Genomic DNA, 116,531 nt, shown 5'->3' on the forward strand with positions numbered 1-116,531 from the left:
GACTTACATGTTTATTTATAGTATAAAGAGAAAACTATATTTAGAATCCTATCTTCACTAGAATCCTAATGCTTGTTGTCTTCTCTTATGATTTGTTCTTGCTTCACGCGTGATGTTGATGAGGTTGAGGATTTCATGGCACCGAGAAGATCGGCTGAGGGAAGCGTGGGTGGCGAGGACTCGTGAGGCAAGGATTGCGGCGCTAAGGAGGGAAGCTGCTAGGGTTTCTGGAAACCCTAACTCCAACTGGGTTACGTGTATGGGTTTGGGCCATAGTAGACTGTTGGAACATTTGGACCTGTATAAAATAATAATAAGATTAATAACACTATACATATAATCATAACTTGTAATATTATCTAATAATATTAATAGGCATCAGACGAAATTGAGTGTCTTCAGCCTCTTAATTGATAATTTTTTATTTAATTATTTTAAAAGTTATAAAATTCTAAGCTAAAGCAATGATTAAATTATACTTTTGCCCCTTAAAATTCCATAACTCACTTCTTGTCTCTTAAGAAAAAATTCTAAACGCTTAAAATGATCAAATTAGAGTACAAGGAGTAAATCTAAAATTTGTCTATAATACAGAGGATGATAGAAGAATTTGACAATTTTATCTGTCTATCCTGTTTTATTTTTTTTGGATATTATATTCGAAATTATTTTTGCTTCTTCCGAAAAAGACAAACTTCAAACTTTTCGAGATGAAATCCCCAAAATTATTTATTTTGCAAAGTACATGTTAGGGTAAACTACATAAAGAATCACTTAACTTTTAAGATGTTTACCTTTTGATCACAAACTTTTAAGACTAACAATACAATCATTAATTTTTTAATTCACTTGCAATACGGTCACTATAGTCAGATGCATTAAGAACAATTGATAGCACGTTGAAATCTTTTTATTCTCAAAAACCTTCTAAATTTCTCACTTTTTCTTCTTATAATTAATAAATGTCACTACTTTTTTTTATCGTCGTTTAGAAATTTCTTCAATAGAAAAGTCATTAGACTAAATGATTGAAGACGAGGTAACTCCAATTAAAGAGGTAAACAAGATAGATCGAGGGTTGTGGGACAGTTGTCCCCTAAATTTTTTAAATTATCTTATATTTAATTTTTTTTTGTATTTTTATTGATAATCTATTATTGTCTCCTGAAACATTATAATTTCTCTCCTCTAAACTTTATAAATTCGTCTTCAAGGATAAAATCTTGAGTTCGTCCCTAGAGGTAAAGTTTTTTCTCTTGGTTTTACTTCTTTTGATTACTAAACATTTTCATATAGTTCTAATTTCTGAAACATGAAGCACACAGTTTAACAGTAATCATATTATAAATGCATTTAAAAATTAGTGATTATATTATAAATTTTAAAAATTGATGTTTGAAATGCAATAACCCTAAAATATTGGAGAATATTATGTAATTTATTCTAAAGATTAATAATACATAAATTATCACTCTTGTTCAATTTTAGTACCTAATTTTATTTTTTCAAAATATATCTATTGTTTAGCTTAAGTTTCAATTGTTATCTCATCTATAAAATTTAACGGTGATGTTGATATGTTATCTTAGAGTAATATCATATCATTATTGAAAAATAAAAAAATTTATGTCAATAGTTCTATTACTTTTTTAATGTGAAATATTAAATTAAAATTTAAACTAAATATTAATTATAATTTTTTAAAAATAAAAAAATAATTGAAGTATAAACGTGTACTTCATCCACGATTATTATAAAATAGAATCAACAAAAATGATGGTGCTGGTGGTATTGACGATGATGATGATGATTTTTTCGAGTCAATTAGTCAGTCGGTTTGCTAATGGCCTGAGCCATTTAAACGCTTCTCTTTGACGGAGCAGCTTCCTTTCAATCTTTATCACATCACCTTTTCTTTTGAACCACGACTTCGGTTTTTCTTTTCCTTCATTCTCCAAGACACGGAGAGATAGAAATAGAAAATCTCTTTAAAAGAAACTTCGAATTTTCTTAATTCTTTTGCTTGTGTGTTTGAATAGACTCTAGAATGTCGCCAGAGACAACGTCATACCAAGAACAAGATGATTCGGATGCTGAATTCGTTGAGGCCGATCCCACAGGTCGTTACGGTCGGGTTAGTTTTCTATGGCTTTGAACTATATTTGGTGTTGATTGGCATTCGGGTTAGTTTTAATTAATGTTTCCTTTAATGGGTTGCTGTTGTTCTTTGTCTTCTGAATTGATTGTTTGCAGTACAAGAAGGTTTTAGGAAGAGGAGCTTTCAAGAAAGTGTATCCTTTGATTTCCCTTTTTTTATTCATGGTTTATTGGTTTAGGGTTGATGAATGCATTTTGAGGCTTAAGTTTCGAGTTTATGCTACTGTTGAATCCTTGATTTCCAGAATTCGATGAACTCAAAGATATATGGATGTTGTATAGGAATGCATTTTGAGGCTTAATTTGTGAGTTTAAGCTTTTGTTGAATCCTTGATTAAGTTGTGGGAACTTAGGTACAAGGCATTTGATGAGCTTGAAGGTATAGAAGTAGCATGGAATCAGGTTAAGGTCACGGATCTATTGCGGCATTCGGAAGATATTGAACGCCTTTATTCGGAAGTTCATTTGCTTAAAACTTTGAAGCATAAGAACATAATGAAATTTTACAATTCCTGGGTTGATACCAAAAATGAACATATCAACTTCATCACTGAGATTTTCACTTCAGGAACATTGCGGCAGTAAGTCTTTCTCGATTTTCAGACTGTTTTTATGTGTTTAAGGTTTCCCATATTGTTCGGTTTTATGGAAAAGTTTGTGTTTGATTGTGTAGGTATCGAAAGAAGCATAAGCATGTCGATTTGAGGGCATTGAAGAAATGGTCTAGGCAGATCTTGGAGGGTCTTCTCTATCTTCACAGTCACGATCCCCCGGTGATTCATAGGGATCTGAAATGTGATAACATCTTTGTCAATGGTAACCAAGGTGAGGTGAAGATCGGAGATCTAGGGTTGGCTGCTATTCTTCACCAGGCCCGTTCTGCACATAGCGTTATCGGTGGGGATCATCATGTCCTTAATTACTGTCAATACTACAAGATTCAGAACTATTGCTGATTTAAAATGCAAATGATAAAGCAAGTGTTAATGTCATGTAGGTACACCCGAGTTTATGGCACCGGAACTCTACGAGGAGGAATACAATGAGCTTGTAGATATTTATGCTTTCGGCATGTGTTTGCTCGAGTTAGTAACTTTCGAGTACCCATATGTGGAATGTGCTAATGCAGCTCAAATATTCAAGAAAGTAACATCGGTAAGGCATGTTACTCACCATCAGTGTATAGAAATCAAATATACACTTTATCCATCTTGCTTCATGATTTGTTCCTTCCTTGGGCAGGGAATAAAGCCAGCATCGTTGGCGAAAGTGGCGGATCCTGGAGTGAAGTTGTTTATCGAAAAATGTCTTGCTAAAGCCTCGGATCGTTTGTCTGCGAAGGATCTTTTAAGGGATCCATTTCTCCAACCTGCCGAGGAAAATGACAATGTAGGTCGTTCTTTACAAGCTAATGTCCAATCTTCAGGTAGAATTCTAGAGCATTTTCTGGAGATTGAAGGCTTTGAGTATTTTCAACCTCAATTGTACATAATAAATGCAGATAGTACTTCTGATCAGACTAATTTAAGGGGAAATACAAAGGATCTTCAATCTGAGACAGGCGTGGATGTCAAAGTGCAAGGTCAGAGGAATGACGTTAACATGATATTTCTGAAATTACGGATATCAGATTCTACAGGTAGGAAAATATTTCATTCATTAGCATTCGCATTCGCATTCGTTTTTCTTCTTGAAAACTGAGGTGCTTCCACATGGTACTAGGTCACATCCGCAACATCCACTTCCCCTTTGATATTGAAGCAGATACAACGACAGCCGTTGCTGGAGAAATGGTTGAAGAGTTGGACTTAACAGATCAAGATATTCCAACAATTTCCGAAATGATTGAATCGGAAATTCGGTCTCATATTCCTGATTGGGTTCCAAAAGAAACTCCTAGTGATACTTTGGGAGAAATTGCAAATTCTAGTAACCATCTCTCTGAAAATAAGGGTGATGGGTCTCCGTTGGCTTATGAGCTGGTGTCATCTCCGGGCCATCTCTCATCAGAGAGGTTACCTTCTGGTCGAAGATTCTGGTCTGAGCCACTCAAGGCAGCTGGTGGAAACTATTTGACCAGTTTCAGTGGTTCAAATGTTGCTTTTCGAGTGGATTTTGTAAGGTCTTCAAATACTATGGTTGAACTTGATGAACAATCTCATGATAGCTATGAAATTGGAGGTAAAATAAACAGTACTTCATCTGGACGACTTCACACTGAGTCCACACATCACAATGGCGGAGACGATGATGGTCATGGGAGAGACGATGGTGCTAATAGAAAACATTTTTCGAAAGAGAACAGTAAGCCATTAAAGGATGCTGAATCAGGAGTGAAGGCAATAACAGAGAGACTCGAGTCTCTGTTGTTAAATCAGCAAATGGAGGTTGATGAACTAAAGAAGAAGCACAGATTAGCCATATCGGACCTTCTGAAACAACTGCCTCAGGAAACCCGTGGAAAGGTTTTGGCAACATGTAAGATGAAGATTCCAGATTATGCTATTCAAAACGACACAAACCGCTAATTGTGCATCCGACATTCCAGACTCGTGTCTCTTTGATAAAGGTGGGTTTTCTTCATCCTTGAATATCGAGCTTCTCTAGAAATATAACCTTATACACCTTAGAAGGAATGATGGTACTACCAGACACTCCATTACAGCTTAAGAGAGTGCATTTTGTTGGTTAAGTTGGACATTCCAGGTCGGTAGCTGACAAATCTGCAGGAATGCCTCTATCCACAGGTGAGACAAGATCAACAATGCTCTGTAACTGTAACGACAGCACATCACATGATGAGTTAAAAGGAAAGGACGATCAAGCCGAAACCTCGGTCTCAAAAAATTCGGTGTGCTATCGAGATGAGTCATTGTTCCTGCAAGTCATGTATTTATGTAACATAGTTTCAAATATCTGAGGATTTCTGCACATCATGGATGCAGAAGCTTCTTCTTGTTTATACTGGAATGTGGTTTAATTTGATAGTTCTTTCAAAAACTTCCACGGGAGCATATATTTGTACGTATGGTTCTGTCATTTAATTTTATTTTTCACAAAACAAGTTGTACTGTAAATATATTTGGCAGAAAGCTCATAGACTACCTCTTTGAACGTATATCATGGGGTATTCTTCACTGAAAAGTATTTCCTTTAGAGAATGATGGGATCATTAACAGTGTTAAAAATAACACAAAGCGCACTTAGGCGATAGGGGTTATATAGCCAAGGCGCAAGGCGCAGTTTTTAAAAATAAAAGATATACATGTTTTTCCGGAAAAAATAACGGTTCATGCAATGCAAACACAACCGGATAAAATGGATGGGTGTAGGGATGGGCACTCAACCCGAACCCGACAGGTTCCGACCTGATCCGATCGGATTTTTTTTAAAAAAATTGGGTTCAGGTCGGTTTTTTAAGTGTGATATTCGGGTCGGATTTAGGGTGAAAAATATCAGATTCCGAAAAATATATATAATTTTACCTTATATATTTAGGAATAATTATAATAATATCCCTCTATATATAATTTTTTTCAATTAAGTCACTGTTTTTATTGAATAAAAATATTTTTTTTATTATTTCGGGTCGGGTCGGGTTTCTAAGTCATATATTCGGGTCGGATCGGGTTAGGCGAAACCTTGTTTTGGTCGGGTCAAATCGGATCTCGGGTGGAGGCTCCCTTGTTCTCGAGTGGACCAAAAACCCGATCCATGCCCATCCCTAGTTAGGTGTTACCTTACTAGGTTTCTTTTTTCCTAAACTCGTCTACAAAATACTTATCTCTTTAAGAAGATAAAAACTGATCATAAAATACAAATTAAAATAGACTTCTAATCTCTTCTGGTTTCTACCTAAACATCTTTAGCTTTTGTAAATTATTCTCCCTTGATTCTTTCTTCTCATTGTAATACCATGGGAGTCAAACCAGACCCCCTAATACATGAAGATGGATGAATCCTATCATAAGTTAACTTTCAACATCATAGAATAAAGTTGAATAAAAAAGTCACCTTATAACTACACCAAGAATTGGATAAAAATATACAAAATGCAGTGAAGGGGGAAACACGCATTATTAAGATGCCAAGCGAAACCTGTGACATCGGAATTGTGTTTTTTCCTAATTATTTCGCTTACCCACCTACAAACAGCAAAGCAGACGAGCATATAGAATCAATTGTAGATAAAAAAAAAATTGAGCAGAAAAGAGAGCATATAATATCTTTTAATAATTCTTTAGTTATTATAAAACTTAAGGACTAAGTTTATAATTAAACCAATAATATTAAACAGTAGAAACACAATAATAAAAAGAGCTGTTTGGGTTTGGTGAGATCTAATTTTACTTTTCTCTTTCTCTTCCACACTTAACTCTTCTCCATCTTCCTTTCTTTTCCTTTACGCCGACATCTTATCTTTTCCTTTACCAAAATCCCTATCAGAAGAATCCGCCGCCGACTGGCAAGATCAACCCTTACACCCTCTTCATTACCGCCCCTTCTCCTACTAAACTCTTACCCCTATCTTTGTTTCTTTGTTTTTACTGTGATGGGTTTCTGTTTTTTTGGTTTGGTGTGATGGGTTTTTGGTAACACTGGTTTTAGCAACAAAAAAAAAAAAAGACAAATAAAAATTTGAAAAGGGTGCGACTTTCTGCGCCTCCACGCCTCAGCGCCTTGCTGCGCTTCATTGAAATCGCCTCACCTTAGCGCCTAGGAGAACCTCAGTTGCGCCTTTTTAAACACTGATCATTAATCAAGAATAACACAATTTACATACAATTTAGGTAAAAACACCGATTCATTTCGAAGTCCAGAATCTGCATTGATGTTCAATGAATAGACTTGTCACTTTATGAAGAAACTAATAAAGCTATCCTAAACATTCCTTTCCAACTGGTACATAAGCAAAATTGTTGTAGACTGGTGCGGCGGCTTTCACCAATACAGCTGCCAATGCCTTGAAAAAGGTCGTTATAATGATACTTTAGTTAATACCTCACAAATTGCCGCTTGTCGTCTTCGCTTCCTTGCCTTCCATATGGATTGGTTTCGCTAAAATTGTTTCGCGTTCCTTCGACTTTGCGTGTATTCTTTCTAAATTTGGATGCATTGCTGTCTATGTTCAGATTAACCTTCGGAGGGCAAGAAAAGCAGAAGGAAGCTGCAACAGCCTGCTCGAAAACAACAATTTTTTGTTCTTGTTAGTCGGCTTAACACGGTTATTTCTTTGTGTCGGGACGTTCCATCACCCATTAATGATCCACTTAAGATTCTAACACATTGCAGAAACACTTATGCAGAATGAAGACCTACACTTTGGTATGCCAGAAGAAAGATCAAATTCGTACCTGCAGATCAAGGCGGTGCACATTGAAGATATCTTTCATTGAGTGTGAATTGTACGCTAAAATGTAAGATCGATATGCATCTTTAGCCGACTTGTTTAGATAATAGTTGTTTGCCACCAACTTCTCCTGCATTATTACAGGCAGAGTATAAACTCCTCTAAAAATTGTCATTTCAAGAAACGGTAGTGAGTAAAAAGCGATAAGTTACCAGATGAGATTGCACATTGGCCAGCTTCTTCTCATCAAACTCATATTCCTTAACAGGAACTTTTGCCGCCTGTCAACAAAAATAGAGAACCAAAATAAAACAAATTAGAATCAGTTCTTTGATCGACTGACCGCCAATTTCAGGCTGCCATGTTTACATACTCCAATGCTTCGCAAAAGCATTTAAATCTTAATGGCACTGAATATTTGATAGCTCAAAGTTTCTTAATGCCAAGTGGCTTTAGTCCCCGCCCCCTGCCCCACTTTGTGTCTCTCCAAATAAAATAAGAACTCATTTCGCATAAATAATGCACCTTTAGATATCGAAGAAATTGCAGTTCCTCTGGGATCAAGAACAGAAGAGCATTTCCTTTTGCACCTTCCCCACGAGCAGTTCGACCAACTCTATGAATATTCCTAAAAGCAACATTCCAAAATACTCAACATGGCTGGTATATAGCAAGATACGAATAGCAATATATATATATAAAGAGCACACACCTTTGGTTCATCCGGAGGATCATACTGCAGAATCCAATCCTACACGGTGGAAAACAAATTTCCAGTTATAATGATTCTTCTTCAAGTTTAAACTGAGTTACTTAAGATACACCTATACGAACTGTGTATAGATTTTTTAAAGGAAAAACAACCTAAATAATAGACATTCAAGTAAAAAATTGAAAATCATACATAATTAAAACCACAGGCAACCAACAGCTAAACAGGTAACATACCACGGCAGGAATATCAAGTCCACGAGCGGCAACATCAGTGCAAAGCAGAATTCCCTTTTCTGCTTTGCAGAAGTCAAAGAAGGTAGTGGTCCGCTTTTGCTGCTTCTGCTTTCCATGGATATCAAGGCAATCCACATGAATATATCTAAGAAGTTCTGCATGAAACTTGACTGAATTACATGATGAGAAAAAGACCATCACTTTCTTGGACAGGTTTCTCTTCAAAAACGAGTACAAAAGGACAAATCTCTTTGAACTATGCACAACACAATAGCCTTGCTGCAGCCCTTCATTAGTGACCTACAATAATGATAGCGTCTAGTTAAGTCAAAAGGATAAGTAGATTGTGCACTTTACGATCTAAAAGATTATGTTCGTACCTTCTTTCTCCCATCATCTACATCAATATAAATAGGAGTTGTCTGAAATGACAAACGGGCAAGGTCCTCAACCTGCAGATTTAATTAAAGCCGCAACAAATGTCACATGGTTAAATAAGAATTTGACTAAACTTGGTATACAGGTTTTCTGAAAAATACTGAATGCTAGCCTATGTGGGACTACAAATAAAACTTGAGGGGAAAATGGCACAAAAACATGAGTGAAGGACTAACCTTCTTAGTCTGGGTAGCTGAAAATAGAGCTGTTTGCCTGTTTTGCTGCACATCAAATAGGAAGCTAGTAAGCTATAAACACCTTCCAAGTTACAAATTCAAGACAAGAGTATAAAATAGCCGGTTTTATTAAATCCAACAATGTGCTAACATTTCATAACATTTTTTCCTCTACGCTGCAAACAAACCAAAAATACAAATGCAACTGTGCTTGCTAGTACTTACAAAAAGCGAAGTCGGTTAATCGCAGATATAGCCTAACATTCAACTTCTAGCTTACTTCTACACCCCTTTCATTTAAATTATCTCTTTTGGCTACTCTAAACTTTTTTTCAAGAAAAGCCCTAGTGACAAATTATGAGACAAGTAACTTAATAATCAACCATTAAATAAACAAGCAGATATGCCCTTTTTAGAAGCTTGATAATCAACCATTAACAATTGAAACGTGTTCAACAAGTCAGTTAACCAATGGAACCTAGCTCTTAAGAAAACTAAGCTTTTTACTACTAGTCATTACAAGTTCACTAAATATATTCCAACAGTCAATCGAACAGGACTATACCTTAACAAAATCAATAAAGCATGTTACTACCACTGTTTTGGTCTCCATCCATTTGATTTTCAGAAATTCTAGATATGAACTAAATGACAAAATCCAAAATCATATTCCTGACATAACAATGTAAATAGCTAAATGATTCACCTTAGGAAGATGCTTAATAATTTGCTTCATTTCTTCCTCAAAATTTGCTTCCAATATCCTGTCAGCTTCATCAATTATGAGACACTGCAAATTTCACAGAACTTTTAGAAAATTGAATTCACACAATGTTTTAACCGTGTCTGAAAAATTATAATGACTATTCAATTTTTTCATGGATCAGAAAGCTCTCAAGTTATCTGAATGAAACACACATTCATAACTGCATAAAAATTTTACTAGTTAGTATAATCAAATCGTGATATGAAAACTTCTTCTAACAGCAACCCCAGTTCTATCACCTATAAGTTGCATCTAATCAAAGTGGTAATATTTAAGAGAACATAATATAAGTGATAGAAGTGACTTCCTCAAAATACCAAGTAGTCAGCGAGTCTGGTTTACAATAATGCAGTCTTAAAATAGGTTAGAACCATCAATTACATAAGAACTTAAAATCAAGGGAATTGAGTTTATGCAAATACATTATACATCTAAACCAAATGACCATACAAACCACATTATTAACCAAAGAATAAAAATATTATAGAAGAGGTTCAGAAATGTTAATGTTACCTTCAAATTTTTATAAATGAATCCCTTTGTATTCTGAAGATGGTCAAGTAGCCGACCAGGAGTAGCCACTAACAAATTTACCCCCTTTACAATCCGCTCTGCTTCTCCTCTTCTGGATGAACCACCAATAACCAATCCAAGGGTCTGAGAGTGGTATTTGAGAAGATCCTTAGCTACAGCATGAGTCTGAAATGTTTGAAGGTTTAATTGCTCAGTAATAAATGAAATTGTGAAATATTAAAGGTATGAAATACAGCCAAACAGAATAAAAAAAATTCAGATTTCAATATGTTACTGACGAAATGTGCATTGAAATTAGAGGAAACAAAATTTTAACCATAGGAAGTTGATGATAGTAACAACAACAAACAAGTTTTTCAGATAAAAGAAAGGACCAAGGAATTCAAATCTTTACCTGAATGGCAAGCTCCCTAGTGGGACAAATGACGACAACACCAGTTCCATTGCGAGGAGTAAATCGTACATTATATAACAACTCAACAGCGGGTACCAAGAAGGCAAGGGTTTTCCCAGAACCCGTCCTTGCAGCCCCAAGAACATCTTTTCCAATCATAAGTGGTGGAACTGAGCGGGCTTGAATCTGCATTTTCAGTTTGACAAGTCAGCTAAATGTATAGCCCAAAAACTATCAAAATTTACAATGACAGTAAATTTCTCCCGTGTACAAAACAAGCTGTAGGCTTTTACGTCAAGGGTATTACAGATATCAAGAAGTTTCAGCATTGCACCTAATGACAGAACAATGGATGCCTTTTCCTTTTTCAACTCATAGCCATTATGCCCATAGTTAACACAACACAGAACAATAGTTAACACAACACAGAACAATGCTTCTAGAAAACTTTTAACTGAATTTCAAGGCTTTTTATGCAACTCTGTGTTATTGAACTCTGAATTAAACGAAGTCAGCTAAAAAACAGAGATATAAAAACGATCGAATTTGATACAAAAATTAAACGAATAATTCAACATAACAAAAGGGATACCTGAGTCATATACTGAAAACCCATTTCTTTAATAGCTTTAAAGGTAGGCTCAGACAATCCCAAAGACTCAAATGACTCAGTGCTCATTATCCCACTTCCTTCGATCTTCACTTTCTCCTTGATCTCTTCCTCCTCTACTTCTTCTGTTTCATCTTCATTGTTTCCCCTTTCTTCTTGTTTGTCATAATCTTTTTCACTCCTCAACTTCTTACTTTTCTTCTTTTTATTACCCTTTTTCTCCTTGATTTCAACTTCTCTTGCTTCAGCTTCAGCTTCAGCTTCGTCTCTGCCATTGTTGGTGCCAGGGTTTTTTTGCTCTGTTTTCTTAGCTCTGTTTCGCTTTCGCTTCCTTTTATTCATACTCTCTTCTAAAGAGGGGGACTTTGAGTTTTTCTCTTCCGACACCGCCATTGCTTCCAGCTTCAAGAATCTAGGGTTTCCCCTGCTTTCTATGAAATCTATATAGTCCCCCCCCGGCAAAAAAATCTTAATTAACTAAAGGATAAACTAATAATTAGTCAGCCAGCTATCATCACGTTTTTGTTTTGGCATCTAACTATTAGAAATTTCATTTTAGTCACAAATAATTTTATTTTATTTTAATCATCGATCGTTAAAAAGACAACATGAAGGATGACGTGATTTAATTTAATATCATATTTAGTCATTAGAATTTATATATTTTATCAATTTAATTTTAATTTAAAATGATTTAATAAATTTAATTTTCTATATGTATAAATTCTATCAATTTAATCCATAAACTTATGAAAATTAACAAAAAACTTCAACGTGCTATTCTACCTCCTTAACCAACAGAAATCCGGGAGCCAAAATCAATAATTGCATATTTGCTTCCAACATGAAGTAATGACATATAAAATTTCCCTACAATAAGGTTCATATAATGCACGATATAAAGTAAGATAAATCGAGTGGTGTTGGATCAGTCAAATCTCGTGGAAATTTTAAATTTTATATAGTTTAAGTTTTTTTGTGTATTTTTATTAATAATCTGAGTTAATACTCTTAAAATTTTATATTTCTAAATTTTTAATATAACTCCCACAAAAATTAGTATTCCTAACCAGATTTTCTTGTGTTAGTTTACGAGACAATGTATTGCTGCAACTTTCAAGTAACACACGATGAATGCATATGAAATGTATTCTCGATGATTGAAGACTAAATTGATAGAATTTGTAAATATAAAGGATTAAAATTTTTATCAACAAGATTTGTAACTAAATTTTACATACAAAGGTTTGGGCACAGATGGAAGCGAACAAACTCTCTAACTAAACAATTATCCACAAAGGCCATTACACTAACCAATGGTTTTTCTTTTGTTTTCTATTCTATGTACATAATATTTACCATCGTCTCAATCGTGTGTTGCTCATATGCAGCATATACCTCCTCAATGTACTTTCCGAACCCAAGGGCCTGACAAATCAAGTACGAACATGAATTTTTGCTAACAGGTAAATTACATATGAATTTTTATTATATTAATAAGTTATAATTATGGTGTACCAAAATTTCATCCACCACAAATTTATTTATTTTCCGTATCATATCTAAAAGTTCGAACTCCGATTTTAAACCTCACGTTGATAACAAATTATATACTAAAAAAACCAACACAATATTCTCCCTCAGTTACCAAAAATCCAAACGTTTCTTCATAGTTTCCTCAATTACATCCATCGCTTCTTCTCCTCCTCCGTTGCCGACGAGAGCCGCCATCATCTTAGCCATAATCTATGTTCAGTCATTAAGACATTAACATCGATTATCCGATAACCTTCTTTTTTGTGTATACTTTTGTAATTAGTGCTATGATTTAGGGTTAAAGATGGTGGCATTGGATGGTGAGCAACTCAAACAATTAAAGGACATTTTCTCAAGGTTCGACATGGACTCTGACGGCAGCCTTACGATGTTAGAGCTCGCCGCGCTGCTCCGGTCGCTAGGACTCCAGCCAACGGGGGATCAACTCCAAGTCCTTTTAGCTCATATGGACTCTAATGGCAATGGTGCGGTCGAGTTCGATGAATTAACAAATGCCATTTTGCCTCATATGAATGAGCAGATAATGGTAAATCAAGAGCAGCTCAAGGAGCTTTTCACCTTGTTCGATCGTGACGGCAACGGCTACATCACCCCGGCCGAGCTTGCAGGTTGCATGTCCAAAATGGGGCAACCGTTGTCGTATAAAGAGCTAGCGGAGATGATCAGAGAGGCTGATGCCGATGGAGATGGTGTCATTAACTTCAATGAATTTTCTACTATAATGGCTAAGTCGGCCTTTGATTTTCTCGGCATCCGTTTATCTTCGTAAGCAAAGGTTATGGTTTTATGTTAGGTCATGGTTTAATTGCTAATTTATTTGTTTCAAGAATTTAAATCTGGGTCATATATTATAATACTGATTTCATTTAAATATTTTCATATTATTATGTATTTTTTATTTCAACAAAACACGTGTTATTATTTTGTTGATGTTATCGACAATATCAAATACATTATGTAATAGAAATGTACAAAAGGGCTCAAATGGAATGATACACATAGTTTTGTGGTTGAAATAAAATATTTTAAAGTTTAAATATCAATTTAAAATGAGGGTTATAATTCAATGACTTTATACAATTAACCTTAATATTTTGTTTTTAACTTAAATGTAACCACATTTGTAAAGACAAAAAATAAATGAATATGAATTAGGTAATTATTTATAATTGAACATATAATGATAAATTTAACTTTTTAGTGTTTTTATATTTGATTAATTTATTATTATTATTATTATTATAAATTAAATTTAATCATTAGTCTTTTAAAAATAGCCAAAGTGTTATTTTTTTACAAATTTTAAATAAAATAGTAAATTTAACTACGTTGATGCGATACATGTTCAATATACATTAATTTATGATAATATTTATCTTATATGTGAGGTAAATAAATAGTTTAAAAAGTATAAAATAATTAAAATATAAAATACATAAAAAATTCAAAATTATTAATAAAAAATAATTAGACTGTCATGTGAGCTGCTATATCAGTGTTATTAGAAATTTAATAATTCTAATTGCATAGCTTGAATTTTATTATGATTTTTTACATATTAAATTAATTATTTTATTATATTTTTATACATATTACATATATGATTAAATACGTCTTTGATTCCTGGATGCTATGCCAATGCCATGTTGGAGAGGCACTAGCTGCTCCAATGGCATCTTTGCATAGACTTGTAGGATATGATGGGTCCTACCAGAAAAATTAGAGTAATTTATCCCATTGGTCATTAAATTATAAGATCGGTTTTATTTTAAATATGAAATAAACTTTTGTGTCGATTAAATCACTAAATTTTCAATTTAATTTCAGTCAAACCACTCATTGTTAACTATTGATATGATAGCTAACATGAATGATAAACATTTTTTTTTACGATAATACATCTTATCTTCATTATTTACACATTCTATTAATTTGATGGTGTAGACATACTTTCAATTATCATGTATAAACTTTGACTTAGAGATGATAATGGGTCGATGGGATTTTTAATTGATTTGAACCGTATTCAAGTAATATATTCCTCACCCGACACCTGATACGATCTATGTTTAGGAAAGTTTCATCCGACTCAAAATTTGATATGAATATAGGATAAAAATATATACTCAACCTGACTCAAATATAAAATATTCTCATTTTTATTCGGTAAAATAATGACATAATTTAAAAAATATAAAGAAAGAGGGTTATTATAGTAAATATATAGAAGAAATTTATAGTATTATCTCATGTGGAGTTGAATATTTTCACCCTAAATCAAAATTTAACCCGATTTGACTTCATCTCTAACAAAATCCTACTAGACCTGAACTTGATTTTTTTTGTTAAAAAAACTTATAAGATCAAGTCACCCTTGAAGTTCACGTCAAATTATCATCTCTACTTACACCATCAGGTCCCACGGAAAAATTCGAGCTTATTTCCCCTTCCTTTACTCGTGAAGTCAAGGGAACTACTCGAAAAAACGAATCCATTCTCCTTAAGTTTCCTTCTTAGCGGTTTATAGGAACTGACAGTGAGCGAGAAATATGTTGTATGCTTCTCTTTCTCTGCAAAGGAACTAACAATTTTAAATAACAAACATTCAAATCCTTGCATCGAAGAGGACTTGGAAACATATTTCAGATCATTACCTTGGATATTAGGAGGAGACGGGATCCACAAAATGATTATAGTCTTGACGTGTATGCGAGCAAGTTGCTATCACATGAGAGCATAGATACTTCAGAGCTTGAAAAATGTTTATGAGATTTTTATTATATTTTATTATATGATATTTCATTCATAGAACATTAATGTTTTGGGCATGAATTACTCAAATCTGATTTGATAAGAATTTTTTTATATTCAATTATATAGATGTTTTATAAGAAAAATTGGTTGTGACCAAAATTTATGTTTTGAAAGTTCAGTTGCTAAAGTATAAAAGTGGGAAACGTTCAAGGACTTAAGTGGTAATTTTTCCAAAATAATTTTTATTACATAAATGGACAAAACTCAATGGGAATACAAGTGAGATGTTGGTGTGTTTCATAACCAAAACTTGATCAAATTCACAAAATATGCTAGTGTCGAACTGATTTTGAGTGAGTTCCATGAAAAATCAACATTAAGAGAAGAAAGAGGAGTTAAAAACGAACATACTGAATTATTTGGTGGAAATGAGTTTGAAGTATGCTATGGAATTATTTTGGGATATGTTTATGTTAGTACAATACTAACATATGTATTGTTATAAATTTGTGATTTATACAGATCATGGTTGATTTGCAGTTTCAAGTTTTACTTCCCCTGACGTTGGGAGTAGACTATCAAACACCAACGAGTTATGACAGCATGGCTTCTTTTCAACCTTCTGAACTTCTACAATGGCCATTATTTCCTTGGCGTTTCCAAACAACTTGTTGATACGAACAATGATTCTTTTTCTTTTGTTAAACATTCAAGCTTAACTTTCAATTCAATATTTCTTTTTTTTTCAAATCTTCAATTTTGGATTTTGAAAGCTCAAAATCATTTTTCAAAACACACACAAACTTTAACTTATATACAAATATTTTTTATTATTCAATTTTAGGAGATTGATATTTTTTTTATTAATCTAGTTGAATATAAGATGGTCCGTCGATCGGCTCGGGGCGTGGACCGACGCGGATCGTGGTGGCGGCCCAAGCCCGGGCCTTTGATACGCCCGCAGAGACGTCGTTGCCTCGATCGTGGAACCCAGCACGCGCCGTCTCGGCGTGCTCCTCCTCATATGACAAATTAGGTCTCAACTCTACCTCTTCAATCTGAATGATGTGACCTGGATCTGGACGATTTAAAAATTGATTTTGTATTATAGTTATATAATTAGATTATTATTTTAATAAGAATTATATATATTTGTTTTAAATTCAATAAATAATTAAAAAAATTAAAAAAAAGCTTAAACGTATTGATTTCCTTGTCTATATAAAGTCAATTATCTAGGGTTCTTAATCAACCACTGAATCTGCTATCAAAACACCATTGTCTTCTTAATTCTCTTGTTTCATTACAACCATATCACCACTCACATGCCCATTGCGTAAGAGTAGTAGTATCCACGTCCACCGGTCCACAACACACACGACCAATGATTGGCTGAGGAGTGGAGGAAACAATGAATGAGAAATTTTGCACTAACGATATTTTTACAGCCAAAGAGAAAAAATAATTTGGCCCAGGCGAAGTTTTTCAGAATGATGTAAGCAAAATTATTTGCCCATGCAAAATTGTTTCGACTGAAGCAATGATCATGCCTATTGGAGTATTAAGAGACACCACTTTTGGGAAATCAAGGGACCTAATTGTTCAAAGCAAAATTAAATGGGCATATCTCACTCAAGAGACTATTGAAGGAACACCAATTTCTGACGAAACAACAATTATGGAATAGAGGAACGTTGAACAGTTTAGAAGGGTTCAAAATGCTTAAACAAAGTATTTTTGGGTGTCAGTAACGGTATTGTATGTGTCAGTATCGATATTGTTCTTATACAAGGCAAAAATACATGAGCTAGATCGGTTAGGAATCGATTCTCCTCAATAAATTCTTGTTCCTGGAATCCGATCAAATTGCTCGAGTTTCACGTTATCCTAATTGATAACGATAAATGCCTATGAAAAATATACGTGGATACTCTAGTTTGTTCCAAATGAATTACATGACGGTTTTATATGTTTTGAAATGAGTTTAGTACAAGTATTGAGTTACTGGTTTATGAACCATAGCATGTAGTTGAACTTAGCTGGAGGAGAGCTTTGGACCAAATTAATGACAAGTGGACTAAAGGTAGCTCGAAGTAGATGGGAGAGTAGCTGAGGAGCTAAGAATACCGAAGCTAACTAGCTTGAGTTCATCAAGATATACCTCACCTAGTTAGCTATCAGGCGTTGAACGACCTTTGACTTTGACCGGGTATACCTATTCTGAAGTTTTTTGGGGTCCTGAATCCGTTTTTTGGGTCCGTTTCATCAAATTCGAACCCGGTAAGAGTGATTCTTGCCCTTGCTGCTATGAACCAATAGCCTTTGTTTTAAATGGATGTTTATAATGCATGCCTTTTTGTAGGGTGACTTGTTTGAAGAAGTATATTCGGTTCGGGTCTAAACTGGGCGACTCTTGGGTTTGTGATCTGCTAGACCAGGTGTTTATTGGGCCATTGGTTGATTTGAACTTCAACAGGGCCTGAATAAAATTGACAGAATACATCAAGAATAAATACCAAATGTGTTATTCTAAAAATTTGCTTAACTGCCATATCAATAATTTCATTAAGAATTAACGGTCGGTAATTTGATTGAAATTAAATTGAAATTTTATTGATCTAATTGATAAAAGTTTTTGTTTACTAAGCAATATAGAATCAACCCAATAATTTAGTGAGTATAAAGTTAGTTTACCCGAAGAATTATTACAGTTGGCCACACTGGTCCCTTCAATCTTCAACCTCTTATTCCTCATCACCCAATCCTCACTCTTCATTGATCGGGCCTTTTTTTAATTGCATGTCCGCCTCAATTTTCACAGTGAAACAACCACCAAAACCCAACTCTCCAATGGCGGTGCAGATGGCTATCCGAGTTTCAGCCACTGCAAGGCTTTCTCTTCCTCCACCTTCTTCTCCTTCAGTAACATCTTCTTCTTCAACCTCAAACAAAGCTTCTTTAAGAACCCAATCTAAACCCATATCAACTTCCCTCTCTTTATTGGCTCTACTTTTTCTTCCCCATGAGGCCAAAGCTATCAGTCTTAGCAAAGAACAGATTGTTTCATCTCTCACTGAGGTGAGTAAATCAAGTGGATTACATGATTTCCTCACAACTATGTTGATACCTTTTTTTTTCTTTGAATTACAGGTGGAGAAAACCATTGATCAAGTTCAAGAAGCGGGTTCAAGTGCCTTGGATGTTGCACAGCAGGTGTTTGATGTTGTGGGGAAAGCTCTGAAGCCAGCCATAGATGCAGGGGTTCCTATTGCCAAGAAAGCTGGAGAAGAGGCTTTGAAGGTCGCTTCTCCAGTAATATCCGAGGCATCAAAGAAAGCCCAAGAAGCAATTCAAGGAACTGGTCTTGATTCTGAGCCTGTTCTCACTGCTGCTAAGGTTCATTTCTAACTGTTCTTTCAATTTCTCAAAGCTGCAATGCATGTGTTTTGAGTATTGTTGATGGGACCAAATGGGTTGAAATATTGTTGGCGGTATACCTTTTCTAGTTCTGGTTTAAATAGAGAGTTGTAGCCAGTGAGGAAATGACCGTTGGTCATTGATATTCTTCGACGAGGAAGTAGAGAAGTAAGTGAAGGTAAGGTGGTTGGTTTCCTTTAGGATGCATCTTGTCTCTGGATCATACGAGAGATTTTGTAGTGGCCCTTATTGTGTGTCAGCTGTAGCTACTTATAGCGTGTATAGGTCGCGTCAATTAGTAGGGACTTTTTGTAGGATGTTATATATTTGAGGTTCTTCTTCTGGAGGTGTTCTCTCTCTGTCTTCCTGAGTTCCCGTGATATCGGAGAGTTAGAGATGCTTTAGGGACCTCCGATGGTTGTCAGGTGCAACAGCGTTATTACAAGTATATTTAAAGAGTTGCATGTAAAGCTTGATGTATATAACAGTCACTGTCAACTAATTGAATGTCTGAAAGGCTTTAGCTATTTTTACTTGAAGTATCTGTGTTCGATGCAAATTGACGTCTGTAAACCTCATGCAATGATGTTTTTTGTTGCAGACGGCTGCGAAACAGACTACAGAGGTTATCGATGTAGCCAAGCCCCTAGCTTCTTCAACATTCGAAACCATAACATCCGCAGAGCCATTAACAATTGTAGGATCCGCCAGTGCATTATTCGTTGCATACCTCCTCCTTCCTCCCATCTGGTCATTCATCTCCTATAGCCTTCGTGGTTACAAAGGTGGTCATTGCACTTAACTGACTCCTCCTATGAAGTATAGCTTATAGAGCTTCATAGTATGAACCGTGTTCGACGTTCATCCCCATTGCATGCCTGAAAATGTGTACAACAATATGATCGTCTAAGAATCTTTCAAACAGATGGAAAACTTTGAAAAATGAACACATCCGTATCTGATGTTCAGTGTTCACCCTAGTAGCATAGATTTGAAAAATGACACACAAAAAGGTTATGGGGTTGTCTATAGCCTTCGTGGTTACAAAGATGGCCATTGTTGTTTTCTGATATGAAGTAGCTTCTTGCTTCATAACATGAAACATAGCTAGGACTTCTAATTTTTCTTGAAATACCGATATCCGAAATTCACGTCTAATGCATAACCGTAAATGTTTACAAGAATATGATCCTCCAAGGTTCCTTCAAATACATGGGAAAAGAAACTTAGTAAATTGAGTATTCTGGTGCATAAATTTCTTCAAATTTTAACTACTTTGTTGCTTCTTTAGGTGATCTTACACCAGCTCAAGCCCTTGATTTAATCTCCACGCAAAATTATGTTATGGTTGATATTCGATCAGAGAAGGATAAGGATAGAGATGGTGTCCCTCGCCTTCCCTCGAGTGCTAAGAAGAGGATGATTGCTATTCCGTAAGTAAATATTAGGCTTTCAATGATTGTATTTGGTTTATATCCGAGTCTGATGCATATTCGAACATAATTAAGGGGTACAAGCATTTGTTTATGGCAGACACTGCCTAATACTCTGTTAATCGGGATCGGGTATGAGAGTTTGATATGTATATATATCCGATATGGATATGCTAATTTCTTTTAAAGCTTTTCATCTTGATAGCCATGTCTTGATTTTCCTCTTTGTTTACGAGAAAAATCATCATCGAAATGCTGTTCAGATTCTTGGAATCATCTGTCAATGATTTCTGTGTTTCAGTTTGGAAGAGTTGCCAAGCAAGTTAAGAAGCTTAGTGAGAAACACAAAGAAAGTCGAAGCTGAAATTGTAGCATTGAAGATTTCATATCTCAAGAAAATCAGCAAAGGTTCAAACATTGTGATCATGGATTCGTAAGTTATTTTTCCATCCCTATCTCATCCTCCATTCTAATTAAATCTGTCAATTCTGACCTCAACTTAAAACTGTGATGGATTTGAACCAAAACTTGAGTCGAACTCGATGCTGAAACCACTGACATTTTTTCTTTTTTTGAACCTGGAATGCTCAGCTACTGTGATTCAGCAAAAACAGTGGCGAGAACATTAACGAGTCTCGGTTTCAACAACTGTTTTGTGGTGGCCGACGGGTTCTCGGGAAGCAAAGGGTGGTTACAGAGTCGACTGGGAACTGATACGTACAACTTTTCGGCAGTGGAGCTTTTGTCTCCATCGACGGTTTTTCCAACGGCCGCTAAGCGTTTCGGTACGACCAGCACCAAGTTCCTCCCTGGTGCAGAGTAGCTTTTTTTTTTTCCCCTTTTGTTTTCTTTTTCTGGTCCGAATCGTGGAAGTCACATGAATCATGTAATTCTTTCATTAATGTTACTAGATCCTCTTTCTTCTCATCTTTACTAAACATGGCTAGAATCCAACTTTTGCATGAGCTCCAGCAACCCGGGTCCGAGGTCGTCGAACCAGATTTTGATACTTCCCAGAATGGCACATGATCGTATTCCATTTTTATAAATCACGCAATGTCATTGAGGCGACACTTTCTACTCTTTAATCGAGTTATGGTTTTACATCTATAAACGCATGAGTTACATATATTAACCATCAGTTTGTTACATCAATATGTGTTGATTCTTGGTATATCAAAGCATACAAATTATATATAAATAATTTTACATTTACTTAATTAAGATAAATATATAAAGTTCACAAGTGAAATTAGTTTATAAACAAAATTAAGATTAGTTCATCTTAAGTCTAATATATATAAATATATTTACTTATTTAGATTACCAACCAACGTAAATCGTATTCAATATTATAAATAGTTTTTAATATAACTTATAATGAATTAAATAGTTAGATAACCAATAAATTGATATTTGTTTTTAACATTGTTTTGCATGAAATTAAAACTAATTATAAATTAAATAAAAATAGAATTTATTGGTAAAAATATACACATACTTTTATTTTCCTAATTTAAACTGTTGGTAAAGACTGTTGTGACGGAGTTGGTTATGCAACACCATCGGGTGCCGGGTTTTTCCGTCGCCTGACGCAGCAACTGAAGTTGAAGACGATGAAGATAATTACGAGGATGCCTAGGTTAACGAATGCCAAAAACCTCCATTGTTTCCGAAGGTCGTCTAAAAATCCGCCCTTGCATGACTTGCAATCGAAGCAAAGCTTGTTCTTGTCGTTGCTCCAAGTGAGGCAGTCGCTATCGGGGACGTCGGGTCCCGACTTCGGCATCTCCCAAAACGTCGAGTTTTTGTATTCGAATTTGCAGTAAATGGGCGGCTTGCAACATCCGGACTGGAAAAAAAAAACTGAGGTGATGTATAATTTTACGAATAAAATGATTACTTTTAAATTATTGTAACAACAACGATGTCAATTGAGATACGATCGAATGTCTGTTGCTAAATTACATCAAATTATTTAATCATGAAATAATAAATGAACAATTAAATAATCTTACTTGTATCATTGAAAACTTGTGCTTCACGAAACCTAAGAGATGTTTGTCGCTATGGAGGGTTTTGCAAATATGGGAATCGCTCAAGCAACTCCGAGCCTCTTCCCAATGCCCGTTATCCACAAAGTTATTTTTCAACCAATTCGAATAATCTTTGACTCGAAGCGATCCGACTCCGATCCCGATGACCTTCTTAGACAACGCCTTGTTCGAGATGATCAAGGCGAAGAAGGTCACACAAAACAAAGCCAATATGATAAAGATCAATAGAATCGAGTAAATCGTCAAGAAAATGCTGGTGTTTTCAAAGCAAGAGCTGAGGAAGGCGAACACCGATACAATGATGAAAATGAGGCCGATTATCAACAAAGGGTTTCGAACGGAGCTCTGGCAGGCAGTGCCACCGCTGTGGCTGAAGTAGATGGAGACCGCAATGGCGGATAGGCCTAGAACGAGGGGAATAACGTTTATACAATTGAAAATGGCGTTACGAACGCGAACCATTATTCCCCTTGTTGAAGATTATTTCTCGTTTTTGCCATTCTTGGAACTATTCTTTGCTTCATTTGTGAAGATTTTAAGGAGTAAAATAATTGCAGGTAAGTAGTTTCCGTTCTTCTTGTTGTTACTAAATAAGACATTCTTTTTAACTAACATAAACAAAATACGAATATATCTCGTGTTAATACATTTTTTTTAATAACCACCGGTGTTTGATTTATTAATCGATTAATCAAGATCGAATATTGCAGAGGTGAGAGTGACCCTCCTAACTCAGTTTGCTCCATCTGTAAACACTGGGATTCAAACCTCTAACCTTACTTAAGAGATCTAATACTTTATTCTACTAGAAAAATATAAAATTACATGGACAAACATATTAGAAACCTGAATTTGAAAAATAAAAATAAATATGTATGTAATTCAAGTTGGTTAATGATTTTATCTCTACAAAATCTTATTCGAAGAAAAATTTACTATTAATATTCTTCCGTACAATAGATATGAATAATAATCTAACTACACACGCTAGTGTAGACGCTCTTCATACAATATTATTCAAAAAATTTCCCCTTACATAATCTCTATTGGTTGTCTAACACTTGCTATAATTTATAAACACAGCCTTCAAAACTCTAAGTAGCATAACTAAAATGTTTCTCAATTAAACTAATATTAAAGAAACAATAAAATTTTCTCTTAAATAATTGTCGTCATTGTTTTTCGCCCGGGTGGGAGAAAACTACCAATACGACTTAGGGGGTTTTCTTTGAAAATGTTTTGAAATATTAGGAGTCGCCACCAATCATTTTAAGGTGCGATCGGGACATTATAAAAATCATATAATTTTAATAAAACATTCCATTTTATCAAAACACCAAGTTTAGGGTCTATGAAAACCAAAAAAGGGATTCGAGAGTCAGTTATGCATGGGAAGGATTAACACCCCCACAACGCCAAAAAATCGGTACCTAGTTGATTACCCTATATTTAATTATGAGTTCGAACTTTATTTAATCGAAAATTCACTATGGATGTACAGTTGAAAAGGATGTTCGTTTATTTAAGCCAATAGTGTTTGCCCCTTATCATGAATGCGAGAGATCAACTATTATGCCTAATAACTAGATGTTGCCTTGATTTTAAGAAATCATGATGTCGTCTTGAAAAGGATGTTGACCTATTTCGGGAATCAACAGTAGTCACCCCCTGAGCATACTTGCGGGAGATATACTATTGACTCCCTAATAAGTGAACATTGCCTTAGGTTTTAAAAATGTGCGCAACCAATCAATCGAATAAAACCTAATTTCACTAGGTGAATTCATTAAGGTTTCTCCTGACCTAAAGTGTTAAATTATGAAATTAAGGAACCTAGAGGACTAAACTTGAAAATGAGTCTCTAATATTAACCCTAGCTGATTTTATCAACCAATTATTGGATCGGATAATTGATTTGAGCAATCAGACATTTGTTTCCGAAAACTCAAACCAAATTATTCTCTAATTAAAGGACTAAACTTGAAAATGAGTCTCTAAAATTAAACCTGAGGTGTAGGCTCTAATTGTTAACCAAATTAATTATGTTAATTTAAAATTCTAATTAAAAATTTAAGAACTAAAATGCAAGGAAATTAAAATCCAAAGACTTAAATGTAAGAATCTAAGGTTTAGGAACCTAAGTGTAAATAAACTAAAGTTAAAGGACTAAATCTATAACACCTAAAGTTTAAGGACTAACCAATAAATCAAGGCTCTAATAATTGTTCTAATTAACTATTAAAAATTAAGGGATTAAACTAAGTAGGCTTTAAAAATAATTAATTGTTAACAATTTGGAGATTCGAACAATCGACTCGAGTAATCGGACATTTTATGCGAAAACTTAAATCGAATTACTCCCTAATTAAAACTAAGGTGAAACCCTAATTAATAAATCAAATTTTGTATTAGAAGATCCTAATCTAAGGATAATTTCTAAAAAAACTAATTAAATTTTAAAAAACTAGAAATAATAATTAATCATACCAATTTAAATGAAAGTAAAAAAAAAACAATGGGACAAATTAAATATAAACAAGAAATAAAATGAACAAACTAATTAAATTAAATGGCTAAAAACACTTTAGTCTTGCAAATTCAAATAAAAAACAAATTAAAATTAAGAAATAAACAAACAAAAATATTTAAATTAAAATCTAAGAAATTAAATATAAGAAATTAAATATGCAGGGGATTAAATCAAATTAGCATTAAATTATAGAGGATTAAAATGAAATTAAACATGTGATTAAAATAAAGGGATCAAATTAAAATAAAATAAAAATTGAACGTGTTAATTGACAAATAAACTCTGGACTTAAGTGCAAAAACATGCTAAAATAAGAGGTACTAAAGCATGATTGTCCCTTTTTTATAATCCTAAAATGCCCTATCAAATGAAAATCCGAAAATTACAAGATCAGACCAACACGATTAAAATAAAATCAAAACAATCATTGCAGGTGATCAGAATGCAAAAACGTGACAACTTTAAGGGATCTAAGTGCAAATAACCCCTAAACTTATATTATAAAACACATCTTTTTTTTATGATTCATTTCTAACCTTAGCCCTAAAAAAATCTTCAAACTCTCTCAACTCTCCTTCACTCTCTATCGACTGACACCCCTAAACATGGCATTCATCACCGTCGGCCACCCTCAACGATGGTCGAATAACCACCAATCGAACCCAAAACATTATAAACACCCTGATCTATTCATCTAAACCAAAACTAAAGCCTTTAACCACCAAGAACAACCCCTAAACGCTCACAAAAAACCTCGACCCCTCGACTTCCCTACTTCGACCACCACAAAGGCGAACTGACCCTCAGTTTCGACTACCCCTCTCCGATAAACTCTTCGACTTCCCTCCCTTTTTTCTTTTATTTTTATATTCGAAAGTTTGTTAAAAAAAGAAAAGAAAATGTTTTTTACCTTGAAATTTTCTTCTTTTTTATTGTATTCATCCGAAAAATGAAGGAAGATCCCCTTTTTATATACTAATTTTTGTGTTTTATACCCAAGATTATAGAGATTTTTACAATAAAAAAACCTAATCCTACTTGTTTTCTGACATTCACTGTGCATGATGGATTGTGTTTTTAATGCCCCAGTTTTTTTGGGTTTTGTTGAGATCTCTGATGAGATTTGGTTCGGCTAGGCTTGACGACGATGATGATCGGTGCAGTTGGATGTAAGACGAACTCGGTCGGCGATTGAAATCTCTTGGCGGCGGCTGCAGTTGTCTCAAGGAGATAATACATTAGGGTTTGAAAAGCCCTAATGAGCTCTATTCTGGACCGTTTGATGAAGTTGGATCTAACGACTGTGGCTCTTGGCGATTGAGAAGAAAAACACGAAACCCTAGTTTCAATGGGCCTCCTCTTGTGGGCTTTAGGCGCTGGATATTTTGTATTTTGAGTTTAGTTTTGCATGTAAATAAATATTTAATAATAATAATATTTTATTTATAATAATAATAATATATTGGTTGAAAAATGGTAACTGCAATAATATAATTAAAAACTCTAGTTGAAGCTAGACACTAGTAATCTTTAAATAAGAATCACACATTTTTAGTCAATTTTGGGACGAATGTGTTCTTTAATTAGGTCTCTTTAATTGTTGTAATTTTTTTTATAAATTGATCGATTAAATATTCAATTTTTAGATACAAAATTTCGGTAAAATTAATTAGATAATGTTTTGAGAAAAATGATTTTCTTATATAAAATGTTAGAGTAGTTATTTTCTTAGCTAAAGTGAATGATATAATGCAATTCTATAAACATGTATGGAGTTTGAAGAAGACACCATGTCTTATGAGTTTCTTCTAGAAGTCGTTTATCTTTTGAACGTTTACCATAGAATACTGTAACATTCACCCCATATAAAAAATAATCATCTTAACACTTTATACGAGAACAATCATTTTTCCTATGATTAAATTTATTGAAAACTTTTCATAAATTGCTTACTTAACGAACAAGTAATATAACATCTCAAAAATTTCGATGTCAAACTTCAATTGGTAGAGACATTAAATAATATTATATTGATAAGAAAGTCTATTATTACACGCCTAAATTAAGGGTAAAATATATAAAAATCTCAAATTAAACGACGTTATTTTGTTAAGTTCACATATTATTAAAAGTTATAAAATAATTTTTTAATTATAAGATAATGTTTTATTAAGACTATAACCATTAAAAGTTACAAAATGATCATCTTATTATTTATATGTTTTAATCTCGTCTTTTATCATTAAAAAATTGATAGATGTCTAAGTTGAATGTTAACATGTTGATTGAGATATGATAAAATCATATTTTAATGATTATTTATTGGCATTATCACTACTTTCAAGCACTGGCTCGACGAAATAATATTTTAATTACTGGCTCGAAGACATAACATAGGCGGAGAGTTGATCCACAAAATACAACTTAAACGATTTTGGAATCAAATTTTATCATATTATAATTAATAGATTAACTTCCAACTTAAACAATTGCTATCTTTTAACAAAAAAAAAATTAAAACATATGAATAATTAAATTAATATTTTATAACTTTTAATTGTAAGATATCTAACGAAGGAAATGTTCTTTTAACCCTGCATTCACTCCTTCGTCCAGCAAGAAAACGAGTTCGCTCTCGTTCCGAGGCACTTCAGCTTCAGGTGCTTATTTATATTGCACTTTCTTATCACTTATAGCACTACCAGTTATCATGCTTAAGTTTGAATGTAATATTTTAAGTAGGATTATAAACGAGTCGAGTCGAGTCGAGTCAAGTTTGATTATTGTTAAGTTCGATTTGATTTAAAAAATTTAAAATGAAGCTCGACTCATCTCAAAAGTTAATGAGTCTAAAATTTTCAAGTTCGACTTGAACTCAAAATCATGAAATGAAGCTTGAAAAAGCTTGAAATAAGAAAAAAAAATCTTAGATTTAACTATGTTGAAGTTCAGACTCAAACTCAAACATGAATCTTAAGTTAATTAAAATTTGATATTGCATTTAAAAAGAAATCAACATATAAATGTTAATATTATTAATATTTTTTTTTAAAATAAAATTTTAATATATTACTTTTTCTGAGTTACTCGCGAGCTTTTCGAGTGGAGTATCAAGTAACTCGTTTCGGCTGGTTAAGAACTTGAGTCAAGTTCGAGCTCGATTCGAGTCTATTCAAGTCGAGTATTAATCGAACTTTGATTGAATCGAGTTCGAATAACTGACGATTTGTCTGGTCTCATATATAATCCTAATTTTAAGGTAATGTAACTCTGACTTCGCTCCCTTAAAGTACATGTATCCGACACTGGTGTGAAAACGTAGATGTGAGGATAATACCTGCGTTGGATGCATACCTTTATCCAGAACTCTCACTCGAATCGAGTAGCATAGTTTTATGGTACATTTTTCTATCAACTCATCTACCATGCTCATTTTGGATTTTGGTTTCATTTGTAGGAATGTGACAATATTGTTGAGAGAAGTGATAATTGGTCGTTGGGATGCACCTTATTAATCGTCATTTGTTGTAGGTATGGGGTATCTCCATTTGAATACGCACTCGGAGAAGCCGGAGGAAGGCTGCAATTGGCCATTATAAATGCTCAGGCTAAGTGGCCGGGTGGACCAAAACCACCGCTCTTCATCAGTTTGTGACATGGATGTTTCAGCCTCAAGCTGCAGTTCGCCCTCGGATAGACGATATCCTAGTTCAACGTTTTCAAGAGTGAAGGGAAAGGCATTCAACCGTTGATGTATACATGAATAAAACTCTTACATCAATAAACTCTTGGCATTAATTAGTTATAAGTTTCTCAAAAAGAACGGATTCTTATTGTAATTTAATATACTATTGTCATATTTTATTTATTATATGTAATATTACTTTTAAATATTAAAGCTTACGAATGGAAAAGAATGTACGAGATGTGTGATGTCCATCTTTTAAATATATATATTTTTAATATCGTATAATTACTCGGATAATAATTTAAACTTCTTTACTCTTAGAATATTTTATATTTATACATTCTATAATTTCTTAAGGTGTTAACTATTTTATATTTATATAGAGATATGATCGTGTTAAACAATGTAAAACTAAACAAACTTAGGATTGTTGGATGAGTGAAACAAATGTCTAAGATTAATAATAAAAAATAAGAAGATATTCACTGCAAAAAAAAACAACAACAACAAAGATTCACCATCAAGAGTTAGTTCAACTAGTAAGCAACTTGATATCACTTAAGTAAGGTCTCAAGTTTGAGTCTTTGTGTATGCATAAAATCTCTGCTGAGAGACTCACCCACCAGAGCCAGGTGTGCCACCCAATCGGTCCGAATTAGTTAAGGTGAAGCCTTGGAACTGGGAGGGCAACAAAAAAAAAGTCAATCTCAGTCATCTATTTTCACTCATCAAATGGTCTTAAATTTGTGTAAAACTAAATCGTTTTACATTGTGTAAGTAGATCTTAACTCATATATATATTTAAATTATATTTACATTAAATAATAAAAACAAATATATATACAATATACATACACCACACATATTAAGAAAAATTAATAAATTGTATAAATTTAAACGGATAACAATAATTTTGATTATAAAAAATAAATAATGTTAAAGATCAATTACTTATTTCACAATTAAAATATAAACTACAAACACACTATGAAAATATATAAATAAATTGATAAAAAAAATTGACCATAGTATATAGATCACATTTAGCTTGAAATGTTCGTTCGATCATCGAGATGCACAACATTCAATCATTGCATATTCATAATCAAACTTTAACGTTAAATATATTTTGTCTTTTGAATGATATATTTTAATTTAAATCTTAGAGCCCTAGAAAAGAAATAATATTATCAAACTATCTTTCGTTACATTACAGTTGATTTATTGGACATTTTCTAAACTGAAAATAAATTATTCTTTTTGAATAAATTTATTTGAATATATTTTATTTTATTTAAGAAAATTTTATTTCAAAATAAAAAAAACAAATGATTTAATTTTAGGGTCCACAATTTATTTTGAACTAAATCAATTGAATAAAAGTTTAACATTTAACATACAATGATATATTTGTATGGTATTGAAATCTCCTTTTTACTTTGTAAATTTAATATATATATATATTTTTAACCTATATATTTGAAATGATTACACATATTTTAACTCTTGATTTAATTTTTAGTATTAAGTTATTATTTTATTAAAAAATATAAAATCCAAAAATTCTTACATTAAATTTCATTTTAAATTTATTTTATTTTGAATAATATATGTAAAGAATGAATTTACAAGTTAACTTATATGTTTTTTTTAGGATTTGTACCACACTTGTTTGAAAAATATTATTATTATATATTAAAAAATGTCTTTAGAAATTAATTGCTAAAAGATTGATTCAAACACTCAATTATCTATTAATTTGATATCCATATTTATTTTTTGTTTAGATTTTTTATTTTAAAAAATGCATTCATAATTATTTTATTTTTAAATAATATAATAAGTTTGCATAAAAAATAATATAATAAATTGATGCACATTTTAAATTATAAAATTAATTAAAAATCAATATATAATAGAATAAAATGATGATGATGATAATAAACATACAAGTTTTGATGTGAGAAAATAAGTAGTTAGTAGTTCTAATTATATAACAATTTTAACTACAACACAGTGTTGACATCTATCTATACCTCATATTGACACTTGTTACCTTTTTTATTTGATTATTTTTTCCTGATATACTCTTTTAATTTAGGATTGGCTTTCCATTAATCGATTTTGAACATGAAAGGCACTTTTTAATTTGTAGTGGGAAAAAAAGTCTAGTACACCATAAAATAAGGTTGCAGAGTCTTAGAGAAGCTGCATTATCGTAATTGCATTGCTAATGCATCAAGCATTTAATATCTACACTAATGATCATTTGTTTGATAGAGTTTAGTGTAGAGATGACTATGGAACGGGACAAGTAGATATTACTAAATCTATCATCGTTTCATAATTAACACGTTTTGTTTCATCATCCGTTCCTACGCGCTAACTCATTTCGAATGTTGCTAGTAAAGAGAGATGTACAAGAGAAGAACTCGAGCGAGTCACGATGCGAGCTGAGACTATGGATGACAATGGTGTAACATAGAGGTGGAGTTCAATACACTTTCTCAGCCTAAGATGAACAAAGAAAAAGATGGAACATACCTCTGTCAAGGTTCGCATATCCAAGGAAAAAACGAAAGAAGAATGGGAACGACACTGCATTAATCTTCATCTATCGAGGAAAAATACACATTGATTGAAAGAAAATTATTTTTTTACAAGGTGTTGAAAGTTATGATTTACGAAGTACCTTGTGAAACAAGCATATATGGTGCTCCGAAACCTTGCTTGTTCAATCCTCGTGTTCATCCTCTCCTTCAGAATCTGTGTACAGAGACATCCAGACTCAGCATTAGAAGATAAATGTAATAAATGTCCTTTGCCCTAATGCCTTTTGTTAGGAATGTTGGAGCAAAGTAGGGAAAATATGGAGAAAAATAGAGGAAAAGAAGTAGAAGTAGAGAGAATTCCGACTTTGATTGATGCGTTTGTATATCTATTTAATGAGTACAAGAGTTCTTTATATAGGAGTGAGGGTAGGGATGGGCATGAGACCCGTATCCGACGGGTTCCGACCCGACCTAACCCAATCCGATCGAGTCGGATTTTTTTTAAAAAAAAATCGGGTTTGAATCGGGTCGAGTTTTAAATAAAATATTCAGGTTTGGGTCAGAGTCAGGTTTAGGGTTAAAAATACCCGACCCGACCCAACTCGGGTACTTAATGCAATATTTTATTTATTTATTTATAATTTTTTACTTTCCCTTTGTAATCATATCTCCTCAATCCAAGATTGTATGTGGAGAACAGTCTGAAACTCTTACCCTAATTCATTTTCTCACAATTCTTACCCATCTCCTGCTCAAAATTAAATCTTACAATTTTCGATTCATTCTCAATCAGGGTTTCAAGTTGCGGTCGCGTTTTCAGTCATTTCGAGTTTACCGTGATTGTGGTAGTCGCAGGTGCTATTGCAGGTGTAGCGGGTAACTCGGACGGCGACGGAACCGCTATATCGCGAACGAAATCGTGGTCGCGAAATGTTTTTTGAAACCATGTTCTCAACCATAAAAAAAACCTCAATCTTTTTCACACTTTCATCGATTCTTCTTCTGGAGTCGATACCCAGTAATCTACAACAAGCCAACCAAAGCTTAAAAGTAGAACTTCAATTTTTAGTAAGGTAAGTACTTCTTTTCATGATTTTTGGCTTTGTTGATTTTGTATATGTGAAAATATGTTATTTATCGAACGTATAAACTTCTTCTATAGAGTTCGGAGAACAATTTTTCATCTTATTTTCGTGCTTTTCTTTTGATTTAATATTATAATACTTGTTTAGTTTACTAATTAAAGTTTAAAAGCATGAAGCCATCGATTAGTATATTGTAACTTTTGTTTTTAAACTAACTAATTAGTTCTACCAAACTAAACAAAGAGTAAAGTTTAATCGGGTCAAGTCAGGTTTTTAAGTTATATATCGGGTAGGGTGAAATCTTGTTTCATGCGGGTCGGGTCAGATTTCGTGTGGATGAGTCATTTTTCTCGGATAGGATCGAGTGGACCAAAAATTCAACCCAACCTGACCCATGCCCATCCCTAGGTGAGGGATACCTTATAATAATTGTGATACAATGAATAGTCACAACCTTTTGGCATTTCAACTACTCCTATCAAATCTAAACACTTTATCTTCTCTTAATTAAACTTGACATAATCATGAACATAATTTATTGAGTAAGCTAAAATGTCTCATTTACTAACACTCCTCCTTGACACTTTTGGCCATCATACAAAGTTTGAGTCTTAGTAACTCAAATCTTCCTTTTGATAAAGCCTTAGTAAGAATGTCAGCTAGTTGATACTCTGATACTCTGAAGGACAATGGACCAACTTCACTTCTTTATGTTGTTGAGATTCTTGAAGTGCATAGAACTTAATCTTCATAATCTTTGTTTTGTTGGAACAAACTGGATTCTCCGAAATGTCTATTGTTGATTTGTTGTCAACCAGAACTTCAGTAGGTTCCTCTTTCTTATGTCTTAAGTCTGTCAATATTTCCTTGAGCCACACAGCTTGCTTCACTGTTGCACATGCTACAATGTACTCAGCTTCAGCCGTGGATTGAGCCACAATTTCTTGCTTCTTTGAAATCTATGAAAACACTCCAGACCCAAGTGAAAGAGCATAGCCAAGAGTACTTTTTATGTCATCCACTGATCCACCCCAATCACTATCTGAATATGCAATCAATTTCGAGTCTGCACATGGATAAAACATAACTCCAAAATCTGAGGTTCCTCTTAGATACCTGAGCACTCTTCTTGTAGTACCCATATGAATATCACTTGATTCAGTCATGAACCTTGAAAGCAAACTTGCTGCAAACACCAAATCAGGTCTGGTTGTTGTGAGGTAAAGTAGACTTCCAACTAAGCTTCTGTATTCCTTAGTGTCAACTTTCCACTGACCATCAAACTTGGACAACTTCTCATTCACTACAAGAGGTGTACTAACCAGCTTGCAGTTTTGCATCTTGAACTTCTTAAGAACATCATTGTCATACTTCCTTTGAGAGATAAAAATTTCATATTCTTATTGACGAACTTCCATCCCTAAAAAATAATTCATTAAACCCAAGTTAGTCATTTCGAACTTTTTCTTCATCTCTTCCTTGAACGAGAGGATCATTTTTGAATTGTTTTATGCGAGAGGATCATTTTTGAATTGTTTTATGTGACAACAAGATCATCAACATAAAGTGAAACGATGAGCAAATCATTTTTGCCTTGATTTTTCACATAAAGAATGTGCTGATTTTTGCTTCTCTCAAACCCCTTTTCAATGAGATGAGAGTTAATTTCCTATAACACGCTCGTGGTGCTTGTTTTAGGCCGTAAAGAGCCTTTTTTAGCTTGCACACTTTTTTTTCTTTTCATTCGACAACAAATCTGAGAGGTTGCTCAATGAAAATTTCCTCCTCGAGTTCACCGTTAAGGAAGATATACTTAACATCAAGTTGATAAATCTTCCATTGTTCTTGTGCTGCTAAAGCAATCAAAGTTTTCACTGTGTCAAGTCTTGCAACAGGAGCAAATGTATCTCCATAGTCAATTCCTGCCTGCTGGGAGCATCCTTTGACGACTAGTCTAGCCTTGTATTTTCTTATAGAGCCATCAAGATTTAATTTGATCTTGTAGACCCATTTCACGTTTATCATTTTACGATCGTTTAGTCTATCAACCAACTCCTAAGTTTGATTTTTCGTTATCATGCTCATTTCATTTTTCATCGCTTGCTGCCACCTTTTGTCTTCAGAAACCTGCTCATATGTTTGGGGCTCTTCAACTCCAAGATAGCATTTTTCACATTCCTACAGATTTAACTGAAAGATAAGGCATTCTTTATACAAGTCCGAGCGTATTTTTTACCTCGAGGACCTATAGCATTCTTACTATCATTGGACTCACCACTATCATCGTTAGGTTGTATAGGAGAGGAAGGTGGCGTGTGATTGTCATTGTTAGCTTCTTCATAATTCTCATTGCTAGGTTCATCACTCACTGTATCGTTAGGATTAAAAACCAACATACTTTTTTCAACATTCTCTTCATCCCAATTCCAGCTTGCATCTTCATTAAACTTCACATCTCTACTGATCATGATCTTCTCGGTGTCAAGATAAAAAATTCGGTAACCTTTGGCTTGAGAATCATAGCTAAGGAAGATTCATCTTTCAGTTTTTGCATCTAGTTTGCTTCTCTTTTGAGTTGGAATATGAGCATAGCAAATTGAGCATTAATGTCAACTTTCCACTGACCATCAAACTTGGACAACTTCTCATTCACTACAAGAGGTGTACTAACCAGCTTGCAGTTTTGCATCTTGAACTTCTTAAGAACATCATTGTCATACTTCCTTTGAGAGATAAAAATTTCATATTCTTATTGACGAACTTCCATCCCTAAAAAATAATTCATTAAACCCAAGTTAGTCATTTCAAACTTTTTCTTCATCTCTTCCTTGAACGAGAGGATCATTTTTGAATTGTTTTATGCGAGAGGATCATTTTTGAATTGTTTTATGTGACAACAAGATCATCAACATAAAGTGAAACGATGAGCAAATCATTTTTGCCTTGATTTTTCACATAAAGAATGTGCTGATTTTTGCTTCTCTCAAACCCCTTTTCAATGAGATGAAAGTTAATTTCCTATAACACGCTCGTGGTGCTTGTTTTAGACCGTAAAGAGCCTTTTTTAGCTTGCACACTTTTTTTTCTTTTCATTCGACAACAAATCTGAGAGGTTGCTCAATGAAATTTCCTCCTCGAGTTCACCGTTAAGGAAGATATACTTAACATCAAGTTGATAAATCTTCCATTGTTCTTGTGCTGCTAAAGCAATCAAAGTTTTCACTGTGTCAAGTCTTGCAACAGGAGCAAATGTATCTCCATAGTCAATTCCTGCCTGCTGGGAGCATCCTTTGACGACTAGTCTAGCCTTGTATTTTCTTATAGAGCCATCAAGATTTAATTTGATCTTGTAGACCCATTTCACGTTTATCATTTTACGATCGTTTAGTCTATCAACCAACTCCTAAGTTTGATTTTTCGTTATCATGCTCATTTCATTTTTCATCGCTTGCTGCCACCTTTTGTCTTCAGAAACCTGCTCATATGTTTGGGGCTCTTCAACCTCAAGATAGCATTTTTCACATTCCTACAGATTTAACTGAAAGATAGGGCATTCTTTATACAAGTCCGAGAGTATTTTTTACCTCGAGGACCTATAGCATTCTTACTATCATTGGACTCACCACTATCATCGTTAGGTTGTATAGGAGAGGAAGGTGGCGTGTGATTGTCATTGTTAGCTTCTTCATAATTCTCATTGCTAGGTTCATCACTCATTGTATCGTTAGGATTAAAAACCAACATACTTTTTTCAACCTTCTCTTCATCCCAATTCCAGCTTGCATCTTCATTAAACTTCACATCTCTACTGATCATGATCTTCTCGGTGTCAAGATAAAAAATTCGGTAACCTTTGGCTTGAGAATCATAGCTAAGGAAGATTCATCTTTCAGTTTTTGCATCTAGTTTGCTTCTCTTTTGAGTTGGAATATGAGCATAGCAAATTGAGCCAAATACTCTCAAGCGTTTCGTTGATGGCTTTTTTCCAAACCATGTTTCAATAGGAGTTTTATCTTGAACTACCTTTGTGAGCAATCTATTTAGCAGATATATTGTTGTTCTCACAGCTTCTGCCCAAAATTTCTTTGGTAAATTCTTCTCCATTAGCATGCATCGAGCCATCTCCATAACGGTTCTGTTTTTCCGTTCATAAACTCCATTTTGTTGAGATGTATAACCCATTGTAAGTTGATGCTCAATTCCTTCATCTTTACAGAAAACATCAAATTCTTTGGGAGTATACTCTTTGCCTCGATCTGGTCTGAGTTTCTGCAATTTACACCCACTTTGGGCTTCTGCGAGTGCTTTGAATTTTTTTGAAGACATTGAAAACTTCTTACTTTTCTTTCATTAAATACACCGATGTCAAACGAGTGAAATCATCGATGAAGAGGATGAAATACTTGTTTCCACCAAGAGACAGAGTTCTGTGAGGTCCATAAACATCTATATGAACTAGTTGCAATTTTTCTGACGCTCTCCAGACTTTCTCCTTCGGGAAAGGTAACTTATGTTGCTTGCCAAGTTTACAAGGCTCACATAGATCATTGCTTAAGGAAATTGAAGGAAAGTCTCTCACCATATTTTTCTTGTGAAGTTCACAAAAACATCACGCATATTGAAATGTCCATACCTCCTATGCCATAGCCATGTATCATTCGAGTGAGTTGCATGTGCTCTTTTTGCTGCAGAATCCCATTAAAACAAAGCTTTTATTTTTCCATAGGGACATTTACAATCTCCTTTTTCTCCGGGTCCATAATAGTACAATGGTTATTTTCAAAGATAAGTGAATAACCATTTCTGAGCATTTGAGCAACACTAAGTAAATTCTCATTCAAATCTGGAACAATGAGAACATTGTTAATGTATTTTGTACCTTTCTTTGTTTGTACAACAATAGTGTCTTTTCCAGTGGACTTTACCAAAACTGCATTCCCTATGCAAACTGGAACTTTAATTGAAGAATCAAGATTGCTCAATATGCTTGAATCATTTATCATGTGAGAAGTGCACCCACTGTCAATCAACCACTTATCTTTGTTTTCCACTAGAGATGAAAGCTTGTGCATAAAACAAAGAGTATTCTACTTCATTGGAAATACGAGTATGTGATTGTTGTGCCATCAATCTTTCTCCAAATGGCCAAATTTCTTGCGGTAATTGCATTTTGACTTCCCCTTGTGATAGCAAATTTTTCAAGGTGATTCGCTTTATTACATATGCCACAAGCAGGATACTTGTCTTTTGATTGTGACTGCTTCTTCCCTATTCTTGAACCACCTTGATTCTTTCAATTGTTCCCCTTATTGTTTGAGGATTTTTGTTGTTGCTTTGATGGAAAAGCAATTTCAGAGGATGTGTTTTCTTCATTCTTGTTGAATTTGTGCTCATGGCAAGTAAAGAACCCATTAACTCTGTCACGCTGAGGTTTTTTACATCTTTTGATCCAACGATGATGGTGGACATCGTGTTGAACTTTCTCTCCAGATATCCTAAGATCTTTTGCATTATTTTTGCATCTGAGATATCCTCCCCATATATCTTCATTTGGTTTACAACTTCCATGAATCTAGAAGTGTAACCTTTGATATCCTCATTTTCCTTCATCTTCATGTTATCATATTGACTCCTCAAAATGTTGAGTCAAATATTTCAGAATTTTTTATCACCATGGAACTCCTCTTAGAGAAGTCTCCACACTTCTTTTGCTGAAGAGGCTCTAATGATTTTGGGGGAAATTGTATCTGAGACAATTGATGATATGAGATATGGCTCTTGCATCCTTCATCTCGTCATCGCTGAACTTTTTTTAATTCTGTGTTAGTGTATTGTATATCTTTCTTTTTCTCTTCGTAACCAGTCTCCACGATCTCCCATAATGCACTTGCTTGAAGAAAAAACTTTATTTTAATGCACCAATAATCATAGTTATCCCTTGTGAAGATAAGAGGTGATGGCATAGAAGTTTATATGAAAGACGTTGACGTTGAAGCTATACTTCAACTGTTCAGATTTTTCTTCTTCCTTACCTCTATTCCTTTTGAGTTTATTTGTGATTTCTAGGCCCTTAATACCATATGGCTCTTGATACTAATTGTTGGAGCAAAGTAGGGAAAATATGGAGAAAAGTAGAGGAAAACAAGAAGTAGAGAGAATTCTAACTTTGATTGATGTGTTTGTATATCTATTTGATGAGTACGAGAGTTCTTTACATAGGGGTGAGGGATGCCTTATAATAATTGTGATACAATGAATAGTCACAACCTTTTGGCATTTCAACTACTCTTATCAACTCTAGACACTTCATCTTCTCTTAATTTAACTTGACATGTTCATGAATATAATTTATTGAGTAAGCCAAAAGGTCTCATTTACTAGCAAGGAATTTGTAAGTGGAAAACAAACAATGCGAGATCAACATACAAATAAGATACTCGCAAGAGCGTTATCTTCTAGCAGCATCTAATGAAACAAACTTGACTTAGATCATGAAAAAATGCCTATGGATAGGTATTCAAGTACAGGTATACAATAGGGTATGCACTATGCAGTTCCATGTTCGGCGAGAAAGAGTTATCCGAATTAAGTGTTTGGCCTTGCTCTCTACATGAATATTACTTCTGTAAGCTCTAATAAATCACTTGTTGGTCTAACTATCGGATATTGTGCATTCTCATTAACCTTGGAATTAGCCTATTCATGCTCAAACTTTTCTTTCATTTTATTCCTAAGCCTAGCTTCAGTCTAAAAGCATTTCTAGACGGTTCATACCTGATCGAACATCATCGACTTGCCCACCGGATTGGACTTGTCGCCTAATCACTCTTATCATCAAGATCCACCAATAAATATGAACAACAAGCAAGCATAAAAGAAGAGTATTAAACAAATAGTAGTATATAGATCCATCCACCATGTGCTTCTCCTTGTCCAATGTCAGAAGAATTTCATAGCTGTCAAAAGTAAATTAAAAAAGATATAAAAAGAAAGAAATCAAGGGGTTAGCCTCCAATGACAGTGAAAGGCCTTCGTTAATGGCATGCCTAGCAAAGTTGCACCGAAACATAGGTTAACAATGACAATACTTAAAGAGGAAGCGTATAGATCAGAATCAGATAAAAGGGTCATGTCAAAGCTTACAAAAGTTGGGTTCACAGCCGCAAAATCATCAGCCTAGGGGAAACTAAAAACTTGAAAATTAATTAAGTAATAATATCACGCAGAAGCGGAAGAGATATATCCGAAAAGGGGGGTTACAGGGAAATTCCCAATAGCTGTTATTTCCGTGCTGGCCATACATAAAGCAAAAATGCACATATAATTCTATAGATTGTATTGCATCTGTTCACTAGCATTAAGAATATAAAATGAAGAGCATCTGCAACATTGGATATATGATGCGGCTATGTTCTAATACAATGATATATTAAGATCTACAAATCGATGGTTTCTACCACCGGTTCCATTAATCAGTTTCTATAGAATCTTTATCTACTCTAAGGAATCAAGTTATATTTTCTAGACCGATACTTCTCCTGAAGGATGTTGTAAACAAAGGCACAAAATACAAAGATATATCCAAAAATATTGAAATTGCTTCAGTTAAGCTGAGACAAAGGGTTACCTTGTACTCCATATTATCCAGAATGGAAATAACAACACTCGGAGAATGGTCCAAGAGAGGGTAAAAAGTACAAACCCTACACTAGCAAGCCATTCCACGCCACTATATTTTGACATCTTTGCAGTTTCTAGGAACACATCACTTCCTTCATGAAGGGCTAAAGTAACTGAACCTACACGAGCAAACCTGCAAGAGGAAGAATGAAATTGTTAAGAGGCAAAAGGAAACAGAACATCGATTAATCCTCAGAAAGATCGAAAAGAAGGGTAATGGATAAAACAAATGCCATAGTGTTTTAAGCATTAAAGGATATATACATACATAGAATTAAACATATGCAATCAGAAGTGAACTCCACTAAAGAACAATACAGAACCGAAACTGTGCTGCATTCGTACTGCATGAAATACCTGCATATGTAAGACAGAACAATGAGAATGATAGTTGCTATATGGTGAACCATGGACACCAAAAAGTCTGAACGTCTAGTCTCCCAAAAGATCAAAGCAAACAGCGAGTATGTATAGAATCCGCCAGCATACGTGTAATATGCTTTTAACTTCAATCTGAGCATCAAGAACAATAAAATTTCATCTACTAAGGAAACCTAACATGTGGAAAATCATTTATATTATTTCATGAGTGAAGAGCTTACTTAATTTTTTGATCAGGCCAAACCTGTTATCCTGGCCCTTCCCAAAAGTATTTTGTATTGGTAAACCAAGGCTCACCATAGGAAACATATAGAGATATAAGTTCGGATGAAAAGAAATAGATACACTTCCATGCTGACTCTTTGAATTTATTGAGTTTCTTCCTGTTGTCATGCTTTTGAACATCTTGTAAGGTGTGGGATTTGCCAAGGACCAGCCTCCTTGCCAAATTCTGCAACAAATATTAGTAGCTATTTTATACCAACCAAACTTCAAATCCAATTTCTCAAAAGCCAGAAAGTTTCAACTCAAAGTTGAGTTATTGAGTCATTAAGCAATTGATAGAGAAACCCAATAGGTCAACTACGAAAGAAAATATGAAACTTGAAGTACCTCAAAGACAAATTTGTCTAGGAAAAGCCTGACAGCAGGGAAGAAAAGTGCAAAGAAAGGGAGGAAGACTAAATCAGTGAGTTGTGGGTAAGACTCGGAGTCCCAGTTGATTGAATTATTGAATCCCAAAGACCCTTTGTTAGTTTTCTGAAGAATATTGAGAGAGAGAAAGAAGCTGGACAAGAAAATATTTGGTGAATGGTGAAATGGGGTGTGGTTGAGATTGAAGGAGACAGCCATTTTAGCCTTTAATCTTTTGAAACTCTTCTTTGAAAGGAAATTTCAAGGTTGACTGACCCACAGGGAAAGGAAAATTCGACTCTGGTGGGCTGAAACATAATGGAGAAGACTTGGCTTGCATATTTTAATATTTTAAAATTAATTAAAAAAAGCTAAAAATATAGTAAAATTTTATAAAAGAAGGTTATTTTTAACAAAAGTATTAAAATATATAAAACTATAATTATCAATGTAAATTAAATACATACTTTAGATTTTTTTTATAAAATTAACATAAGAAATTAATCACTTTAGATCATATAAAAATAAAAAATATTAATAATTTAATTAAAATATTAAAAAAATAAATATAAATAAATTTGATTATATTAACCATCGAGTTTCAAATAAAAATCGATATTGTTAAAAAATATCCATAAACATTAAATTATATTTTAATTCAAGATTTCAAAATAGAAAAAAAAAAAGATCGTCGGTAGATTTTAACGACTTTAAGAAAAGTATACATCCCCACCCACACCCCTTCCTTGCTGTTTCGTCTCTTACCGAATAATGAATGATAAAATAAAGAGGAAAGCAAAAGAGGACTCAATTGATAATCCAGTTCCTCAACTATCGCTTGATCATCATCTTCTCTTTGGTTGGAATAGATTCAGTTAGTACCCAAGTTCCGAACCAAAAGAGGAAAGCAAGAACCTTACTTCAACAGGGTAATGTTCATCTTTGGCTTTTTAAGCTTCTTTTTTTTAACTCATTTCAACATAATTTATGATTTGAGTTGACTCTATTTTTTCAGCTTTCAAGACCAGGAGGAGTCCACAAAGGAAGCTCAGTTTCCCATCGTTGAGGACTCGTCATCCCCAGGTACATAATTCCATGATCCTTGTCTGTTTTCTCAGGGATCTGTTGCTTGCAATTTCAGTTCTTATTACAATAATTCATCATAAGTTGCGTTGATGGTAGTAAATGGGTTGTGTCGGCTGTTCTCTTCTTTTGGTTCAGGTAGAGAATCGTAATAGGTAATATAAATTAATGTTTGATCAGTGACCTTCGTGATATAGGAGAATCTTGTGAGAGAGAGAGAGAGAGAGTTCAACCGAAGAAGAAGCCCTCTTTCTACTTGTTATAGGGTTTATATATTCACTTCAATTTTTTATTTTTTTATTTTGAGTTTGAATTGATAATTTTAAGCTAATGAGTTTTCGAGTGAGTCGAACTCAGTTTTACATTTTTCGAGTTGAGCTCAGCAATATTCGAGCTCAACCCGACTCGTTTACAACCCTACCCAACACAGAGAGAGTTAAAGAGGAAAGAGCTTATTACTGTTTAAGACTGTTCCATCTTGGATTTAACTTTGGTTAACATGTGAACTTGTTGCTTCTGTTGCAGTATCCATGGCAGACAACATAGTAGCTTCTTGTTTTGCCGGAGCCGTGACGCAAGCTGGTGCAGACATAACTAATTATGCTACAACCAAAGTCAGTTTATCACAAAGTATGGAGAAAAACTTTGAGAAGTTGAAGAACCAAGTGGCGAAGCTCCAGGCTTTGAGGTACGATTACGAAAGGGAAGTCAAGAAACATCAAATGAAGAAGACAACTACAAGCAGTTACAATGTGTGGCTTCGCAGTGTCAACAAGACACTTGAAAATGCACAGGGATTGGAAGATCGATACGAGGAAGACTGCAAGCTTTCATCCCGATACATTCATGTCAAGCGACGGTCGAATTATAGTGGGAAACTGGAGAAAATGTGTGAAGAAATTCAGAAACTTGTGGAAGATGGGAAGTTTCTTGGAGGTATTTTGGTCGATAAACCTATTGAGCCTGTGTTAAAGGTGAATGCACCTGAGATCAAAGCGTTTCCTAGTCTGCAGGGGCCATTGGAGCAAGTATTGGAGATGTTGAGAAACGACAAATTGAAAGGTATTGGTATTTGGGGCACGCTGGGAGTAGGGAAAACAACAATAATGAAGAACTTGAATAACCATGAACAAGTAGCTAAAATGTTTGATATCGTCATTTGGGCGAATGTCTGTAGTGAAAGGAGTGAGGAGAAACTGCAGGAGGATATTTCATGGCGGCTCAAGTTAAAAACAGAAGACATTTTGTATCCCGAGGATGTTTCGAGAACAATATCTGAAGAGTTGAAGGGCAAAAAGTATTTGCTGCTTCTGGATGAGGTGATGGACTCAATTGAGTTGGAAGATATTGGAATCCCAGACAACAAAAATGGCAGCAAGGTCGTGTTCACAACAGAGTTCCGTCATGTATGTTCTTCGATGGCGGATAGAATGGTTGAGGTCCGGCCGCTGTCACCAAACGAGGCATGGATGATGTTTAAGCAGATGCTGACTGAAGTTATAGATCTTCCTGATATAGAACCGGTTGCTCGGCAGGTAGCTAAAGAGTGTGCTCGACTCCCACTTCTGATCAAGACAATTGCAGGTGCCTTCAAGTCAAAAGATAGTGTCCCGGAATGGAGGAAAGGGTTGAAAGACCTACAAAAATGGCCCGAGATTGAGATCCCCGGCTTAACCGAACTGCATTCGTTCTTGAAGTTCTGTTATGATCAACTAAAGGATGATCAGAAAAGAAAATGCTTCTTGTATGGTGCATTGTATCCAGCAGAGAGTAAGATCTATACCGACTATTTACTCGAGTGCTGGGCTGCTGAAGGGCTTGTTGGAGGCACCAAACAGCGGAGATTCCAGGATGCACGCGATGAAGGGTACGACACATTGAAGCATCTGACTAATGTGTCATTGCTAGAGAAAGGTGAAAGGATGATTTACGTGTCGATGAACAACAGCATCCGACAGGTTGCACTGTACATCTCGTCACAGGATCCGGATTGTAAATTTTTCACTGGAATGAGTGAAAATTCACCAGATTGCTTAGAAGAAAATGATTGGCAACAATCGAAGAGGATCGCCATGATCGATAAGAAGATGCAAGACTTGCCGAATAGCCCGAACTGTAGCATGCTTCTGTCACTATTACTGCAGAGAAATTATACTCTGACTGAAATCCCCCAGTCTTTCTTTGAGAATATGAAGACATTGTTGGTGTTGGATCTATATGAAACTGGGATTGAATCACTGCCATCATCTTTAGCAAACTTGAAATGTCTCAAAGGGCTTTACTTAAACAATTGCATCCATTTAACAGTGTTGCCACCTGAAGTCGGAGAACTTCATCGCCTCGAGGTGCTCGATATTAGAGGCTGCAGGATATGCTTCATTCCATTTCATATCCAAAAACTTCTGAACTTAAGGTGCTTGAGAGTGTCGTACTATAAATCTAGCAATCTCAATGGCTTTCAGAATATGGACATCGACGTGATCCCATTGCTTGCCAAGCTTGAAGAATTGACGATCGATGTGCATTCTTACGATCAATGGTGCAAGGAGGTTGTGGATATAATGAGGCAGGTGGCTACCTTGAAGAATCTCACTACTCTCAGAATCTGTTTCCCTAAATCAGAGGTTCTCAAGACATTTATGCAGCACAGTCTGTCGTGGAAGGACCGGGAACAATTAACTTCCTTCCGGTTCTTTGTCGGATTCCAAAACTGGAAAAGTCCTCGAATTCTCAAGTATTTTAAGTACAAGATCGACCGATATTTGGGATATTGCCAAGGCAGCCGCAATGATAACTCCATAATTTGTGATCTGCTTCCTGAAACTGATGCATTGGAACTGATTGAACACAAAGATATCACAAGTCTGGTGGATTTTGTGAATATTGCTAGCCTTAACCGGATTCGTGGTTGTCTGATCGAAAGGTGTAACAAAATGACAACCATTGCAGACGGCAACAAGGTCGAAGGCGGAGTCATCCTTCCGAAACTAGAGCAATTGCATTTGTCGAATTTGCAGAGTCTGCAAACCGTTTTCTGGGGCACCCTTTGGACCGAAAGCCTCTCCAAATTGCACACGCTGGTGGTCTCGAGTTGCCCCATGTTGAGAAAACTTTTCTCCAGTGGGGTGATCCAACAACTTTCAAAGCTCCAGAAGCTAGCAATGCAGAACTGCATTGAGATAGAAGAGCTAATCGCCGGACAAGATTCGACTGCGTTTCCAAATCTAGAGACAGTAATACTTATCGAGATGCCGAAACTAAGGTGTCTATCGGCCGATAAATCATCGGCTTGGCCTTCATTGAAAGAGCTTCAAGTTTACAAGTGCCCTCAACTGAAATCACTACCTTTTGACAAAGGCAATGCAGCAAATCTGAAATCCATTGAAGGAGAAAAGATATGGTGGGAAGCATTGCAGTGGCCACAAAATGATGTCAAAGAACAGCTTCAATCAATCTGCAATCTAAGGTAAATGTCAGGGGTTCATCATTGAAAGAACCACTTTCGATTATCGGACGGTGATCAACCGATGATATTGGTGATGCAAATAAGAAGAAAAAGTTTCTGGGAGTACATGTTCAAGAGTAGGAGAAGTCGTCCTCTTCTCACGTCTGTAATTGGGATTTATATATCAATCCTTACTGTATGATTGTGTCAGTTTTAGAATTACGATTTGCAATATATAAGCTGATAAGGTGAATGAATGTAGCCGCCAATTAATATATTTATTTCCTGACAAATCTTTCATGTTCATCAAAAGTATTATCAAGGATCTAGTTGATAGGTTGTCGAAGTCCTACAAAATAAAAATTAATTTTATTAAATTAATTTATAATAATAGTGAGATCAAGGTCGAATCTCAATAGAGTTGAAATTAAATCTCAATGTTTAAGTAATAAAAATGAAATAGGTGGTTTAGTTTATCAAAATAAATTATATGAATGAAACTAAAAAATAAAAATAATGAAAATTAATTCTTATCGAACTTTCAATTTAAATGTGTTCTTCATCCAATTATATATTTTTTACCATAAACTAAAAGATCGATTTTCAATATCCAAGTAATGTCACTTATTCGAAAAGGCCATAACAAGTATGGCTCTTACGGTAAGGTGCACTTTTTTCCCTCTATTTAAGATTAGATAGATTTTTTATTAAGTAATTAGTCACTTATTCGAAATGTCGCACTAAGCATTCGAATCAAATCTTACCATTAATGAACACAATAATGTTCTATATTAAATCCAATAATAGTATTAAGAATTGTGACTAAAACAGAATCAATCAATTAATTTCCATAATTAAACTCAAAATATAATCAGAATATAGTGTAATTAATCATAAATAAAAAATGTATATAATTAAAATTTATAACTAACTAGTCGAGAATTATTGACTTCCAACGAACTCATTGGGTTCAAATTTGATATATCGAGAACCTCCACATTTTTCATTGATATTATATTTTCTATAAAAAAAAAAGTAATTATTTTCGAATAGGTCGTTGACCACAAGCATATCAAGTAAAATTCGGGCAACGAACTATAACAATTTTACATAATTCAACCGAGTGAAAACAGATTGCAGAGTAAAGTTGAGAGAAACAAGACCCCTGTGCAGCATTGCAGCCACCATGGAAGTGGAATTGAGATAGCTATAAAAAAAGCAGCCACCGTGAAAATCCCACTCAATTGTTCCAACTTTCGAGCGATCCTACGAGACTTGGAGTTCATAAAACATTTGGCAACACTGATGCAAGTAAAAGCCAACATAATTGCAAGGGAAAGCAAGTTGTAAGTCATAGGGAGCCGTCGAGGAGGCTCGATTCCGGCGAAGAGTATGGTTATTTCAATGGAAGATCCCAAACAAAATGCTACAATTTGTTTTTCCCAGGCCAAGGAATGCTGTGAATCGTCTACTCCCAATGTAGCCAGTTCGTTAGCCGATTCAGGGTCGACAACGGCATCGGCTGAGGGCGAAGCCGATTTTGTTAGGAAGGAGCACAGTTTGGTGACATATTGGCAATGGACGTTTGCCATATTAAGTGAGATGGAGATGAGAGATGGCTAGGCTTTTGCAGTAGCCATGTTTGAGTTTGGTTTACTTTAGATGGATGGTATGAAGTTGTTTTATAGTGGAGATTTAGATGGGAAAATTGGATGTTTGGTCCAATTAAATTTCCATCTCTCTTTCCGGGGAGAAAAAAATGTAAACGGGGCGGTCCATTTATTGATTGCTTTTTGATTTTGCATAGTGTAGATACAATATCATATCGTTAGGAATTAAATGCATCATACCCTCGTTTTAAATTGGTCCCTAAAATTTTAATTATTTTAATTTCATCCTTAAATTATAATTATTATTTTAAATTAGTCCTTAAAATTTTGAACATTTTAATTTCATTCTCAAACTATAACCTTCATTCTAAATTGGTCCCAAAACTTCTTGAACATTCTGATTTCATCCCAAATTATACATATATATCAGTCCCTGCCCAAATTATACGTATATATCAGTCCCTTCCCAAATTATACGTATATATTAGTCACATCTCTTGTTAATAAAATCAGCCAAGTTATATTATTATATATTTGAAAATAAAATAAAATTTAGATTAAATTATGGTTGAAGCTAATTACATATTTGGATGAAGTTAGGAATGATATTGAAAGATTTAAACGTTTGGGACTAATTTAGAAAGAGGGTCATACTCTAGGGATGACGTTAGAATGTTAAAATATAAGGATTAATTTAGGATAAGAGCCATAGTTTGAGGATGAAATTAGAATATCCACAAGTTTAAGAATCAATTTAAAACAAGGGTCATAATTTAAGAGCATATGATGCAATTAACTCTATCATTAGGGATCGTATCTAAATTTTTTTATTTTAATTAATTGTTCTGTACATACTAGTGTAGATAGAGATGATAATTTAATCCGCCTTTTATTCAATCCTATATGATCAAAATTTTTAAAAATTATGAATATAAAATAAAACATGTTTATGATTTGAAAAAAAAATGTAAATTGAGCGTGACATACCCCGCGTGCATGTTCTCAACTTCCTGTAAATTTCTTTCGTCCTCCAACAGTTAATGAGGGCGGTTGGACGGCTTAGATGTTGAAAATTTTGCAAAAGCCCCACAAACACTAGAAAATTAATATTTTAAACAAATAATTTTAAAATATTATAAAATGCTAGAAATTCTAGCTTTAATATTTTTCAAACACGCTTTGTTCTCCGGGGGGAAATTAATATAACGCACCAAGTAACGTTACATTTCGATAATTTTATAATCTAAAATAATATTAGAAGACAATCTTAGATGCTATGAAACAATCACTCGCTGAGAGTAATTTCATAACTAATAAAACAAAATTCCTAACCGGAAATTTGCATAACCTTCCTTCTATGGGAACAAGAAGAAGACATCAAGTATGGGCCAAAGGTTTTCCTTATCAATAATCCAACATGATAACATTCAATACCATGTTTTCAACAATATACGAAATCAATTTGCTGCAACTAAAAACATCAATAGAGACTTCAGAGGGGAAACAGACTAAAACATTAGACCAAAACAACCCAGAGATCATGTACTTAGGATGGTATAAATGCAAAAGCAAATGAATATCGGTGCAGAGGAACGATTACAAGCATGGTCGATAATGCATAAGTAATGCACAATTATTCCAACCAAAAAACCTTCAAGGTACAATTCAGTCATTGAACAATCTTATACCAAAAGAAGGATTTAAAAGAACGCATAAAATACTTATAGAACCTGTAAAGAATGACATGATCCTCAGAAAGACATTCTGAGACTCTCTACAGCAACAATATTTACATTCTTTTAACAACCTAGCACTCAACAAAAGGCTTCAAAATCACGTGTGATCATAAATTACCATCACGGTGCAGCACCAGCTCTTTGGGACCTTCTCCTTTCATACTCGGCATCGTCGGTGGGCAACTCGTGACGGCAAACCGGGCAGGTATTCCTTATCCCAAGCCAGGGTGTTATACAATCTCCATGGTATCGATGTGCACATGGCAGCTGCTTCATCGTTTCGCCTAGGTTAATTTCATCCTTACAAACTGCACATAGTGCATTATTGTTCACCAAATCCTCTTGAGTTGCAACCACAGAAGGAAGATTCTTAACCAAAGATTTGGAAGCCGGTGGCCTCCCGATAAATACATTCTCATTATCAGTAAACTGTTCAAACAACATTTCGTATTCTCCATTATAGATATAGTCCTCACGGTCAGCAAAAAATGACTCATCATTTGCATCCACATCAGGGTTTGTCTCCAAATTATTTGTGTTGAACAAAACCTCCCACCCCAAAGTCTCCAGCCCAACTGCCCTCTCAAAATTAACTGCATCTTCAGGTGCTATAATCTGGGAAATCGAAAGTGAAACCGAATTCTCCTCCTCCTCCTCACCATCAACAAACCCGCTTAAAACCTCCCTCTCATCTAACCTACCATCCACTTCCTCCCACTCGAAATCTTCAGGGGTTTCCCTATGATCCTCCAACTGAAGCGAATCCCAACGAAGTGGAATACTGACACTTACATCATCAGCATCAGCATCGTAACAATCATTAACATGATCATCAATTCCATAATCATCCCCAGAATTCAATTCAATAGTCAAGGTCCGATTATCAATCTCATTCTCCGAATCAGAGTTGAACCCAATACTCCGAATACCATTCCCAAACCTTTCAACGCCGTTAAAATTAGATGTAGCCTCACTGGCACTCAACAGAGAAACCCTCCTTTCCACGAAAAAATCATCACCGTCATCATTTCCACCACCGATTTCAATTTCGTTACTATCCATGGAATCAAACCCTAACACTAACCCTAAATCTAGATCATGATTTCCCTCAATAACACCGAAACCCGATTCGGTTAAAGCATCAGAAAACAAATCAACGGCATTGATTTCGTCATCATAGCTAATGTTATTACGAATAATGTTAGCAGGATTGGAATTGGAAAGAACCTGAGATTGGTCGACGCGTTGGTGGAAGAGATCGATGACGAAGTTGACTTGGTTCTCGCGGCGGTCGAAGAGATCGGGGCCGTCGATGATGAGGGAAACGTCGTCGTCTTGGAGAGGGATATCAGGGTCGGAGGAGGAGAAGAAGTGGAAATCGTGAGACCAATACGGAAGGGGAGATGGGGTTTGGCGATCGACGTTGTCTTCTGGGTCGTGAAGGTGAATCAAAGAAACCGCAGAAGCCATTGTTCTGAAGAAAATCAAGCAAACGAAAGATGGAAGAGAAGAAGGAAGGAAAGACGGAGATTAAGCTGAGGACAATATATAAGGTCTGTTCAAATTCAAGTTTTTAATATATAAAAAAAATATTATTCGATCATAAAATATGAAATTTATTTAATGATGATAAAATTAAAAATATATTCAAAGTAAAATAATTCTCATTCAAATTTTTAAATATTTTTAATATTATAATTTTATTATAATATTTAAATTAGTTTTAATTTTTTTCAATTTAATTATAATTTTTAAATTAGTTTACGATTCTTATTCCATTTTTAAAAGTAAAATGACTAATTTGAAATTTCTTCTAAAGTAGAGGGGCTACCCAAGGCATTAAACCTTTTAGTTATAATGGAAAAAGTACCTACTACCTAGAGATGGTATTTAACCTGAACCGATTCTGATTTAGGGGTTGTTTGTTTACTTCAGAATGATTAAACGTTTAATGATTCAAATGATGAATGATTCAGAGGCTCTTAATGGTTTGGCTCTGAATGTGACATGTTGTTTGATAACTGGCTCTGAATGATTCAGAATGTACTTTTATGTTGAATCATTCAGCACTGTTTTGCTGAATCAGTCAGCACTGAATCATTCAGATGTGCGAAACAAACGCGCAGAATGCTGAACGGTTCAACATTCAACTCTAAATGGTTCCATTAAGAGACAAACAAAAACCCCTTAGAGTTGAATTTTTCTATTACAAAAAATCAAATTTGAGTCGGGTCAATTTCTTTTAATAGTATAATCAGGTCTACTTTGGTTTAAGGTGATTTTTTAAAGAATGATAAAAAATATTTAATTTGAACCGAGATTAACAGTATAATTAATCTTTATATTTTTGGAGATAATTATTATAATACTCTTTTATTTATATATTTTTCTAATTATGTCTCTATTTTACCTAATAAAAATTTAAATATATATATATATATATATATATATATATATATATATATATATATATGTGTTGGATTGAATTAAATACGTGTTTTACATTAAAAATCAGATTGGGTGAAGATTCTAAATCTAGATCGAATTAAATGATGGGTAAAAAGATGCTATACTTGAATTAAGATCGGGTGGGCCAAATATTAACCCGACCATACCCAACATGGCCATCTCTACTTGTATTACTCGATACGAAGGCTGGAGTAAGAATTTGAGATGGGTGAGTTGAGTTTGGATTAGATATCTCACTCAACTGATTCTACTTCATCTTTGCCAATCATTAACACTAGCCACAGCATTCATTTTAGATTTATTATAAGGCCTCATAGTACGCAGCCTCGCAAAAAAGATGGAATGAGGCCCCCACATCATTTAGCTCTCAAAAACCTCGGTTGTTTAAATCCACCATAATCGAGTCAAGGTTATGGGACGTTGGCTCCTGTAATGGGAAATGGATCCATGGTGCCAAATCTCTGGCCTGCCCTTTCCAAGCTTGGAGTTGGGCCCTGGGGCTTGGCTGAAAGCTTTAGGTCCTTAAACTATGATTCTTATTCTAAATTAATCCTTAAAATTTTGAACATTCTAATTTTATCCCCAAATTCATCTAAATATGTTATTACTTTCAACCATAGTTTAACTTAATTTTTGTTTTTTCAAACATATAATAAATATAACTTGGCCTAATGATTTTATTTACAATGGATTCGATTAACGTATGTACGTATGTACGTAGGTACGTAGGTACGTAGGTACGTAGGTACGTACATACGTACATACGTACATGATATAAGTCGTAGTAAAGTTGATGTTCAATGCTTTCAACCATTCATAAGGCCATACTAGAAACAAGTACGAACAATGGTGTCTGTGTAGGTTGTGAAATCATGAATCCTAGAATATATATGTGCTTGAATACGAACTAGATCGTAAAGCAATCTAAAAGAAAAATGCACGACGAAAGCGATAAGGGATTAACCTTCCGATCCGGTCTCGATAATTCCAAATTTATGCTTGCATCCCTCGTGTCCAACACATTTTGATCTGATATTAACCAATAACCGCAGGGCAGCTCTTCTATACATGCTTCTTGTTATTTGCATATATTAAAATTTTGTGTCCACCGGCTACTTCACCAGACCCTCTCAGGCTTTCTTCAAGTTTTCATGTCGCCACTTGATCTACGGAACTGAATCCTAGGAAGAAAAGCCTTCATTGTAGTCATACTTGTATAGAGAAACTACCTTTCGGTTTTGTCCTCACGTGCTACGCAGTTGACCATACGATGGTTGCAAGCATTCTTCTGGGTTGGCATAGAAGTAATCCTCTTCTTTTGGCCTGTCAGGAATCACCAATCTTCGTGTTGGTTGCCCCTTGTGATTTGCATGAGATTCTTTCACAGCATTTGAGAACTCATTCCAAGTTAGGGATCCACTATTGTACTGGTCTATCAGTTCAACCAAAAGCCTTCTGTCCAACAGAATTGTCTGCTTGTACCCCAGAAATCTGAATGAGCATTCAAAACAACAATTGTTACATTTATGTCAAAAACCGTTAATGATACAAAACGACAAAATATGCTAGAAAATCGTTTGGGAAGAAGCACTATGAAAAGCTTTTTCGAAAAAGGGTACTTGTAACATTCCTTGGCTCATGTTGCAACCATTGAAATTCTACGGGCGGAAAAAGAAAGAAAAAGTTCAGCATTGTTTTGTGGTCAGAACTAGAAAAACTATTGTCCTCTTAATGGTGGAGATAAAAATGGAGATGATAGAACGTGGGTGAAGTTCGATTTCCTAAACTATTCATCTCATCTGAAGAAAAAAGAACCACTGAATTATTTTAATCATAGCAAGAAAATCTTCTGAACATATTAAGTGCAAAATTATCAGTAGAAAAGTACCTGCGATGGCCTTCAACAACTTTAGCCATGTTTCCATCATATGTAGGGATGAAAATATCACTCTCCAATGAAACAAGATAATCTAATGCTGCCATCTGGGATGAATGATTTTGAAAAAACCCTAGGTCTGATGGCTCCAATAGAGTCTCCTTTCTAACCTGTTTTAACAAACAAAAGGCCAATTATTGATACAGCAGAAAAGGAATTCCAGACATTAATACAGTACATTCTCAGATTTTCGACCTACCAATCTGGGATAAGCAGCAGCAAGATTTGCCATTCTCCGATTTCCGCCATATATTTCACCAGCTGCAATATAGATTTGATAACTATTATCAATTTCCAGCGCCCTCAATATGAGGGTAGTTTCCTCTGGCGTCAAAGGGCACAAACCATCTTTTCTTTTCAAATCGGAATTTATTTTTTCTTTCCACCAGGGATAAGCGTATCTGCCAAAATAAGTTAAGGAGACTGAGATTTAACTTTAAAATTTAGGCTTGCTGGTCATTTAATTGTTAAAGATGCATGTAATACTCACCTCATTCTTGTTAACTCCTCCACCTCCTCGTTGTTGCAACCTTGGGTACAGCCAGAAAATGCCAACATGTCCATTTCATATCTAAGATGAAGTACTATAAAAGGACCATTTTTCCTCAGAAGCTTAATAACTTGTTTGCCTAAGTCCTCTATCTGAGAAGTGAATCTCAAAGCACTAAAATTTACACGACATCGCAGCTTCTGAACATCTAAAGGCTGCCCATTGTTGGCAAGTCGAGTATCAGTTCTATTCAAATGTACTACTTTATGCTTCTGTATGAAAGGAAGAATCTGCAGGTAATAGAAAAATAAAAACATGCTACTTTAAGAGGACTCCCTAAGAGGAAGGAAAAAACTGGGAATGTGTAGATCATATTTTAAAAAAATAAACAAATTAAATTACACCAAAACCTAAAAAAATCCATAAATTTTTTTGTAATGATGGAGAATGGACCTGGTTACGGTAGTAGGATATATCAGACCAGCTAATTGGTGGCATGGAATACACCATCCCATTTCAACTCTCCTCTTAAGCCTAGGAGGCAGCTCCTTCAATATACGAACCTCATCTCTCAATGATGTAATAAAATGTTCCACATCAAATATATCTTGAAATTCACTGCGTTTCAATAAAAATGTATATTTAGAGATATGTAAGAAAATGATCCCTGTTCACCAGGACTATATTTTAGGTCAACCTTTCCATATTTACAAATGTGAGCAAAGCTTAGTTAGCACACCTGGGATCAGCCCAGAAGGATGATTTATCCAGCTCCGGAACTATAAGTGTGACATTCAAATATCTTGCAATGGTAACCATATCACAAATCTGTCAAGCAAACCCCAAAATAAAAGAACACAGAATCAGTTTCCACATGGATTATACAACAAACAACTCATGAAGTTACATAATCTAGAAAGAATTTCAAAGAATATATATATAGAGAGAGAGAGAGAGAGAGAGAGATTGGATAGAGCACTCACTGCTGCTCGCATTTGATTGAGACCTCCATTACATGAAATCATCAAGTAACCATTGTTTTTGTATACCCCTAATGTCAAGAAAATGAAAATCATGTCAAATTCGAATCCAATTTCAATAACAAAACAAATATATACACAGGAAAGTACCAACGATTCCTAACACTTTAATTAAAAAAAATCCTCAAGAAAAAGAATAACTATTTTGATAAAACTGAGGCATGCGATGTATAATCACTTGGGAGCATTAAATTTATATAAATTCAATCTGGCATCGTTACATCAAAAGAAAGATTAAGAGCAGAGAAAACTCACTTTTGGGAGGAAGTACACGAGCAGGAACGGAGGGGACTTTGTTTTCAATGGCGGAGAAGGATGAATCCTGGTGAGTGAAACAGGAAGGCCAGCCTTTAAGGACGCGTGGTCCCCACGTCTCCCTACGGCCGTTAATTGTACGATGCAAGTCCAAAGCAACACCGATGTGGTGGCGCGTATCATCCACAACTTCATTCTCGAGCTCTTCAGCTTTTCGACTCTCTCCCTCCGCCTTTCATTATCCCCATTCTCATCCCTCCCTTCCACCCTTTCCCTTCAACACTGCACATTTCCAGCAATCTCCGATCTCCTCCACATCCCCCACTCCCTGAATAAGACACCGGTTTATTCCATTTCAAATTCGATCAATGCAGGTATCCCAATTAACCACCTCGATAAAAAACCAAAATTCTCTTTCGTTTCTTCTTATCTTCCAAAAATAAAACCTAGCAGGATCTTGGAGATCCGATTAACTTCCGAAGATACAACTAAAAGAATCCGCCAAAAATCAATCAAAGAGATCCGAATTCCTCTCCTATCACAACTGAATTAACAAATTCCGATCTAAAAAGTAGAGAAATAGATTTGAAAACAATATGCTCTCTCCCTCTCTTTAACCGATCTAATCAGCTTCCCAGAGAGGAATTATCCAGGAGGGGCCGTTCAAACCCGTGCCTGCCTTCAAAGGTAAGCTCGGTCAATTATGCTCGCTCGCTCTCATTAATCAAATTTGTTATTATAAAAAATATATAATAAATTTTTTACGTTATAAAAAATAGAATTAAATTTAAATAATAAATATTAAGGTACACAAATGATCTCGATTTAGGGTAGTATTTTGTTAGATATCCGATTATAGAATATTATTTATTGAATCTTTAACTATTAAAAGTTAAATTGATTCTCGATTATAGGGTGTTATTTTGTTGAGTCTCCGTAATATTAAAAATTACAAATAATCACTCGATTATTCATATACTCCAAAACTCATATTTCCATTAAAACTTGACAGTCATATGAGTTAAATATTAACATATTGACTAAGATATGATACAAATATTTTAATGATGTTTATTAGATTATTATTGTTTTTAAACACTGACTCAACGATATAATATTTCAAACACTGACTTGACGATATAATATAAACAGTTTGTTGATCTACAAAATACAAATCAAATGGTATGAGATCATATTTATTATATCTTAGTCAACAATTTAACGTCCAACTCAAACAATCGCTAATTTTTAACAAAAAAGACAAATTTAAAATATATGAATAATTCAATGATCATTTATAATTTTAATAATTAATACATTTAATAAATAACGTTATATAATCGAATTATCATTTGTATATTTTATCCGATAATAAATTATACACTAACTAAACCCGATTCAATCATCTTTAATGTATGACCTGGCTCAGCTTTTGGCGTTGATCTGCTATTGGTGAAAACACACGTGGCGGCGTTTCAGGGATGCGATTTCATCCGTCGCTGTTCGATCTGGGGATGGGCGATACGCCGACATTATATCGCGAGAAATTCAAAACGTCACCTTTTATCTGAAAGATTCAATTTACATTTCACCAGTAACCAAAATTTCATTAAATAATTATACCAGTTTTTTTTACAATTATAATAAAAAATTATATATTTACAATATCTGATTTATTAAAAAATATTTTTATAATTAGTTTTATATAAAATTTAACTTTAATTTTTAAAGACAACTTTTTAAAAGTGTGAAAAGATCACTCCACCAACAATTTGCTTTTATTTAGAAATGATAAGGAAATTACGAGGATGAAAGTGTTATAAAGTTGGGTAAAGTATAAAAATGATTCTCTTCTTATTGGACGATATTTTGTTAAGTTTTTCGGTTATTAAAAGTTATAAAATAATTTTCCGATCATATGATATTATTTTGTTGAGTTCATCAATTATTAAAAGTTATAAATGCTCATCTATATATTTTATGTTAAAAAATTTGTCATTTTCTATTAAAAAAATTAATTGTTGTCTAAGTTGGACATTAACATGTTGATTGTGATAGAATAGTCGTTTGCGATTCAAAGATCAAATTTTATCACATCTCAGTAAATATTTAAAGTTCAACTCAGACTGTAGTCATATTTTTTAACGAAAAATATAAGTTTAAAACATATGAATTATCAGGTTATCATTTTGTAATTTTTAATAATCAATTAACTCCACAAAGCAATACCTTATAATCTAGAGAAGTTTTACAATTTTTAATAGCCTAGAACTTAATAAAATATCACCTTATAGTCTAGGGATATTTTTATACTTTACTCTATAAAAATTATCAAATTTAATAAATAATCATTTATTAAAATGTTAATTATTTTAAAATAAATTTTGAGGAAATGTATAAAATTTAATTTTAATTGTTAAATTACAATAAAAAAGTACAAAGTAAAAAATGATGGCGGTATTTTGGCGAGAACATTGTTAACAATTGATTCTTCATTTAGCGTCAGAGTGTCGGTTGCGCCGTTATGACGACGTTCGTTTGTCAGAACGGTTCATCCATCTGAGCTGACAGGTGTAGAAATCCCAATGCTCACCTATCCCATCAGATAGCTCGGTTACAGATCTATGGGCTCCATCTACAACGTGAATTAAGAAGACAATCCCCCAAAGAAAAGGAGATGCGCTTCACACGCGCTTGAGGACAGTAGGGAAGTCACCGAAGCGTAACTTAAAAAATAATTGGACTGTGAATACACGCTTTCGGAAGGCAATGATTTCTTTGTTGTGCTGCTGGTTGTTTGGGGTTGCATCAGGGCGAGATCCTCGCACGGCTGCTCAAATGATCCTAATCAATGGATCAACTTATGGTTCAGAATCATCTACAACACCCGTCGTCGCTTTACATTTTAATTTTGGCATAATACTTTCGTAAATAAGAAAATAATAATAAAAATACGAATATACGAGTGTGTTAAAATCTAGGGTAAACTAAACATTTAGTATATATACTATTACTTTTGTTTTATTTTGACGCCATAACTTTATTTTTTTTAAATTATACCTAACATTTAATTTAAGTTTTAATTTGATGCATCGTCATTAAAAATTAACAAAACCGTTGACGTTACATTTTTTTTAATGATGACGTTACATTATCTTATGGTAATATTTCCACGTCATCTTTAAGTTTTTAACGATACCAAAATAAAATCTAAACTAAACATTAGATATAATTTTAAAACAAAATAAAATTAGATACCAAAACAGAACAAAATAATAGTTTATGTACTAAACGTATAGTTTACCCTAAAATCTATATAATACGAATTATTAATCTGTCAAAACTTATATAATTTTATAATCGGTTATAATAATAATATATATATATATGAACATAACATTGATGCATGAATTGCCATGTCTTGACCTCTTTCCTAAACGAGAATAAGCAAATAAAAAGAAAAGAAAAGAAGAAACACCAATGGTTTCTTATGATATATGAATCACCTGTCAGTCCCCTTTATTCTACTGAAAATGTTATAATCAGCAACATCCAGGCATCTTTCTTTCAGATCTAATACCAATGATTCACCATGTCGAGAACGGTTTCCGGATCTTCTATGATTTGACCTCATCATCCTGCAAAACTCATGTCAAGGGTAAGTAGGAGCTTCGCACATATCGACGCATCGATGTCGGAATTGGTTTAAACGGAACTGAAACACAAGGAAGCCGATATGTACAAGCATAAACCATTAAAAGCATTTATTTGAAAGATTGCAAAGCTTATAGCGAAAGTTTGTTGGAGTTTTGAGCATATCGACACATCAAAACCGGAATTAGTTCGAACAAAACTTTAAAGCAAGGAAGCCAAATACGTGCTGCTTTATGCATGCATCCAAGAGGACACTGATAAACCATAACTAGCATACATAATCCCTTACAAAAGGTGAAATCATAAATTCGGGTCATATTCATCTAAGAAGCCTGCATTACATATATATGTATATATATTGTTTACTTATTTATCACTTTCAAATGGTAAAATGATTCTGTTTAAATTGATAACGGGAAGCCATCAAACCAATAAGCTATAACAATGCAGAAATCACATTGCATTGTGTTGGATATGAAGTCACTTATGTAACCCCCTCAGACCGATGCGGATAACCCGATCCGATCTGGAGTGTCACATTAGGGCCACCGGAGCGACCCACTGTAAAAATAGCAGGAAATTTAAAACTTTTCTTAAAACATGTAAAATCATAAATGATTTATTATTATTCAGAAATAAAATATGTTTTTCAAACTCAAATATAAAACAAAATACAATCCACATGCCCCCTAATCACATGTACCATACTCTGCAAGCAACGCCGGAAGAACTCCCTTACTGATGTTGATAGATGTACTCGTACAATTCTTTTAACCTGCAATGGTGAGTAATAGAGTGAGCTTCGGAAAGCTCAGTAATACAGAACTACCAGATGATGCTACATGTCATGTAGATAAATGGGAAGCCATAATTTCCTTATTGAATCAAACTTATACCAATTGCGGAATAATCTGGGGTTCCATTAGTAGTTCATCGGGTAGAAGCCATGAATCTCAGTTCATAAAAACCTTTCATACTATCACGTTTTCATGAGGTCGAATATGATGTCTAGTGTGTTCCATCAGTACGATAAAATCATAATAGGTACACTAATCAAATGATAGTTCAGTAAAATCCCATAAACCATACTGTAGTGGAGCTTTTTAAACTCGTATTTTAAAACCATCTGACAAAGAGTTAACCTAAGGGAACATCTTAGGGCCTGAGAGCCTACCCAAGATAGATTTCGGGGTCGTAGGGCCTACCTAAGAACATATCTTAGGGCCGCAGGGCCTACCCGAGAATGATCTCAGGGCCGCAGAGCCTACCTAAGAGTCACATTAGGTCCATAAAAATTTTCCAGCTTGATCAGAGCTGTACTTTACAAATATGTATCTCCAAGATACAGTTTATACAATGATACAAATCCATAAGCCATCACCGTTAAGTCGGTGCATCCATAAAACAGTAACCATAGATTTCAGTGTACCACATGTTAAAATAATAAAACAAATTTTCAAAATATAAGGAACACACTAAAGAATCCAATTATTTTTCAGATGCATTTTGTAGCTATCAATATGGATAACATGAACTTGTGCAATTTGATCGGATCCCAATAATAAGATCTTATTGAAGATAATCGATTTCTAACTGATCTAATCAGACATTTCAGATTGATACTCTTAGAATTCCACTAAGTTTCTATATGCATCAAGAAAACGTTCAGGAACCTTTATACATAATAATTCTAAATTCAAATTTACTGCGAGTGATTCCATTACCCAAACAATCAGGGGTATCAAGAATATACTTTGAATTCATAAGATTTCAGCCCAATTGAACCAAATGAGGGTATTCAGAATCTTTTCCATATGCGTTACTTGTGTTTTCAAACATGACCGAAGTGATTTTAGATGAAAATATAGAATCGAAGATTCAAGTCATTTACAATCTATGACTATCGATCGTATTATCAAACAACTCGAGTTACACAACTCCCAAACTGATGCATGTCAACAAGTCAATTCATTATCCTTCCATTGTATTCACTCTTTAATACCATAATGTAGATCCATAGATCATCCCCATAATCATCATTGAATAGATCTTCCAACGGTCTTTATTTCATTTCCACGTTTCAACGATATCATGAAATACATACGTACTTGATTCATGGTACAACCCATAAGGACAATTCATCATGTAAGTTCAACAGTGTTTCCAAACTCATCCAATCACCTATTTAATCTTCAGTCATTGAGGTTACTTAGTTCGTTTAGTAAGCAAGTCTATCCCGGTTACTTTAGAGTTTTCTAGAATAATTCAGACGTTTCTGAATTTCAAATACATGTTGTACTTCTTTTCAGTTCAATTTAGTCATATAATAAAGTCATTCTGGTATTCATGGTTGATTTGTCCCACGAATATCCACTTCTTTGTACCGAATGAGTTCTAGAGTTGATCTGAGCAAAGTACTTCCATAATTCTCATCTATCTAGACTTGAGAAGACGAACACACATTCAAGTGATATCTATGCCATTCAGGTATATATATAGCATTAGGGTTGATCAACTCACTTAAGTTGTGTTCCATAACTTTTAGGGGTAGTACAACACCTATGTTTATTTGGATTTCTTATTTAATCCAAAACATTTACATAGTCTTATCAATAAGGGCATTTTAGTCATTTTGGTGATCAATGTTTTTTTTCTATTCATTTCAAAGCTTGATTATATTCATTCATTCCTGAGCTTGGTGACATTCTTGAGTCATTTTCATTCCAAGGGTATTTTGGTCATTTTTATATATCCAATGTATTTCAATCATTTCATTCGGTTCGATCTTATTATTTAATTTAATCTTATCACTTCAGTCATTTCAAACAATTCTGACCAAAAAGCACCCTCTATAAACCATTCTTCAAGTATTTACTCAATTCGATAATTTCTAGGTTAAATGTCTTTTCAAATGTTACTAAAAAATTTTCAAAAATTTTCCATACAAAGGTAGGATCTCAACAATCAAATATGTAATTTATCGGTTTAAAAACAAATTCTCAGGTTACTATCTCATTTAGAGTCAACTTGGACTATTTTCACTACTCAAGGGCATTTTTATAATTTCGCACTCAGATACTTTTGGTATTAACTCTTAACGAAAATAAATATAGTTTAGAGATCCTATGCTTAATTGATTACCTGAACATTCTCGGATCTTGAAATGATTACTTAACAAACTTCTAATATCTTGCATAAACCCTCTTGGGGTTAAAAACCGATTATCCAAATTTTCCAACATAACTAGCATTTCTTATGCACATTTGTAGTTTTATCAGATCAATATGTCTTTTCAGAATTATTAATCAACTTCCAGGGATAATTCTTGTCATCCTACAACATAAGGGTATTTTTGTAATTTTACCCTACCAGAGTATTCTCATAATTTCCCATCCAAGTACCTTTAACATTTAACCTTTGATGATATAAAATATAAGTTATAAATCCATGACTGATTTCTTTATCACTAATCTCAAACTTGTAATTTAATTCTAACAATTCCTCAATCTCTTATATCAGTCATTCGATCCGTATTCAGTTACAGAATTTCCACCACATTCATATCGAGTGTATAAATCATTCAACTCCACTAAAGTGACCAACATGATCTTATTCATGCATTTACCAATATCAACATATTTAATAAAGCATAAAGAGGTAGTAAATTATTACCTAGATTTTCCGTGTCATATCGATCGACCAGTTAAATTCCATTTGAATGCCCTCGATCTTTAATTTAACTTCCAATATTTTCCTCACGATCCAGGCCATCAAAAATTATTAACTCGTATCCAAATAATTTCCATCGCCATAAAAATAACTTATTAGAATCTAAATAATAATTTGTAAACCCAATTTGCATAAGTAAAAACTTGAAGAGTCAGTAATATTTAATTACTAACATCATGGACTAAATTGATCTTATTTAAACCATTATTCCATAATCATAATAATATTGAAGCTAAAAGACAAGGTAAAGTTTTTACCTAACTTGGATAATCATCTTGTAATTCACCCCTTTTTGCATTTTATCAACTAAAACCACGTGATTTGATCCTTCTTCACTTCAAATTTTCTTTTTTTTTTTTCATTTTCTGTAGCCGTCTCCACCGAATCTTTGTAGATGACCAAAGAAATTTCACCGGTCGGTAGTCGAACCCGACGACTAACACATCGGGTCTTCGTCTACGACCATCGTTCGAAAACAAAATTAATATCATCAAACGAATTCCAGCAAATGCAAGCGAGAAACGATATAAGGTCCAGTTGGGTACTGTTCAAGCTCCACCTTTGGGTTGAGAATTTCAGTTGTTGTTTGCTTTAGTAGAATTGAAAGATGATGAGGCCATTGGCAAGCCTGGTTACGAAAAGAGGAAGATAAACTCTGTTTTCCATATCTCTTCCCCTGCCTTTGCTTTCAATGATCGGTGCAGATTACACAAAGGGACCCTCTGGATTGGATCATTTGTTAATTATTGCTAGAGATTTGGATGTATTCATATGGTCTTCTTGTATCCTGATTTACAAATGAATATTATAAAAAAATCTCATCAATTTATGGTTCCAAACATTTTGAATAAAATAATATGGTTAACATCAATCAACTATGGATAGAACTCACGTGAATTCTAGAATGTTTTACACCCCATATTAAATAAAAAACTTATCCCACCAATTGAGGTGTGACAATTCTCCCCTCCTTAAAAGAATTTCGTCCTCGAAATTCATTCATGTCACATAATTGCATAAATGAAACTTCCATTAATTCTTCCATATCTTCAAGTAGCTTTTACAAAAGTGCAGATCATCTACTAATCCTTAACCCGTTGAGTATACTTTCTTATCAGAACTTTTCCTCATTTCAAAAAAAGAATCCGAACGAAAATTTCCTTCAGTAATCAATTCTGTATTTGTCATGAGAATAGGCTCATAGAGCAGTAGCATACCCCAATTTCATTTCTAGATTTGGATCGGAATTTCTCAGATAAGTAACTCTCACAAGTCTCGTGAGGTACTTTACAGAACTGAGATAGACGTTACTGATATTCCTTTATGTAAAGGTAGAGCCTTAATGGATAAAAACTTAGGTTTGCTCGTTACAGAGAGGGATTCAACCTTGGAATTCTGGCTCAGAGAAGTACGACTATAGTTTAGGGCATGTACTGATCAGACACCTTTTGACATTCGACCGGCCGGTCTATCTTGAAAAATTTTGACTCAAACCATAGCTCTGATACCACTAAATGTAACCCCCTCAAACCGATGCGGATAACTCGATCCGATCTGGAGTGTCACATTAGGGCCACCAGAGCGACTCACTGTAAAAATAGCAAAAAATTTAAAACTTTTCTTAAAACACGTAAAATCATAAATGATTTATTATTATTCAGAAATAAAATAGGTTTTTCAAACTCAAATATAAAACAAAATACAATCCACATGCCCCCTAATCACATGTACCATACTCTGCAAGCAACGTCGGAAGAACTCCCTTACTGATGTTGATAGTTGTACTTGTACAATTCTTTTAACCTGCAATGGTGAGTAATAGAGTGAGCTTCGGAAAACTCAGTAATACAGAACTACCAAATGATGATGCATGTCATGTAGATAAATGGGAAGCCATAATTTCCTTATTGAATCAAACGTATACCAATTGCGGAATAATCTGGGGTTCCATTAGTAGTTCATCGGGTAGAAGCCATGAATCTCAGTTCATAAAAACCTTTCATACTATCACGTTTTCATGAGGTCGAATAGGATGTCTAATGTGTTCCATTAGTACGATAAAATCATAATAGGTACACTAATCAAATGATAGTTCAATAAAATCCCATAAACCATACTGTAGTGGAGCTTTTTAAACTCGTATTTTAAAACCATCTTACAAAGAGTTAACCTAAGGGAACATATTAGGGCCTGAGAGCCTACCCAAGATAGATTTTGGGGTCGTGGGGCTTATTTAAGAACACATCTTAGGGCCGTAAGGCCTACCCGAGAATGATCTCAGGGCCGTAGAGCTTACCTAAGAGTCACATTAGGTTCATAAAAATTTTCCAGCTTGATCAGAGCTGTACTTTACAAATCTGTATCTCCAAGATACAGTTTATACAATGATACAAATCTATAAGCCATCACCGTTAAGTCGGTTCATCCATAAAATAGTAACCATAGATTTCAGTGTACCACATGTTAAAACAATAAAACAATTTTTCAAAATATAAGGAACATACTAGAGAATCCAAATATTTTTCAGATGCATTTTGTAGTTATCAATATGGATAACATGAACTTGTGCAATTTGATCGGATCCCAATAATAAGATCTTATTGAAGAGAATTGATTTCTAACCGATCTAATCAGACATTTTAGATTGATACTTTTAGAATTCCACTAAGTTTCTATATGCATCAGGAAAACGTTCAGGAACCTTTATACATAATAATTCTAAATTCAAATTTACTGCGAGTGATTCCATTACCCAAACAATCAGGGGTATCAGGAATATATACTTTGAATTCATAAGATTTCAGCCCAATTGAACCAAATGAGGTATTCAGAATCTTTTCCATCTGCGTTACTTGCGATTTCAAACATGATCGAAGTGATTTTAGATGAAAATATAGAATCGAAGATTTAAGTCATTTACAATCTATGACTATCGATCGTATTATCAAACAACTCGAGTTACACAACTCCCAAACTGATGCATATCAACAAGTCAATTCATTATCCTTCCATTGTATTCACTATTTAATACCATAATGTAGATCCATAGATCATCCCCATAATCATCACTGAATAGATCTTTCAACAGTCTTTATTTCATTTCCACGTTTCAACGATATCATATTAAATACAGCCGTACTTGATTCATGGTACAACCCATAAGGACAATTCATAATGTAAGTTCAACAGTGTTTCCAAACTCATCCAATCACCTATTTAATCTTCAGTCATTGAGGTTACTTAGTTCGTTTAGTAAGCAAGTCTATCCTGTTTACTTTAGAGTTTTCTAGAATAATTCAGACGTTTCTGAATTTCAAATACATGTTGTACTTCTTTTCAGTTCAATTTAGCCATATAATAAAGTCATTCTGGTATTCGTGGTTGATTTGTCCCACGAATATCCACTTCTTTGTACCGAATGAGTTCTAGAGTTGATATGAGCAAAATACTTCCAGAATTATCATCTATCCAAACTTGAGAAGATGAACACACATTCAAGTGATATCTATGCCATTTAGGTATATACATAGCATTAGGGTTGATCAACTCACTTAAGTTGTGTTCCATAAATTTTAGGGGTAGTACAACACATATGTTTATTTGGATTTCTTATTTAATCCAAAACATTTACATAGTCTTGTCAATAATGGCATTTTAGTCATTTTGATGATCAATGTTTTTTTTTCTATTCATTTCAAAGCTTGATTATATTCATTCATTCCTAAGCTTGGTGACATTCTTGAGTCATTTTCATTCTAGGGGTATTTTGGTCATTTTATATATATCCAATGTATTTCAATCATTTCATTCGGTTCGATCTTATTATTTAATTTAATATTATCACTTACTTCAGTCATTTCAAACAATTATGACCAAAAAGCACCCTCTATAAACCATTCTTCAGGTATTTACTCAATTCGATCATTCTTCAGGTATTTACTCAATTCGACAATTTCCAGGTTAAATGTCTTTTCAAATGTTACTAACAAATTTTCAGAAATTTTCCATACAAAGGTAGGATCTCAACAATCAAATCAGTAATTTATCGGTTTAAAAACAAATTCTCAGGTTACTCTCTCATTCAGCGTCAACTTGGACTATTTTCACTACTCAAGGGCATTTTCATAATTTCGCACTCAGAACTTTTGGTATTAACTCTTAACGAAAATAAATATAGTTTAGAGATCCTATGCTTAATTGATTACCCGAACATTCTCGGATCTTGAAATGATTCATTAACAAACTTCTAATATCTTGCATAAACCCTCTTGGGGTTAAAAACCGATTGTTCAAATTTTCCAACATAACTAGCATTTCCTATGCACATTTGTAGTTTTATCAGATCAATATGTCTTTTCAGAATTATTAATCAACTTCCAGGGATACTTTTTGTCATCCTACAACATAAGGGTATTTTTGTAATTTTACCCTACCAGAGTATTCTCATAATTTCTCATCCAAGTACCTTTAACATTTAACCTTTGATGATATAAAATATAAGTTATAATTCTATGACTGATTTCTTTATCACTAATCACAAACTTGTAATTTAATTCTAACAATTCCTCAATCTCTTATATCAATCATTCGATCCGTATTCAGTTACAGAATTTCCACCACATTCATATCGAGTATATAAATCATTCAACTCCACTAAAGTGACCAACATTATCTTATTCATGCATTTACCAATATCAACATATTTCATAAAGCATAAAGAGGTAGTAAAGTATTACCTAGATTTTCCGTGCCATATCGATCGACCACTTAAATTCCATTTGAACGCCATCAATCTTTAATTTAACTTCCAATATTTTCCTTACGATCCAGGCCATCAAAAATTATTAACTCGTATCCAAATAATTTTCCTCGCCATAAAAATAACTTATTAGAATCTAAATAATAATTTGGAAACCCAATTTGCATAAGTAAAAACTTGAAGAGTCAGTAATATTTAATTACTAACATCATGGACTAAATTGATCTTATTTAAACCATTATTCCATAATCATAATAATATTGAAGCTAAAAGACAAGGTAAAGTTTTTACCTAACTTGGATAACTCATCTTGTAATTCACCCCTTTTTTCATTTTTATCAACTAAAACCCACGTTATTTGCTCCTTCACTTCAATTTTTTTTTTTTTTTCATTTTCTGTAGCCATCTCCACCGAATCTTTGTAGATGACCAAAGAAATTTTACCGGCCGGTAGTCGAACCCGGTGACTAACACATCGCGTCGTCGTCTACGACCATCATTCGAAAACAAAATACACCATCGAAATCACCTTGTATTAATATCATCAAACGAATTCTCAGCAGTGTAATGCAAGCGAGAAACAATATGAGGTCCAGTTGGGTATTGTTCGAGCTCCACCTTTGGGTTTGAGAATTGTTGAAGATCGCCCAAGAGACTTTCTAGTTGTTTGAGCTTCATTTGGTTTTGCTTTAGTAGAATCGAAAGATGATGAGGCCATTGGCAAGCCTGGTTGCGAAAAGAGGAAGATAAACTCTGTTTTCCATATCTCTTCCCCTGCCTTTGCTTTCAATGATCGGTGCAGATTACACAAAGGGACCCTCTGGATTGGATCATTTGTTAATTATTGCTAGAGCTTTGGATGTATTCATATGATCTTCTTGTATCCTGATTTACAAAATGAATATTATAAAAAAATCTCATCAATTTGTGGTTCCAAACACTTTGAATAAAATAATATGGTTAACATTAATCAATTATGGATAGAATTCACGTGAATTCTAGAATGCTTTACACCCCACGTTGAATAAAAAACTCCACTCTATCACAAGCAATCAGGAAGAGATACGAAACAACAAGATCAAGTTCATAAACGGAACTGTGCTTACCGAACTGTCAGCCATTTTACCAAAAGCATCATCAAAGCCCTCATCTTCATCCTCTGAAGCGCCAAACAGATGATTAGCACGTTTAATCAAAAGCAATTCACATACAAAAAAATGATCAGGAAGTGTTGTTTTTCATTTGCAGCGATTTTTAGGTATATCAACGATCTTTTCAGTAAAAACAGTTATGCAAGACTCTAATACGGGAAAAACATAAGGGCAATTGACAAACCAACTTAATGTTTCAAGAAAGAGAAAGGAACAAAGAAAGAACAATCCGTACCAGGGCCTTCATCACTGTCACCACCCAGAAGAAACACATCCAGGTCTTGCTCAGAAACTGAGGTCGAACTTTTACCGTGCTGCTTTGTTCCCTTTGCCTGTGGTTCAGATGTCATTTCAATGTTTAAAGATTCCTTCACTTTTTTATCGACAACTTTTTCTTAAGCTTTTCGCTCAACCTCTTCCATATACTGCTTCTCGTACCTATACGGAATCATATGTTCTTTGAGTTTACTGTAACAAAACAATGTTGAGTAGAACATAAGCAAATGCACATTACATTAGGGAAATCTCTAAAATGTACTACCTTCAGATCCAGATGACATGTAGAATTACAAAAATAATTACCTCTGGCAAACGTGTGTTTTAATGAACTTGAAGAGTCAATCGAAAAGAAATCAATAATACTATTAAAAAACTACGTTTTGAAGGCCAAACTTTTCTTTGCAGGAATCATAAAGTTGAAACTTCTTATTTTAGGTTAGAAAGTTTTATGAATTCTTAAAACACATCAAATAAAGGAGAAGTGCATGGAAGCAATCATATTCTGAACTACCTACATTTTGGTAGAAGCTCATTTTAAACAAATTTGAGACAGAAGTGTGTAAATTCGGTAAAAGAAAAAATCGAGACTTAACATGCAAAGACAGATACTTACAGTGCAATATGACTGTTTACCAGTATAAAGTATATCCTCCAGAATTTCCTCTCTCTCATAACACGCGGGCACAACTCGAATCTTAACTTTGATATTTCCTGGAACAATGAGTTGATGTGAATATGCTCATGCGTTTATGATTATGCTTACCAAACTAATGATACAAAGTTTAACTTCATAGTTTATACAAAATAATTACACACTAGACTGGTCATTTTTCCCATGAAGACTTCGGATAGAAATTCTGTTTAAAATCAACGTAAAAAGATAGCATCCCAGTATACTACATGCAATTCAAATATAACTGAATGTTTTAATCCAAACAAAAGACCAAATATCCAAAAAAAGATGGAAACAGAAGATCATATAATCTTTCAGTAATCAAGTTCAACGTAAACCACTTTAAATATGGATCACTGAAAAAAATAACAGTGAATTTTTTTCATTTTTAACTAGATGCAAGAGGACTGAGTTTTCTAATCTTATTATTGGATGGTACTTTTCAATATCTCGCAGGCTCTTTTCTCAACGATTCTAGAATTTTGTAACTACCATTCTTCTATTATTATATTTCATAAAATTGGAAGATATGTATGGGGCAATTTAGAAACTTTTTGGGTTCATTGGATCACACAAAACTAAATAGATAAACACAACTGAGTGGAAGAAAAGTAATGCAAGTGCAATTGTATGCAGTTTTTGTAGTTCTTGAAGATAGTATTTTCGAAGTTATTTGCATATGGATTCACTTAATATTTTAATCATTCGAAGTATAATTTACAATCTTAGAGCCTTTAAAATGAATTTACGTACATACTAAATGAATAGGACAGCCTGTTTACTCATAAAGATCAGAAATGTGTTAGGAATTAAGCATGTCGTAAACATATATGTACCTTATGTAACATCCCAAAATACGGGTTAGTAATTAACTTATAAAACTTCAGAGTTTGGTGACCGAAGTAGGATATTTGAATAGTTTAATGATTTGTTCAGAAATATTTCCTGAAAGTTATTAGTAATTATCAAAAGAATCAAAGGGTAAAATGGTCATTTAGCATGAAAGATATTTTTCTCCAATAATATGAATAAATCACGTGGAGGTGGGGGAAAAAGTTATCTGAAAACTCTTTCTTCTTCCTTTCTTCTTCTCCCAACCGTGGAAGCTAGGCAAAGGTAAGTGTTTTCTGAGTTGTTGATTATTTGTTAAATTAAAGGTTAGGTTTTGATCGTTAGATGATAATTAAGCTTAAGGAAAACTTAAGTTGTCTTATAATCAAAAGATGAAGAAGTTATAAGAGATTTAAGAAAACGAGTTTTTATATGAAATCATGGAAAAGAGTTGATAAGTTGAATTTGAAGTTAAATTTGACTTGTTATCATGATAATTAAGGAATATGAAGTGTTAGAATTGTATTTAGAACATATTGAAATTTGAGTATGATTCTTGAATTACATATGAGGGATAGAATTTTTAAGTTATAGATGATTTTCATGGATATAAGTTGGTTTAAGTAATGGTAGTTGAGTTTAATGATATGATAGGGGTTTAAAATAGAAGAATTAAGTGAAGAATTGATGATTTTCGGGCTTAAAGTACAATTTCTAGGCAGATGGAACCGATACCTATGAAGGGGGAATCGATTCCCCTTCTTGAACGAAAAATTTCTAGTATGTTCAGGGGGTATCGATTCCCCCTAAAGGAAAAATGAAATTTGGTTCAATAATCTGGCTTAAGTTGTTAACATCAAGGTTAAGGTTTAGGCTACTGATAGTTGTTTTGAAATGTTATATTTATGTAGATATTAAGCCTAAACAAGTTCTGGAATAATCAAAGGATTAAAATTGATTCAAATCAAACAAGGCTAAGGTGAGTGCAATTTTAAATGTACTTATATTATTGAACGAACATTGGCTTGCGATGAGTCAGTGATGGAGTTACTATGGTAAGAAGTGACTCCTAAAATGTTATTTGATTGGTGATTCTTATATGTGCATGAATACATGAAATGAGTATAGGTTATTATATATGTTACATAATATGCATATGTGATATATGTTATGAGACATGACCAATGTGAAATGAGATAAGCTATATGACTATATGAAATTATATATGAATATGTAATACGTGATACATGTGATATGATATGAAATGACATATGAATATGTAATACGTGATACATGTGATATGATATGAAATACATGGTTACACATACATGTGGTATGTGATAGAAGAGAAAGAACAAGTGATGAGAAATGTATTCATAATAAATGCTCATAGTATATGATACGAGAGTTATAGGTATAGTTGGCATGCCAAGAGTCGAGGGTTACATATGTCCTATAAGACATATGATAGGTCCTACGGGACACAGATTACATCCTTCGGGATGACAGGTCCTTCGGGACACAGATGACATCCTTCGGGATGATAGGTCCTTCGGGACATTTGTACGAGTTGTGGTGACAGCATATGTGTGCACAACCTCAGTGTCCTCGCATACCTTTATTCTCAATAATATACATGGGGCAATACAATTGCAAGATAAATTAAAGTGAAAGTGATACAAGAAGGTAAGTTTCACATGTGCATGACATGATTTATATATATGTCATATTGAAATATATACATGCATATTGAAATGTTATGATTAAATGGTAAGAATGCATATTCATGAAATTATTGTTACATGTTTATTTATTGCCTCACTAAGTCTATGACTTAGCGTGTAAGTGATTTACACGTAGGTACCAAGAAACGAGAATAGCAAGAATAGAAGTGCCAATGACAATATTATTACTAGAAGATCAGATTAGAAGTAATCGACAAAGTATGTATTTTGGTGTGTATAGAGTGTTGGCATGTAATAAGTTGTTAATTACGAGTACTCTGATGAAGTTTGTATTTTGTGGTCATTTTTATGTAAATTAACGTATTTTGCTTTAAACAAAGTTTTAAATTTCTCTATTTTTCAAAAGAGTCAAAGTTTGAAAAGTCAATGTGACACCTCGGACTTGTATTCGGGTCGGGTACGGGTTGGGGTGTTACAGTGAATGGCATCAGAGCTAAGGTTTAGTCGATTCTTGGCATAAACTGGAGTCTAGAGTGCTTTATAAGGTATACATGCCAAAAAAATAGTGAAAACTTCTGATCTGATGGAATAGTATGTATATTGTTGTGCTAATAGAACTATATGATTGTATTTTTTATAGATGTCCGAACAAGGTAGTTCTAGAAATGAAGTGGGAGATGAAATACCCGCTGAAAGCAGTAATTCACCTGCCCTGGCCAGGCATAGTGAAGAACAGACACCCTCTGGAGTTCCTGTGAATGATCAAGATGTATTCTTTAGAACTTTAGACGCGGTATTGACGCGTTTTCAACCTCCTGTTTTCTCAACTCAAAGAATAAATATTGCGAAAGAGTTGAAAGGGCTAGGAGCTCCTGAATTCAAAGGTGAAGCCGAGGAAGATCATGTTGCTACAGACCTTTGGCTCAATGATGTGAAGATTATGTTAAATGGACTCCATTGTTCTGATTTGGAGAAGTTAGATGGAGTGGTCTCTTTGCTTCGTGGACAAGCAAGAATCTGGTGGACAAATGTTACCTTGAGGATGACCAGTGATCAAGTGACATGATCCTTGTTTTTAGAAGAGTTTAAGCACAAGTATATTGGAGATCAGTTCATAAGGCAAATGAAGCAAGAGTTTATGAGTATGAAACAGTTGAATCGCACTGTATATGAATATGAGTGTGAGTTTAATAAGTTGATTCATTTTGCTGCTAAACTGATTCCAACAGAAAAAGATACTTGTGAATGGTTTGTTGAAGGCTTGCGCCCGAGGTTGAACGAAATGTTGATCATATTGAACTTGTCCTCGTTCCAAGAGGTTGTCAATCGTGCTAAAGCTTTAGAGATAGCTTAGAATGAAAGATTTGGGGATCAGATAGCCCAACCGTTTAAAAGAACTGGGGCTTCATCAAGTTTTACACCACCTAAGAGAGGTAGAGATTCTGGTTTTCGTTCTCAGGCGAGGTCTGAATCAATGGCATCTTCCACTAGAGGATCAAATCAAATGAGAGCTAGACAAACTCAGTCAATATGGCCTAGTACTGGGAGAGCAAATCCGGGTCAAAAAAGACAATGTCAGACTTGAGGAAGATATCATAGTGGTATATGTAGAGTAAGAGTCGGAGCTTGTTTCCGATGTGGGGAAACGGGACATTTCATGAGAGATTGTCTAGTGAGGTCCGTAGAGCCTCACAGTCGGAGCGATCTGTTTCGATGTCTCAGAGAGGAAGGGGTAGAGGTAGAGGAAGAAGTCAGCCTGAATCTTCTACTCAAAAAGAGGGGCGCTCTGTTGCTCGGGTGTATAACCTCAAGACCAATGAAGAATGTGATGATCCTGAGATAATTGCATGTACCTTTCAACTGTATGATAAATGTGTTATGATATTGATTTATCCGGGGTCAACATATTCATATATTTGTAGTAAATTGGTGAGTGAACTGGGAATTCAATTAGAAGCCATTAGTAATGATGTGATAGTAACAAATCCATTAGGGCATAGTGCTCGGGTAAATAGAGTGTCATGGGTGTCCCATAAAGATTCAAGGAATCGAATTCCCTGCTAATATGATGGAATTACCCTTTGACGAATTCGAAGTGATACTGGGAATGGACTGGCTATATCGTTATTATGCTAATGTTGACTGTAGACTGAAGAGGGTAACATTAATCAGTCCTAACGGAGTGGATGTTATAGTGTTCAGTGAAGGATGAAATCCATTGGCAAATGTAATTTCAGTAATGTCGGCAAAGAAGTTACTGCTACAGGGATTTCAAGGGTTCATTGCTAATGTGCGGGATATTAGAACCGAGGAAAAAGGGATTGAAGAAATTCCTATCGTCAAAGAATTTTCTGACGTATTTCTTGCAGAGTTACCAGGTCTGCCTCCAGACAGAGAAGTGGAATTCCAAATTGAAATAATGCCAAGAACTGCATCTATTGCCACGTCACCATACAAAATGGCTCCAAAAGAGTTGCAAGAATTAAAGATTCAATTACAAGAATTGTTGGACAAAGGTTTTATTAGACCAAGTGTATCACCTTGGGGAGCTCCAGTTTTTTTTGTTAAGAAAAAGGACGGTTCAATGCGTCTCTGCATTGACTACAGACAGCTCAATAAAGTGACTATCAAGAATAAATATCCACTTCCTCGAATCGATGACTTATTTGATCAATTAAAGGGAGCTTCAATGTTCTCAAAAATCGATCTACGTTCGGGTTATCATCAATTAAAGATTTAAGAGAAAGATGTTCCAAAGACGGCGTTTGGAACAAGATATGGTCACTATGAGTTTATAGTGATGCCGTTTGGAGTTACGAATGCACCAACTGCTTTCATGGATCTAATGAACATAATTTTTCAACCCTATTTAGATCAGTTCGTGGTGGTTTTCATTGATGATATTTTAATACATTTAAAGTCAGAGGAAGAGCATAGTTCTCATTTGAGGATTGTCTTGCAGAATTTACGAGACAAGAAGCTTTATGCTAAATTCTCTAAATGTGAATTTTGGTTGAATGAAGTGACATTCCTTGGACATATAATTTTTGCAGAAGGAGTTAGAGTGGATCCTCAAAAGATTAAAGCTATTATGGAGTGGGAAGTTCCAAAGAATGTGTCAGAAGTTCGAAGTTTTCTGGGGTTTGCTGGTTATTATCGAAGGATCGTTAAAAACTTTTCGATCATAGCATTACCCCTAACTAAACTATTGAAAAAGGAAGTAAAATTTGTTGGACTCAAGAATGTCAATAGAGCTTTGAAAAGTTAAAGAAGATTCTTACAGAAGCTCCAGTGTTACTTCAACCTGAGTCTGGCAAGGATTTTGTAGTGTATAGTGATGCGTCTCATAATGGCTTGGGATGTGTGTTAATGCAAGAAGGCAAGGTGGTGGCTTATGCTTCGAGACAATTAAAGCCGCATGAGAAGAATTATCCGACACACGATCTAGTGATGGTTGTAGTAGTGTTTGCTCTTAAGATCTGGCGTCACTACTTGTATTGTGAAAAATGCTACTTGTATACATATCACAAGAGTTTAAAGTACTTGATGACCCAGAAAGAGTTGAATTTAAGACTGAGAAGATGGGTGGAATTTATCAAAGATTATGATGTTGTGATTGATTTCTATCCTGGAAAGGCAAACGTGGTAGCGGATGCCTTAAGCCGAAAGACGTTTGCAACCTTACGAGCTATGGATGCTAAACTATCATTAGGCAGAGATGGTGCGATTTGTGCGGAATTAACTATCAAACCATTATGGTTAGATCGAATTAAAGAATTTCAAGCTAAAGATGAAAAGTGTTCAATGAAGTTGCAGCAAATAAAGAATGGAGAGTGTACATATTGTGAGATGAAAACTGATGGGAACCTATATTATCAAGGGAATCTAGTGATTCCAGATGATAATGAATTAAAGAATGATTTATTAATGGAAGCTCACTGTAGTCCATTAACAATGTACCCAGGAGGAAACAAAATGTATATGGATCTCAAGAGTCGATATTGGTGGCTGGGAATGAAGAAAGACATTACAGAATTTGTATCAAAATGTTTGATTTGTCAGCAAGTTAAGGCTGAGCATCAGGTTCCGTCAGGACTGTTACAATCAATTTTAATTCCTCAATGAAAATGGGATAATGTAACAATGGATTTTGTGACGGGGTTGCCTTTAACTTCGAACAAAAGAGATTCAATATGGGTGATTGTAGACAGGTTAACTAAGTCAGCCAATTTTATTCCGGTACGAACTGATTTCTCTATAGATAAATATGCTGAGCTGTATATCAGAGAGATTATACGGTTACATGGTGTACCTGTTTCCATAGTTTCTGATTGGGATCCTAGATTCACATCACGATTTTGGAAGTCTTTACATGGAGCATTGGGCACAAGACTAAATTTTAGCACAGCGTTTCATCTTCAGACAGATGGTCAGTCTGAACGAACTATCCAAATTATGGAGGATATGTTAAGAGCTTGTGTTATCGAATTTAAGGAATCGTGGGAAAAATATTTGCCACTTGCTGAATTTGCATACAATAATAGTTATCAGTCAAGCATCAAAATGGCTCCCTATGAAGCTTTATATGGGAGAATATGTCGTACACCCTTGAATTGGTATGAACTTAAGGATCGAGAAGTTATTGGTCCTGAGTTGATTCAGGAAATGGAAGAGAAATTCCAAGTAATTCAAAATAATATGAAAGCTGCAGGTGATAGACAAAAATTATATGCTGATTTAAAAAGGAAAGAAATTGAGTTTCAAATCAGAGATAAAGTATTCTTGAAAGTGTCTCCTTGGAAGAAAGTATTGAGATTTGGACATAAAGGAAAATTGAGTCTTCGGTTTATTGAACCATATGAAATTATTAAGAGAGTGGGACCAGTGGCATATCAATTAGCTTTGCCACCTGGAATGGAGAAAATTCATAACGTCTTTCATGTCTCAATGCTTAGGAAATATCGATCCGATCCATCTCATATTGTGACTACCGAAAAGATCGAGGTTCAACCAGATTTGACTTATGAGGAAGAACCTGTTCAAATATTGGCTCACGAAGTCAAGAAATTAAGGAACAAGACTATTCTATTAGTTAAAGTGTTGTGGAGAAATCACAAGGTGGAAGAAGCGACGTGGGAACGTGAAGATGACATGAAGATTCAATATCCCCATCTCTTTGTATAATGAAAATTCGAGGATGAATTTTTTAGGGGGGGAGATTTGTAACATCCCAAAATACGGGTTAATGATTAACTTATAAAACTTCAGAGTTTGGTGACCGAAGTAGGATATTTGAATAGTTTAATGATTTGTTCAGAAATATTTCCTGAAAGTTATTAGTAATTATCAAAAGAATTAAAGGGCAAAATGGTCATTTAGCATGAAAGATATTTTTCCCCAATAATATGAATAAATCACGTGGAGTTGGGGGAAAGAGTTATCTGAAAACTCTTTCTTCTTCCTTTCTTCTTCTCCCAACCGTGGAAACTAGGCAAAGGTAAGTGTTTTCTGAGTTATTGATTATTTGTTAAATTAAATGTTAGGTTTTGATCAATAGATGATAATTAAGCTTAAGGAAAACTTAAGTTGTCTTATAATCAAAAGATGAAGAAGTTATAAGAGATTTAAGAAAACGAGTTTTTATATGAAATCATGGAAAAGAGTTGATAATTTGAATTTGAAGTTAAATTTGACTTGTTATCATGATAATTAAGGAATATGAAGTGTTAGAATTGTATTTAGAACATATTGAAATTTGAGTATGATTCTTGAATTACATATGAGGGATAAAATTTTTAAGTTATAGATGATTTTCATGGATATAAGTTGGTTTAAGTAATGGTAGTTGAGTTTAATGATATGATAGGGGTTTAAAATAGAAGAATTGATGATTTTCGGGCTTAAAGTACAATTTCTGGGCAGAGGGAACCGATACCTATGAAGGGGAATCAATTCCTCTTCTTGAACGAAAAATTTCCAGTATGTTCAGGTGGTATCGATTCCCCCTAAAGGAAAAATGAAATTTGGTTCAATAATCTGGCTTAAGTTGTTAACATCAAGGTTAAGGTTTAGGCTTATGATAGTTGTTTTGAAATGTTATATTTATGTAGATATTGAGCCTAAACAAGTTCTGGAATAATCAAATGATTAAAATTGATTCAAATCAAACAAGGCTAAGGTGAGTGCAATTTTACTTATATTATTGAATGAACATTGGCTTGCGATGAGTCAGTGATGAAGTTACTATGGTAAGAAGTGACTCCTAAAAATGTTATTTGATTGGTGATTCTTATATGTGCATGAATACATGAAATGAGTATAGGTTATTTATATATGTTACATAATATGCATATGTGATATATGTTATGAGACATGACCAATGTGAAATGAGATAAGCTATGTGACTATATGAAATGATATATGAATATGCAATACGTGATACATGTGATATGATATGATATGAAATGACATATGAATATGTAATACGTGATACATGTGATATGATATGAAATACATGGTTACACATACATGTGGTATGTGATAGAAGAGAAAGAACAAGTGATGAGAAATGTATTCATAATAAATGCCCATAGTATATGATACAAGAGTTATAGGTATAGTTGGCATGCCAAGAGTCGAGGGTTACATATGTCCTATAAGACATATGATAGGTCCTACGGGACACAGATTACATCCTTCGGGGTGACAGGTCATTCGGGACACAGATGACATCCTTCGGGATGATAGGTCATTCGGGACATTTGTACGAGCTGTGGTGACAACATATGTGTGCACAACCTCAGTGTACTCGCATACCTCTATTCTCAATAATATACATGGGCAATATAATTGCAAGATAAATTAAAGTGAAAGTGATACAAGAAGGTAAGTTTCACATGTGCATGACATGATTTATATATATATGTCATGTTGAAATATATACATGCATATTGAAATGTTATGATTAAATGGTAAGAATGCATATTCATGAAATTATTGTTACATGTTTATTTATTGCCTCACTAAGTCTATGACTTAGCGTGTAAGTGATTTACACGTAGGTACCAAGAAACGAGAATAACAAGAATAGAAGTGGCAATGACAATATTATTACTAGAAGATCAGATCAGAAGTAATCGACAAAGTATGTATTTTGGTGTGTATAGAGTGTTGGCATGTAATAAGTCGTTAATTACGAGTACTCTGATGGAGTTTGTATTTTGTGGTCATTTTTATGTAAATTAACGTATTTTGCTTTAAACAAATTTTAAATTTCTCTATTTTTCAAAAGAGTCAAAGTTTGAAAAGTCAATGTGACACCTCGGACTTGTATTCGGATCGTGTACGGGTTGGGGTGTTACACCTTAACTGTTGAAAGTACAAGCTTGGCGTGTTTTTCTTGCCACTCTGTAAGATCCTTCCTTACATTTGAGACTGGGGTGTCGTAACCGGTTTTCGTCTGGGCACAAAATATTATACTTGGCGGGGAAATTGATGTGAATAAATAGTTTTGAAAATAATTTGGGAGTCGCCATCGGCCTTTTGGATCAGGTAGGTCGAATACCTAAAAATTATTTTCTTTAAAAGAGTTTTAAGAAAACATCAATTAAAAAATGAACTGATCTGCGTTTATAACCAAAAATTCGTTCTTTTTAATAATAAAAAAGGATTCGTGGTCGGTTACGTTTAGGGAAGGATTAACACCCCTACAACGCCCAAAATTGGTACTTTTTAATTATAAATTGTCTCTATTATTAAAATTTTAAAAATTCAAGAATATATTTAATTTATAATCCTATTATTTCAAAATTATATAAAAAATATTTATTTATTTAAAAATATCAGAAAAGAACTTCTAGGTGTCTTAAGACAGCTCTTTTCTTTGATATTGATAAATATTAATTTAAATAATATTGTTTAATTTTAAAATACCAGAATAGGACATCCAGTTGTATTAAGACTGTCCTTTTCTTCGATATTAAAAATAAATATTAAAAATTTAATTACTATTTATTATATATATATTTATGAATACATAAAAATATTTAAAAATATAAACAAGTAAAATTAAAACAATAAAAATACAACTAGAACGATATATTTAAAATCATTAAAATAAATGAAAACATTTAAAATAAATGACTAAATTATAGTAAAAATAAAATTAAAAACCTAATTCATAATTAATCAAAATATTAGGGTTTAAACATGCTATTTCTTTATTTTATTTATTTAGTGACTAAAATAAAATTATCTAAAATTCGGATATTATAATAAAATAAATTAAAAATATAAACTAGGGATTAAAATATTATTTATTAAAATTAAGGGATTAATTCTGTTATTTATCCTAAATATATTATTTTAATAAAAAGGACTAAAATAAATAAACTTAAAATTTCAAGATCAAATTAAAAGTATTATAAACTCAATTTAATGACTAAAATGTAAAGTTTACAAGTTCGGAGGACTGCGAAAAGGATTTAACTATTTTTTAATTACACGCATAGTCCTTCCCGAAACGACGTCGTTCGGGAAGGCCTATATAAGGTCCAAAACCGGCTGGCCCGAAGGGCCAGCTTCATTTCTTTATTTTTCCTCTCTCTCTCTTCTCTGAGAGAGAGAATTTTTCTCTCGCTTCTCTCTAAAACAGAGAGAAGCCAGCCGGCCGACAACCGTCAGCCGGCGTTCTTCTGCCGTCGGCCACCGTCAAGACCGCCGCCGACAACCACATCCGGTGGCCGGAATAAATTTTTTTTTACATTGAAACGTAGATCGGACCGTCCTAATGACGGTTCCGATGATCTTTTCTTTTAAATGGCTCCCGATCGGAGCAAATCTAAGAAATATACCTTCGGTTTTTCGAAGGTTTTGGTGAGATCCGGTGGTCGGGGCTTCCTCGGTAAGTTTCTCTTCTTCCTTTTTCTTTCTTTTCTGTTTCTTTGATGCGATTGTTGTTGAGGTCGTTGGTAGCTTTTTTTTTTGTATTTTGTTTCTTTGTATTTCTCTTCTCTCCGTTTCTGTCTCTGTCTCCTCTCTCATTTTTTCTTGCAGGTTCGGGTGGTGGCTTTTATAGCCATCACCGGTGCTCCTCTCGGACCGGTCCGAAGGATAGAGTTCGGTGAGTCACCGGACTTCCAGTGGTGACTCACCATTTGGCAAATACGTGTGCGGCTACGGCCGACCTTCTGGTGCCTTCGGTTGTGACGTGGCAGCGGTGGAAGCAGAGGCGGCTGGAGGCAGAGGCGGCTAGGGATTAGGGTTAGGAAACCCTAACTGAAACCCTAAATGTTTAGGGTTTCAGTTTGGGTTTTGGGCCGGTTAACTGGGCTTGTAATTTAATATTATTTATATATGTATTTAATATATTTAATAATAATAATAATAATGATAATAATAATAATTATAGTAATAATAATAATAATAAATTAATATGGGTAAAAAATTATTATCTTCAGCTGCCCCTCTTTGCTCATTCTTGTGTTAACAAGAATAGGGCAAAGATGAAAAGATAATAAAATTTTTTATCCATTTGGCTTCACTTGATCATAATGGAGATATTGAATAAATTCTTCTCTTTCTTCAGATGAGTTCTTCTCATTATGAAATTTCTGCTGGGGATGATGCTGACCTCTTTCTTTCTGTGATAGAGTCATTCAAAAGGTTGAATAAGCTTTTGATGAGTTCTTCTTATTATGAACTTTCTCTAGAAAGGCTGATGCTAATCTATCTCCTTCTGTGATAGAATTATGCAAAAAGTTGAACAAGTTCTTCTTATTATGAACTTCTTCTTCCTTCTTTAGATGAGTTCTTCTCATTATGAACTTCTCTGGAAAAGATAATCCATCAATTGATGAATTCAGGTAAAAGGTTGAACAAATTCTTCTCATTATGAACTTCTTCTTCCTTCTTCAGATGAGTTCTTCTCATTATGAACTTCTCTGGAAAAGATAATCCATCAGATGATGGATTTGAGCAAAAGGTTGAACAAATTCTTCTCATTATGAATTTCTTCTTCCTTCTTCAGATGAGTTCTTCTCATTATGAACTTTTTCTGGAAAAGATAATCCATCAGATGATGGATTTGAGCAAAAGGTTGAACAAATTCTTCTCATTATGAATTTCTTCTTCCTTCTTCAGATGAGTTCTTCTCATTATGAACTTTTTCTGGAAAAGCTGATCCATCAGATGATGGATTTGAGCAAAAAGGTTGAACAAATTCTTCTCATTAAGAATTTCTTCTTCCTTCTTCAGATGAGTTCTTCTCATTATGAACTTCTCTGGAAAAGCTGATCCATCAGATGATGGATTTGAGCAAAAGGTTGAACAAATTCTTCTCATTATGAATTTCTTCTTCCTTCTTCAGATGAGTTCTTCTCATTATGAACTTTTTCTGGAAAAGCTGATCCATCAGATGATGGATTTGAGCAAAAAGGTTGAACAAATTCTTCTCATTATGAATTTCTTCTTCCTTCTTCAGATGAGTTCTTCTCATTATGAACTTCTCTGGAAAAGATAATCCATCAATTGATGAATTTAAATCTTTGCTAAAATCTTTGAAATTCATGTTAAGAATTCAACATAGATGAAAATGAATGAAAATGCACCTATTTTTGTAAACACCTAAAATATGATGCATGAATGTTAAGTTATTTGATTTCAGATTGGTGAATTGAGTATTTCTTTAATTGTAAAAACCCAATAGATTTTTCTTCTTCAAATGAGAGAATCTATCATCTTTGACAAATGTAGATATAATGTCACAAAACCTCTTGAGAATAAAACTCAATAGTATAGGCTCTTGAAAAGCTTGCATTCAGGCAACATGTTGATTCTGATAACAACTCATCTGATTATGAAGTGACCTTTCAAGATGATTTCACAGATATCGATAGTTCTTCTAATACCGAGAAATCTTGAATTCTGATTCTGATGAGGAGAATAAACTGTTATACTTGACAAAAATGGGATTCTCAGGGGCTGAAACTTCAATAGCTATGTAGAGACGTGGTCCAGATTCATCAATTGCAGAATTGGCAAATTTTATATGTGCTGCTCACATGGCTAATGTTACTGACACATTTCTTCCGGTACAAGATGGGAAGCCATTATGTAATGATCCCAATTACAAGCAAAGGCGAAACTTGTGCTATGATTTTTGGGAAAGGAATAAGCAAAAGAAGCTTGAAAAGAAACTTCTTAATGAAGACGATCATGCAGTTCATCTTTTAATTCCAATGATTGGTTCTGTAGTTCCTACCAAACCAGATCAGATAACTCAAAGAACACTTCCAGAAGATGCTATTAGCACATTCCTCTTCCAAATTCAATAACTGGTTCTGTGGTTCATACCAAACCAGATCAGATAACTCAAAGAATACTTCCAGAAGATGCTATTGGGTCTCCTTATTTCTACTATGAGCAAATTCATCTTTCAAATTTAATGATTGGTTTTACCAAACCAGATCAGATAACTCAAAGAACACTTCCAGAAGATGCTATGAGCATATGGCATTTGTTCCAGTTAATGTTTGGACTAGGATATCACAGTGCTTATTCGATGTAGAGCCAGAATTTGTAGATTCGAAACATTTTCATGCTACTACACTGACAAGGGCTATATTCATAATTCTGCCAATTAAGAACAGATTTTCTCTTTATTCTGCTTCCTCCATGTGTTGATGCTTTTCCATTGACAAAGAAATGATGGCCTTCATGGGATCCAAGAACAAAGTTGAACTGTTTATAAACATGTACAGGAAGTGCCAAATTGACAGAAAGGATCTGTAAGGCTCTCGAAGGTTATGACAATGAGCCACCTTCGAGTATTCAGAAGTATGTTCTTGATGAGTGCTGAAAATGGAATCTAGTATGGATTGGAAGGAATAAAGTTGCTCCACTTGAACCTGATGAGGTGGAAATACTTCTAGGTTTCCTTAAAAACCATACACAAGGATCTGTATAGAGACATGTTTCCCAGTGATATCAATGTCTTGTTTCTTTTTGCTGGAATCAATGCTACAAAGGTTGCCTTCTACTGTCTTAGTATATCTTTGAAAACAGATGTGCAAGAACTGAATGGTGATCGGTTGGAGCAATTGATGAGTAGATTTGGCGGATTCGACCTTGTTGTCGGTAGCATCCCGTGTAACAATCTTAATGTTCATGGCTTTAAGATGGTGATGATTTGCTTACTTTGTATTCCATGTATTTAAAATTATTAACATAAAGTGATATTTAGAAATCTTTAAATTATTTCAAAATTATGTTAATTCATATAAAAGATTAAATTGAATTTTCAAAAAATAAATTGAATCTTAAATAAATTGAACTTGAAATAGATAGAATTGTATTCAAAGTTATGGCAAGCATAAGAATGATAAAAATTCAAATGTCTCAACAAATTATAAGCATAAGTATTTCTAAATTAATCAAGTTGACACAATTTAGAGAAATGATGTAAGCTTTTGTCTGGAAGATATCAAACGTTGTCGAAATGCTTGTAGATGTGAAGTTTCTTCCAAACTGTCAAAATTTTAAGAGGGTTCAATTGTCAGATGCCTAATATCAACCTGCATTTGAGCCGCCTTTTCCGGTTTTCAACTCAAATCCTTCCTTTGGTTACAAGATGCCCTTTGCGGGTTTTCACCTTGACCCCTTTTTTTTTTTCTCTTTTTTTTTCTTTTTTTTTCTTTTTTTTTTTTTTCTTTTTTCTTCAAGCATAATATTTCTTGACAGAATCCGAGTTTATTGGATTTCTCAGAATTTTTCCATCCATTTCTGCCAAGATCAATGCTCCTCCGGAAAAGGCCTTTTTCACAACGTATGACCCTTCCCAATTAGGCATCCATTTCCCACGAAAATCTTTATGTATAGGCAAGATCTTTTTTAGTACTAGATCACCCTCTTGGAATTCTCTTGGATGTACTTTTTTGTCATGAGGCTTCATCATCCGTTTTTGATACATCTGTCCATGGCAAATAGCTTTCAATCTTTTCTCCTCAATAAGGTTCAATTGATCAAATCTAGCTTGGATCCATTCAGATTCATCCAATTTTATTTCTCTCAATATTCGAAGCGATGGAATCTCAACTTCAATTGGTAAGACTGCTTCCATTCCGTAGACTAAAGAAAAAGGCGTTGCCCCAGTAGATGTTCGAACAGTAGTTCGGTATGCATATAGAGCAAAAGGTAACTTTTCGTGCCAATCTTTGTAAGTTTCAGTGGTCTTTGTAATGATTCTCTTGATGTTCTTATTTGCTGCTTCAACTGCCCCATTCATCTTTGGACGATATGCCACTGAATTTGCATGTTTGATCTTAAACTGTGCACAAAGTTCGGTCATCATTTTGTTGTTCAGGTTCAGAGCATTATCTGTAATGATCCTTTCTGGTAGGCCATACCGGCAAACTATCTCTTTCTTTATGAATTTGCAGACTGTGGACCTTTTAATATTGGTATATGAAGCAGCTTCAACCCATTTGGTAAAATAATCAATTGCCACAAGGATGAAGCAATGTCCATTCGATGCTTTTGGTGTGATTGCACCAATGACATCTATTCCCCACATAGAAAATGGCCAGAGTGTTGTCATTACATGTAAAGGAGATGGGGGTACATGAATCTTGTCTGCATATATCTGGCATTTATGACATTTCCTTGCATAATCAATGCAATCTGTGTACATGGTAGCCCAATAGTATCCATATCTCATTATTTTTCTGGCCATGGAAAGACCATTTGCATGTGTTCCACATATTCCACTGTGTACTTCTTCAATGACGTTTCGAGCTTCGCTGGTATTTAAACATCTCAATAGCATTTGATCATTGCTTCTTCTATACATAATCTCGCCATCAAGAAAATATCCAGCATCCATTCTTCTCAAGGTTCTTTTATCAATTTCCGATGCATTTGGTGGATAACTTTGATTTTTGATATATTGCAGAATATCATGATACCATGGTTTACCATCTACCTTTTCTTCCACACTATAACAATGTGCAGGAATTTCATAAACTTGCATTTTGATTGGCATCATATCAACTTTTTTGGTTGCTTGAAACATAGCAGCTAATGTAGCCAAAGCATCTGCCATTTTATTTTCTTCTCGAGGGAGATAATTGAAGGTGACTCTCTCAAATTCTTTCAGTAATTCGAGGGTAAAATTCCGGTATTCCAGTAATTTGGGATCTTTTGTTTCCCATTCACCTCGTAATTGATACACCACTAACGATGAATCTCAATATATTTTGAGACATTTGATTTTTCTTTCTATAGCTGCTTTCAATCCCATGACACAAGCTTCATATTCTGCCATGTTATTGGTGCAAAAGAACTCCAGTCTACTTGTAAAGGGATAATAAATATTTTCTGGAGAAATTAACACTGCCCCGATTCCTCGTCCTAAAGCATTGGATGCTCCGTCAAAGTAAAGCTTCCAAGATACTGATGTGGCATTTGTTCTGACTTCTTCATTCATGGATATACATAACAAATCTTCATCAGGAAAATTGAAACTCAAAGGCTGATAATCATTTGATACACGACTGGCCAGAAAATCAGCTATTACACTTCCTTTTATTGCTTTTTGGTTGACATATACAATATCAAACTCAGATAATAACATCTGCCATCTAGCCATTCTGCCTGTCAAAGCTGGTGATTCCATTAAGAATTTCAAAGGATCAAGTTTGGATATCAACCAAGTAGCATGGTATAACATATATTGTCTGAGTCTTCGAGTAGCCCATACCAAGGCACAACATAATTTTTGTATTGGTGGATATCGAATTTCACAATCAGTAAATTTCTTGCTCAGATAATAAATAGCTTTTTCTTTTCTTCCAGATTCATCATGCTGTCCTAGTACACATCCCATCGAATTTTCGAAGACCGTCAAGTAGAGAATTAATGGTCTATCAGGCATTGGTGATACTAAAATGGGGGCATTGGATAAATATTTCTTAATAATATCCAAAGTTTCTTGACATTCTTCATTCCAGACTTCAGGATTGTTCTTTCGAAGTAATTTGAACACTGGATCACATTTGTCAGTTAATTGAGAAATGAACCGAGATATATAATTTAATCTTCCCAAAAAGCCTCGAACTTCTTTTTTTTGTATTGGGTGGTGGAAGATCTTGAATTGCTTTTACTTTATCTGGATCAATCTCGATTCCTTTTTTGCTGACCACAAATCCCAAAAGTTTCCCGGAAGTTACCCCAAAAGTGCATTTAGCGGGGTTGAGCTTTAATTGATACTTCCTTAATCTCTGGAAAAGCTTGCTCAGATTTTTAATATGTTCTTCTTCAGTTCGGGATTTGGCAATCATGTCATCTACATATACTTCAATCTCTTTGTGCATCATGTCATGAAACAAAGTTACCATGGCTCTTTGATACGTTGCCCCTGCATTTTTCAATCCAAATGGCATCACTTTATAACAGAATGTGCCCCACATGGTTACAAATGTTGTTTTTTTTCCATGTCTTCAGGATTCATTTTTATCTGATTATATCCTGAAAAACCATCCATGAATGAAAACCATGCATGTCCTGCAGTATTGTCTACCAATGTGTCTATGTGGGGTAATGGAAAGCTATCTTTCGGACTAGCTTTGTTGAGATCTCTGTAATCCACACACATTCAAACTTTCCCATTTTTCTTTGGTACGGGAACAATGTTGGCTACCATTCTGGGTATTTAGCTGCCTGTAGGAAACCTGCATTGATCTGTTTCATTACTTCTTCTTTGATTTGCAACAACATTTCTGGCCTCATTCGTCTGAGCTTTTGTTGGACCGGTTTATATTCTGGATTGATTGGAAGCTTGTGTATCACTATATCTGTGCTTAAACCAGGCATATCTTGATAAGACCAGGCAAAGATATCTTTGAACTCTTGAAGGAGATTTATCAATTCTTGTTTTATCTGGATGGTCAGAGTAATACCAATTTTCACCTCTTTTATTTCTTCATCTGTTCCCAAATTCACAGTCTCAACCTCTTCTTTGTGGGGTAGAATTTGTTTGTCTTCTTTTTCTACCAATCTTAATAGTTCAGTAGGAACATCACATTCCAGTTCATCCTCACACCCATTGATTTCTTCCAGACATATAGGCTGCTCTAAATTTATCACTGGATTAAATCTAGGAATAAACATGCTATTAACACGGTGACACCTGCAAATTTAAGTCGGACATATTTCCGAAAAAATATATAGTAAATTTATGAAATGTAAAAATGTAATAAAATGTAAAGAATGATTGCCATCTGAAAATTTTAAAGAAAATTCCTTATATTTAACATAATTTCTTTTACAAGATAACAAAAAGTTTTCATGTTTTTGAGCTAAACATAAAGATTAGTTCTGAATATTACTCTGCGTTAATATTAAAAACTATAGGAAGATCTTCAGTGGTCCAATTGTTGAGTGTTTCTCCAGGAAAACATGGGCGAATCCTATCCAAGTATTTGCCAGTCTTGTTGTCATTCATGATCATGTTGATAAATAATCCATTCATAGCTTCTTCAACTATGTCTTGATCTTTCGTCAACTTTTATTTTTTAAAGGCTTCAACAAGCTACTGTTCTACATTAATTGTTCCCCCTGATCTGAATGTGGTCTTCAACTGTGGAAAAAACATGTGTTCCCAAAGGATTTCTCCTCCTTTCAATTTTGCCTTTCTGTCTTCACATCTTCTTTTCATCTCTTTGTTCTTTTGCTGAAAATTGGGCTTAAATCCAAGCCCAAAATGATCTTTCTTCATCTTTATTCTGACAGGAACTGAAATCCCTTGAAGATTCTTTCCTAGACCTTTCCCAGCTTTAGCTCCGATGCCTAAAGTTTGTTGTACCGTCATCTTGGTGCAGTCAGACAATCTGGGATATGGAATTTTGCTTCCTTCTGCAATAAAGGTTGCATTTACAAAATCAAGAGCTCGGAAAGAGCATTCAAGAGCTTCATCATTGGTGTCGATATATGGAACATCACTTGTTACCGACACAATGATTTCTTCTTCAGCACCGACGCATATTAGTTGTCCATCAACAACAAATTTCAATTTCTGATGTAATGAAGAAGGAACGGCTCCTGCTGAATGAATCCATGGCCTCCCTAATAAACAATTATATGTAGGGTGGATGTCCAATCACCACAAAGTCAATATTGTACACGACTGGTCCAATTAACAATGGTATTTCCATTTTCCCAAGCACCTCTTTTTGAGTACCATCAAATGCTCGCACTACATTTTGATAACTCTTCATGTGTGATTGATCTACAGGCATTCTTTGAAGTGTTACTAGAGGCATTAAGTTGAGAGCTGACCCATTGTCAATCAATACTCCTGGCAACACATGACCATGACAATGTGTCGTGATGTTCAAAGCTTTTACTGACCCCATTCCGCCTTCCGGTATTTCATCATCTGTGAACGTTATGTAATTTTCAGCGGCTATATGTCCCACAATTCTGTCAAGTTTATTGAGGGATATATCTTCAGGGATGAATGTTTGATTGAGAATTTTCATCAAAGCATTTCTATGTGCTTCTGAATTCATCAATAAATCAAGAATAGAAATTCTCGCTTGTTGTTTGTGTAGTTGTTCAACCACACTATACTCACTATGTTTCAAGAATTTCAAAAATTCTTGAGCTTGTTTTTCTGTCACAGGCTCATTGAATGCTGGAGGGGATTCATCATCAAATACCTTCTGAGGTATTGCCATGGCTTTTCCTTTTGTTTTCACTTGTTCTGAAGCATTGGATGTTTCGGGAGAGTAACATCTCCCACTTCTTGTAAAGAAACCGACTTCGCTTATTGCTTCAGACGTCGATGTTGTACCCAAACTCTGTTTTTTCTCTTCTGTTTTTTTCTAGAGAAACATATCCTTCTACCATTGAAACATTGGTAGTATAATTCCAAGGTACTCTGCGAGTATCTTTGTATGGGAATGGTAGAGGAGTGGTGATAACTACTTTCGGCTTTATTGGTGCAGGAATCACCGTAGATGATTTTACATTAATGATCACATGATCATTTGTTCTTTGACTAGGTTTAGAATCCTCTGATGAGCAAACATCATCTTCTTTTTTCCCTGGTTCTTCTTCAAAGAATTCTATTTCTCTGTTGTTCATCAATTTTTGCACCAAATCCCTAAATTTAGGACATAGTTGAATTTTATGCCCTTTCCCCTGATGATATTCACAATAATTCTTGCCTTCATTCTGCTTTGGCCTGAATTGTTGTGGAATTATACCGGCTAAAGAGAGTTGTTGGAATACCCAAACAAACGGAGATTTAATTTCAGAAATGTCAGTTTTTGCTTTCTTTCTGTTCTTTTCTTGAATGACATTCACGTTTTTATCTCCATGATTTGGCAATGGATGATTTGATGTAGATGGTGTATTGAATTCCAACTTCCCAGTGTTGATCAAATTTTGAACCACCCTTTTGAATGCCAAACAGTTTTCAATAGAATGACCCGTGATTCATTCATGATAAACACAGTGTGCCTTTGTATCATACCAAGGAGGGAATGGTGGTTGCATGGGAACCAAAGGATAGGGCCGTATGACATCTGCTTTTAACAGCGAATCATAGATCTCGGCATATGGTACTGGTAAAGGTGTAAAAGACAACCTTTTATTTTCCTTTCGAGATCCTCTGGAATCTGCTCGATTAGTGTTTGTTTCCTATTTCTTAACCCTTGGCTGGGTTATTGTAACATTTTTCGATGAATCCTTGCTGTAAGAATTTGCATTGTTGACTTCATTCTCCTTTTTCCGGTACGTAGGTCTTTTGGAACTAGACCCTTCATTTGATTCAATTTTGCCACTTTTCAAGACATTTTCAATGAGTTCTCCAGAAATGACCAAATCTGCAAAATTTCTGGTTGCATTCCCCATTAGATGATTTAAATAAGGAGCCTTCAAGGTATGAACAAATATTACTGTGGCCTCTTTTTCTGACAAAGGCGGTTGAACTTGGGCTGCCGTGTCACGCCATCTCTGGGCATACTGTCTGAATGTTTCATTATTCTTTTTCTCCAAATTTTGGAGAGTCCATCTATCAGGAACCATGTCTGTTACGTGGCGATACTGCTCTAAGAATGCTTTAGCCAGATCTTTCCAGGATCTAATGTTGGCTTTGGTCAATTGAGTATACCATTTTAAAGCCGGTCCTGTCAAACTATCCTGAAAGCAGTGAATTAATAATTTCTCGTCCTTCACATATCCTGCCATTCTTCGACAAAACATAGTAATGTGGGATGAAGGGCATGTAGTACCGTCATATTTATCAAATTCAGGAGCTTTGAACTTGATGGGGAGAATTAAGTCTGGAACCAAACTCAACTCACTGGCGTCAAACCCATAGAATGATTCAGTTATTTCCACAGATTTCATTCATTCTTCTAAGCTCTTGATCTGTCTGGAAAATTCTTCATTTACTTTTTGTTTCTCATTCAGCTCATTCAAATCTGGGATTAAATGCTCAGTATTAAGGTCCCCTATTTTCACATCTGATATAAGCGGATTTTTGCTTGAAGATGCAGGATTCACTTGTTGATCTTCATGTGGTTTAGCTTCTTGTAATGCAGATGTACGAGCACTGATTTATATAGGTGTAGTACCAGAGTGATAAATTGGTTCTGGTGGAAAACCTAGAGGATACATAGGTTCTTAGTCTAAAGATACATGATTTTCATGTATTTTTCCAATGATAGCCTGCCTTTTAAACATGTCCTCTATTTTCTGCATCATGCTGTCTTGCGAATTTGCATTATTGGCTTCAATTTTCTCCAGCTTCATTCTCATTTCTGCTTGTTCTTTATTATGTTATTCCTCAATACGTTGTATTTTATCCTCTATAATTCTCTTAGTAGCTTGTCTAGTACCGTAGTGATGTTGTATTTCTCTTTTGGCCAGAATAACTGCGATTGAAAAATCTTTTGATATTATTTTTTTTCCAAATTTTAATTAATGAATTTTATCTTAATAAATAAAATAATAAAATTATTCATAAAGAAAATTATGAAATGAATGATGAATGTATGCAAAATGTATGTATGCAAAAAAACATTGATCCCAAAAAGTTTACTGTCATAGAACAACTTTCATCGGCATACAAAAGTTTCCTTATACTAATTCATAACTACAGATAAGGCATAGCTTTCTTATTAAGCTCTATAATTTCTTTCATTAACCATGACACCTTCTTTCCGCACTTAGAAACTGGATCAACGTGATGCTCAATTATTTTGGCTTCAACAGCTAGTTCTCCAACATATCTAGCAACTTTACTCATTTGTACCATGGCCTCCAACACCATATTACTTCTTTCTTCACTTCTTTCAACATAGAAATCAGTTGACTTTTGCCATTGTTCATTCGTTCCTTCAAGAGTTTGCTCTAACTCAGTGATTCTGACTTGACAATTTTGCAGAATTTTTTCAAGATCTCTAATGCGTCTTCGCAATGAAGCACTTTCCTCATTACTTTCTTTGAGATCATTAGGTCCTAGACGAACCTTTTCTTGAAACAATGATTCTTCAAGTTGCAAAATGTAAGCATTAAACTCTGAGTTTTTATTTCTAGACTGATCCAGATCTTCTTCAAGTTTTGTTCGTGCTTCTTGCGTTCTTTGATTAAGCTTCTGGATTTGAACATCCTTGTTTCTGCATCTTTGCATCCAATTGCTAGCCACTTCCTGCTCTACCTCAAGTCTGGTGTTGAAATTTTTTCTTTCCAGCTCCCATTTTCCTTTTTCAACATTGGATTCTTCCATCTTTTGGCCTCTGACTTCAAGTTCAGCAATCAACTGGTTCATTTCAGATTCAAATCCCTTAAACATGATATTTTTCTCACCTTCAAATTTATCAAAGATGTCATTCTTCATCTCTTCTAAATCTTTGGCTCGATCCCTTTCTCTTCTCATTTCATTCATGATCTCACGGTGTTCAGCCTTGTGTTTTATAATTCGCTCTCTTCTGTCGACCTCAAAATCTTCCATTTTTTGCTTTCCTTTCTCAAGGCTTTTGAGTAGACGGCTATTCTTTCCTTTCAGATCTTCAACTCGTCTTTTCTCGATGTTCAATTCTCTGGTCATTTGTATTGTTGCTTGACTTGGTCTTGATGCTTTCCGGGATTTATATAACTCATGGTAATTTTTCTGTAATGTTCTGAATTCATCATCAACTTTTTCTTTATCTTTTCTCAACATTGCACATTGTGATGAATGAAAGTCAATGTCCATACCCAACATAGCTTTATCTTGTCTCATTTGCTCTAATTCTTTCGACCAACCTTCTCTTTCTGCTTAAAACTCATCTCTCAGGATTTCAATCTCTGATGGAAACACCTTAATGCGATCTTCCATAGAGATATCCTTTTTTTGATCTGGTAGAGGAATATTTTCATTTTTCCTGGCAGATCTCCATTCTTCATAATCAGGAGTTAGCATTTCTTTTGCTGCTTTAGCTCGGATACAAAAAGTTGTTTTCCAAGCTGTAACGGCTTCCATGATGCTTCTTTTATAGTTTTTGCTATGGAATGCGAACTCAGATGACTGTAATCCAGCAGTGACAGGTACAAATTGACGACCTTCATACTGTCTTATGACCAGAAGTGGTGCATATCCAATTCCTCCCCATAATCCTAGCAACATTATCCAGTTGTAATCTCCACATTTGTAAAAGAATTCCCTTTGTATTTGCCACGGGGCTCGCCAAACAATGTCATTACTTTGCAGATTTCGAAAGGCATTAATCCACATATCTTTCTTAATTTCTTTCGGCCATTCCTGCTCCAGAAATTCTTTTAATAGTGAGTAATCTGTATTAAAGCGTCGGTATGAAACCTTTTCTGTCCTCCAGAAATGACTACGGATCCAAACATATAATAACTGGGTACACCCTGAGAATCGTCCACCTCCTATCTTTCTACAAGCATTTAACGATCTGAAGGTCTCTACTAGAATTGCAGAAGCAGGATTAATCTTTTTCGGTAGCTGTTCAAACAAATCTACCACTGCAACTTCAACATATCCCAATACTTTTGGGAAAATGACCATACCATACATACCCAGAGCAAATAAATCGAATCGTACTTTAATATCTGGATGACTCTGAATAAGTTCTTTAATGTTGGTCCAAGCAATGCCTTCGCTTTCGCCTTTTTGTTTTATACGGGATGCTACCCATTCTTCTCGTACCCCGGCAATCTTTGCTAATTTAACTCGAAAGGGTTGAGTTTTAATTGACTTTGAATAGATTCGATTCTCCAAAGCCCCTTCGATATGTAGCAAAGTTGTGTATTCTTCAATAGTAGGGACCAAATCCTCTTTATTGAGAGTGAAGCAATTGTACCCTGGGTTCCAGAATTGAATTAGGGCTCTGAGTAATTCATCATCAACTTTGACATAGAGCAAATATGGGATGTCTCCGTAAGTCTGATAAAACTGCAATTTTTTGTTTGAATCCCAACTTTCCCAAATACTTCACAAATCTTGCATATCATTTATTTTTAGCGAAACTGGAGCATAACTGGCCAAGTCGGATACATAATCATCCTGCAGACTGTCTCCTTCTTGTCTTTGTAAGTCCTCAGCCCACTGTCTTACTTCTGAGTTTAGAATTATTTGATTTGAACACTTTTTATCCATAGATGAAGGCTTTCCAATGAGACAATTAACACAAGGATCAATGTCTTTTATCCTGTATGGTGCTATGCAAACAGAAAAATAAAGAATACACAAAAAGAAATGAATTAGTGTATATAATAAAGAAATAACATTTACCTAAATATTTTTATTTAAACATGCTTTTCTAAATTTAAATAATTTAAACATACATGTAATTTAATCAGTAAAAATAAATAAATAAACAAGAAATTTAGAATTCATTTCTCCTGTGTGTACACCTATTTTGGACAAAATTTCGGCATGACTTCGGATCGGAAGAGTTTCTAGGGTTTATTATATGCAGGGTTTCAGATCTAAGAATAAAGGTACCCGAATTGTCCTTGTTAGTGCTCCCTTGGGCTACTAACCCTCAACCCTAGTCCATTACAGACTAAAGTGGATCGAGTTCAATTCAAGGGGATACATTTCTCTATGCCTGACACGGAGAATAAATTCTCACGAAAATATAGAGCATATGAACCCCGAAAGTTACTTGCTAGGTCTGACACGGAGAATAAATTCTCACGAAGACATCGCTTTCACTCCCACTTAAAAGGGACAACTCAATTATAGAGCTTTATGTTATGCAATGCAAGTGTTGTGTGTGAGGAGAAATGTTCAAACCTTTGACAAAAAAAATAAATAATGAAATAAAATACTTGCAAATAAAATAAAACATATAAATATTATGAAAATAATAATTAAATATAAAAATTTTGAAAATAAAAAATTAAAAATTAAATATATGAATTTTTAATTAATAGAGACAATTTATAATTGATTTTTAAAAGTTTGACCGGTCCCCAGCGGAGTCGCCAAGCTGTCGTAACCGGTTTTCGTCCGGGCACGAAATATTATACTTGGCGGGGAAATTGATGTGAATAAATAGTTTTGAAAATAATTTGGGAGTCGCCATCGACCTTTTGGATCAGGTAGGTCGAATACCTAAAAATTATTTTCTTTAAAAGAGTTTTAAGAAAACATCAATTAAAAAATGAACTGATATGCGTTTATAACCAAAAATTCGTTCTTTTTAATAATAAAAAAGGATTCGTGGTCGGTTACGTTTAGGGAAGGATTAGCACCCCTACAACGCCCAAAATTGGTACTTTTTAATTATAAATTGTCTCTATTATTAAAATTTTAAAAATTCAAGAATATATTTAATTTATAATCCTATTATTTCAAAATTATATAAAAAATATTTATTTATTTAAAAATATCAGAAAAGAACTTCTAGGCGCCTTAAGACAGCTCTTTTCTTTGATATTGATAAATATTAATTTAAATAATATTGTTTAATTTTAAAATACCAGAATAGGACATCCAGTTGTATTAAGACTGTCCTTTTCTTCGATATTAAAAATAAATATTAAAAATTTAATTACTATTTATTATATATATATTTATGAATACATAAAAATATTTAAAAATATAAACAAGTAAAATTAAAACAATAAAAATACAACTAGAACGATATATTTAAAATCATTAAAATAAATGAAAACATTTAAAATAAATGACTAAATTATAGTAAAAATAAAATTAAAAACCTAATTCATAATTAATCAAAATATTAGGGTTTAAACATGCTATTTCTTTATTTTATTTATTTAGTGACTAAAATAAAATTATCTAAAATTCGGATATTATAATAAAATAAATTAAAAATATAAACTAGGGATTAAAATATTATTTATTAAAATTAAGGGATTAATTCTGTTATTTATCCTAAATATATTATTTTAATAAAAAGGACTAAAATAAATAAACTTAAAATTTCAAGATCAAATTAAAAGTATTATAAACTCAATTTAATGACTAAAATGTAAAGTTTACAAGTTCGGAGGACTGCGGAAAGGATTTAACTATTTTTTAATTACACGCATAATCCTTCCCGAAACGACGTCGTTCGGGAAGGCCTATATAAGGTCCAAAACCGGCTGGCCCGAAGGGCCAGCTTCATTTCTTTATTTTTCCTCTCTCTCTCTTCTCTGAGAGAGAGAATTTTTCTCTCGCTTCTCTCTAAAACAGAGAGAAGCCAGTCGGCCGGCAACCGTCAGCCGGCGTTCTTCTGCCGTCGGCCACCGTCAAGACCGCCGCCGGCCACCACATCCAGTGGCCGGAATAATTTTTTTTTACATTGAAACGTAGATCGGACCGTCCTAATGACGGTTTCGATGATCTTTTCTTTTAAACGGCTCCCGATCGGAGCAAATCTAAGAAATATACATTCGGTTTTTCGAAGGTTTTGGTGAGATCCGGTGGTCGGGGCTTCCTCGGTAAGTTTCTCTTCTTCCTTTTTCTTTCTTTTCTGTTTCTTTGCTGCGATTGTTGTTGAGGTCGTTGGTAGCTTTTTTTTTTGTATTTTGTTTCTTTGTATTTCTCTTCTCTCCGTTTCTGTCTCTGTCTCCTCTCTCCTTTTTTTCTTTCAGGTTCGGGTGGTGGCTTTTATAGCCATCACCGGTGCTCCTCTCGGACCGGTCCGAAGGATAGAGTTCGGTGAGTCACCGGACTTCCAGTGGTGACTCACCATTTGGGAAATACGTGTGCGGCTACGGCCGACCTTCTGGTGCCTTCGGTTGTGACGTGGCAGCGGTGGAAGCAGAGGCGGCTGGAGGCAGAGGCGGCTAGGGATTAGGGTTAGGAAACCCTAACTGAAACCCTAAATGTTTAGGGTTTCGGTTTGGGTTTTGGGCCGGTTAACTGGGCTTGTAATTTAATATTATTTATATATGTATTTAATATATTTAATAATAATAATAATAATAATAATAATAATAATAATAATAATAATAATAATAATAATATAGTAATAATAATAATAATAATAATAATAATAATAAATTAATATGGGTAAAAAATTATTATCTTCATGGGGGAACATCAGACATTGGGAAATCATCTGCTGATAGAAAATGTTCATGAACTAAACTCCAGGTTGTTGCAGATTAAAGAAAAAGGCCTAATTATTTCTCCTTTTTCCAATTTCAAAACTGTAATTGAACTACCTAATTCCGAAGATACAACATTAGAATTAAGTCTGAAGATTGTACCATAGCATTTGATATAATGAAAAGTTAGAATTTCTTTCTCAGTTCGTAAATTTTCAGAGCAATTAATTCCACTGCCTACATTTTATCAGTATCTAAAGAACGTTTAACAAAGTATTGATTTACCAGGTAAAGGAAAATCTTGAAAGGTGCTCATAGTAATCCCCTTAACGAAATCTCTCAACTCTTCAGTAATTCCAAACCTCTCCAGTTCCTTCTCTGGTTCCACCAGGCTCTCCGGGTTTTCTGGAGGCGTGACCCCCTCGGCGAGCAACGACTTGATGAATTCAGCTTGCTTCGCGGCTTCGGCTTTGATTTCTTCGGCCCGTTTGGACGCCTCGGCCGCGATCTCCTTGGACCGTTTCATAGCGTCCGTTACTATATCGCCGAGCTTCGCGGGGCCTGTAGAAAGCTCTGACGAGCGTTTCGCTGCTTCCTCGGCGAAGCTCCGAGCCTTGTTCCAGAAATCCATTGCGGCCCAAGCTCAATGCCGGATCTTAAATCCTCTTGATAATCCAATGTTACAGTTGAGGTGTATCCACGTTTGCCATGACAGTTATTAGATTTTGATATTTTCGAATTTATTTTATAAAACTTTCAATGATATTCTAATATATTTCATAAACAAATTAAATTTATATTGATCTGTAAAGTTTAGTAATTATTCGTATAATTTATGTTATCGATTGGTTTAACGAAACTAAGTATTGAATTTAGAATAGGTTATCGACTGAGTTTTACATATTTTGAATTGATACAATTAAAATTTGCTCCACTCACGAGTAAATATATTGTAATAACTGCTAGAATTAAATTACCTCAATAATTAATAATTAAAAGAATAATTATTATTTTTAAAGATTTTAAATTTAAGCATCAAAGATCATAAAAGTATTTAAATTTTTATTATTAAATGGACGAGAACTTTTTAGAATAAATATTATATTATAATAATCCTAGATGTTTATATGTAATTCAAATTCAACATTCCTCCATAATAACCAATTATATCCAATTCAAGTTGCATAGGCACCCGAACCCAAATGCCTCCATACAAGAACATTCTCATTCGAATACTTTATTAGATTTGACTCATACTTGCTAATAAGTAAAACATAAGATTTATTTGTTTAATTGTAATGGTTATTGTAAAGATATCTTTTTATTTTATACTGTTTACTTCAAATAAAACAATTAGTTTTATTTGTCAGTGTGGGGATGCATAAACTCAAGAAGACCATTCGAGAGCTTCCAGGCATGTTTTGCAAGGGCATCGGCGACCTTGTTATTCGTCCTCGGAACCTAATTCGTTTTCACTCTCCTGTCTCTTTTTAATAGCTCGTCAATGTATTGCATGATGGTTGGGTTTCTCCTATTATTCCTATCCTTCCTGATCATATTCAATGCTTCCTTGCTGTCTGATACCGCTTGAATTTGCTTTAATCCCATCTTCCATGCGGTTTGTAACCCGATGTATGTTCCCCATAATTCTACTTCAAGGGTATTACAAATTCCCAACTTCTTGGTAAACCCAATTATCCATTGTCTCTTGTGATTTTTGATGACTCCACCTCAGGCTGCTTCCATCGTAAACTGCACGAATTAAGTGGCATTCGTGGTAAAAGAATTGTTTTTATTTCTTAAGGATTTGAGTTCGAGCACCATAGATACTAATAGTTTGACCGTTTAATATCAACAAAAGAAACCTGGATTGTTAACCATAAGACGCTGTCGAAAGACGAAACGCTATTCAAAGAAACATAAAAGTTTATTGTCGCCGCCGACCGACATCATTGTCGGCAAACAACCACCACCGTCGGTAGAACCCATCACTGGTCATACGGTAGTGTTTTCGTGATTAACATTTATGGGTTTAGAAGAACAAGGCTGGGTGAACAAAACCCACAGTTCGTAATCGATTCTCTTATGAATTTTATTATGATTCTTGCTTCCTGGTTTAATCCTTGATTGGTTTAAGCAAAGGCTGTTGACAATGCAACTTGAATAGCTTGGTACGTCTATATGCATTGAATAACATCCTTACAAGGGGGATTTCTTCAACTTCGAGTATTATCACCACTTACAAGGGCGATAGCCGATGCGCGGGTGGTCGTTCGATCGCAGTGGCGGTAAGCATACGATTGCTGACGACGACGATGGGTGTTTGGAGTTAAAGATTTAAGGAATTTGGGATTTTTTTTTACATAATTTAAAAAAGCTTTGGGATCATTTTGAAAAAGAATAATATTTTTCATTTTTTTAATAAAAAATATAAACACAACACATATCAAATAATAATTTTTTTAATAATATTGTTACCGGTGAATGACAGATTTGTTATAAATCGATAACATTAATTATCAAATTGTTATTTTTGAAACTTTAGTAGGGAAAAATAAAAGTTTACTCAAACATTAATGATCCTTTGTGTAATTTTAACCAATATTAAATTAGAAAGGAGAAACATAAGACTAAAAAATAAATTAGAAAGAAAGAGAAATATGAGACTCAAACTAAATATTTTTTCGAGAGGGATTTTACTCTAAACTGTTGAGTTAAATTTTGCATATATTAGTATTTTATCAAAATTTATATTCAAATATAATATAAAAAATCAAAAAATGTGTATTTAAAAAATCAAATTCAGTATAATTTTTATCATTAAATTAAGTTAGGAATTTATACAAATTTCATCAAAATTAATATTTAATTTAAATTTTGTAATCATCTCAGATTTAAATAATGGCTAAATTGTAAAAAGAAGAAAATTGGTGTCCTAATTTTATATTCATATCTATGAAAACCTTATTTTCCTAAACTTTTTTACATCCTAAATAAAAATATGTATATGAGTATATTCAAAAATTTAATGGTTAATGAAAGAATTATTCTCTCTAAAAGTCCAAAGTTCAAACAATTATTTTTGTAGGGTGTATACGTTGACATTAGCTAAGAAATATTACGAACATATACTATCTTATAATCATCTCAAACAATATATATGTATGTATAGAATTCTATTATACAATGTAAAAAATATTTAGTTTACACATACTTAAGGTCGTTGGATGAGTGAAAATATATGGTTGAAATTAACAGTATGAAATGAGAATATATTTATTGAAAAGAAAAATAAGGAGTTAATCTCAACTATTTATTTTCACTCATCCAATTGTCCTAAATCTTTGTAAAATTAAAAAGTTTTATATTGTGTAAAAAGATCTTAACTTATATATATATATATATATATATATATATATATATAGGGTTAATATCCACTTACGTAATGTAAAACTCTTTAGTTTTACACATATTTAAAATCGTTGGATGAGTGAAAATATATGATTGATATTGACTCCCTTTTTTTCCAACAAATATCTCCTTATTTCCTACTGTTAATCTCAATCATCTATTTTCACTCATCAAATAATTATTAATCTATGTAAAACTAAAAATATTTTACATTTGGTAATAATATCATATCCCATATATTTATATATATATATGCCTAATACTATTACTAGTACTAGCTCATTCTTCATATAAAAAAATAATAATAAATTTTTTCATATAATAAATAATAATAAAGTTAATTGGAAGCTTCCAAAAATTAAATTCGAAAGAAAAAGAGAGGTTGATGTGAACAAGTACCGGAAGAGTCCTCCCTTCCCCACAATTGTCCCACGTGCATGTGATCATGTTTTCCCTTACAATTAACCATATTAAGACCTTTCAATATTGATTTTTATTTAATTTCAATTATCCTAAATCAGTTTGCTGAGATCTGTCACTCTATTTTTATGGTTAAAGTGACGTTTTCATAGAAACTATACGTATAAAAAGATGAAAGATGAGTGAAATGATTGGAACTGTTTAATGGATGAGAAATTAGGGTTTGTTCCATAGCTAGATGGTGACCAATTATTATGTTTTTATACATACGTAGCCAAACACCATCCTCGCATTTCAAAGGATCATGCTATTTTGTGTTGGCACTTGCGTTGTGAATTGTGATTTTTGAATGCAGTAACATGTTTTTACACAAACACACACACACACATATATATATATATATATATATATATCTATTAATAATATAAAATTTTTATACAGTATATAAAAATAAAATTTTAGGGTAGAAATAATCAATAAATAAATAATTAACTAAAGAAAATTTAAATTTTAAGTGGACACGTGTCCATATTGAATTAAAGCATATATTCATCATTGTTTGAGTGAGATTTACTAATATGTATTTAGGGAGGTAGAAATTAGGTATATAATGTAAAATTTTAAATTTTATATTGATTTAGGATTATTTGATTAGATAAAATTAATAACCGAGATTGATAATTGAAAATGAGAATTTTTATGAGTAAAAAAAGTGATTAATGAGAAAATGTATAAAGTTTTAGTCTCAGTATCAAATTTGTTTGATTCAATGATTTTAAATTAGTGTAAGACTCTTTAATTTTATATTGATTTAAGATGATTGAATTAATTAATTTTGATGAGTGATACTAAAATTATTAATTTGCCGATAATCTATTCCTTTTTTCCTTGTAAATTTTTTCTCATTTGCTTTTATTAATCTTAATCGTCTATATCTACCCACCCAATAATCCTAAATTTATGTGAAAGGATCCTAAATCTTATTTTAGTCTCAGCCCTAAAATCTAAAACTATAAACCTTAAATATAAACTCTAAATTTTACTATCCTAAAACCATAAATTATAACTATGAAACATGACATTAAAATAATTAGATTTATGTGGATTTTAAATTAAAGTTTATACAATCTATATATTAAAAAATTTCTCATATATATGTGTGTGTGTGAGTTTGTTATTTTTAATTATAATTATTTTGTTGATGTATAACATGTGAGATAGTAACAAAGTAAATAAGATAAACTAAAGATGGTGGTGGATTAATCAGCCATTCAAGATTCGCTCTGTCTAATGTAAATCAAAGATCGATTTTGAAAAATAAAAACATAATGATTTATTTTGAAAAAAATAAAAATTAAATGAAAAAAGAAAAAATAATTATCTCGAAAGAAAGTGTAATTATATATTCAATATTATAAGCATAGTATGAGAAATACGATTTATTATTGAACTTATTAAGCGACTTTAATAATAAAAGAGAATGTTATTTTTTAAAAAAATAAATAAATTTAAACAGTTATATTTGTAAAATATATATTATTAATAAATAAATAAAATTCTAAATACATATTGTATTTTTAATCAAACAAATAGGGTTAGACATTTAGAGTCTGTAAGCACCATTTTTATTATATCATACCAAATAAACCTACCCACCATTCACGTGTTTCATGACTCCACCAAGCACCATCCCATTTTCACTCCACTAAACCTACTCCAATACTAAAAACAAATCCCACAAATCCATTAAACAAATCCTAATCACTACTCCATTACCCAGCAACCATAAATAAACAAGAGGGCCATTTCGAACAGAGGGGGGTCACGAACAGAATGCAACGGGGATGAAAAAAAAGCAAGAACAAATAGTCATTGTAACTGAAATTTCATTCACCCTTGTATTGATAAACCAATGAAGCAATAGAAAGCAAGGAACGATTTTTTTGGTATTTTCTATTCTTATTTCGATTTCTAGTTTTCTTTGTGGGTGTTCTTATTTCTAAGCAAAGTAAAATTTATGAAAAAAAGTTCGCTTGTTACATTTCTTTGCTAATCCTGTCTTCAGCCGTGGGCAGTAGAAGTGAATCGAGGGTCTCGGTTCGTGTTGGTTAGCTTAGGGTTTACTTTTCTCGTCGGTGTTGAGAGAGCTTGGAGGTTAGAGAGGGTTTGGTAAGGAGCCCTACCACTGTTGGTGGTGGTCGGTTTCAGTTGAAGCCGATTTACGGCGTGAGTGGAAGCCCTTAAGGTTTAGATCGAAGAGGGGTGTACTCGGCGCTGATGTGGTGGCCGGAGTATGAGAAAGGTTGAGGCACGGCTGTGGTGGAAGCCCTGGTTTGGAGTTTTGGCCGTGGCATTGTTTTTAGCATGGGCGTTCGCGTGGTCTATTTTCTCTACGAGTCATTAGATGTTTATTAGATGTTTCTGTTTAATGCATTGTAGTCTTTAGGTTAAGCTTTGCTGGTTTTCTATTTGGTACCTTTAAATTTCATGGGTATATCGTTATGGTCATTCGTTAAATTGTTCTGAGTTTTATGATATTTTTACATTTAGTCTGTGTTTTTGTTAATTGACGTTTCAGTCCTCAAACCGAGTCTTTTAATGTTTTTAATTTGGTCTTTATATTTCATGTGCATTAGATTTTAGACTTAAATGTTTATTTATTTAATTTCTGTTGTTTAGACATTTAACCTCTAAATTGTTGCATGTTACTTTTTAATCCTTTTAATCTTTAGGGTTATTTCGATGTTAGTCCTTTATATTAATGTTTTGGTTTTAATTCAGTTTATTCATTTATTGGGGTAAAATTTGTATTTACGCTTTAATAGTTATTTTTATTTGCATTTTAAATATTAAAAGTTTGATTTAATATAATTTAGTTCTTATTTTAATAAGTACAATTAATTTCTAAAATTTGTAATTTGAGATGTTATGTATTTTGTATGTATAAGTCACATTTGTACATATTAATGTATAGTTTATAACTTACAAATATAAAAAAAATATTAATGGAATCTTTGTATTAAAATGTCACATTGCATGATACTTTTTAATCATAATGTTTAATTAACTAATTTTTACATGACATCATTTTTGTATGATTTACATGATAGCCTCACGTGCATAACTCGACGTTATTACATAATTGGATTAAGGGTAATATCCTTTTAATTTAAAATCGTTTTAAGTGGGTTGTCTTAACTTATTCGAGGTCCGCTTTTAACGATTTTAAAATAAAAATGTATCACATCAGTGGCACCTAAGAAATTGACTTATCACTTTAAAATTTGGTAATGGAAGAAAAAGAAATGTTCGGCTATTTAAATTTATCGAGAAAATGTTGTTATAACTATTTAAGATCTTGTCTCGATATTTTTAAATAATCGAATATTCTTTATCGTTCTAAAGGCTGGATAATTTTAACTTAATCAATCTGGGTGTTTTTTAATATGGTGAAATTCGTATGTTGTTATTTTGTTGGGGATCATAAATCAAATTAAATTCGAATTTGTAAATTTCATTGCAAAAACATTAATTAACCGACTATGTACCGATTTAGGGCGCTGTGGGGGTGTTAATCCTTCACCACGCGTAATCGACTCCTGTACTTATTTTCTAGTAACGCATACCATAAATTGTCGTTTTAATTAAAATTAATTTTTATTTAAAATGACATAACGTTTTTGGGTGCCCAATCACTCCCTAATCAAAGATTGATGTCAACTTTTTGAACTGTATGTTTTTTTTATCATAAAAGAATTTCCAAATTTATTTCGAAACGAGAGGTTTTTAAAATCACATTACTTTTTAATTAAAAAATTCATCCGAAGAGATAATTATTAAAAATTGGTATGGTTTTTAAAATCTCATTAGAAAAAAACCGTTTCGACAACTTTTGTTATAAAAAATGATTTTTTCTAAAAAAAATTTAAAAGACATTTTTAGGTGTTTGATCTACCTAAACTAAAGGTTGATGGCGACTCTTTTCACTTTAATTCAAATTAATCCAAAATCACTGAATTTTCCAAAATTAAAATCATAACTTTTTTAAACAAACAATAAATAATGTTTCTGCCGAAAAACGGTTACGACAGCTTGGCGACTCCGCTGGTGATTTTTTTAGAGAGTCAGACCTATAGTCGATTAATTGATTGTCTTTGCAATTGAAAGTTATAAATTTGTTCTAATTTGGTTTTGATCCCCTATTTGGTTTTAATATTACTTGTTCAGAAGTTGATTTACCAATAAATAGTTGTACTAATATGTTTGCTAATGGTTTCAGATAATTATGTGTTTAAAGAGGATTGATCTTTTGAGTGTTTTGTGATTATGTGTTGTTTTATTTTTGTTTTTCCTCACACACTGCACAATTGTGTTATCATGGCATGAGCTAAAAACCCCGCTCCATCCTATTTAAGTAGGAGTGAGAGACTACTCTCTCGTGAGGTCTTCACCTCCGCATGGGATAGTGGATCACTCCTGGAGCTCACGCCTTATGATCCTCGTGAGGTTTTCACCTCCGCATGGACATAAGGAGGTGTGTTCCCTCAAAATTGAACTTGGTCCCAAAAGCCTGTGATGGGTCAGGATTGAGGGTTCGGTAGCCCAAGGGGGCACCGACAAGGACAATTCGAGAACCTAATACTTTAGAATCAAACCCATCATATAGTGAACATAGAGCCTGAATTTAGGTCGAGACTAACACAAACATTAGGAATCCCTTGAGGAGGGTACACAAGGAAAAACTTTTTGAGTCATTTATTTTCGCTTTGAATAAATGTATGTGAACTAGAAATTATGCGGTTAGGTTTATTTTCTCGAACAAACATGCAAATTAGATATCATGCGGTTATGATTTTTTGTGAATGACAAAACATAGGGGTAGATATCATGTTGGGTAGGATCTACTAAGCATGATTGGGTAGTCAGCATATGAGGGTAGGTTTTATTTATGTCGATACTTATTATTCAGTTGATTATATTATGTGTTATAACCCATTTTGGTTTTATGTCTCTTTTTATTTTGGATTTATTACATTTGCATCTTCATGTCATCCAAAGGTGTTAATTCACAAGTGATTGACTAATAAGAAGGATGGTCATAATGAGGCAAGAAATTCTTAACCATGTAATCAAAATCAGGAGATCCAAAGACATTCAAATGATTCACGAAGAAGTACATCTGATGAATGAAGAAATCTGAAATTGATTGAAGACAGATCTACGAAGAAAGAGATCCAATGAATGAAGAAGTTTGAAGTTCATTGAAGGCTACCTTTAAAAGCGTTAGGACCGAAATGTTTCCTCAGAAGATAGATACAGTCATACCAAGGACGAGAAGACCCTTCACAAATGCATGAAGACCACTTTGCATTGAAAGTAAAGATGAAGGTTTCAAGATTCAATTTAAGGACATCCGACATCATCAAAGGTGATAAAATACGCCGACAATTTTTGGGTGTAATTTCATGAAGAGTACGATTCAAGGAAATGAAGAAATAAAGAATCACAATTGTATTTTGACTACATGGTGTAATGAAATCTTGTTGTCTAAATGAAGGTTGTTTTGTGGTGGTCACTTTTGGAATTAACACCTTTTGCATTTAGTATTTGCATTTGCATTGCATGTATTTTATGTGCATTAATTATGAAAACATGGAAAAAAGACACAGCGAAACCTTCAGGCAGTACGCCCAAAGATGGCACGATATGGCATCACAAGTACAACCCCAGTTGTTGGAGAAGGAGGCTATAATTATCTTTGTGAATACCTTGAAGGCTCCTTATATGGGGCATATGGTAGGAAATGCTACCAAGAACTTTGCCGACCTGGTCATGTCCAGGGAATTAATCGAGAACGCCATTAGGAATGGCAAGATAAGAGGCTATGACAATACCGACGTTAAGAAAGGACCCGATATTAATAAAGTGAGTTCTTATTCAGCTAATCGTGGGGCCAAACCTTATAAAATGACCCGAGAAAAGACCCATATTGGTGAAATTACGATGACATATGAAGAGCTGCTCCCAATACTAGTTGAGAATAATCTCGTGACTTTAGTTAGGCCTAAAATCGAAAGAACCTCCATTTCCTGATGGGGAAGATACTAATGCTATATGTAGCTACCACATGGGAAGCTTGGGGCATACTACTGAGAATTGTGGAGCATTGAAGAACAAGGTTCAACACTTAATTGATTCAGGGCCATGGACGTTCGAAGGATGATAGGGTATTCTGATACAAATTGAGGAAAACATCATTGCAGCTACCACGAACTTTTAATGCACTTATTGTCTTGCTTGAATTTCTTTTCTTTCTCTTTTCGTTAAAAAGTTTGTAAGTCACTTGACAATCAAACATTTTAAATGCTACATTCTGAGGTTATGAGCAATGGGTAATTTTCAGACTCGAAATTCTTTAAATATCATCTGGATTAAAAGCTCTTTTAAGAATCGGAGTTATAGATCTTTGACAAATTGACAAGATTGAAAACTGATAAAACAAAGACCCTTGACCTTACCACAGATGATACACTCGAACCACATACCCTTCTCTTGCAAGGACCACTATAGCCTTCTCCTCTCATGAGGAAATGATTAAAAGGCTTGGCATTCAGGTATGAATAAGAGCAGACAACATGGGAATCTCTTGTGTATGAAATTGCAAAACTTACTAGACTACATTTATGTTAAAGACGTTCAGTGATGATGCTAATCTTCGCAAATGGAATGATGAAGTAGATGAATTTAGTTTAGGTCAGTTGTTTGGGAACTGAACTCTAAATGTGAGATTTCCTGACAATTAAAGACACCTAGACTATAACAGGTTCTTCTCAATGAGCTTAAGAAATTTTAAATCTGAATGCTCAAAAAGCTTATAAATTATTACTATAGATTATAAAATAAAGTTGAGCTATTCCGCTAAAGCAATTGGTTATAGAGGCAACTCAAAAGCCCTGGATTTATGAATATATTGCATTTGAACCATGACATTATTCGAATACTCGGCAGTTCGGTGTTTGCTCCACTGTAATTGTCAAGTCAAAGATCTTGTGATGAGACGAACCCTTCAACTATCCCAATGAGGGCGATTATAAGATATATACAATAAAGTTGAATTCAGCTAGCTAGATAATGGCAAATTAAATCAAATTAATCTAATAATGAGTTTCGATGAAAATGGACTAAGAGAATCGAGGAACAGCTGTTATAGTCAACCTCACACACGCACACAGGAATTTTATGTTTAGACTAATGTCCCAGCACTACCTTTGTTAAAGGAAGTCTATAAAGCTTGAACAAATGAAAGATTTCAGAGAAATGAAATAGAAGTGTTCTAGAAAGTCTGGTGATTGATTATGCTGGTTGCGTCTTTTTGTCCGCATCTAATTAAAATGCCAAGCCAAAGAATATGGGCATATTGTAAAGTTCACAGAGACCGAAAAAGAAATAACATTTCGATGACAGAAACCTTAGAAATTTAAAGGAGCTAACCTGAAACCAAACCATCAATTTTGAAACTTGTCAAAGATGTATAACTTTGAAATATTAAAAGAGTTGTTGATTCTCTTAATATTTACCGAAATCATGTTCTGTGATTTGCTTCAATTGTGAGCCTAAAAGAATGACGTTTTTTTAAACAAACTTTCCATATTTTGAAAATAAAAAGAAATAAAACATTTTCAAACAGGACAATCTCTATGGAGAGTTTAACCTGGAAATTGACAGAGGTACCTCAGACTTAGAAGCTCAAAAATCAGAAAATGGGACAAAGAATTGGAATGTTAGGGAGCGAGAAAAGCATATGTTTGCAAAGAAATGCGATGGTACACCTTGGTGTAAAAGAAGAATGAAGACAAACATATCAAGAAGAGAACCAAGATTACTTTAACACATTTTCATTGAAGAACATGCATCATACATACATGAATTTGCATCTTTGCATCAAACATCCATCATCAGGATAGTTACATCCAGATACATTTTACAGATCTTTCAGGAGAAGATGAGATTAAAAAACAACAAGACATCCTCTGCAAGAGGGAGCAATCATCTTCAGATTCAACATTTCCAAACAAATTTTGTCTCGCTTGAGATAGTCTCATTGAATATGAAGGATTTATCTCACTTGAGATTATTTTTCTTAAAACAAACTTTGTCTCACTCGAAAGAAGACACTTCATTTGACTCAAGATTATATAGTTTTTACAATACCTTTTATTTCACTTAAGATTGTTTTTAAAGAATATTTTATCTCACTTGAGATGGTTTCTCTCGAAATATAATATTTTATCTTGCTTGAGATAGTTTCCCTCGAAATAAAAGATTTTATCTCCCTTGAGATAGTTTCCCTCGAAACAAAAGATTTTATCTCGCTTGAGATAGTTTCCCTCAAAATAGAAGATTTTATCTCGCTTGAGATAGTTTCCCTTGAAACACAACATTTTATCTCGCTTGAGATAGTTTCCCTCGAAACAAAAGATTTTATCTCGCTTGAGATAGTTTCCCTCGAAATAGAAGATTTTATCTCGCTTGAGATAGTTTCCCTCGAAATAGAAGATTTTATCTCGCTTGAGATAGTTTCCATTGAAACAAGTTTTGTCTTTCCTGTGACAGTTTCTCTTGAAACAAATTTTGTCTCTCTTGAGACAGTTTCCCTTGAAACAAGAAATGTATCTCACTTGAGATGGTTTTTCTTAAAACCAATTTCGTCTCGATTGAGACAATTTTCTCTTGAAACAAGAAATTTTATCTCACTCGAGAGAGATTATCTTAAACATATTTCTTATTCATTTTCATCCATATGTTGAACATTTGACAGGAATTCCAAAGTTAGCAGAGGTTTGAAAATCTTCAAAGAGAAGATAAACCGATCAATATTTCCAGTGGAAAGATCATAATGAGAAGAACCCATAACCTGAGAAACTGAAGATGAAGATTCGGCCAAGAGAATGAATCAAAGGACGACATCATTTGCGGCAAGGACCTGACGTATTTTGCAGAAATAGAAGAATTGAAATTTCCAGTGAAGAGTTTGCAATGTGACAAGAAGAGACCAAGATGAAAAATGGTGATTTTTTCATTTTTGCCATATTCTTGTTAACACAAGAATGTGCAAAGAGAGGCAGCAGTAAACACCATTTTTATTATATCATACCAAATAAACCTACCCCACCATTCACGTGTTTCATGACTCCACCAAGGACCATCCCATTTTCACTCCACTAAACCTACTCCAATATAACCTAACCCACTGAAAACCCACTAAAAAAAATCCTAATCACTACTTCATTACCCAACAAGAATAGATAAACAAGAGGGCCATTTCGAATAGAGGGGGTTCACGAACAGAATGCAACGAGGATGAAAAAAAAGCAAGAACAAATAGTCATTGTAACTGAAATTTCATTCACCCTTGTATTGATAAACCAATGAAGCAATAGAAAGCAAGGAACGATTTTTTTGGTATTTTCTATCCTTATATCGATTTCTAGTTTTCTTTGTGGGTGTTCTTATTTCTAAGAAAAGTAAAATTTATGAAAAAAAGTTCACTTGTTACATTTCTTTGCTAATCCTGTCTTCAGCCGTGGGTAGTAGAAGTGAATCAAGGGTCTCGGTTCGTGTTGGTTAACTTAGGGTTTATTTTTCTCGCCTGTGTTGAGAGAGTTTGGAGGTTAGAGAGGGTTTGGTAAGGTGCCCTACCACTGTTGGTGGTGGTTGGTTTCGGTTGAAGCCGATTTACGGTGTGAGTGGAATCCCTTAAGGTTTAGATCGAAGAGGGGTGTACCCGACGCTGATGTGGTGGCTGGAGCATGAGAAAGGCTGAGGCACGGCGGTGATAGAAGCCTTGGTTTGGAGTTTTGACCGTGGCATGAGAGGAAAATGAGAGTTTGTGAGGTGAGAATTTGCGGTTGAGTGGAGAAGCATAGAAGAATAGCAAATGAAATTAGTTTTTTTTATCCTAGAAATTAAATATATGAGATTTACAAAATGGCAGCGTTTTGAGCATGGGCGTTTGCGTGGTCTATTTGTTGTACGAGTCATTAGATGTTTCTGTTTAATGCATTGTAGTCCTTAGGTTAAGCTTTGCTGGTTTTCTATTTGGTACGTTTAAATTTCATGGGTATATCGTTATGGTCATTCGTTAAATTGTTCTGAGTTTTATGATATTTTTACATTTAGTCTGTGTTTTTGTTAATTGATGTTTCAGTCCTCAAATCGAGTCTTTTAATGTTTTTAATTTGGTCTTTATATTTCATGTGCATACAATTTTAGACTTAAATGTTTATTTATTTAATTTATGTTGTTTAGACATTTAACCTCTAAATTGTTGCATGTTACATTTTTATCCTTTTAATCTTTAGGGTTATTTCGATGTTAGTCCTTTATATTAATGTTTTGGTTTTAATTCAGTTTATTCGTTTATTGGGGTAAAATTTGTATTTACGCTTTAATAGTTATTTTTATTTGCATTTTAAATATTAAAAGTTTGATTTAATATAATTTAGTTCTTATTTTAATAAGGACAATTAATTTCTAAAATATGTAATTTGAGATGTTATGTATTTTGTATGTATAAGTCACATTTGTACATATTAATGTATAGTTTATAATTTATAGTTATAAAAAAATATTAATGGAATCTTTGTATTAAAATGTCACATTGCATGATACTTTTAACCATAATGTTTAATTAACTAATTTTTACATGACATCATTTTTGTATGATTTGCATGATAGTCTCACATGCATAACTCGACGTTATTACATAATTGGATTAAGGGTAATATCCTTTTAATTTAAAATCATTTTAAGTGGGTTGTCTTAACTTATTCGAGGTCCAGTTTTAACGATTTTAAAATAAAAGTGTATCACATCAGTGGCACCTAAGAAATTGACTCATCACTTTAAAATTTGGTAATGGAAGAAAAAGAAATGTTCGACTATTTAAATTTATCGAGAAAATGTTATTATAACTATTTAAGATATGATCTCGATATTTTTAAATAATCGAATATTCTTTATTTTTCTAAAGACTGGATAATTTTAACTTAATCAATCTCGGTGTTTTTGAATATGGTGAAATTCGTATGTTGTTATTTTGTTGGGGATCATAAATCAAATTAAATTTGAACTTGTAAATTTCATTCCAAAGACATTAATTAATCGACTAGGTACCGATTTAGGGAGTTGTGGGGGTGATAATTCTTCCCTACGTGTAATCGACTCCCGGACTCATTTTCTAGTAACGCATACCACAAATTATCATTTTAATTAAAATTGATTTTTATTTAAAATGACAAAACGTTTTTTTGGTGTCCAATCACACCCTAATCAAATATTGGTGGCGACTTTTCGAACCGAATGTTTTTTTATCATAAAAGAATTTCCAAATTTATTTCGAAACGAGGGGTTTTTAAAATCACATTACTTTTTAATTAAAAAATTCATCCGAAGAGAGAATAATTAAAAATTGGTGTGGTTTTTAAAATCTCATAAAAAAACCGTTTCGACAGCTTTTGTTTTAAAAAATGATTTTTCTTAAATTTGTTTTTAAAAGACTTTTTTAGGTGTTCGACCTATCTAAACTAAAGGTTGATTGCGACTCTTTTCAATTTAATTCAAATTAATTCAAAATCAATGAATTTTCTAAACTTAAAATCATAACTGTTTTTAAAAAAACAATAAATAATGTTTCCGTCGAAATTTATAGTGGCTAAGTTATTCCATTGAGTAAGTTGTTGTTTGGATAGAACAAATGCTTGTGCTAATATTTATAGTGGAGCCGAAATTTATATATATTGAAATTCAAACTCCAATTACATATAAATGAATTTGAAATGCAGTGTTAAATTGAACATGGAAATTGCATAATTGATTCATACTGTTCAAGTAACATGCTTTATGAACCATCAAGCTAAAAGACAATATTGATTGAGTTCAAAGCTGAGTTGTGAGTTGATGGGGTTGTCACACTTCTCACATGGTAGGAATAAAGTACTCACATGGAATAGATATATTGTTTTGTTATGCAAATCCCATCCCATCCCATCTGAATGAAAATATACATATATACAATATAATCAAACCAAAACATACATACACAACAAATTTATACATAACAATGTTCAAATAATGTACCCACAACAACGAAATTAATCCGATGAAAAAGGGTTATTTCTAACGAAGTCCGGAACATTATTTTCCAAATAATGTACCCATAACAATGTTCAAATAATGTACCCACAACAATGTTTAATTGATTTGTTGTTTAATTTTCAATATGCATTATGTTGAAGGTAAAAGCTACCTGTTGAAGGTACACTTTCGCAACGCGAAAGTCAAATTCGTGTTGCGATTTTCTCGTTTCGATTGTTGCGATAGTCAAATTCGCATTGCAATTTTTGCGTTGCGAATTTGATTTTCACGTTGCATATTTGACTACATAAAATACAACTAAAAAAGATAAAAGACAACAATCTGATAAGTGATAACAACTGAACAGATCATAGCAATGTTCAAACTCAAGTTACTAATGCATGTCTAACTGAAAATGTATGCATTCACACATAAAATACACATAATACAACGTTTGCATTTAAAAATCACCTAAGTTAATAAGTCCCAAAAGGTGAAGTTGGTTGTGATTGAGATTTTGATTTTGATTGCGATTTTGATTTCCTTTTTGCTTGGCACCATATGAGCTTTGGATTTTGATGAGGATCCATATTTTGGTAGAGGAAAAGATGATTGTGATGGCACTGGTGATCCACAGGTCAAGCTTGTATGACCACTTTCCTTGCACCGACTACATGTTGATATCCTCTTCTCTTCACCCTTAGACGGTATACGATCGTGATTTTTTGGTTGGCCAGGTAGCCTACTGTCCATGACTGGTGGCAAAACTGTTTGTAAGTCATCTGGTATGTCCCACTCAGAAGGATGTGGAATAGGGTAGACAATCTCGGCATAAGTCTGTCAATATACTTCTGTAGTATAGCAATCCATAGCATATGCGCTTGAATCATCTTGGTTTAGATGAAGAGCAACTTTTATAACATGGCCACACGGATAACCAGATGTTTGCCATTTCATACAACTACACGTCTTTGCATTTAGATCGACAAACCCATTTAAGTTATTATCCAATACTTCAAACAAAGTGTTTGAACATGGTTCAACTCTCCATGACGTTGACTTCACAACACGTTTCATTATTTTTTTCAGTCCATGGTGTAACACGACGTTCCAATATTCCTGTAAATTAAAATAAATAATACTTAGTAAAATATATATATTAAATATGATAAGTTACGAATTTAAAGAAATAATTCCTGCATGGTTTCTTTTCTTGTAGAACCACTGTTGAATAGAGGCTCGAAAAAACTCCATTAACATAGTAATGGGTAATTTCCGGGAATGACGACTTAGAGCGTTGATTTATTCTGCACTATTAGACGTCATGAAACCATATCTTGCTCCAAGTTGATGTACTCTTGACCATCTTTCAAACCCGACATCTTCAAGTGTTTGAGCACATTGAGGCAAAACAAGTCTTAAATAATTTATATGCTTATTAAAATCCACGTCCCGATAAGCTTTTATAGCCTTCCAGTATGTCTATTTGTGATTTTTTTATACCAGCAGACCTTAATTTTATATTTCTATACAAATGAACACCACAAAGTCCATGAAAAGCATCTGGGAAACACCTTCTAACAGCGTTGTCAATTGAGTTTGCCATATCGGATATGATTGTCAGATTGCTAATAGGACCTATGCAATCCCTAAGATGCCCCATAAATCATGTCCATGAATCAGAGGTTTCAGATTTGCCAACCCCGTAAGCTATTAGTAGTATCCCATTGTTAGCATCCATGGCTACTGCTAATATCCAAGATATCGACCTTTCAAATGTGCTCTGTCAACTATAATAACTGGGCGCATGTAAGTAATAAACGAACGAATCTACAAAATAATATACACAAGAAATATAATCATTTAAATGTGAAATGTATGCAACTAACAAAAATGAGTCAACAAAATTATAATGATTTACGAACCGCAGCACCAATGGTGATAAACAGCAACTCAAAACGTCCATCTCTATCTGTTTTGATATGAGTTACCGACCCATGATTTTTCAGCTTTAAATTATGACAATAAGCCGGCAGTTGGGCAAACGATGCTTCTGGCGACCCCTCAACAATTCCAAGGCATAACATTTGGCTCTCCAAGCTTGAGAATATAAGATACTAATCTTGAACCGAGCATTCATATCAGTCATAATTTCATGTCCCCGATATACCATGCCATTCAAAACATTAACTCAGTCAGAAAACCACCCAACACCTTTTTGTTTGTCTGTCTATGGTGAGGAAAAACTTGGGTTCTTGAACATGTATGTTTATCAATAAAAGTCCTTACTTGAAACATTTCGCAATCTTTTATCCTCTTTGCAATCATACGCCACGTACAGTTTTTTTCAATCATACACCTTGTTTTGAAACGATCTTTGCTTGATTTGTTAATTTTTAGTTGATAGCCATCTTCCACACATTTCGTATACAAAGCTATCTTCAAGTCTTCCTTTGTATCAAAACAATCATCTTTCTTGATATGAATAACTTTTGTGTAACAATCAACTTCTATCTTTACCAACTCTTCTTTCGGTATCTGAAGTAATTCTGGCATATTCCAGTTATACTCCCGTGGCATTTTCTTCTTTTTCTTTTCTTCGGGGACTTTTTCTTTTTCTTTTTCTTTTTCAGGGTTATATGAATTACAGAATGGATGCTCAACATGTTCATTCACAGTCGTAACTTCCTCCTCATTATCATCAACAACATCTTCCTCGGCAGCGGCTGTTTCATCATCAAAATTCGGGTATTGACCAATATCAAAATCATTACACGCAGGGTCTGTTTCTTCTTCTGAAACATCATCAAAATTCGAGTATTCACCAAGATCAAAGCTTGGGTATTGACCAAGATCAAATTTCGAATACTGACTAGTACTCACAATTTTTTCTGTTGGCTCATCATTGTCTAACTAGTCAATACGAAAACCGGAATTTGGCGCTGAAAGTTGATTGGGATTTGGATTAGGAAAAGGTTGTGGGTTTTGAGATTGTGTTTGGTATTGTAAATGTGGTGAAACA

General features: G+C 33.9%; 8 protein-coding genes, 1 long non-coding RNA gene and 2 pseudogenes across 13 annotated transcripts; 4 read left to right on the forward strand and 7 right to left on the reverse strand.

Moving 5' to 3' along the window:
- The first annotated feature begins 1,955 nt into the window (after nucleotides 1-1,955).
- On the forward strand, nucleotides 1,956-5,187 carry LOC120151976 (probable serine/threonine-protein kinase WNK3). Of its 3 annotated transcripts, none has more exons than XM_039164277.1 (8): nucleotides 1,956-2,134; nucleotides 2,254-2,291; nucleotides 2,511-2,738; nucleotides 2,831-3,054; nucleotides 3,155-3,312; nucleotides 3,400-3,796; nucleotides 3,880-4,726; nucleotides 4,905-5,187. In XM_039164277.1, the coding sequence occupies exons 1-7, from the start codon at nucleotides 2,048-2,050 to the stop codon at nucleotides 4,683-4,685; spliced, it is 1,938 nt and encodes a 645-aa protein (XP_039020208.1). In that variant the 5' UTR covers nucleotides 1,956-2,047; the 3' UTR covers nucleotides 4,686-4,726; nucleotides 4,905-5,187. The 3 variants fall into 3 exon arrangements, with proteins under 3 accessions (XP_039020208.1, XP_039020207.1, XP_039020209.1); XM_039164278.1 differs by having other exon boundaries at nucleotides 1,962-2,134; nucleotides 3,400-3,583; nucleotides 3,659-3,796; nucleotides 3,880-5,184; XM_039164276.1 differs by having other exon boundaries at nucleotides 3,880-5,187.
- A 1,871-nt stretch (nucleotides 5,188-7,058) lies between these two features.
- LOC120151980 (DEAD-box ATP-dependent RNA helicase 51-like) lies at nucleotides 7,059-11,805 on the reverse strand. The gene is made up of 12 exons (XM_039164281.1): nucleotides 11,356-11,805; nucleotides 10,764-10,949; nucleotides 10,349-10,534; nucleotides 9,776-9,859; nucleotides 9,070-9,114; nucleotides 8,836-8,907; nucleotides 8,456-8,755; nucleotides 8,218-8,258; nucleotides 8,033-8,135; nucleotides 7,720-7,788; nucleotides 7,512-7,637; nucleotides 7,059-7,334 (listed from the first exon to the last, which is right to left on the reverse strand). Exons 1-12 carry the CDS (start codon nucleotides 11,764-11,766, stop codon nucleotides 7,152-7,154), a joined length of 1,806 nt encoding a protein of 601 aa, XP_039020212.1. The 5' UTR covers nucleotides 11,767-11,805; the 3' UTR covers nucleotides 7,059-7,151.
- A 1,305-nt stretch (nucleotides 11,806-13,110) lies between these two features.
- LOC120151987 (probable calcium-binding protein CML15) lies at nucleotides 13,111-13,705 on the forward strand. Its single transcript, XM_039164289.1, has one exon. The coding sequence runs from the start codon at nucleotides 13,214-13,216 to the stop codon at nucleotides 13,697-13,699; it is 486 nt and encodes a 161-aa protein (XP_039020220.1). The 5' UTR covers nucleotides 13,111-13,213; the 3' UTR covers nucleotides 13,700-13,705.
- Nucleotides 13,706-18,373: 4,668 nt separating this feature from the next.
- On the forward strand, nucleotides 18,374-31,358 carry LOC120151997 (calcium sensing receptor, chloroplastic-like). Of its 2 annotated transcripts, XM_039164304.1 has the most exons (8): nucleotides 18,374-18,493; nucleotides 18,524-18,762; nucleotides 18,835-19,080; nucleotides 19,703-19,886; nucleotides 20,393-20,534; nucleotides 20,836-20,967; nucleotides 21,126-21,400; nucleotides 31,327-31,358. In XM_039164304.1, the coding sequence occupies exons 1-7, from the start codon at nucleotides 18,484-18,486 to the stop codon at nucleotides 21,355-21,357; spliced, it is 1,185 nt and encodes a 394-aa protein (XP_039020235.1). In that variant the 5' UTR covers nucleotides 18,374-18,483; the 3' UTR covers nucleotides 21,358-21,400; nucleotides 31,327-31,358. The 2 variants fall into 2 exon arrangements, with proteins under 2 accessions (XP_039020235.1, XP_039020234.1); XM_039164303.1 differs by having other exon boundaries at nucleotides 18,387-18,762.
- Nucleotides 22,087-23,053, reverse strand: LOC120152000 (tetraspanin-12-like). The gene is made up of 2 exons (XM_039164305.1): nucleotides 22,553-23,053; nucleotides 22,087-22,386 (listed from the first exon to the last, which is right to left on the reverse strand). Exons 1-2 carry the CDS (start codon nucleotides 23,051-23,053, stop codon nucleotides 22,087-22,089), a joined length of 801 nt encoding a protein of 266 aa, XP_039020236.1.
- LOC120151999 lies at nucleotides 31,161-41,374 on the reverse strand (annotated as a pseudogene).
- Nucleotides 41,375-41,899: 525 nt separating this feature from the next.
- Nucleotides 41,900-46,370, forward strand: LOC120151982 (disease resistance protein UNI-like). 2 transcript variants are annotated; one of them, XM_039164282.1, is made up of 4 exons: nucleotides 41,900-42,069; nucleotides 42,156-42,223; nucleotides 42,749-45,697; nucleotides 46,330-46,370. In XM_039164282.1, the coding sequence occupies exon 3, from the start codon at nucleotides 42,754-42,756 to the stop codon at nucleotides 45,691-45,693; it is 2,940 nt and encodes a 979-aa protein (XP_039020213.1). In that variant the 5' UTR covers nucleotides 41,900-42,069; nucleotides 42,156-42,223; nucleotides 42,749-42,753; the 3' UTR covers nucleotides 45,694-45,697; nucleotides 46,330-46,370. The 2 variants fall into 2 exon arrangements, with proteins under 2 accessions (XP_039020213.1, XP_039020214.1); XM_039164283.1 differs by lacking the exon at nucleotides 46,330-46,370 and having other exon boundaries at nucleotides 42,749-45,945.
- Nucleotides 46,371-48,990: 2,620 nt separating this feature from the next.
- LOC120152001 lies at nucleotides 48,991-50,535 on the reverse strand. Its single transcript, XM_039164306.1, has one exon. The coding sequence runs from the start codon at nucleotides 50,482-50,484 to the stop codon at nucleotides 49,135-49,137; it is 1,350 nt and encodes a 449-aa protein (XP_039020237.1). The 5' UTR covers nucleotides 50,485-50,535; the 3' UTR covers nucleotides 48,991-49,134.
- A 1,741-nt stretch (nucleotides 50,536-52,276) lies between these two features.
- On the reverse strand, nucleotides 52,277-55,494 carry LOC120151977 (annotated as a pseudogene).
- Nucleotides 55,495-58,523: 3,029 nt separating this feature from the next.
- Nucleotides 58,524-79,405, reverse strand: LOC120151978. The gene is made up of 5 exons (XR_005518653.1): nucleotides 79,329-79,405; nucleotides 69,390-69,487; nucleotides 68,733-68,935; nucleotides 68,453-68,505; nucleotides 58,524-58,842 (listed from the first exon to the last, which is right to left on the reverse strand). It is a non-coding gene; the product is annotated as an uncharacterized LOC120151978 (long non-coding RNA).
- An 18,117-nt stretch (nucleotides 79,406-97,522) lies between these two features.
- Nucleotides 97,523-98,205, reverse strand: LOC120151984. Its single transcript, XM_039164286.1, has 2 exons — nucleotides 97,829-98,205; nucleotides 97,523-97,554 (listed from the first exon to the last, which is right to left on the reverse strand). Exons 1-2 carry the CDS (start codon nucleotides 98,172-98,174, stop codon nucleotides 97,523-97,525), a joined length of 378 nt encoding a protein of 125 aa, XP_039020217.1. The 5' UTR covers nucleotides 98,175-98,205.
- Nucleotides 98,206-116,531: the final 18,326 nt, after the last annotated feature.

Source organism: Hibiscus syriacus, unplaced genomic scaffold, assembly GCF_006381635.1.
Source record: "Hibiscus syriacus cultivar Baekdansim isolate YM2019G1 unplaced genomic scaffold, ASM638163v2 tig00111073_pilon, whole genome shotgun sequence".
Classification (NCBI taxonomy): Eukaryota; Viridiplantae; Streptophyta; class Magnoliopsida; order Malvales; family Malvaceae; genus Hibiscus; species Hibiscus syriacus.

Excerpts from the sequence above, each read along its gene's own strand:
- LOC120151987 (XM_039164289.1), top strand. The coding sequence starts at position 13,214 with ATGGTGGCATTGGATGGTGAGCAACTCAAACAATTAAAGGACATTTTC.
- LOC120152001 (XM_039164306.1), bottom strand. The coding sequence starts at position 50,484 with ATGGCTTCTGCGGTTTCTTTGATTCACCTTCACGACCCAGAAGACAAC.
- LOC120151997 (XM_039164303.1), top strand. The coding sequence starts at position 18,484 with ATGTCCGCCTCAATTTTCACAGTGAAACAACCACCAAAACCCAACTCT. Across the intron at positions 18,763-18,834 it reads TTGTTTCATCTCTCACTGAG|GTGGAGAAAACCATTGATCA; the intron begins GTGAGTAAATCA and ends TTTGAATTACAG. Across the intron at positions 20,968-21,125 it reads AACATTGTGATCATGGATTC|CTACTGTGATTCAGCAAAAA; the intron begins GTAAGTTATTTT and ends TGGAATGCTCAG.
- LOC120151980 (XM_039164281.1), bottom strand. The coding sequence starts at position 11,766 with ATGGCGGTGTCGGAAGAGAAAAACTCAAAGTCCCCCTCTTTAGAAGAG. Across the intron at positions 10,950-11,355 it reads GTTTTCAGTATATGACTCAG|ATTCAAGCCCGCTCAGTTCC; the intron begins GTATCCCTTTTG and ends CTGAAAATGCAG. Across the intron at positions 9,860-10,348 it reads TCATTTATAAAAATTTGAAG|TGTCTCATAATTGATGAAGC; the intron begins GTAACATTAACA and ends TGAAATTTGCAG.
- LOC120152000 (XM_039164305.1), bottom strand. The coding sequence starts at position 23,053 with ATGGTTCGCGTTCGTAACGCCATTTTCAATTGTATAAACGTTATTCCC. Across the intron at positions 22,387-22,552 it reads ACAAGTTTTCAATGATACAA|TCCGGATGTTGCAAGCCGCC; the intron begins GTAAGATTATTT and ends TTTTTTTTCCAG.
- LOC120151982 (XM_039164282.1), top strand. The coding sequence starts at position 42,754 with ATGGCAGACAACATAGTAGCTTCTTGTTTTGCCGGAGCCGTGACGCAA.
- LOC120151976 (XM_039164276.1), top strand. The coding sequence starts at position 2,048 with ATGTCGCCAGAGACAACGTCATACCAAGAACAAGATGATTCGGATGCT. Across the intron at positions 2,292-2,510 it reads AGAGGAGCTTTCAAGAAAGT|GTACAAGGCATTTGATGAGC; the intron begins GTATCCTTTGAT and ends GTGGGAACTTAG. Across the intron at positions 3,313-3,399 it reads TATTCAAGAAAGTAACATCG|GGAATAAAGCCAGCATCGTT; the intron begins GTAAGGCATGTT and ends TTCCTTGGGCAG.
- LOC120151984 (XM_039164286.1), bottom strand. The coding sequence starts at position 98,174 with ATGGATTTCTGGAACAAGGCTCGGAGCTTCGCCGAGGAAGCAGCGAAA. Across the intron at positions 97,555-97,828 it reads TCAAGATTTTCCTTTACCTG|ATGATTTCCCAATGTCTGAT; the intron begins GTAAATCAATAC and ends TTCTATCAGCAG.